Source organism: Vitis riparia, chromosome 8 (genome assembly GCF_004353265.1).
Source record: "Vitis riparia cultivar Riparia Gloire de Montpellier isolate 1030 chromosome 8, EGFV_Vit.rip_1.0, whole genome shotgun sequence".
In the NCBI taxonomy this organism is placed as follows: Eukaryota; Viridiplantae; Streptophyta; class Magnoliopsida; order Vitales; family Vitaceae; genus Vitis; species Vitis riparia.
The window spans coordinates 12,101,001-12,222,896 of NC_048438.1; the positions used below are offsets into that span (position 1 = coordinate 12,101,001).

Sequence of the window (121,896 nt, forward strand, 5' to 3'; positions counted from 1 at the left end):
TTTGACTACATACCCTGCTTGGAATATGGGAATTGGAGAGAACATGAATGCCTTTCACTTCAAGTTTGTCTCTCCTGCCATTATTATATATATATGGATATGTCAAGAATTGGAAATGTATTATTCCTCCACTTTTTTATCTTTCTTTCACAGAATGGACTAGAAATTAAGAGCATATTCAAACCATTCAAACAAATCATTTTCTTTTTCTAATATGGATAAAATAGTAATCAGATTTGAACCTTCCTCATGGGTGCATGCTCCTTTCTAAGTAATAAAATATTCGAAAATAATAAAATAAAAATAAAAAAAGCACACAACTGCCTACCACTAGAAACACAATGATTCCCACATTTGCAAGGGGGTTGCACACCCTTCCCACCATTCCTCATTCCATACTTGTCAGAAACACCTGCCCCACCATCCATTCCTCCATCCCCATGGTTTTAGCTCTTCTCTTCTTCATTCCCAGTAAGCCTCTTGCCAACACACCTAACTTTTGAGTTCTAATGCCATAGGTAACAGGGAGAGAACATAATGGAAGATTTTTTCAATATTTGAGACTAATAATTTTCACCAAGAAAACTTTTTCTTTGTCATGTCATGTAAAGACTCACATAATGAAGTTGTTGCTTCTGACTTTGTATTTTTATTTTTCTAAGTGTTGATCTACATGGGAAGGGCTACCTAACCTTGGTGAAAGTAGTTTGAAGGTGTGCATCATATGTCAGCCAACAAGCCCACAGATTTTACCTTTTGGGATGGGGGTTTTGAGAGGAAGTTTGATAGGCAAAACCCAAATAATTGTTTAGTAGACAAGTGATGGTATGGGCAACTAACATCACGATGATAATAAATATTAAAGAAAGTGGAAAGTCTGACCCATCGAAATTGTTGCCAACAAAACTTTAAATAACCTACCCATGAGCAAATTCTCTTCTTCCCCTTCTTGCCATTTGACAAATTGGCTAAAATTATGTGAAAAAAAAAAAGAGGGTTTCCACCAACAATAAGTGAACTGGCTTGGACCCAAAATGGACAGCTACAAAGTGAGGATTGACCAACAAATATCTGACAAAAGAAAGAGGAAAGAAAGAAAGGTGCAGAGATCCTGATGCTACAATTCTCCTTACAGCGAATCCGACCACCTACCTTTTTTTTCATAGTGCCCAAAAAGTCTGGTGGATTTATTATCGCTAGTGTAATGGTTGATGGAATGTGATGTTGGGTAAATTCTGATTTTTATTTATTTTTTGTTTATATAAAAATGTTGAATAAATAAATGGGTCCTACAGTTGGCCGCAAGAAAGCCTTGGGAATCCAAATTTCAAAAGATATATAAAAAAAGAATATAAAAAAAAAGTGTTATGGTTGAATGTCAAGTTGTGAAGATACAAGAAGAGGGTCGGTCAAGAAACGGAGGCTCAAAACGCGTGGGTCCTACACACGAAACCCGCCATTTGAAACGGGGCCAATTTGGTGATCTTCAACGGCGGCTTTATGCTTGTGGAGGCATCCAGAGGATTCGTAGGGTAGGGGTAGGGGTAGGGGTTCCCACAAAGGGCTCTGCCCTGCCCCATTGGATTTGTTGGGGATCCTCCTTTGTAAACTTGAGATTTTCCGATTTGTTAGATGATTTCATGGCAAATTTTTGACAAACAGATTTTTGTAAGGCAACAGTTTTGAACCACCTCTTAAGGTGCGATTCATACGAAGAAATTATTTTTTATTCTCGGGGAAAAAAAATATATATATATAGGTTGGATTGTATTATATAAAATATAAAAGAAAATTAAATATAATTAAAATAAATTTAAATTTAAATTATTTAAACTTTAGAAATCATTTAAATTTTACATTGATTTAAAATGAGTTTGAAATAATATATAATAATAATTTATTGATTTTAAATTTATTTTTTTATTTTTATATTTTCTCTTTTTTGTTGGAAATAGTAAGTTCGTGTTTAGTTTTTTTAAAATGTAAAGAAAAATAAAAAAATAGATTTAAAATTAATACATTATTTTTATATGCTTAAACTCATTTAACTTATTTTATTTTATTGTATAAAAATTAAAGAATTTAAAAATATATAAATTTTTAATTAGTTTTAGTTTTAGTTATATTTAATTTTTTTTTCATAGTGAAATTGAGAACCATTTTTCTTTATATTTTCTTTCTTTCTTCCTAAGGAAAAAAGAAAGGTAGGATTAAGGATTGCATGGTTGTTGATGGATCTAATTAATATTGTGTCAAAGTGTAGGTATTCTATTAAATCAGTCAACCCAAATAAAATAGGAATAATAACCGGTTTAAAAACAGAACCTAATTATTAATCAAATAATCCATTGTATAAACCATTTAATAATTAAATCCTCATATTTAATAATCAAATTGAATTATATTTTGTACAAATTTATATGATTAATGTCGCAATCAAATATGCTTAATTAACCCATTTATTAAAAAAATTAAATAAATTAAATACTAGTTAAATAATTTAGAGTTATAATCAGATCAATTAGCATAATTATTAAACATTATCTATTTATTAAATAAGTTACATAAATCGACATAAATTTGATCCAAACACATAATATTTAATTTAAATCCATAAAAAAACGTATTGAATTTAATAAATCCTAAACTTTGCCAGGAAGAGCTGAAAAAATAACATAAAAATATATTTTATTTCTCTCACTTTTCCTCTTTTAGTAATTCAAAAGGGATCTAATTAATTAAATTATTAAATTCAAAATAATAATAAAAATACTTCTCTCCCTCCCAAAATTTCATAAGGAATTACAATTATAAAATTCAAAATTAAATATAGTTTTCCAAATGTGCCAATCTATTGTTGAACAGTGTCTTTTTTAAAAAAAAGAAGAGAGTCAACATAGGGTCATCTATAACCACCTCTTACCATGCCTAGTGTAGTGAGTGTTTAAATGTTTTTACCTTTACCCTTTCATTTTTCAAAAACATCATCGAATTACCGTCCAAGTTTGTCTAGGTTAGGATTTCTCTTCGTTTGTCTTAGGTTTGTGTGGATCATGGAAAATAGGAAAACTGAGAAAAAAAAGGGAAAAAAAAGAGAAAGAAAGAGAGATCTACTTGGCCAAGGGCCAAGGGAAGTAAAAAAATAATTTTTTTTATTATTTCATGTAGATTTTTTATTTTTATTTTTATTTTTATTTAACATAAAGTGGGTGAATTTAGCAGTGTTTATATATATATATATATATATATATATATATATATATATATATAAATGTAAATAATTTCTAGTAATATGTTTTGAAATAAGCTACAATGGCATTATCATAATAATTTCTAAATGTAACTTATTATAATAGTATTATTTAAGTTTTTATTTTATTTTATTGTTATCATAGTGTTGAATTATAGACTTTTCATAATGCCTACTTCTAGACATTTGGTTCTTGTCCAAATAAAAAAATGGTTTTATTGTTAAATTGAATTTAAACAAATTGAAACAAAATAAAGTAACATAAATTACTAAACCAAACTAAATTATTGGTATGCAGATCTTTTGGACGGGTTGGTGATTCAATGAGCCTAACAATACCTCACCTAATTAGATGTAGATTGATTGGAGCCAAAGTATGTGCTCCAATCAAACATATATTATATAATTTATGCAATATAAAAAGGTTAAATTATCCAATTTAACTTAAATTCATGCTAAGACTATAGTTATAGATTTAACTTTTATTTTGAACCTAATTCACAATTTAAAGGATGAAAAAAAAAGTACAAAAGTTATTATCAACAAAAGAAGTAGAAGGGGCTAAACATGTTTGACTAAGCGACTTTGGACTTGTGAACCATGAAGAGTCTAAACAAGGGCGTAATGAATAAGCTATAGGCATGAAATATTAGCAATAAATGTTATGGATTAAGATAGCGAGAAAACAACCATAATGAAGAAGGGGTGAAGCAAATGCGATCGAGTTCACTTGGAAATTTGAAACTAAAAATCTAATAGCAGTACGTACTTTGACTTCAAAGTAAAATCTAGAGCACTTCTTGAGGTCAATTTTAGGCTATATCATTTGGAAACTTAGGAAGTTAAGAGTCTAATGCTTCAAACGATGTATAAATCGGAGTTGAAACAAATAAGTTACGGCAATTTGAAAACAATTGACATAATTGAAAGACCATTTTAAAATGATTTCAAAAATTCAATTTATGATTTCAAAATTACCCCAATTTTAAAATCACACACTACCCTTCGGGGTTTCACCTCTTTCACCTTGGAAATTGTGTATTGGGCATCATATCCACTTTAAGTGGGCCCTAACATGAGCAAAAATCAAGATTTATTTATTTTTAGATAATTAATTTGAGAAATAAGTGATCAATTGGACCATGAAACATGTTTTTTTTTTTTTTTTTTTAAACTAAGGTTTGAAATATCATGAAATATCTCCCATATTTTGTTGAAATATCGAATATCAGTGATGCCGAAAGTGAAAATTTCCATTGAAAGCTCGATTGTAGGAAAAAAAAATCGGCAAATATCACTAATATATTGGCAATATATTAGGTTGATCAATAAAATCAAAAGAGTTTCCTCTGGCATGCAAGCTGTTGTGGAAAATTGGCAAAGTTTTGTCGATTTTTTGAAAAAATCATGGAAATTTCCCATTTTTTTGGATGGTCTAATGACCCCTCATTGCTCACTTGTTTAGTCAAACCCTAAAAATCCCTTTTGTTCCCCTTGTCCTGGACAACCCACTCATCTTGAGCAACCATTGGTTTAAATTCACATGTAATAATAAGAATGCACAAATGTATATATTTAATTTCATTATATAAACAAAATATTAAAAGAATATTTTAATAAATAAATAAATTATAATTATTTTATTTAATTGATACAAAAAATATAAAAATATAAATATTAATATATATATATATATATATATATATATATATATATATATATATATATATATATATTAAATATATTTTCAAATTAGACATATTATTATCAAATATCACAATATTCTTGTTGAATAATATTTAATATTAATGTAACTTAATAATAATATACGCTTACAAAATTTATATTTCTTATCAATGCATGTCATATTATTGTTAAATATGACAAAGTATATTATACATATTCAAATTTTTTCAACAAAACAATTTCAAAGTATCTATCATTACTTCTTTTATTATTTCTTAGAATTTTTTTTAAGCATTTCTATGAATTTTGATCAATTTTCATCTTAATGAATTTTTTGTCAAAATGTCCACCAATATTTCTCGACATATTCGTAAAATCTAAATATCGATATATCCATGATTACCAATATTTTCATCATTGGTTGAAACTATAAAGACTCAACATTTAGGTTTTTTGAGGACTTCTTAGATTGGGTAGGAAGAGAAGATGATATTGAAGACTCTTGGTTTGTTTTTTCTATTTTATTAATTTGATCAATTACTTCAATTTATTTTATTCAAAAATGGTTCTTTATTTTTTATTTTATGAATTGTGTAAATGAAATCACCACCATGAGAAGATAAAAAGCCATTTTAGGGTTTGAAACATAAAAACTTAGGATTAGAGTTAAGGAAAAACAATGGGTAAAATCAAATTTAAAATAAAATGAATGAAAGGTTGAAGCGTAATAAATGAAAACAAAGATATCTTCTAATGTTAGTTTGAATTAGGGAATGATACAATAACACATTTCTTGATAATAGGGATTCTTGGTAATTATTGATCCTTAGTTATATCAGATTTTGCTATTGTTATCTACCTTAAGACATACTACATAGAGTAGTAAAAACTTAAATCTTAAACCTTAATTCAGATTTCATATTCATTCATCTATTTGATATTTTATTTATGAAATTAAATATTAAAAGTTAGGACATGGATGTTGATGGGAACCCGGGATCATTTCATTCCCATACTTTGGATTATATATGTATATGCAAATCTACCTTAAGCTTCTTTAGAAACTAATCTAAGCGGTCTAGATGTTCCTAGATTAGTTTCCTATAATGAAGAGGAAGTCTGAAGAGTTTAAAGGTCTCGTAGACCCAAGATTTTCCGCTTGATGACTTGAATCAAGATCTTGACACTTAAAAGTGTGGGTTTTGGAAGGGAAGATTCCTAGGCTTTCTCTCTCACACTTTTTGGAGGTGGAAGACGACTATCAAAAAGTCGTGGAAACCCTAACCCCTAAAGGGATATTTATAAAGTTCCCTTACTAGGTTTACGTGACTTGAGTCTACCAAAACTTGAGTCATTTAATCTAACCCAAAATGGGTCTTAACGACTAGTTAACTACACAAGACCATCTAATTAATCAATTAGCCTAATTTAGATATCTTATTCACTATTCCTTATGCAACCTTACGTAATTACCAAAACATTCTTATACACAAGAGTAAACCTAAAGTCAATCCAACCATCTTAAACTATGCCATTATGGTAAATAAGCTCTGCGCGGGGACAATTGGCACCCATTAAAGTATTAGCTCTCTCAAAGTCTAATTTTGAAGTTAATTCAACATTCTACTAAAGAGAATTAATTGTATTCCAATACTTTGTTAAATAAAAACGACATGAAACTTAAGTCTATAATCTATTATCCATTGGATACAAACTTCCTATAAACCAATGTCTGTAATCTAATCAGGTAGTGCTACTACTTATCAAGATTACCTCTTCAATCCTTAAGTTACAAATTCCATTTATTATGTGATCAATTGACATACTCTAACTCTAAAGAGTATATGTCGAATTTCTACTAAAAGAAATGTTATGATCATAGTTTTCTAGATTATATGTCATTTAAATCACCTAAATGGACATGTTATCTCAATCCTATGAGATATTATGGAGCCTCTAATGAGAATACTTGTTGCCACCAACCTCCACCAATAGCGATCCAATCCATAGAGATATGTAACCATCTTAGAATATCACCAATAGGTCAAAGTTTTATGTTGATTTTGACATAGACTTAATATCATCTTAAAGTTAAGAGTCCATATAGTACAACAACTTAGTGAATCATAACAATCGATAACCTTACATCATGATTCACCGTAAATCTTGTCCAATGTGCATCACATACACTAGTGCACTCAATATAAGAAACTTATCTCAACAGTCAAGACAAGTCATCCCTCCAATTAGGAGGTAGTGCACCACAATTTTTACTAGATTGCCCAAATCCATTAATTAACCGTGGACAACTTATCTACTTATAAGGAACTCATGACATGTATTTTTTGTGCAAATCCTAATGCACCTAAGTCATATACGATGTAAGAGATATGAACGGGTATACTCATATAACCAATTAATGCAAATGAGATAAAGGGAAACCAAGAAACAAGAATAAATAAAATTTACAAATGCATATCAATCTATTACATTATATCATGCTTTTTAGGACTCAATCTCAATAGATGTAACCTTGAGATTTGGAATTCAAGTTACATATCATTTGACCTCACTTTATGAATACACTAAGACTAACCAAAATTGATACCCTTGTTTTGCTTAAGGGCCTTTACTTGAATTTGGATTGTGGAACCCTCAATCTTATATCATTTGAATTAAAAATCAATAATTCTCTTGTAATTTAATTAAGTTTATTTTAATAAATTCAATTTTATTCAAATCAAATTTACACATTCCCAGTTTAAAAAATTATTTAGAACTAATTTAACAATTTCTATAGGCCAATCCTTGATAATGATATCAGAAGTACCACAAAAGCTGTAGTAACTTTGTCTTTGATTTTTCTTAACTAGAATGGCTACAAAATTGAATCATGTATGCTTTTTCCATTATTTTCTGGCTTTACTCATCTTAACACAAAATGCCAAATGAAGAATGCGAAGGTGTAAACTCTTAAATATGAGCCCTCCATCTCGTGTGACCTTTCTAAAACTAATTTATGAAACGGATTTTAACAAACAATTTGCCCACTATAAGCTCACTGCCTGCATCATTGAACACACACTACCCAAGAACCTAGGCCTCACCAAGCATTTAAGAAAAAATAAGGTTCAATCCAAACAAGGATTTGGGAAATATTCTACAATATATTCTAATATCTCATTGATCTTAACAATAAACAATAAATATATAATCAATTTAACTTCAACATCCACAATAAGCTCCATTAAACAAAATGAAAAAACATCAACATTCCAACTAAAATCAATAGATAGTTCCTGCAAACAAGAAAATTTAACTTTGATTTACATCCATATATTAGTGTTACAAGCTTACAACTGAGTGGGGTCTTAGTCAAAATGCACTTCATTGTGCAAATGAATAGGCAGTTCCTACAAAATAAGGAGCATTCATACGGAGAAGTTTTACAAAGATGCTATTACGAAAATGCACATATCATATGTGCAGATTTAGGCATATCAAAGCATGATGTAGAGGTGGGATAGTGAAAAATGAGAAAAGAATGTTGATACTTTCTCATCAAATGGATGAATGCAAATTAGAGTTTTCTATCAATATCATCTCAGTACCAAAAGTTTTCAGACCGCAACGTATATTTTATCTGCCTCCCATTGTTTGATAATTACAGTAACTCAATGTGTGTGAATTAGGACAAGGGTGAAGAGTCTTAAAGCCATGGCCCCCCAATTATGGAACAGCCCACTTCTGCCACATTGGTGTCCAGATTTCTCAAACACGGGCAGGCAGGCCAAGCCATGGCACTCTGAGAGTTATTGGTGTTGTTCCACTGCTTCAAAAATGGAAGCAACTTGAAAAGTCATTGAACCCAGTCTGCATCACTAGAGAACCTAGCGCCGTCCATTTGCCCAATGCCTGTTGTTATTTCCATGCCGTATATGTGGATTTCTATGGCCAAGGCCCTGCTTTGGGAGATCTTGCAACTCCATAACCTGTATTGTCCGCTGCCTCTTGGCTGTTTAACAAGAGAAAAATACATTGCACCATCAGATTAAATTTGAACATTCACAGCACCCCAAATAGATAATTTCAAGGTCATAATTTCAGTAATTCGATTTGGAGCACGGCCAATCTAAGCATTTGCCTCTAGCAAAACTCCAATATTTAAAACTATGGCCAAAAAGGAAGATATCTAAAATTTGAAGGGGAAGAGACAAACCATCCTCAGCTTGTTGGTAACGTTCATGCAGTTTCCTCTTGGCAGCCTCAAGTTTCACTTGGATTGTGTCTTCCTCTGAAGACTTAGACTTCTAGTTTAACAGGAGAATAGAAATCAGAGGCTACAAGTTGGAAAAAGCCAAAAAAGAAAAAAAGAAAAAAAGAAAAAAAAAATGACAAGAAAAAGTGTGCTTTTGATACTTACATCTTGTTGACCAACCACTGGTTTCCTTTGGATGGCAAGCCTATCTGATTTCTGCAAGAACTTGGTTTCATTATTAACCTTCTGTCCTACACCAGGTTTTGGAGGTCTCCCAGGTCCAGAGTCGGTGTTTGAGGGCTTATTTGGCCTCACTAAAATTTCTTGTGGTCTCCCAAACCCAGATGGAGTATTTATGGGCTTATTTGATTTTACAACAGGTTCTTGCTTCTTTATTTGTTGACCCTTGTCCTTGGTAACACCATTTGCTTCATCAGGAAGCTGCTGTTTCCGCTTTGAAATATTTTGGTTCTCCAATGATGGCTTTCTTCCATTTTCACGGTTCCTGTTGAACTCCCCATTGTTTCTTGGATCTGAAACAACATTCCCCATTTGAAAATAATGAATTTCCAAGAAACAGGGAATTCAAATAAAGAAGCGAACTGGGAAAGCTGTATGAGAAGCATATGAAATTGCAAATTCTACTCACTTCCATCATCATCCATGCCATCAAAGAACTTCACGTAGTGCAATTGAAGGACAAACAAAGAAGCAAACCTGTCAGTCTATATCCATAAAATCCAGAAGTGAATTACCAAATAATAAAAATGAAACGTACCTGAGATAGCTCTAGTGAAGTAGGCTGAGTTGTGAGGAAAGATAGTTCATCCATTGGAGGAAAAGGAAGCCCTTCTTCATCATCATCATCATCAACAACAGATGGGTTCACGGAGTCTGGAGTACCTTCTGCACCCACACATTATCAATGACTAAACTATGATTTTCCATCTCAGCAGCACACTCTCATTTGGAGAAACAGAGAGCTTAGAAATACATATCCATTACTAATTCCAAAATATTGACAAACTCTTACCTGCAATAGCAGCTGTTGCATTGACCCACTCATCTACCATATCCTTCCATTCACTGCAATAGACAATAAATCATAGCTAAGAGACACAGTTTGCTAATCTGAAGTAATGCGTTTAGGAAAAAAAATGAAAGTTTCAAGAAACTTGTGAAGGCGAAAATTAATCTTCGGCCATTCTATCAGGAACCTCCAATAATATACAGGAAACTCAAATGAATCTAGTAACCTTGGAAAAACAAGTAATGATAAATGGAGCTATGATATCCTTTATCCATATGCCTTAAATGGAGCTGAAATAAAACTAAGAATCATGAAACATCTACATGTTCAAACGAAGCACTTGTTTATTGATATACAACAATATCAAAGAGAGCAAAATCACACAATTATGGAGATAAAGCAATATGAATTACATGTGTTCCTAAACCTTGAAGAAAGTAAAATGAGGGTGATTCAAGCCTCTGTCAACAGACATGACAAGAATGCATAAACAGAATTTGGAAAGTACCAGACAGATTTGTACTCAATTTGCCTCCATACACACGACAAGAATAAATGCGACAAGAACATGTGCATGCAAACCAGATCCGCAAGGAACTAAAACATGAATCTCATACCAAAAAGATACTATATTTCTTCCTCCCATAAACACGACAAGAAGATACAATTGGTACTTGATAAATGGCACACTTTCATTGTTGATTTTAAGTTACTATATATGCCATATATGACAAACACATTACAGTCAGCTAAAGGTAATAAAATCGTACTCTATGAGTGTACGAGCGAGTTGACGAATCTGCTTTGATCCGTGTTTTCGGAGACCATTAACTGCCTTTCCTATCTCAGTCGCCTGATAAAAAAGCATTATATTAGTCTACAAATTTGCTTAAAGAACTTTGAACAGGATGGATCAAACAGAATTTAGACCTGAAAGAAATGGAAAAAAAAATCAATAACAAACAAAGTATTGGATTCAGACCTTAAGATTATCCACAGACAGCACCATCAACTGAAGTCTCCTCAATGAATCGAACAACACCGAATCAGACTGTAATGAAAGTAAAAGAAGCACCATCAATTAAAAACCAAAAATCCGCAAGGAAAAATAAAAACCAATCAAACCATGCTACTCAACATATAATCAAACAATCTCCTAAGAACAGCATAATTCTTCAAAATATCAAAAAAAAAAAAAAAACCATCCACAAAAATCTTCAGAATTGCAAAATTTATGTATCTGATCAGCACATAAAGGTCAGTAAACTTCCAAATTGTTCTATAAAAACACTAATATTCAAGCACTTAAAAAAGATGCTAACAGGAAACTAGCAACGCAATCCCCTCCCAAGAACAGAAAAAATTCTTCAACATCTTCAAAACCATCTGAAAAGGAACTACAGAACTACAATTGAGTAATCTGATCAACAAATACGGTCCTAAAACTTCCAAATTCTTCATAAAATCCCCTAAATTTGAAGCAGAAAAGGCAAAGGTACTAATTAGAAACTAAGAGAACAAAATAACACAATACAAGTAAAGGAGATAAACCTCATCTTTACTGTTTTCGAGAATCTCCCTGATCCTCAACACTTCCCCGGCAATTTGAGTCTCTTCTTCAATCTCATCAGTCAATGCCTCAGCTTCTCCATAGCTATAATTGCTAACCTGGTTCATGTTCATTTCTCCATGATCCTCTCTAATACTATTTGCCTTGCTTTCTTTGCTACTACTATTAACCTTGCTTTCTTTGCTCCCACTACCCCCAGCCTCAAATTGACATGCATCCATATCAAATTCACTCTTACAACCTCCTCCATCATTTTCAGGTACCGCCAACTCGACTCGATCGCAACCGAAACACCGCGTTAATTTACAGGAAAACAGCTTCTCGGCAATTCGATCTCTCCGGAGCCTGAACTCCTTCGGACAATCGGAAGCCGCCACAAGGATTGCATGCTCAATGATGCCAAAAATATCCGAATTCGCAGTTCGAAAGTAATTTCTCCACTGATCAAGGGTACCAGAATTCGTAGCCATAATCGGAACCCGATCGAGAAAATGAATTCCCGGATTAGATCGAGAAAATGAATTCTAGGAAATTCCCAGAAATCAAATTACCATTTTTAATGTGATCTTGATAGTACCCAGAAATCAAAAATCGATTTTCTTCTGATTCTGATAGCACCCAGGAAAAAAACTCGATTTTTTGTTGTGATTATGATTGAAGAAAGACAAAACCCAGGATCAGAGCTTTTCGGTTCCTTTCAGTTTTGACCTGCAAATGTTGCTTGAGAAATTGGTATTTTCCTGAACGCACCGATTACGTCACCCACACACAAACACCGGCGATTTAGGATTCGATCTGATCAGAAAAATCAATACCAATATCTGACCGATTGAAACAACTCGGATTCACCCTGATTTTAATTACCAAAATCCAAAACTTTCACAGATAAATCCCTGCAATTGCCCCTAGGAAACTAGGCTATTTGGAGGAAAAAAAAAAAAGGTAGAGAATGGAATACAGATTTTAGATTTTCCCTTCCCTCCCACCCTTTCTTTGAATGGAATACCAGATGCTATGAGACGAGAATAGCTCAAACGGTTTCACAAAACCACTCTCCAACAAAGAGAGTCTGGTTCTCTCCCTCTCTTTCCTCCTTGTAACTATTGAAGGACAATTTTAATTTTCTGGGTGTGCTTTGACCTCATGGGTCACAATAGTTGGAGAGAGAGAGAGAGAGAAAACAAGAAAAAAAAAAAAGTGAAAATTCGATATTATTTTAGAGAGAGAAAAAAAAGATGTATTGACTGTTGATAAGTGGTTTATGACTCAAAAGAGTTGTGAAGATAGGTATTCCAGTAAAACCGGCTTTCATTTCTTTTTGGAGAAACGGGTAAAAACTCTCTAAACGATTTTTTTCCGCTGTTCCGAGGTTGTATCACGTGCGACGATCCAATGTGAAGCGTGCCAGGAGCGCGGAAGCTGTTGCTCGGTTCTGGCAGCAGCCGTACTGGCTCCTCCTACTCGCGATTCACGTGTGTGTTGAGTCGCCGCGACTTCCACCGTGTTTCGGATTGCGGTGCTTCGGTTAGGGGTTAGGAACTCAGGGTTGGGAACTTGGGAAGCGCCAAAAACTCGGCGCTTCGTTCTCCTTAAGTGATGCTATAGTTACAGCTCTTGGGTGACGGTGAGATACTGTGTCAAGACACGATAGCCCTGCTGGTGGTACGGAGGAACTCTGTGCCCTCCACATGGTAGGCGCATATATTCATTGGACCCATATTGACACGTGTCCTATTAGATTAAAAAATCTCTCCCATTTCATGTATTTATTCGCTTTGGGTATAACAATTTTCTATTGATAAGATTATGCATATCTTGGCTGATGTCGGAAGCTCCTCATAAGATAAGCTTACTCTCCTTTTTTGGTAAAAAAATTATATTAATTTTTTTTTTCTAAAAATTCGGCCGGACAAATGATGATTTTTTTCCCGACGATTGAGAAGCTGGCAATTTATTTATTTATTTTAATCTAATATTTGAATGTCATTATTTTTCTTCCAAATCAAAATTGATTGTTTATATAATCCAATGCATAAAATGAAAGGATTAGTGTGGTACTTATTTTTTAGTTGAATAGGAAAAATTAAAATATTTAATTTTTTCTAAAATTCATATATTAATATTAATTAAAATAAATTTATTATCAATAACCAAAATTACTTTTAATTAAATAATTTTTTTATTCAGAAAAAAAAACAAACACCAATTAATTGTTCATTTGATTAATTTTTAAAATTTTTGTAGAGGTTTATATTAAAAAAAAAATAATGATTTTCAAATAACAAAATTTTACAATCTCAAAAATTTTAATTTTTAAAAATAATTTTAAAGGTAAAATCATATTTTTATAACAAAATTCCTTTTTTATATAAAATTTATTATTATCTTCTATTGTTTGAAACAAAAATTAAGTAATGCATTCAAATGGGCAATAATTTTTCATTATTTCCAATTGATATTTTGGGTAGCATAAACTTTTTAAAAGTAAAAATTATTATGAAATTGATTTTATTTCTAAGACGCATATATTTCATAACATTTCAAACTGATTATAATTTTTAATACTATCCTACAAGCTAAAAATATCATATTGAAAATGAAAGACACTCTTTCCTCTACTTATTACTTATTAGTATATATATATATATATATATATATATATATATGTATAAAATCATAACAAAAATATGAATGCTGTCCAATCACAAACCAACCATACTTTAAAACAATTATTATTATTATTATTATTTATTTTAAGGTTGTATTTCAAAATTTTCGTTCGGCTCAGTAAAATCATGTATATAAATTTCCCAACTTCATACGTGACACCCATCTGTAGGTTAACGGTTTCAAGATGTTGCATGCATAGCTGCACGAGAATACAAATTCTCCTCTCATCCCTCACAATGGTTTGTCTTGCTTTATTACCAAACAAAATCATTGACGAAAGGTCAACACTGGAGGAGCGATTGAGAGAAGAGGCGTCTATTGTAAACTCTCATTTATGACGGTCCAATTTTGGATTTTTTGAGTTAGGGGGTATTTTGATTCAATATGGGATATGAAGGGTGTGCAGATGTACTACCGTGGAGGTGCATGTTGGGGAAATTTGCCATTGAAGGTTACACAAAAGGGCATCCATGATTTCCTTTTATGGAATGCGGTTGCAGTGGGGCCACTTGATACTCAACTCCAAAACTCTACAAAATTAGTGACGGCATTGTTGTTAGGGATGATCCACTTTGTGCTATTTGTATTTGATCTTGATTAAAAATTTTGCATTGATGTGTATTTTGATATTAATAAATTATGAAACATATAAAATATATGTTTAAACATCTCATTTGAAAATTAGCATCTCATAAGAATAATTCATCCCTTAATATGATATTCTTGTGACATGAAATTTTTAGCTCATTTAGCAAACTTTGATTATATCATCTCGAATCGGAATAATAAATTTATAATATAACTTAAATATAATATTGATTTTTTAATATATGATGTTCTTTGCTAGAAACGGTCCAAACTTTCAGTAGATGTTTAACTGACGGTCCACTAACCCATTGTTCCGATATTCAAAACTTTTATCTAACTTAATTATGAAACACAAATATTCAGAATTTACATCTTGAACAAAAGACAACCAAATGTAACAAATTTCTCAAGCGAAGGTTGAACTTTCGTGTTGGTTTTCATGTTGGAGATTCAAGATTGACAGAACTTTTCACAGTACGGGCCCACGCCGAACGGATAGCGACACGCGCTATAAATAACAAAATGCGTTTCAAATCTGAACAGTTAAAAAGTAATTGGACACGTGTTCAACGTTGTATAAAAATATGTTGCACAATGGGTGAGTGAGTGGGCCGGTTCTATCCACAATCACTGCCACGTCAGAGCGGTATGAGGAGAGAGTGAATTAGTGTGACACGTTAGTACAACAGGCAAGGGAACTCTCGAATCATATCTGCGCCACGTTGGCGTCAACTAATTTCCTGTTCAATGAATCAAATGCCAGCTATCGTTTCTGGCTAGCTTTATGAAACGTGACTTTTGAATTTAGACGCGTATTGTGGAATGAGTGAACATTTTTTTTTGGCACGCAAACTCTAATTCAAATTATCGCTCAATGTCAAAGGGAAGTAATTTCGTGTTATTGTGAGAAACAATATTATGTCTTCTCATCGTGAGGTCAAACTTCCATTTTGATTTGGATCACAATTTGTGTTGGTGGATCGTGATGATGTCATGTGAGGTATTCTATTACATAGACCAATTCAAAAATGACTCAAATAATAATTATATAAAAAATGTAAACCCCGATATTACATAATTATTAAACAGGTTATAGGCCAAATAACTTATGTAATAATTAAATCATCTTATTTAATAATTATTTATATCTTATATAAGTTTATGACTAATGTCTTAATTAACTAAATATATTTATGATTTAATTAATCTATTTATTTAATAAAAAATTTTAAATGAGTTAATATATGATCAAATACTTTAAAATTATAATTAAGTTAATTAATAGAATTATTAAATATGTCTTCGGGTCAAATTCATGTTATACAGGCTAAAAAAAAATCTACCTATTTATCAAACGAGTTACGTAAGATTTTGTTATTTCTCCTTTTAGTGAGTAACAATGTTTCCAAACCAGGATGGATCCCACCTTCGTATTATTGACACTTTGTTATAATTACAAATGCCCCACCTAAAATTTGATAAATAAAATTTTTATTTTCATTAATTAGAAATGAAAAATAAAAGCAAAATAACAAGTTTGACCCTAAAAAAAATAACTTTTTATGAAAAAAAAAGATTATAAATAATTAAAATAAATAAAAAGATAAATATCGATACTATATAAATTTTATAAAATAGTTATTTATTTTTATTTAAAAGGAACAAAATCAATTTTATTAAATATAAATGGTCCTTCAATGGAGGAGACCTCTATGTAAATCAACCAAAATATACATCATAAAATATATTCTAATAAACTATTTTTTATTTTATTTATTTTTATTTTGCATTTGAAATTTTATTAAATATTTTTTTAGCAACGGGTTGTTTTAGATCGATTTTGTAAATTTGTGAATATTTAATTTTTGAAATTTAATTAAGTAATTATTAATTGACAACTAACCACATAATTATTTAAATTATACACTATTTAACTATTGATAAAATTTAAATTTAATTTTAATTAATGATTGAGATGGAGTTATTGTATTATAGTTATATGCTGTGTCTTCACCTAACTATCAAATCACTTATTTTTTAATATTTATATTACAATATTATAAATAACTTTTTAAGTAAAAATTTTATCACTATCAAATAAAGGATTTATATTTATTTATTTAAAATTTTTAAAATTTATTAATGAAATTATTGAATTCTAAAATTTTTGTAGCAAAAATTGATTAAAATTATTAAAAAAATTAATGAGTTTCCCACTATTTAAATTTGAAAAAAACTTCTTTGATCTTTTTAATAAAATCTTAAACTTTTTTTTACAGATATTTTTAATATTTTTGCCATTTAAGTTGTTAAATGGAGTATTTTTCTTTCCTTCTATGACTAATATCAATAATTGCTTACTTAATTGAATGATATTGTGATTATTATTTCTAAATTTAAAAAAATTATTTATATTTATTATAATTTACAATTTTTATTTTTCTCCCTAACCAAATTTTATAGTTTTGACACATTTGAAGTTGCACCTTCAAAATACAAGATGTATTTTATTAGAAATTTGTCTTGAAAACATGATTTCTATTTATCGGACTAAATTCATGTCTTCATTGACTCGTATGCTTGATTACATTGACTCGTATGTTTTCCTAAATGACCAAAGCAACACCCCATATCTTATGATGGTCCTTATCGTTAGATTCCTACATTAATTACCAATGACTTATCCATTTTCTCAATCCTGATTGCATCTAGGTAGACTAAAGATCGGAAAGTATAACCTCTTAATAGAGAAAGAAAATAAGTGTTTTTTTTTTTGTCTTCTTTAAAATTAAAAAAAAAACAAGATGTTGCCTATCCCAATGCCAAGGCGATGCTTGTAGTTGATAACAAGGCAATCATAAAGAAGATACAACATTAGTATATACTTGGCTTGAATGGAGTTGAAAGAAATAGAGGAAATGACCTATGAAAGGTGAAATGATCGGTAAAAGTCAACTTGGAAACAAGAATAATGCAAAGCGATTTTGTTGAGATTGTTAGTTTTCAAGTTGAGTTCCTCATGACAGGGATTAAGCAAACTTGCACTCACCTATTGATTAAGTATAGGAATTTGAACATCTCCATTAGGTTTTCAAGATTTTTGGGTATGACCATCAATATGACACCGAAATCTTTAAGTTAAAAGAAGAAAGAAGAAGACGATTTAGAGAAGTGAGTTACCTTGATGAGATTTAAAATTACATTAATTAACAAATAATTTTAAGATGAACCAAAAACTTTAAGTTGAATGTGTATTGAGAGTTGGTAATAGAGAACAAAGTAAGGGGATTTTTGGTATAGACAGGGGTGGGGAGATGATTGATAAGGTAGGTGACAGTATGAAATGCGTGAGGCTAGTAGGACAAGGACATTCTAGAGTAAGAACGGATAACCCATTTCGACCATATGATGGTTATAGGAAATTGACTTTCTTATCACTTCAAGGCTGTTGTAGATAGATTTGAGCTTTTTATATATTCACCAGCTTAAAGACCATCTTGCTTGGAGTTGTATTGCTTCTTGGCTATACAATTAACCATATACAAAAAGGAAAAGAAAGAATTTCTTACAAACTATACATGTAACTAATTAATATAAACTAATTACATCTCTCACTTAAAACCTTCAAACAATATTTAATTTATTAAAGTTATATTTGATTCCTCAAAAGTTCTAAAAAAAAAATAAATACGAAAGAAAATGATTTTTCTATGTTTCATCGTACTATAAAAGTTATAAAAAAAAGTCAAAAACTTAGTTGATGTTTGTTTTTTTTTTTACTTAATTCTAAATAAAACTTTAATAGTTAATAGTGTTAAGTATTAGAATGTTAGTTTTTATAATATTTTATTTCTATTAAACATTAAAAGGTAAAGAAAAAATCAAATATTTTGTTTTTTTCTATTCAGCAAAAAACTTATAATAAATCATAAAAAAGTAGAAAAACAAACAACGTAAAATTTGAAAGCAAATTACTTTCAACAAAAAATTTTAAAAATAAACACCCTCTTAATACATTTAAAAATTATTTAATATTTATATTGAAAAATCAAAATCAGTGAAATAAATTTGAAGTTTGAAGTAATATAAAAAAAATAATTTATTGGCTTTATATGTATTTTTTTATTTCTTTTTATTTTTAATTTTCCTTTTAGTTTTTTTTCCTTACATTCTCCCTTAAATGTTTCTAAAACACCAAACATGGCGTAAAGCAACTTCAAGGAAACATGGGAAACATCTTTAATAATCCCAAATGAAAAACTAAATCAACTCTCAACAAATTGGATAGTCAATTGGGCAAAAAGTCAAACCCAGAAAACGGTGGATTACGCGGACGATGTGAGGACTTAGAAGGAACTCGTCAATAGTCTATGGTCAACTTTTTTCCTTTAGTAATTTGGAACCAATTGAGGCTTATCATATGGAACAAAGAAAACATAGACTTTTTAATTAGGGTAACCCCATGTTCCTCTCATTTTTTTAAAGCATTCAATGTTTTTCCTTTTGGTAAATAAAGCATTCAATGTTGATAACCTACACCCTTTGATTTTTGAGGCATTGAATGTGGAGGGCACCCCCCACTTTCTATCTTTTAATTATCATCATTACTATTATATTCTTTAAATATGTTCATAAATAATACAAGAAATAAATGTAATAAAAATTATTATTATTAGTTTTTGAAAAAATGGAAGTTAGAATGTCAACTCCATGTTTTTGTCTCCAATTTAATTAATACTAGTTGTTAGGGTTAAATAATTTGATACTATTAAGTATTGACCCATTACAACTTAATGATTTAAGTTTTTTAGGTTAGCCATGCTTAATTCAACTAATTAAAAGTTTATACATCTCGAATCTTAAATTGGTAAAAGAGAACCCATGTAATTTTAAGGAATTAAGAGAAAATTCATTCTATTTTGTGGCATGTTAAAAATAATAACATATTTTGAAAATTTTAAAATAATGACATAATTTAAAATAATGAATTATTTTAATTATTATTAGTTGATATAATGACATATTTGATTATCAAAATTTTAAATAAAGAGATTTTATATATTATAGTAATTTAATTTATTTGGTTCAATATTAAAAATTTTATATAAATTTACATTGAATAGTTGCTTGAGCTATATTTGATTCTTGTGAAATACTATATTTGACTAAAAAATTTATAAAAATATAATGTGGACCAATTGTTATCTATAATTTTTTTTATATTAATTCAATCACTATTTGAGTTTTAACTTATTTTAAAAAATTATTAGATTCATTAATAAATTCAACACATTAGCTCTTGTTTAATTTAAATTTTATTTATTTGGTAAAAAATATCCGAAAAACATGTTTTTATGTATAAGAAAAACAATAGAGTTATTCTAAACCAATTTTTATTCATAAATTTCTAATCTTTAATTGGATCACTATTTCAGTTTTAAAAATTGTTAAAACCATTAATGAATTTAATATATTAAGTTTTACTTGATTTGAAGTTTATTTACTTAGTGAAATTTTTTTTCAAGAACATGATCATATATGTAAAGGAGAAATTAGACATGACATTCAAATTGAATTTTGGTCCATGACTTTATAATATTATTGAATCTCATGATTTTATAGTACTAATTAAATCGGTCTTCGAGTTTTAAATTATTTTTAAAAATTAATACATCTTATGTATAAAGTATAGATTGGTTTAGAATTGACTTGATTAATGAATTTTTTTAATTAAGTTAAAAGGATATTTATAAAAACATGTCTCATATTTAAAGATTTTTTATATTGATATTGGATCATGGAGAAAGAAAAAAAATGATATCATATTTAATTTAATTTTTTATTTTTCTATATTTTTCTTTGGTTTTTAAAAACTTATGAAAACAACTCCTTATTCTTTAAAAACTGTTGTCTGTTTCAGTTTGTTTTTAAAAACCGAAAGAGAACACCGACGAATCAGTCTTAAGAATTTTTTAAAGCATTTTTCTATTTAATTTTTTTTAATACTAGGACCAAATATGTTCTAAATTATTGTTATGACCTTTCATGCATGATGCACCCATTTGTTGGTCACTCCTCAAAGCTGGTTAAACATCAGCTGTCAACCCTCAACCTATAAACTCCTCTTTTAACCAACCGACTCTCTTAATTCCTAGGCAAAAGGTTGCCCCCTAAGCGTCTCCATCAACTCTAACCATCACTCTATCTCTACCCAAAATATTTGATGCCTTGAAATAACTACCCATCAATTTCAACATTCATTTTCCCACCCGGTTTTTCTCAACTTGCGTTGCTTTTTCTAGACTGATTACAATGACCACTATAACGACATCTGCAACATGGTGAGAACAAGTTTATGTAAATCCTGAAACATTCATTCTATCAGATAAAACATTGAACATAGAGGTATTTTTTTCAATAGATATCAAAAAGACATTATCGATCAAATAAATATCACATGTTTTATATTTTAATCTCATTTATTTGTAATATTATATCTTGATCCCGTTTATTTGTACTATGATTCAACAACATAAATTTCACCATGCATATTCAACAGTTCATATTCAAACTTCGGTAGATACCGTTATTACGATATCTTAATATTTTCCTAATACATTGTATGAACAGAAAATATAAATGAGTGCTTTATTTTATTTTATTTTTCATTACAGAAGATTGTTTAGAGGCCCACAGGTTGTTCAACAACTTATACTACATGATACTAGGATTGATCTACATATTATGCCTGATGACTTGCAATTTGGAGACCCTGTCCACACCACCATAAGCATAATTTGGACAGAGCTCTATGGTTTTTTTCTTATCTGATCAAGCAACTTATTAGTCCTGGCTTGCAGGCACACCAGTTGGCAGAGTTGGGGATGAACTTTAATGGGACTGTTGATTCCTGCGTCTTGGACGTGGGCTTTTCCTGCGGAGCCCCTGTTTAGGGACATCGCGGAAATCCATGAAGCGCATTGTCCTCGGCTTTTTAGCTGTTTGGAAGGAAGATGTTAGAGTTATTTGTGAGATCAAAATGGCAATTTGAGGTTGGGGAAAATCGAGGACAAAAAGGGTAAAAGGTTTAGAAGTTCAAGGTGGAAATATACGCACCATTTTCAGCTTGTTGATGGTCTTCCTCCAGCTCTGGCTCCATGGCTTCGGGTTTCCCAAGGACCGCGGCTTCATTTGAACTATTCAGTATCTGGTAGAACAAGTAACACGAGTTAGATGGCTAAGGACTTTTTGAGTTGAAACGTCAAGGCGTTCATACTAGTGATACATACCTCATATTGACTTGTTCCCTGTCGCTTTGTTATTGCAAACTTGTCAGACTTCTGCTGAGACTCGGTTTCATTATTGAGCTTTGTCTCTAAACTTGGTTTTAGACGTCTGCCTGGCCCCAGGTTGGTAGTTGAGAGATTAATATTGGGGACCTCCACTGGCTTCACAGCAGGCTCTTGCTCCATCCTTTCTCCTTCGTCATCCTCAGTGCTTATGGGATCTACAATGCACCTCAAGCAAAATCATTATGTGAAATTGGATAAAATCCAGGGAAAAACACACACAAGTGGAAAAGATCTCGTATTTGACTCACTTCCATCCTCATCAAGGCCATCAAAGAACTTTGCATAGGGCCATTTATAGATAGAAAAAAGACAAATTCCAATTAGTAAAACCAATGTTCAATATAAAATTGAAATAAATACCCACCTCATAAAATAAGGAAAAACTATAAATGTATACACGCACACACACCATTTTTTAGTGAATGGAAAGTTTTATTAAGGAGGAAGAAACTACATACTGTTTCTAGACAGTCTTCTGAAGCAGTTTGAGTAGGGAAGATATCTTCTTCACGCATGGGGACAAAAAGGAGCTCATTTTCATTCCATGGGAGCGAAGGGAACTCTTGATCATTCAATGGGAGTGAAGGGAGCTCTTTTTCATCTACTGCACAAGGGTTGGAGTCGGCAGCTGAACCTACATCAATCACAACTTCATTAATAAAAATGATTGAATCCAATTCAGGTCCAAAATAAAAGGGAGGTAAAATGTATGGAAAAAACACACTGCAACCTACCCCCCCCCATGTACTTGCATTACCTGAAACATCTTCTACAGCAGAGACAGCCTCCATAGCAGAGACCCATTGGTCTACCACAAGTTGCCATCCTCTGCAACAAATGAGAACATTTTATTGTAAGAAATTTGTACCATTACCTAAACAACGCTCAGTAGCAGTAATCTTGAGACAAGGCATTCCATTTAGGCTTAATATAAGCAATGAACATCTCTCAAAGTGGAGATATTAAGTCCTAAAGAATCATTGAGATGATCATTTCTTGGTACAGATTCTGTAGATTTGATGTGAGCCTTCAAGCTAAACCTTTTAATTTCTCATGCTAGAACTTTATTACATTTTCTTTTATAGTGAAGCTTTGGATACCACTATGGATTTCTTGTAGATTACAAATATAATAGTTTACTTACATGGAAATCATATTCTTGCACTGTGTTGGCATACTTTCTAGTCAGTTCTTAAATCTCAAAGTATGGCTATTAGATTTATGTAACCTGATCTTAGGAACAAGGGCACAGTTGAGGTGCTGCAGTTATTGGTTTCTTCAAGGGGAAAAATGTGCATCTATGTCGCATAGCATGTATGCGATGGAAAGTTCACTATCCATGTGCGATAAAAATACCTACAAAGATTAACTTTTAAAATCTAGCGAACTAAGAATGTGTTCTTCTTTCGTCAGATACGAAAACTAATTCAGTACATGATTAACAACTGGCTTTGACACATCTCAAACACGCCATTTCATGTGCGACAAAAGTACTTCATACATTTCAAGTAACGCAATATTTTTGCGTAATGATTGCGTTAGACTACAGTGAAAGAAAAGTTAAAGAGTGGATTATTGAAAAAAATGTCGCGTTGTGTGCCTATTAACTCGAACAAATGCATTAACGACAGAAGTACGACAAAAAAGGGAAGATCTTGTTTCTTATTAGAATGATGAACTTGGCTTCTTTGTCGGTTAGTCGATTTTAGACCAAAAGCTGGAGTCTTGTTCAGTGATTGCTCCTTTGTTTTCCTATCCTTCACTCATTTAACTAAAGATCATGATTAAGTAAAACTAGAAGCAGTGTTATAACTTTGAAAAAGAAAAAGAAAAAAAAAACTTGAATCAATTTTCATTGTAGCCAGAGCCTTGGTATGCTTCTAAAAATGTAGCACAATTCAAGTATTAGGACTATAGATTTCCAGGAAGGCAACTAACAGGCTGTGCCAATCTCAATCAAAGATCAAAATGGTGATGCATCACTCAGAATGAAAAAGCACACCAAGGAAGTCAGCCTCCATTATTGATGGAATGGAAATTACCGAAGAGAAGAAAGTGCAGATATTCACAGCTGAAAGTAATTTATGGGGATGGAAATGCATGAGGAAAACTGAACTGGCTTACAGAGTCTTAATTGATCAACCAAAAGAAATTAATAAATAAAAAAATTAAGCCATGAACCGCCCAAAAAAAAAGAAGGAAAAATGCAGTAAGACACAAACTGAGAAATTTCAATAGAAGCATAGCAGAGGCCATAACAGCATACCATCATGGATTCCAACAATGTCATCAAAGATAATGAAATAATGTAGACAGTAGAGAATGGATGGAAACACAAATTTCTTACTCAATGAGTGTTTTAGCCAGCTGACTTGTTTGTTTGGAACTGCGCTTCCTCAGATCATTGACTGCCTTACCTACCATTGTTACCTGAGGAAAAAAACAACTGGGTGAGAATCTACATCTAACATATTTATAATTAATTAAGGCACTGGTATTGAAATCAAACCATTTCCACATGAGACAGGAACCATCACTGATGGATCATTTCGTCAATTTTTTAAAACAGGCATGTATGTTGACAAATTTATTCAATTTGGCCTAACAATCATATACAGTATCGATTAACTTGGTCCCACAAATACAGACAATTTTTGGGATGAACAGATGCATCATTAGACATGCAAGTGGTTTCTACAACAAATTCAAACAAAATTAGTGACAACAGGTCTGGTCAAGATTGAGGCTCCTCTATACACAGACGGAAATCAACATAAAAAACCTGACAGTAGATTCATTTCCAACCTGCAGGATCTTGACAGAAATAGGCATCAATTGAAGTCTCTTTAAAGCATCGAATAACACTCTTTCAGACTGTACCAAAATTAAACAATCAAAAACCAAGAAACCCACAAACAAAGCATCTCAGATGTGGTAATTTAGCTACATGGTCTCATAGATGGAAGAAAAACCCTATAATGGAATTAGAAAGCATGACTTAAGAGCAAAAATTGAGCTGTGCAAACCTCATTTGGACTGCTGGTAATAAGCTCTTTGATTCTCAGAACCTCCCCAAGTATTTCATTCTCTTCATCAACCTCATGATCCTCATCCTCCATTGCCTTCCCTTTGGGGTCATTTCGATTTCTCATTTGGATCACTGCATGCTCAGGTACATTGCCGTCATCCTTAGTCTTCTGTCCACAATCAGCCTTGGGAACATCACCATTGCCACCCACCTCTCTCTCGTCGCCTCCACCTTCCCTTTTCTCAACATTGACGTCCTCATTCTTCATTGAAACCTCCACACAATCGCACCCAGAATTGCCTGCAAATTGGCAAGAGTAAAGCTTCTCCGCAATCTTACCTCGCTTGAGCCTGAACTCCTCTGGACAATCCTTAGCCGCCACCATGATTCCATGCTCGATCACCTCAAAAATGCTCGAGCTCGCACTCTTAAAGTAGCTTCTCCAGTGATCCAGACCCTCGCTCTCCATACTCATTATCATGAAAACGGGGTTGGGTAGCAGGTTCTGAAGGAAAAAACTCAAGTGATTCTCACCAAAAAGGTGAGAACTTGGATCAAGAAACGTTAATGGGTGTTTGAGATTTTTCGAAGTAGCTCATCTAGATGACCTGATACTAGTTTCCAAGTCTCTATGCTTTTACGTTCGTCTAGTTGGAAGCTTTGAGACGTGGCTTAACCCTCTCACTCGAAGACACCAACCGTCATGCCCACACCTTCCAAGAGACTGAGGCGGCGTGCCACCAAAAATATTTCAAAATTTTCTTTTCCTATTGTTAAATTATATGTATTTATTGTTCATTGAGTTCTTAATATTATGGAGATGAACTAGGAAAATCTCTCAAAAAGTATCATATTATCACCGGTAATTGAGTATTCACCTTCGATTACTCTTTAATTGTTGTCTGGCATGCATTTAGCATTCTTATTTGGAGTCTGAATGTCTAAAGTCTTAATATGAATGAATACAAAAATGCAATGCGAAGTTGAAAACTTCATTCAGATGGAAAATTTAATTGAAAAGACGAAAGGTGCACAAACAGCTACAATCTATTAATAAAGGAGGCCTTACTTTTGTTTCTTATTTTAAAAGCAAAAAATGAAACATGTTTAACAATAACAAATCTTTTTGGGTGATTTCGAAATTGTCACACATAGTGGGCTAAAATGCTTGTCAAACGGCACAAACCAAATGCATCTCTACAAAGATGAGAGGCTGTGACATTCAATGGTGAGTCTAAACCTATAAAGGTGACATGCTTGAGGTGTAGGCTATTGAGCAAGGAAGAGGCGGCCCTAGCGAAAGCAAGTAATGCCACTACCATGGCTAGTGGTATGAGTAGAAGTAAATAACGTGCTTGTAGGACAGGTGGCAATGGTTGAATCGCTACTTAGATGTGAGTAGGATTAATAGATTGGCTCTTAAGACATGGGTAGCATTTGGTATTTATACACAATGTGTCTTGTCAAGCCTTCTTTGTAAAAACTCACCAAGACAAGTTGTTATCACTTAGAAGTTAATATAGTGAGTATTTTTCTTCCGGTTTTTCTGAAAAATGATTGACAAGCCAGCCATAAACTTCATAGGTTGCAAGTGATATTAGTCTTGCCCACACGTTCGACATGATTACTTTAAGAGGCCGAGGCCGAGGCCGAGGCCCCCACTATAGATATAAATCCTCAAGATTCAAATCTTTGTCACTTGGCGCTCTCATAGGATATCGTGTCTATCTTCCTGATGAGATCTCCCCTTTCATCTTCAATCTAGGGCTAGGGTTTTTCGTTCTTCTTTATTCATATTGGTTTTCATTTCTATTCTTGAGGCGCTTCCGGATCCGCAAAATATTCTCTCTCCTGGGCAATGGTGGAACAATTGCTTTATTGGACTATCGATTGTGTCTTTTCTCATATATGTCTTTTTTTCTTTCTAGAATGATGAGTCCTGTTTGGGTGCCGAGAAAATTCTGGTGATCATTTTCGTCTTTTCAAAACCTCAAATTTTTTGATATCGATTGAATTTTTGGGAGGAGAAATGCTGTTCGGTCTTCTCTTGAAACCGCATGCAGCGGCTGTGAAATGCAGACACATGGCTCGTCATTTTCATGTGATAAAACCATGGTCACGAACCATGGAAAATGCTATACCTGTGACTTCACCGTCTTCGGATGATTAGGGTTCCCTTCTCCCTCTCCAATGCAGGCAGTACGCATAAATTTAGTTTTTGAAACGTTTTCATTTCCAGCAAGATAATAATTGTTTAGTTGGTAGGTTTGTGAGAACGTTTTCTGAAATTCCAAGAATATGGAGTACAATAAGTGGTCTATTTTGATCTGTTAGGTTGCCGAGAAGGTGTTTGAACTGTAAAAAAATCTTGATTTTTTAAAACAGAAGTTGTCGCACAAACTTTCAGTTTCTTTCTTTTTTCTCTGTTCTTCCAGGAATCTAAGATGGAAAATGATATATATATATATATATTGCTCGGTCTCTAATTTGTTTGTTTGTTTCTTTTTTTTATTTTTCTTTTGTGTGTGTGAGTTTAAATTGGTTGATAGTGGGAATTCTTTGAAGCCTAAAAGAACAGTGGAGCAAGCAGTGACTCTGATTTTCATCATGACAGGATCAATAGCACTGGTTATTATAGCATGATGATTTTCAATTCTGAAAATTGGAAATTTCCTTGTTTTTATATCTCTGAAATTGTTTGTGCTTCAATTTTATAAATTCATATGCTTTTACCCTATTTGATAGGCCGTGCTATGATCATTTTGATCTTGTTGAATTGTTCTTATGCATATGACTTTGAATTTGAAATCATTCTTTGTTACTCTTGTAGATAGTGAATTAATTAGTGTTTTTAATACTTATATGTGAGATTTTATTTATTTGAGTGCCACTCTTTTAGAATTGTGTGTATTTGTTGAGGAGGTGTAGAAATGTAATAAAAGCAAAGAAAATGAAAACAGAATGTTATTTTTGAAGTAATTTTCATTTTCATATCATACTAGAGGGCTATTGGCCTATTGAGTGCTTTGTGGGCATCTTAGTGGTTTGAGGGGCTATAAGACTAGTCAGGTGCTTCATGGGCATCATCTTATAGGCTTGAAGGGTTATCAACTTGGCCAGGTACTTTATGGGCACCCTATCGACATGGTCAGTGCTTCAGGGCATCTTATCAAGCTAAATGACTATTTGCTTGGTCGGTTGCTTTGTGGTCATGCCTTGGGCTGATTGGATTATTGGCTTGGTCAAGTGCTTTAGGGGCATCTTATTGGCCTGAAGAGTTATCAACCTAGTTAGGTGCTTTGCAGACATCCTAGTGGCCTTAAGGGCTATTAGCTTGGCCGAGTGATTTGGATACATCCTATCAGCCCCAAAGGCTGGGTGCTCATAAGAATCCTAGTGGTTGGCTATTAGCTTGGTTGGGTACTTTGTGAACACGCTTTAGGCCAATTGGGCTATGGGCCTGACTGAGTGCTTTGAGGGCATCTTAGTGACTTGGAAGATTATTAACCTGGTTGGATGCTTAGAGGGCATCCTATTGGCCTGAAAGGCTATCAGCTTGGTTGGGTGCTTCATGGGCACGCCTTAGGCTAATTGGGCTATGGGCTTGGCTAGTGCTTTGAGAGCATCCTATTGACTTGAAAGGTTATTGGCTTGGCTGGATGCTTTTAGGCATGCCTTAGGCTGATTGGGCTATGGGCCGAGCTAGGTGCTTTGAGAGCATCCTATTGACTTGAAAGGTTATGGTTTGGCTAGATGCTTCTGGGCATGCCTTAAGTTGATGGTCTGTTAGCTTGGTCAGGTGCTTTAGAGGCATCCTCTAGGTTGGGAGGGCTATTAGTTTGGCTAGGTGCTTTGTGGGCACGCCTTAGGTCGATTGGGCTATGAGCTTGGTTAGGTGCTTCAGAGGCATTGACCAAGTTGTTTGTGAAATTATTAATGCAACTCTATGCAACAACACTAAGTTACCTTTGTGAAAATGCGTCCTTCTCCTATTGCTCTAGTCGTTCCATGAAGTTCAACATCTCCTTGATGATTCTTGTTGCTTGGCTCAACTTGTATGCCTCCTATAATGGTTTAGCAAAAATTTTAACTTCTTGTGGCCAAGCGAGGTTGTTGTTGGTTTAGTCATGTTGTGTGCTTGCTAGCTTCCAAGCATGGTGTGATAAGTTCCATTCTGCGCCTTATTGCGCCTAGTCCACCCAGTTTGGTTGGGGGTCCAACTATAGCTAGTGTGTCTACATGACTTTGCTAAATGTGCCCAATGCTCGTTCTCTAGGGCCTCCATTGTTTCTTGCATTGCAACAACCTATCTTTGAATGTTAGGATTGGGATTTGTGTTTCATTTATGTTGTTGGCTGCATGACTGGTTGCCATGGGGCTTTTGGCTTTTTGTCCATTCCCATAGATGTCACCTATTGTTGGTGCTCAAACTCCAAAGTTAGGTCCTTGGATGATCTCATACAACAATACTTTTCCTTGAAACGGTGATTGATCCATTTGTTTGCTTCAACTACCTAGCACCTATACCAATTTTTAGTTGGGGTGAACCCGTCTATGCCTCTCTGACGGTTAAGTTAGAACTTGATTGAATGGAGGTTGGTAAGAATGGGATTGGCCTAGGTTTAACATGAGGGATGAAGGAGAGCTGACAACTAATATTAGTTAGCGCATGTGGGATCAAACTTCTTGTTCTTAGAGTCATAGGTTTGCTTAAATAGTCTTCGTTTATTATGCTATGATTGGTTATTGAAATGGTAAACTCTCTCCTTGTGAAGGAGCAAATAAGTAGTCATGCTTGGGTTGTTGTGTAGAGTTCGTTATTGGCTCTCTGCATATGTTAAGAGTCCCCTAATAAGTTGTTAGGGATGACTCTTATTGATGGGACTTTTCATTGACTGAGCTTTGACATCGCTGTACCAAGTCATAGGTGACTTTTATGGTTCTAGAGTCCTTAGCTTTGTTGGCAAGAGAGAGAGAGAGAGAGACATTGACACCATGTTCTCGGAAGTGGAACATGTAATAGGTTTTCAATGGTTTTTGTAGCTGAGGAGACTTGGTGGTCAATTATGTTAGGTGGTCAATTGTGTTGAACTGTTGTGACCGAACTCAAATACTTTGGTTGCTAGGCTTGGCCATTAGTTAGATTGGTGTGCCTTGATGCTTTAGCCGTCAATTGGGAAACTTTATTCTTGGACAGTGGTTGGGTGCTTGTGATTAGAAAGGAATGTTATTGATTTGGGCCATAGGTCATTTGGTGCTTCTCAGTATCTCTAGTGTTCTTGCTTCGGTTTTCATTTGGAAGCCTCGAGATGGTAAGTGTACCTTGTTGGACGATCTACTGTTTTGGGGTGATTAAACCTTGGGCACATGGTTCAAGCACTTTTACCTAGGGTTGTGTTCAACATATGACTTGTTGGATCAATTCGACCTCCCGGTGTCCATTGGCTCTCAAGACCTAAACCTCTGGTACCTCTAATAAGTATGTTGCTTCTCAAGTTTAAAGTCTTAGTTGTATTTTTGGTTTGACTTAAATGGTGGTTTGGAAGCTCTTAGCTATGAAAAATTACAGGGGTATTGTGATGTAGGAGGATTTAAAAATATGGTAAGGTAGGCCACTTTAGTGCATTAAATATATGATTGTTCTAGTGTTAAGAATTCACTTGCATTAGGTTTTCATGTGTCTAGGTTATTAATTCTAATTGGGTTTTGATTATATTCATTTTCTACTTTATCTAGACTTCTATTTAATATTTTCTTTTAGGAATAATTCAATTATGATTAGGGTTGTTTTTCCATTATATTTAGGATTAGGATTAAGGTGACGTTTTTTTTTTTTATTATTTGAAGCCTTAGCATGCCTTAATTTGTTTGAAATTTAATTAGAAATCGACATAAGAATGTCATTCATACTTCAAATTTGATATAAAATTTATAGTTTTGAACTTTTTGTATCAAACAAAATGTCTACAAATAAGATTTAACTTAAAAATCACATGGTACTAAAAATATGCACTATTAAGGCTTCAAATGAAAAAACAAACGGTGCTAACTTAACACATGGGAACACATGAAAGCAAAGATCCAGAAGTCATTCTTATTATTAGATTATGCTATGGAGTTGTATAAGAAGTTCCACCATTAAAACCAAGAGGTATGCCAGTTGTAGAATACACCTCTGAGTTTGATAATCTCTTTATTTGAGTAGATTTTAATAAGAGTAATGAACAAATGATGTCCAGTTACCTTGTGAACTTGAATTCATCAATTAGAATGAGATGAAGTGGTTTTTTTAAAGGTATTAGCTACTTCTTCCTCAAGAGGATTCAATACTACCTTCTTTCCATCTATTTGGAATGCATGTGTTCAATTAGCATAGTGGTCAGTGTTTTTGTCATACAACCATGGTCTTTCCAATAGAATAAAAAATTTGTAGACACAACATTACATCAAACCTCATCATTAATAGTGTCCCCTATAGTGAACCTTGAACAGTAAGAAATAACTTGCACCTTGTTCCCTTTTCAAAACCGTGCAATATTGTAAGGAAGTGGATGCCTTTCAATAGTCAATGTCAACGTTACATCAGCCTTTTGTGAAACAATATCATTTTTACTATCACCATCAAGAATAACATTGCATACCTTACCGCCGCCAAAGGTGCACTTGTTAGAAAAATATCATATCATTCTTCTTCTTCTTCTTCAAATTTTGGTGTTGTCATACTTGGTGCACCACCAAGGATCCTCCTTGCATTGAGAAAATATGATTGTGGTCTAAGTGTGTCATTTTTCTACACAAGTGAAACAACGAATTTGTGATGTATTGTGTTATCTTGAATAGTTTGTAGTAGGGTTGTTTTGCATTTTGAACTTATGTATTTTTTCCCTTTTCCACCCTTATCAATAAGGATAACCGGTCTAATTAGTGATGGTACTCCCCTGCTGATTCATTTTAACTTTCTGATCACTTTGACCGCCGTGCATAGCAACTATATTTCTCTATGATTAACCATTAAGGTGCTTGGATAAAGTTTTTCTTGCACCATAACCCCATGCCTTATTTTTGACTGTAAGGCTTATAGTTGAGCTTCTTCCAGGTTGAACAAAAGAACCATTCCCATCTTATCTCAAATTGATGAATTCAATATGTAATGAGACATCATTTGTTCATCACCCTCAAATTAAGAAATTATCAACCTCGAAGGTGTATTCTGCAATTGAGATGCCCTTTTGCTTAATGAGTACAACTTATACAATTGCATAGCATAATCCAATGGTAAGAATTGCTTCTACATCTTTGCTCTCATGTGTTCCCATGTGTTAATTCCATTTTACCTTGTCGACCATGTTACTCTTCAACTCTCTTCTACCAAGGAAATAGTGAAACACTAATATGATGTTATTCAAAATTTTCTTAAGAAAAGTAGAACTGTTTTCTAAAAAGTTCGAAACAAATAAGGGTATAAAATCATACAAAAGACCTTGTGAGATCCACAATTTAACTGAACAAGAGGAATTTGAGATTCCCTCCAAAGTTCCTATTTAACTTCCTACTTCTAAGAACCAAATGAAGTGTAAATGTGGGTGGCTTCAATTTCTGGATTCTTAAAGAACCTGAATTATCTATCTTCATTTTATGATGTGCCTTCTATTTTCAAAGTCATGAACCATGGAAATACAATTGAATTCAAGTAAGAATTCAACTCAAAATTAGTAGTTTGGCCAGTGTCTGGATTGTGTTAGGAACACATAGGGTGATAAAGGACAGAAATTGCAATGGTTTATGATGAACTTAAAACAAGTTCAACTGGCAGGGGACATGAAATCCAAACTGAGACTGAAATGTGTATTTTTATCAGTCTTCGACATGGAAAAAAAAAGGAATATGAGTTAGATGTTCTCTTGTTACATATCATGCCAGGTCCTCTTGAAAAATTTGTTTGCAACTATTTGTATTGGACATCCTGCTTTTTTTTTTTTCCTTGTTGGGAATAGAACCTAGAACCTTCTGCATCGCAACCCCATTCCTGCCACTTGCCAGTTGAGTCAGGCAGGGGCACTCATATCCCCTCATTTTGTGAAGGACAACTCTTCTTTTTAAAACTAAGACCAGATATATAGTGAACATTAGAAGTACCATATGATCATGGTCATACCACCTTGAAATACAGAACTCCCTATTGGATCTCACACCGCATTTTCAAAAGTTTTAGAAGTGTGCCTATGACATGTGGATATGGACAGAAATATTTTCATGGTGTATCAGACTTGATAATCCAGAGAGCTTAGATGCAGAAAGAGTTAAGTTCTTTATTTAAGCTGGAGTTATTTTAAAGAACCTTGTTTATTCTTCACTATCTTTTCTTAGTCGATTATTATGTCCATGGAGTCGATGCACAGTGAACTTGATTTTAGAGAATCTTAATTTTATTAACGCATTTATGACAAATTAAAAATTTCTTGTTGCACAATAATGGGAAATAGTTGGTCTTCTTTTCTCGATTAAATATTGATTGACATGGCTGGTTTGATATGGCATGTTACAGAATTGGTTCATTCTTGTGGGCTGTTAAAGGCAGGATCAGGTTTGTCACAACAGGTGCACATTATACTGTTTATCTTGGAACAGGATATACTCATTCTTTCTAATTATCTGTCAATGTGATACAGATTTCTTGTTTGAATTTTTTGCCCTTTGATTTGGATATTGTTTTTCTCCTTTTGAGCAAGGGATTTTGGATTTATTGAAAATGTTCTGGTCATTGAAGTCAGGTTGAAGCAATGAATGAGGCTTGATGATTCTAAAACATCCCTTTTGACAAAATTCTGAAGGTTGGATTTGTTGGAGGAACCAGTCTGCTTTGAACAAGGAGGCTGAAATTCACTGTTTCATGCAAATAAACATGCCATAAGGTAACATAGCTTTTAATAATTGCTCATTGCTAATTGCTATTGACGTGAAGCTTTTGGACTTTGAGCTTGTTGGTATAGCTTCTTATTTTGGCTTCGCTGGAAGCTGGAAGTTGGAAGTTAAGCCCTTTTACACGAAGTAACATTTTCCTGATTTAGCTCTTTTCAAGGTTATAAGTTCTCTAAACAAGGATAAAAGCTTTTATTGAGGTTAAAATAGTGCTTTTGGATTCTTGAAAATCAATTCAAATGGGGTGTTTGTATCCTTGATCTAGGAAAAACGACAACAGATCTAGGCTATATTTACTAAGGGGAAAAATATTAAAAAAAATGATTCTTATTTTACATTTACTTTATGGTAGAAAATTGAAATAAAAATAAAATATAATTAAAATTAATTAAAAATATATGTAATTTAAATTATTTAATCTTTATAATAAAAAAAAGTGAAATAACTTTGTTGAAATATATAAAACTAATTTATTAATTTTAATTTTATATTTTATTTTTCTTTCTAATTTTTTTTCAATATTTTTCTGATATCGTCCTTAAAATTTTTCAACCAGACATATGGACGGTAGAGAAGGGTCGACTCCTATTGGAGACATCTTAGTTTTTTTTTTAATACAGATTTGTTTTAGGGGTAAGTGATTTCAATGAAAACATCAAATTTGTTTTTCGTTTGGTATCGTATGAATTTTGTCACTCACATTCAGTTTCCACGTATGACTTTGGACTTCTAAGTTGAAGAGGTTTGTGGCGTTTAGGTCTTTGTAGCATTTCCCAGTTGCTGGAAAGGCTTAGAGAAGCACATTTTTTTTTTTTTTTGGTTTGGAGAATCTTGTAATCATGTATCACCTCAAAAAATTTATAACCCTCTCTCTTGTGTTTTCATAATTTTTTTCTTTTTACTTTGGCATGACCGGTCAAAGAACTCATCACCATGGTGGTGGTGGTTGTTGTTCTTTGTTTTTTGTTTTTTTTTTAACACCTCCCCTTATCCATCAAAAGGGTTTTTGAAAACCCAAATTTAAAAATTTCACCGCTCATCCTTTTTTTTGGTCACATTTGGACAATAATATCTTTATTATTTTCTTATCAAAATAATCATTTCTTTTAAAATCTTGATATAAATATTTGAAATGATTAAGAGTATTTATATAAAAAATGAGTTATTTTCAAGAAAAAAATATGAGAATGGTTAGATTCATAATTTGGGGATTATTTCATCTTTTTTACCAAATATATATATATATATATATTTAATGTGTTGAGTTCATCAAATCTTTTTAATTATTTATAGATATTTTAAACACAAAATAATAATATGTAATAAATGATTAATGAGAAAAAAAAAACATAATGAATAAATTTAAATGTTTAAGATATAAGATTTTTTATATTTATATTAAATAAAATATTTATTTATTTTATGAATTTTATTATATTTCCAATTATTTTATTATTTATATTTTTTAAAATTTAAAAATTTTAATGTGGAAAAATAGAGTCATGATTATGGTTTTAGTTTTTTTGGTTTATGGATCTAATTTCATCATGGTTTTAAACTTGGGAGAGTCATGTAACAATGCACTGTTTAAAAAATATTTCATTTTTTTGAAACTTTTACTTTTCACTTTTAAATTTCATGGGTTTTAAAAAAAGTAATCCTTCAAACATGCCACCAAATAGTGAAAGGTTTTAAAGCTCCAAAACTACCCTTTCTATCGTTTTCCCCTCTGGCAGCCAACCATCGCCCTTTTTAATTTGACATCACAAGTTAAAAGACCGTAGTGTTGTCTTTAAAGTTGGACATGTGGCAACTAACGTGATTTTTCTTTTTTCCTTTTTTTTTTTATCTCCTCTTTCATATATGTTAATAGTAACAAATTCAATATTTTAATATAATACATGTGTTATAATGTTTTAATAAATAGATAATATGTAAATATTATTATAAATATGTATTGTTATTATATAATTAGAATATTAATATAATATGTATATAATAAATAAACAAATATTATTTTTATTAATATTTTATATTTTAATTTAATTTAATATCTATTATTTTTTTAATAATTTTTAAATTTTTAGTCTGTTTTAGTCCTATTAAATTAATTAATATTATAATTTTTATTATGTATAATTATAAATTTCGTTTTTTTTAATGTGTTAGCTTTACGAATTTTTTATTTTTTGACCATTTCATTTATTTTTTCTTTTTTTTTCCCTTCCTCCATGATACTTACGCCTTTTTACCTTTTTTTTTTTTTTTCTCATCTTTTTAATTTAAAGTTTTTTCACTATTTCATTTTTTCATATTTATTGGTTTTAACCTTTTTCTTCATTAAAATGTTTAATATTTTTAATTATATAGGATAAAAACTTAGTTGTGGTTTTAATATTTTGCTTTCTTAAAATTTTTAATATTTTATTTATATAAAATAAAAAATAAAAATATTTTTCATAAAAAAATGTATTTAATCAATTATATTAATTTTCTGTTAATTTTATTAAAAATGAGGAAAGTTAAAACCAATAAATATGAAAAGATGAAATAGTGAAAAAACTTAAAATTAAAAAGATGTAAAAAAAAAAAAAAAAAAAAAAAGTAAAAAGGTGGAGGTATCATGGAGGAGGGGAAAAAAAATGAAATAGTCTAATATTTTTTAAAAATTCATAAAGTTACACATTAAATAAAAGAAATTTATAATTTAATACAATAAAAAATTATAATATTCATTAATTTAATAGCATTAAAAAGGACTAAAAATTATTAAATATTAAATTAAAATAAAATATTAAAAATATAAAATATTAATAAAATAATAATATTTATTATACGCATATTGTATAAATATTTTATTATAATATTTATATATTATAATATTGTAATATATATATTATATTGAAATATTAAACTTGTTAATATCAACATGTAGGAAAGAGGGAAAAGAAAAAAAAAATGGTTGCTACATGTCAAGTTTAAAGATAACAAAATGTTTTTTTGACTTGTCATGTTAAATTAATTAAAAAAAAAAAAAAAGAAGGGAAATGGTTGACGGTAAGGGGAGAAAATAGAAAGGGTAGTTTGGAAACTTTGATGCTTTTTACTATTTGAGTGTATGTAAGTATTACTTTTTCTAAAACACATGAGCCTAGAAAGTGAAAAGTAAAAGTTTTAAAAAATGAAATAATTTTTAAATAGTGCATAAAAGTTTTAAAAAATGAAACACATGTGGTTCTAATTTTTTTTTTTATTAAAATTTTTAATTTTCAATTTATATATATATATATATATATATATATAAATTATATAATCATTTATATTAATTTTCTCTCTTAATTTTATTAAATATTTAAATTTTTGTATATTGAAGTTGTGCATGATATGAAATTAATATGAATATAATTTTTTTACGGTGATGCATGATTCCATGGTCTTTTTTTGGTTATTTTTATTTTTTGTCAGAGGCTTTTTGCTTGGCTTAAGTGGGGAAAACTCAATAAGTTTAAAGAAATTAATCCATCATTCAATCGGTGTGAAGCTGATGTTTGCTTTATGGAAAGTATTAGAAAAGAAAAAAAGATTCAATTTTTTTTTAATGTTTGGTTATCATAATAATATATAAGAATTAAATCTAATTATTATTAGTTATAAACAAGGTTTGAAATTTTGGGATTTATCAACGTCAATATTTACCACATCTCCTCTGCTGTTCCTATGACCATCAAAGGTTCTAGTAGACAATGTCTTGGTGAAATGATAAGTTAGATTGTTTCATAGAAGTTATCTTCTCCATTGTCATATCTCATTTTTTTTTACTATCTCACATATCAAGTGATACTTCTATTCTAAATGTTTATCATTCCAATGGTTTCTTGGTTTTTTAAATCGTGTCAATACCTCATTGTTATCACAAAATAGTATCAAGGGTGGTACTATCAAGGGTAATACAACTAAGGATATTACCCTAAGTCCCATTAGGAACTTCCTAAGCCAAACTTCCTTTGCTTTTTCAAAAGCAATAATATACTCAATTTCATAGTCGATTCAACAATATAAAATTGTTTCACATTTATCCAATTAACAACCCCACCACTTAGAGTGAACCCAAACCTAGAGGTAGATTTGCAAGAGTTTACATATCAAGAGTGGTAACCAGATATCTACAATCAAAATCTCGAATGATATATATATTTGAAAATATCAAGGCTCAAAGTGCACTTGGCCAATCTGCTTTTGCTTACATATGTGCACATTAATATATTAAAGTTCATCATAAAACCAAAATGCAAAAAAAAAAAAAATTAATAAATAAATTAATTTTAATTATTTTATTTTTAATTTAATTTAATTTAATTGATTACCATCATTATAATGTTCTTATCAAGTCTTTTTTTTATATCATTTATACGATAAGTAAATATAAAAAAATATAAATATTAAAAAAAATCATACATGTATGATCGATCATTCATTTTACATTTTGAATACATTTGAATTAAATAAATTATAGTTTTAATATTAAATATATTTTCAAGTTTGACATATTATTATCAATGTCATCATATTGTTGTTGAATAATATTTAATGTAATTTAATAATGAATGAACACGAAATTCATATATTTTTTTTGGTTGATGCATGTGATATTATTGCTTAATATAACAAATTATATCATATATTAATCAAAATTTTCAATAAAATAATTTCAAAATGTCAATTATTACTTTTTATCATTTTTGATATTTTTTTTCAATATTTTCATGAGTTTTAATCAATTTTCATATATTTTGTGTTAAAATATCCACTGATATTTCTCGATATATTTATAAAATTGAGTTATTGATATATTCTTCAAAACAAGATGTTTTCATGATTGGTTATAAATGTATATATTTTTAAATTATTTAACTTTTGTATGTAAAAACAAAGTAAAATAAATTTAAAAAATATATATAAAAATAATTTATTATTTTTTATTTTATTTTTTTTCCTTTCTACTTATATATTTTAAATTTTCCCTATCATTCTAGAGCTGTTAAGGTTATGTTTGCTTTATGAAAAGTATTGGAAAAGGAAAAAAAATATTTTTTAAGGTTTGGTTTATAATAATAATTTTAAAAAAATTAAATATAATTATTATTAGTTATAAATTTATTCATGTTTAAATTATTTAACTTTTAGAAGTAAAAAAAAAAATTAGTAAAATAAATTTAAAGAAATGTATACAAATAGTTGGAATTTTTTTTTTTTGCCTTTTCCTTTTTTAATTTTCCACTAACCATAATAAGAAATTATTTTTATTACTGTTCTATATTTAGTATTAAGTGCTAGGGATTTAAAAATATGGCTTGGATATATACACCCCTTTTCATTATATTTGTAAATTAAATTTTTGACGTATATGCACGGATTCTCATGTATTAAATTTACTTTACCTAATTAATTTTGTATTATATGCTTTGCTCTTGAAAAATCTTCTCTGTAGAATCATCATATTTCAAATTTTACTATTATCAACCCTAACCAATAAATTCATAATTAACTTGTAATTCTTGGATTTTTTTATATTTTATTATTATTTTTATATTTGCACCACTTTTTTAAAAGATGTATTAATGGCTAGTTATAGAAATAATTAAGGATTTATATCAACTGAAAATATATTTTCAAATCAATAATAATTTGAAAAATTGGTTGTAATATGCATTTTAAATTTAAAGCTATTTTTCTTAAAATTCGCTACTTTAATTATTTGACTTCTCATAAAAAATATTTTTTCAAAAATAATATGATTCTTTCAAAATCCCCAAAGCTTCACAGGTCAAAATCAATAAGGTTTAAGTTGCTAAGCAATAATTCAAGAGTTTTAAATCAATGGATGATTTGATCCTAGATTTTTTATAAGGGTATGGTACTTTTAAAAATAAAATTTTAAAATACAGTTTACGTCGATTTGTGTCATGTTAGATTCTTGTGTGGGGAAATCTCAAAATTGTAGAAAATTTCTACTCAAGAGAAACTTTTAACATAAATTCATTTGTTTAATGTGTATGACCAATAAAAAATTATCGAAAGTTGTTTATTAGAGAGAGACGTTTCGTATAAATTTAATTTTATGGAATTGTGGAAGATGTTTCTTAAAGAAACACTATTATTATAAATTTAAATTTTTTTAGTATGTGGTTGATATAAAAATTATGAAAAGTGTCTTGATATAAATTCAATTTTATGAAATTATTTATTTAGATTTTCCCCATTTGTATTTTCTCTTTAAATATGGCTTGACGTGAATATTCTTATCTACATGAGGATGTGACCAAACCGTCCTTGGCTGCCATCAAAATTTTACCTATATCCTTATTATCTTGTAGTGTTCAACTCTTCATGACCAAACTGTCCTTTAAGTGTAACATCTGGTACTTCTAGTACATTCCCAATTTAATTATACTTATATTAGTGGTCTAGTCAAATGTAATTATTTTTTGTAACTTATTTGTGTAGTCTTGAGGTTCTTTAACTTTTTTTTTAATTATTTTTAATTTAATATAATTTTTAATTATTTTATTTATATTACTATTTTTTTTAGAAAAATAAAAATTTTCTTATCTAAAAATTTGGGATATTGCAAATTCTTATTTTTTGAATGGTAAATGATTTCTTTTATTTATTATCATTTATATTATGATTTTATTTTTATTAAGATCTATTGGATAAGATTTTATGATTTTATTTTTATTAAAAAATCTAAAACATTATCTAAGGGGTTTCTTAATTTTGGATAAAATTTTCCTTTTCAATTTAATAAATATGAAACTAATTTTCATAATAATTTATTCCATTAAAAAAACAAACATTTAGCGATATAAAATATTCTTTATGAAAAAATTTCAAAAATATTTATTTCTAAAAAGCAATTAGACATTACTAAAAATTCCAAAATGCTTTGGTAACCTTTTTTTTCAAATAAACTCTTTATCATGACAATTGTCAAACCTTTTATTTATTTCCTAAATTAGAATGCTTGTGTTAAAATAGAGTTGCTTTATTTTTTTTTTTTATCCTTGAACTTTGCTTAGACATGGTCTTTTTTTCTCTCGAGGATGGAGGCTTGAAGGAATTGGTGTTATCCTCCTCTCAAGATGGAGCCTAAAGGATCACCATACTCTTTGGGTCCAAGAGCTTGGAGAACCACCTATCACTTAATATAAGAAAAATTTTAAAATAAAAAATAATTTATAATTAGAAACTTCCAATTTAAATAAATAAACTTGGCAAAATATCTTCTTATGAAAATTTATTTTCTATAAGAGTCCAAAATATTTTATTTCATGTCATACATGCAACAAATAATAATACCATAAAATAATAAATAAGGAAATAATTAAAACAAATATATTTTTGTATGGTCTTTAGGATCCTATTGCATAAAACAACCAATATCACTAAAAATACTTGCAACCAAAAATTGGGTTACAAAATAGGGAAACCTTATAATAAAAACCTCAAAAGCATTAAACAACCATCATCCCAAAATTTTTAAAGGGGCATTGAATGCCCACTTAGTCCATTGAAAGGAGTGCTTGAGCACTGATATAGACGCTTGAAAGCTCGATGCCACTGCTTGAGTGCTAATCTGAGTGCTTGAGTGCTACAACCCCATAGGTTTGCATCCGAGATTGCTTCTACATCTTTTTTTGGTCATTGTTCCACTGAAAAACTTGTGGTGTTTGTTTTGTTAGCTTTTTGCTAAAAGTAATTTAGTTTTAGAATTTAGGTTGTTTGTTTTTCTACTTTTTCATGACTTATTATAAAATTTTTAGTAAATAGAAAAATCCAAAATATGTAACTTTTTCTAAATAGAAAAAATAACATATTGGTTTTTTTTTTTTTTTTTTTTACTTTTTAATACTTAATAGAAATAAAATACTACAAAAACAAACAACCTAATATTTAACACTATTAAGCATTAAGGTTCTATTTAAAATTAAGTAAAAAAACAAACACCACTTAACTTTTTTTCGAATGACTTTTTGTATCATGGATGTCGTTGAATGCATAGAAACTTCAATCTCCACTTTGGGTCAACATAGACAGATAAAAATCCAAAGAGAAAATCATATGCTCCTCCAAAAATGGAGTTTACAATCTGTTTATGAACAAGAAACAAATTTTAGATTGAAATATAAAAAACTTATGCTCTTAAATGTACCACCCAATCTAGAGATAGAAGAAACTTAATCATTCAATCACAATTATAAACATCATATTGACATTCATTCATCTCTTTGAGCCATGAGATGAATAAACATATCTTGCAAAACCAAGTGAACACACTTTAGAATGGATTTAACACGTAATAACCAAATTTAGGGCTTTGATACCATAGAGAATAGTACCATATTTGGGATCCGGATGTTCTGAAATTGATTCTTGTTGGTGTAGAATGCTCCAAAATCACATATGATTTTGTAAATGTAATAGCCTTCCACTGATGACTACTCATTGAGTCTAGGCACAAAGATGATGAAATTTGCCAGATATGATACTTGTTGAAAATTAGAATGAAATTTGAATTCTTTTATTTCATCTTTTGAAAATAGGAAAAACATCTGCTAGCTTTGAGAATTTAAATATTATAATATATATATATATATATATGTTGGTAAAATATAATTTTATAACTACTTAAGCATGACAAATTATTCAAATTTTTAATAAAAATAATAATTGAATATTTGTACATTAGGGTTATATGATTTTTTATGGTTAATTTTTTATTTATTGAGTATATATATTTTTTTAGTCTTATTATTTAATAACAAAAAAACTCTCAAAATTTATTTATTTTAAATAAAAATATAAAAAAATTATTTTAAATTATATGGAAGGATATTATTGTAAATTTATTTCTTTTTTATTTTCATTCTTATTATTATCAAACATTAGAATGGAAACAAATAATTATTCTAATCTTGCGTTCCTAAGTTCATCCAAATGCTAGAAATGAAATCATCAAATTTATCTTTATCCACTAAGAAATAGGAATGGAAACAAAATATTCATTTCCATTCCCTATTACGACGTACCAAACACCCCCTAAAGGAATTACTATATACCCATAGATTTCATGATCACAAGTCTTTAGGATCACTTAAGGGGATACACTGTGTCAAAGTCCATGAGATATCATGGTGCCTCCATGAGAATACCTATTGTTACCGATTTCTATTAATAATGAGATCAAATGAAAATTAAAAGTAGAAAAATCAAAACTACAATAATAATAATAAATGAGATCAATGTTTATATCACTAAAGAGTTTTAAAGCTAAATTCTACATGAGCATATCCTTTGGGAGTTTTAAGAAGATTTTGAATAGTATTTTGAATGTTTATGGTGTATGTGACTTCACACTTCAACTTTGATATGAAAGACCTTTCTTTGCACTTTGATAAGAGATTGACTTTATATTCATCATTCCCATATATAATAATAAATTATAAATTGGAGCTAAAAAATCACCTCACAATGATAGTGGTAGAAAGGGTATAGGAGACAAATATTTTTACTGTATAAAGCTATCTAATCTTTTTTTTTTTTTTGGTTTTTTTTTGTTTTACATCGGTGATAAATTAATAAAATGTCGATAAATTTAAAAAAATAGGTGAAATTTACAATAAATTGACGAAATATTGAGGTACCGATATTTCTCTTCTATATATTATGGCGAGATGCACCAATACTTAATATTTTAATTAGTGGTTCCTAAACAGTCCTTAAATATCATTCATCTTTATCATAAAGCATTACACCTAACTTTCCTATATATATTTCCATAATGTAGGATCCTATTTGCATGCTAGTCAAGTTAGTACTTGTTGCTTTCCATTAAGTTGGGGTATTTATTCCAAGTTCGATTCGTCTAGTATGTAATTAATCTACCAAGGTGGTCATAGCAAGAAGTGGTGGTCACCACGATTATATCATTTTTTGAAATAATACTCGAAGAAGATTACATAACAACTAAGAAATTGATAGATTCAGTTATAACACTTTGATGTGCTTATGTAAGTTGAATCTTTTATCATTATTAGTTTGAATACAAATTTGAAATTATACACCTCACACTGGTGTCTATATATATATATATATATATAAATTAGGAAACTTGTTGTTACCATAGGAAAGATGGTGAATCCACTTGGCTCTTCAAAAAGAGAAAATTGTGTAAGAAGTTCATAATTCCAATTATACTACTTTAATATGCTCATATAAACTGAAGCTTTCACCCTTAATAATTTGAATGCGAATTGAAAAATATCAACCTTAGACATAGATATACATGTATGTTAGGAAACTTGTATTTACCATGGAAAAGATGGTGAATCCAATTAGCTCTATGAGAACCATAGCATGTTTATCGTCTTACTAAATAATTAGTTAAATTTGGTGTTAATAGATGAATTCATGAAGTAGTTAATTCTAAATTTTAAAAAATAGATCAAGCAATAAAATATTCTATTAGTGTTTTCTGAAATAATATTCAAAGAAAATTGTGTAACAACAAAAAAGTTGATAAACCCAATTATAATATTGTAATATACTTATATAAGTAGAAGCTTTCGCCATCAATAATTCGAAGCATTGACATTTCAAATAGATATGCATATGTGTATATATATATATATATATATATATATATATATATATATATAAAGGTATATTGAATTAAGAACATAGACAAATTTCACAATGAACATAGACAAATTTCATGAATAATTACTTCTAAAATAGGAAAAATAAATAAACAATTAAATGTCCTATCATTTTTCTTTTTTGGAATATTACTCAAAGAAAATTGCTTATATATAGACATTGACATCCATATCTATTTGAAAGGTAAAGTATTCAAAGAAAATTGTGTAACAACAAAAAAGTTTATAAATCCAATTATAATACTTTAATATGCTCATATAAGTAGAAGATTTTACCATTAATAATTTGAAAGCATTGCCTTTTCACATAGATATGCATGTCTATGTGTATATGCATAATATCCGATTTGCTTTCTAAGAACTATATTGTTATTATGGATCCTCATTTATCGTAGTAAAAAATTAGTTATTGAAATATTTCTTATTATAATGATGCACAAATTTCAAGTAATTAGTCCTACTTGGAGAAGAAAAAGGATCTTGTTCGTCATAGGTCAACTCAAAGAGATTTGAAACTGGTGAAGCACCATGAGATGAAGTTTGTTGACCCATCTTAGACTTTGATTAGTACTCATAAAGCAAATCATAACATAGTTGACGAATTTTTCCAATCTCACTTAAAGCTTTAAACTGATACATTATCGGAAAATAAAATTCTGAAATCTTCATCTTGTATCTTGGGTCCAATACAACTGCTACAATATTATAGAGAATAAGTACTGCAGAGGTTTCAATGAATATATTCCCCCACTCTCATTGATAGAAATCTATATTGTTATATACAAGAATGAAGAGAAGCTAATTTAGGAAATACATATACGGTAATGCTAGAATTATGCTAAAGTTTACAGCAGACAGCTATATAATACAAAAATAGAATCAGCTACAAGTATGGAATTGATGATCGAATATTTGTCATGATTTTTAGGCTAAACATGCTCTGTTTTGATTTGAGTAGAATCCACGCATGTTTCCCTTATACGCCCCCGCAAGATTGGGCTTTCATCGGCAAGACCAATCTTGGAACGCGGCAATTCTGTACGCTGTTTGGACAGTGGCTTGGTGAGGAGATCAGCTAACTGGTCTTGAATGTGTACATGTCTGACTTGAAGGCTTCCTTTTTGGACTAAGTCACGCACAAAGTGAAGATCGATTTGAATGTGTTTCATGCGCGAATGATTGACTGGGTTGAAACTTAAGTGTGTGGCTCCAATATTGTCACATAACAGATGAGGAGAGTCTTTGAATGGAAGTTCAAGTTCTTGGAAAAGTGTAGACAACCACATTGTCTCGGAAGCCGCATTAGCTAGTGCCCGGTATTCAGCCTCGGTTGAGGATCTTGCAACTGCACGTTGTTTCTTGGAGCTCCAAGAAATTGGATTAGGACCCAAGAAACTGATATAAGCAGAAGTTGACGTGCGGTCATCCATATTGCCAGCCCAATCGGCATCAGTGTATGTTCTTAGGACAGAAGGTCCAACTTTTTGGATCTGAATACCATAAAAAATGGTTTGTTTTAAGTAGCGGAGGAGCCGTTTGGTTGCTGTCCAGTGATTTGCAGTTGGCTTATGCATAAATTGAGATAGTTTGTTGACTGCAAAGGAGATATCTGGACGTGTCAAGGACAGATATTGAAGACTGCCAATGATTCGACGAAAAACAGAGTTGTCCACAGCAGCCGTGCCATCAATCAGTTGAAGAGGTTTAGTAGTGGAGAGAGGGGTTGAGACATCTTTCGCACCACTCATACTTGTAGTGTCTAACAGCTCACGGATGTATTTATGTTGTGAGAGAAATAACCCTGCTCTAGTAGGAATAACTTCAATCCCCAAGAAAAAATGAAGGGAACCCATATCCTTGAGAGAAAACTTATCACCCAACTGTTTAATGATGGAAGTCACAAGAGATGGATTATTTCCTATGATGATGAGATCATCAACATACACCAAGAGATAGCAAAGAGTGGAGCCGTGGCTGTAGATGAAGAGAGAAGAGTCTGCCTTGGAGTTTCGAAAACCCAGTTGAAGAATGGCCGTTTTGAGGGCAGTGTACCAAGCCCGTGGGGCTTGTTTAAGCCCATAGATAGCCTTTTTGAGTCTGCACACATGGTGGGGTTTGGACAGATCTTTGAATCCTGGAGGTTGTGCCATAAAAACAGTTTCAGTTAAGTCACCATTTAGGAAAGCATTATTAACGTCCATCTGCCTCAAATTCCATCCATTCATCACTGCAATAGACAGTACAGCTCTAATAGTAGCTGGTTTAACTACAGGGCTAAAGGTCTCGGTGTAATCAACACCAGGACGTTGATTGTAGCCCTTAGCCACGAGTCTGGCTTTGAATTTATCAACAGAACCATCAGCTTTCCGTTTTACCCGAAATATCCACTTACACCCTACGGGTTTACAATCAGCAGTGGGTAAAACGAGATCCCAAGTCCCATGTTTCATCAAAGCAGTAAGCTCTGTGGACATGGCCTCACGCCAGTGAGGTTGAGAGATGGCTTGACTCACACTTGTTGGTTCAATGGTAGGAGGGAGAGGATGTTTGGACACGGTGTGGATTTGTTTAGGTTTAAAGATTTGGTTCATTGATCTTGTGGTCATGGTGTGAGTGCGTTGAGGTTGAGGATTTGTTGGGTTAGGGTTTGTGAGATTCGGATTGGCGGGGTAGGGATCTATAGCTTGCAATGAATCCGAAAATAAAGGAACAGAGGGTGCGAAATTACCTGGGGAGGACGCAGCAATGGCAGGTGAACCTTCTAGAGGCAGCGAGGGTGCCGATGCATCGGAAACCGTTGAGGATGGCACTGCAGTCGGCTGGGCACCGAAGTGAAGAGGAAGCAGTTGATGAAGGTCTCGAAGGGGCAGAGTGAGCTCGGAAGGCACTGGTGAGGATGGGCTGATGTGATTTTGGGTTTCATCAAACAACACGTGGCGCGATATGAAGAATTTTTTTGTTTGGGGCTCAAAACACTTGTAGCCATTTTGAGTTGGTGAATAGCCGAGAAAAATACAGGCTTTGGATTTGGGTTGCATTTTGTTTGAGTTATAGGCCCTTGTGAGAGGATAACAAATACACCCAAATTTTTTAAATTTTAAATAATTTGGTGAGTGACCAAAAAGGGCTTCAAAAGGTGATTTGTTTTTTAGGAGAGGCGTGGGTTGACGGTTTATGAGATAAAAGGCTGTTTGAAAAGTGTGGGGCCAATATGAAAAATCAAGATTTGCATCAGACAGGAGTGTGAGACCCGTTTCAACGAGATGACGGTGACGACGTTCAGAAACACCATTTTGTTGTGGAGTGTGAGGGGCAGTGGTGAGGTGAGTTATGCCATGAAGTAAGAGATAAGATTTTAAAGCAATAAACTCACCTCCATTATCGGAGTATAATGTTTTGATGGATTTTTGAAAGCGGGTTTCAACAAATTTTTTGAAGTGCGGAAAAATTGTAGAAACACCAGATTTAGTGGTCATGGGATAAAACCATATATATTTTGTATAATGATCAACAAAAATAAGGTAATATCGTGATCTATCAATCCCAGTATAACTAGCGGGTCCTCACACATCCGTGTAAATAAGTTCAAGGGCCTCATGACTTTGGAGACTGGTGATACGAAAAGGTTGTTGATGTGCTTTATTAATAGAGTATGAATGACATAATGAAGACAAACTTTTATGCGAGGAAATAGGAAGAGAAAAATTCTTAACAAGATGATGGACAATTTTAAGAGAAGGATGCCCAAGACGCTTGTGCCATCCATCAATGGAGGTCCTTTCATGCACATTAGCAACCTTTTTGGATACCGCCAATGATTCCGGGAAGGTGTAGATGCCATTGTTACATGCTCCTTTTAGTAGGATCGCCCCCGTGACTTGTCCTTCACAAAAAAATGAAAGGGATGAAATTCAATAAAGACATCATTTTGTTTGGTGAGATGATGCACATAAATTAAATTTTTGCAAAGATTGGGAACATAAAGAGTATCACGTAAGGTAAATGTGCGGTGCGGAGAGTGTAAAGCCAAAGAACCAATGTGTGAGACGGCCAAACCTGAACCATCACCGAGAATTACTTCGTCAGTTCCATCATATTCAGAATGAATAGATAAATTTGAAAGATCACCCGTAATATTATGAGAAGCGGCTGAATCAAGCAGCCAATTTTTATCTTTGCCCGTAGAAGTGGTGGCACAATTTATAGAGACATTCTGTGAATGAAACTAAGGACAGGCCTTGGCAATGTGGCCCAACTGGTCACACAGTTGGCACTTGGGTTGATAGCGCCGAGTAGAGTGGTTGGGCTTACCAGTACTTGAATTGGGGCGTCGTCCATCACGTTGGGCTCCATTTGAGTACCGTCCTGGACTGGAGGCTTGAGGCCCACGGGAATGATCATGTTGTTTAAAGAAACGCTGATGACTTCCCCCATTTGCAGACGGCTTCGTCTTCGTAAAATTGGCAGACGCAACTAAGTTTTGCGTTGCAGTTTCCAGGCGCCTCAGATAGGCCTCGTGGCCAACCAGCAGGTCGTGCAACTCCTCAAAGGTGAGAGATGACTCTCGGGCACGAATCGGCGCTGCAATCTCCCGAAAATCTGGACCTAAACCATTCAACACATAAAGGGTTAGATCATCATCCGAAATTGGATGATCGATGATGGCTAGTTCATCGGCTAAAGCCTTCACAGCATGGAGATATTCGGTGATGGTCCTGTTTCCACGCTGGATTAAGGTAAGTTCTTCCTTTAACTGCATTGCACGAGTTCGAGATCGGCTAGCATAAAGGTGAGTAAGCTTTTTCCAAGCTTCATGAGAGGATTTAGCTATAGCAATGAGGGGTGTGATGGAAGGAGAGGTAGAGGCTAAAATCGCACTCAGGATAAGCTTGTCCTGTCGGACCCAGTGGGTCTTGCGTAGTTCTTTAGCCGGGGTGCCATCTGAAGAGGGACACCGAAAGGTGCCTTCAACATAGTCGAGGAGGTCATAACCAATAAGAAGTGCTTCAAATTGAGCACGCCATTGAGGAAAGGTGGAGGGAGTTAATTTTTCATTGATTTGGGCAGTGATGTTGAGAGCGACGAGAGATTTTTCGGATGCGGAAGGGGGTTGGGTGTGGAGGGTAAAATTGGGAGTTTGATCGGAGGAGGAAGACATTATAGGTACTTGGATCGGTGGCTCGGTGGAGATCGGCTGCTCTGATACCATATAGAGAATAAGTACTGCAGAGGTTTCAATGAATATATTCCCACACTCTCATTGATAGAAATCTGTATTGTTATATACAAGAATGAAGAGAAGCTAATTTAGGAAATACATATACGGTAATGCTAGAATTATGCTAAAGTTTACAGCAGACAGCTATATAATACAAAAATAGAATCAGCTACAAGTATGGAATTGATGACCGAATATTTGTCATGATTTTTAGGCTAAACATGCTCTGTTTTGATTTGAGTAGAATCCACGCATGTTTCCCTTATAAATATGACATCCACTCCAATACTTGTCAAAATTTTCTAACATACTTGATGTCATTGTGCTTACAACTTCATTTGAGCAAATCAACCAATCATACAATGTTTATTTAATCTCACACACTTTGATGAAAAAGTATTCGTAGTGGGATAATTTCACCTTGAGAACAACTTTGTTATATTATAAAACAATTTTAGCCTTTCATATATTTCTCTTACTAAATTCCATTCTTCCTATGATGGCACTGTGGTGTAGAGCTTTTCACATTGCTTCAAACGCGGGAACACATCTTTATAAGTTATAGCTATTGATAGCATCAAATATGTACAATTCCATCGTGTTTTACAATCAAGGCATAGCTTCTTATTACATGGAAGACGCAATTGGCGAGCTGCATCTTCAAACTTTTCCACTCTTGATGGTGTTGTTGACCAATATGCAACACTCTCACAGTTTCTAGCGCGTGCTACCTCTAGGACGATGCTCCAATGGCCGGCGAAAATGGGAATAGGCCGCGTGGATGTTGGGAGGAAAGAAGAAAAAAAATTGAACCGACGGTTTGTCCAATTCATTGGTCGGACCATCGAGTCGCTGGTCTGACCGCCGACTCGATCACTTCTAGGTCCAATTTGTCATACCAGACTGGAATGGTGACCGGTCGCTGGTCGGACCAACCAGTCTAGTCCAGTTTTTAAAACCATGATAATATGTTTTCAGAAGCTGTTTAGAAAAAAAAAAAATTAGATCGTTCTCTTATAACAACTTGTTTATGCAAAAATGTGAATACGAAAATTGAACCCTAAAATAATGAAAATCCCATAAATCATTATTCTTATTCTTATAAACCCCAAAAATCAGTTTATATGTGGATGAAATTGATTTGGACAGGGTGAAAATTAATGTTAGAAACATGAATAATAAGAGCTAAAAACGAAAATTGATTCAACTGATATTTATGATAAAATGCATATAAGACGAAGACCAAGAATGCATATAAATTACAAATCTACTGATAAACAATTGAAAAAATCTCAAACCCATAAACTAAAACCAAAAAAATTTGAAAAACAAGCCAAATTTTTAACAAAGCTTTAAAAGTTAGGGTTTTCTTACCTAAAAGGAATGGATCCACAAGAACTCCAATAATTTGTTGTCTACAAAACTGCAAATTTGGTTTTTAGAGCAAAAGATTTTGCTTTTAGGGTAGTTCAAATTGAGAAAACGAAGCTTTTCTTTCGAGAGAAAAAAAACCCTAAAAATCTAAAAAGAATAAATTATATATAGGGAATAGATTTTGGGTATTTTGTAATATTTAAGGGTAAATTGGTAATTATATATTCGGGGCAGGGTGGGACAGGTAACTACAAACCCATACCCGCCCCGAACCCGATTCGGGTTTCACAAAACTTTCCCATACCTGTCCCTATAGGGGCGGGTGACCCGATTGACCCGCGAAATTGTCATTCCTAGTCATGATCTATGTCATTCAAAAATTAGTTATATAGTAAAAACATTTCATAAAATAACCATTACACAAATCTTATACAGTATTTTGTTCTAGATTTGGAGAAAATAGATCAAGCAATAAAATATATTGTCATTTTTCTTTTGAAATAATATTTAAAGAAAATTACATAACAACGAAGAAGTTGGCAAATCCAATTATTATACTTTGGCTCTCACCATTACCATTATTAATTTGAATACAAATTTGAAAATTGATTCTGATTGGTACATTTTTACATTTATATATAAAATAAGATTTTAACACTAATATTTTAAATAAAAATTTGAAAATATCATCCTACTAGCTACATTTTTTGTATTAAGATAAGAAGAAGAAAAATGAAATGACAAATAAACTCATGTAAATAATAGTGTCTAGGGACTTAATGAATATTTATAAATAGGACGTTAATCAATAGTAGTGATAAGAATTTTATTGATCAATTGCAAATAGACTAAAATTGATATTAAGCAATAGTATCCACCATTGTCTCTTGGTAAATGAATCAAATGGTTACAAAATATACACAAAAAAAAAAAGTAATTCATTAAGCGATTCTCATACATTAATGTGAGATCTCTAAAATGGATATCCATTTTTTTTAAATATTATGAAATATAGAAAAATGTGAATATCAAAATGTTTTTTTCTTAATTTTCCCAATGATAAGTCAAAATCAACCTAACAGGATCATTAATGACACAATTATCTTCCCTATATAACTCAAAAAGAAAAAGAATTTTTTTTTTTTTTTTTTTGTGACTATCTTTTAACTACTAAATGGTAATATATTAGTACAAATTTTCCTTTAAATATAGATTTTAAAATTTGTTAATATTAGATAGAAAAAAAATATATATGAATATCAATACTTTCAAATTTTGACGTCTTATTAATTGAATTCTTAAATAGGAAAATTTAATATTTTCTCAAATGGATATATTTCTTTATATGTAGTGTGGAAGGATTTGGAGTAATTATTGTGGTAGCTAATCAAGGTTAACGATGGATTTGGAGTAATTATTGTGATATCTGATTGAAGGTGAGCAGGAGAGCTATATATTAACGGGTCTGGGTCTCAGTTTACATACTCCTCTTTGCCTCATTTCTTCCTTTTAGTCCTGTAAAAAAATATCATGGCAATGTCCTCCATGGTGGTGAACACTATTCAAAAGAATTTGGGGGTGATGCTAACGCGCCATGATGAAAATTATAATGGATCAAGGAAACTTCAAAACCCATTTTTGGGTTTGTCTTCCTTTAGACAGTCATCTTTTTCCATTATCCATACCATTCGGGGGCCAACTTTTGCTAGAGAACGGTGACACTCTTATAACTCCTTACTCCTCCGCATGTTCTTCTTCCTATTATTATTATTATTATTTTATGATTTATAATAATTAAGGTTATTTGATTAAAAGGGCATTTGAAAACTCAATTTTTGAAATTTAATTTCTCATCTTTTTTTGGTCTTATTTGAACAAAAATGCTTTTATTATTATTTTTATAAAAATAACATTTTTTTAAAAAATTTACATATAAATACTTGAAATAATAAAGAATATTTATAGTAAAAATAAGTTACTTTAAAAAAAAAAACATATAGATAATATTATATTCATAATTTAGAAATTATTTCTTTCTTTTTAATTAAATATTTCTAATAATTATGGGTGGGTATTGTATTCATGATATTCAATTTTGTATTTAAAGTTCTTATAGAGAATAGAAACCGTATATACTTATAATCTATGTGTGATTATAATTAAATATAATGATTTTGGCTAAATTCTTGTAAATCCTAAGTAAATACTTTTCAATGATGAATGACGTAATTGGTATTTAATGCTTACATATTTGTGTGACTTTTGGTAAAAGAAAAGGAAATATTTCAATAATAATAAGAATAAAATGTATGCTTTATCATTTAAAATAATGAAAAATTCGATTCCGAAAATGATTGTATTTTTTAAGTTGAATGTGTTTGTGATTTTTTTTTTTATTAGATTTAATTTATTTTATTCTTTTAATTAAATATAGTAAATTACTATGGCTTTTGTTCATGGTCTAAAAACTAAATCGTAAAGAGTTGGATTCCATTTGCAGTACAACAGTGGCCGCGGCCCCCACCATTACTCCTCCGTGTCAGAAGAAAAAGTTAGTGTTCGTAATGGGCTCGACTGGCTCCGGAAAATCTCGCTTATCCATCGACATTGCCTCCCATTACTTGGGCGAGGTCATCAACTCTGACAAAATGCAAGTCTACAAAGGACTGGATATCATCACCAACAAAATGGCCGAGTCCGACCGTCGAGGTGTGCCTCACCACCTGATCGGGGAGGTGGAGCCCGACGTGGACTTCACCGCCGAAGACTTCTGCATGGCGGCCACCTCCGCCATCGAGCGCATCGTGGAGCAGGGACGTGTGCCCATCATCGTGGGTGGGTCCAACTCCTTCGTGGAGGCTCTGGTCCAAAACCCATCGGTGGAGTTCAAGTCCAGATACGAACCATGCTTCATCTGGCTGAACGTGGCCCCACCAATTCTGGACACATACCTTTCGAAAAGGGTGGATGACATGGTGAGGGGTGGGCTAGTGGAAGAAGTGAAGGCGGTTTTCTCTCCAAATCTGGACTACAAGCGGGGGATTTATAGGTCGATTGGAGTGCCGGAGATGGACGCCTACTTGAGGGCTGACAGGATGGTAGGTTACATAGAAAGGGAGACGCTGCTGAAGGAGGCTATCGATGATATCAAGGCCAACACCTGCAAACTGGCTAGTAAGCAAGTGGGGAAAATTGAGACGTTGAGGAACAAGCTTGGGTGGAATATGCACCAGATTGATACCACCCCTGTGTTTGAGAAATGTGGAGAAGAGGCGGACGCTGCCTGGGAAATGCTGGTGAAGAAACCAACCTTCGGGATCATAGATTCTTTCCTTACTTGAAACCCTACAGTAACATGTTGTCCACTCGACGCATTTTTGGCATTTTTGACAGAGAAGAGAGTTTTCTTTGTTAAGCGTGGGTGGGTTCGCCTTATTTGTCCAGTTCCTTAGTCAGAGGGATGACTTCCTAACATTGTAATAATTAATAAATAAAAGGAAGAAGTACGTAAATACTAAATATGTTCCATTATGAAAATAAAACAAGAAAACGGAACCCACAAATAGCCAGGAAAGTACGGTTTTTATTTAAAAAATAACATTACTTTTACCTAAATATAATAGTATTTTTACTTAAAAATAACAATATCTAAAAATATCATTATAGATCGTAGGGTATACTAACTTTTTAAATTTTTTATTGTCATTGTCATGACTTTGATAAAGATTATTAAATAATATATAAAATAATAATAATAATAATATACTTTTTAAAGATATTATTTATTAAAATAAAAACAATTTTAATGGTTTAAATTTTTAATTAAACAAAAATATATATATTTTTACATATTTAATAAAAAACATTAGTTTTTTTTTAAATGTAATATGATGATAATTGTGAATTTATATTAAAAATATTTAATACAAACTCTTTTAAAATTTTAATTTTATTTACCTTAAAATATTGTTTTTAAAATTAAATGTTCTTAAAAATGATCAATTACTAATTTTTTGTTGAATGAAATTAAAGATAAATTAATATTTTTTTTTATTATAATTTTGTTATTATTTTGAAGAAAACAAAAAATTTAGTTTTAACACATGTGGATGGTGTTTTTTTATTTTTAGTTTAAAAAATTTAGGTTTAATATTTTATAAAAATTTTAAAAATATAAAAAATGAAATCCATAATATAACAATTATAAATAAAAAATATTATGAAATGAAAATTGTTTAAAAGTATTAAAAAATAGCAAATTTTAATTTATTTAATTATAATATAAAACTTAATTTAATTTGGTGAGAAGGTGAGAATGGGGCGATTGGGAGTGGGGAAGGGAAAAAGAAAATGAAAAAAAAAAAAAAAAGTGGCGGAAGCCCAAAAGTTTGGCCGGTCAAGTAAGGAAAAGAAAGTCAAAATGAAAAAAAAAAAAAAAAAAAAAAACCTTAAACTGGCTTAAGGCATTTTTGGGCATAGTGGGGGGGACGCTGTTAAAGTGCATGAAAGGGGACGTTATTTGGGTGAAACTGTACTTTCCCTGAAAGGCCTAATTTTGGGTTTTGTTTTCTTCTTTTATTTCATGATGCTGCAACAGATGTACATAATTCTCGTCAAATAAAAGGCCCTAGCATAAATGAACCTTTGCCTTTTTACTTTAAAATTTGAACACAATGAAGCTTACCCAATGATGAGAATATTGGACAATTTTACAAATATATTAGAAAATATCATCATAAAATATCAATGAAAAATCAAAATTCATAAAAGAATTGAGTAAAGTTCTAAGAAATGATTTAAAAAGTAATAATAGATATTTTTAAGGTTAATTTGTTAAAGAAATTAATAAATATACAATATATTTTTGATATTCAACAATAATATTCAAAATTTAAAAGTAAATTTTATATCTATATAATTGGGATATATTTAATAAAAAAAAAAGAAATGATAATAGAAGCACATATGTTTTTTATTTTAAAATGTTAATAATTTTATTTATAAATTTATATTTATTTTGCATTCAATTATTACACAAAATACATGATAATTAAAATTAACTTATTTACAATAACTTATTTACATTTTTTCATTCAACCTTTATTTGGAAGCATATTTTAAATCATTTTTTTATTAACTTATAACTTATTTTTTAGAAAATATATATTGAGTTAAAAAAACGAAAATATTTACTTTCTCTGAATTGTAAACGTAACTTATTAGATTTTCTTTACTTCTTAACACTTAATAAAAAAATATTTAAAAGACAAATAATTTAATACTTAAACTTATTAAGCACTATTTAATTTTAAATTCTATTTAAAATTAAGTAAAAAGTAGATCGTTAATTACCATATCAACTTAAATTTCTGCCTATTCCTTTTTTTTTTTTAATTATTCTCTTATTTCTAATTTTCCTTTTATTTTGAATGTTTTCTAAGCAAATTTTGAAGGAAATACAATACAAGCCTTGTTACTTAATAGTTCATATTCTTGCGTAACCTTAAATATTTAATTTAATAAAAAATGATTTTAATAGCTTTGAAATTGTTATGTGCTAATTTTGGTAATGTTGATGGGATTAAATAGCGATTAAACAAACTTTCTAGAAGTAATGACTGTATAGCATTATCCACATAGTTCGAAAGAATATCACATTAAATATCCTATGTATTGATTTGATGATGTCAATGTGATTAGCCAAAAGTTAGGTTAGGAAAAAGAAACGAATGTGCCCAAGTAAAGCTGGCATATACAACAACACCTAATTAGTAACTTACTATGGTTATATTTGCTTATGGGATAAGATTTTTTGTCTTAGGCATATATGTATTATCATAATAGGATACTATTTCCATATATGATATTTTTTAATATTATATTAAGTGGATATGATATTATAAGATATTGTATCTAATGAGATATTTTATACCATGCTTATATTTTTTACCTTTTTGTTTTTTAAAAAGTAAAAATACTAAAATTAGAATTTCAAACATCTTAAATTAGAATTTTAATAAGTAATGTTGGTGAAAATCTCTAGAAGATAGTGTAGAACAATTTAGATTGATCTTTATAAGATATTGTATCCATTGAGATATTTTATATTATGTTGTAGATATCATATTTTTCATGATGTGTTCTCACTTAATAGTCTGAGACTTTTTTTTATTTGTGAAAAATTTTATTTTTAGAAAAGACTTGGAATGTCCATGTTTTTTTTAAAGGAAAAATAAAATAAAAATGAAAACTCATGTAACTCCTAAAGAAAAAGACAGTATGTGAAAATTGAATTTGAGTTTGAGGGTTAGATTTCTTATTATAAAGGTATGGTGATAAGCGTAACACTCCTCTAAACCCTTAAAAATGAGTTTCTACTAATCAATTAGGGCAATAATAATACCAAACAAATTATCAAAGATGTATTATTGTCAAAGTAGCAATGGAAAGTGACCAAACTAATACCCAATATCCGATCAAATATAGCAATCAAAATCAACAATCAAATGACAAATGTCTCATACGTTGGGCCCCATTAATACCTAATTTATTTTAGTATGAATTAATTTTATAAATTTCATTATTTGAAATTATAGTATTATATTCACGCTTATTAAAAACATGAAAATCAGAAAATTATTAAAATTCAAAGGAATTTTACAAAAGATGCTTGCAGAAAAGAAAATGATAACAAATTTATTAAAATCTAGAAATTATTTAAAATTAAAGAAAATAAGAAAGATGCATGTCGAGAGGAAAATGACAGCAAAAGCCTTCTTAAGATTAGCTTTTAAAGACTCAAAGATGGCTAAGGAAGAATAAAAAATGCTGAAGAGTTAAAATTATTTAAAAACCGGACTTTTGAAATCAATGTTTGAAAGCAAGGATGAAATTAAGAAGATGAGGCACGTGTGCTTTACGGTGGTGCACTGGAAGGTGGTCATGCATTCTTATGCAGAAGTGGGGTCCTGGGTGCAGGGAGTGCTGGAACAGGAACTCAGGCGTCTTTGCTCTACAAACCCTAAGCCTGCCAGTGTGGACATGTTTTGGACTGCTTGATTGTCCTGAAGGCTATTTCTAGTAACTGGCTGCAAGTGATCAACTTGAGACAATCGCATTTTCTTATGATATGCTGAAAAATCCTTTGGTCCAATTTTTCGAGCAAGACTTTTAAGAAAAGTGGGGTTCTGAACTGCCTTTTCAGCCTTTCTCTGGATCTTCCTGAACTTGCCTTATTCCATGAATCATACTGTTCTATGCAGCACTAGCAGTTGGTATTATTTCCAGTCATGCATTGTGTCATCATCAGAACATTACTCATCAGAAATGGTACCAGCAAGGTCATCGAGGTCTTTAAGAAACATATCTTCATTCGAGGTTTGTCACGATGCTGAAGTCTTTGTAGGTTGGGTCCAGTAGCAGCTTCATTATGGTCATCAAATCCAGAGAGAACATCAAAAGCATGCAGCTTCCAGTCCAGATTTCGAGTGACAACAGCGAGCTTTAGCTATCTGATCAGGCCTATCGAGATCACAGTCAACATCCATTATAAGGTCTGAGTTAGCATCATGTTTCTTGAAGCCTTGTGATTTTGCCTTATTCATTGGAGGTACAATGCTCTTTGAAATCAAATCTGATAATCTGGAATGCTCTTTGGAGGTACAATGCTTTTTGCCTTATTCTCGAGGGAATGAGCTTAGCCTCATTTATAACAAATGCAATCGGAACCAAAGATGAAAGCTCCCCATCTTCTCTTCGGCTCACTGCTGATGACAGCATCTTCAGTGATTTGGATGGATTCTGAGCAGTCAAACAAGTGAATAATTTCCATAGCATGTTTAATAACCCCAATAGCCAACAGCTTCTCAATCTCTAATCATATGCTTTATTTTCAGTTTTGTGAGAAGCCACAGTTTGCATCATCATTAGAATTCTTGACTTCCTGAGCCATGGACTCCCTTGCTTCCATTCAGATTTCGACAAAGTGCACACTGCCTGCACTAACCTGATGCCGTGAAGACTTAATTAGTAGCAAGCTGGAAGACTGGAAAGGAATTGGCCACGTACACTAAGGTGGCCGTGCATGTCAAATTTTCATGAACGTGGGGATGAGTGGTGGAGCAACTGGGAAGTGGGCCTATTAGCAAAGTCTTGCAATTGAGTTCCCCTACACTAGCAAAGCATTCGGATTTTCCATTGACGAACCCAATTCAAACCTAAGACGCCAAACCCATTCGCACATCAATGGGTATCTTCCTTGATATCAAGCGTGGCATTCTGGCCATGCTCGAAAGGAGAACCATTTGCCTCACTATTTCTCCTTGGTTCAGATTCAGATTGTCTCACATGGGTTTGGGGTTGCATGAATCATATCACCACTGGAAGGATTTCCACATCCCTGGAAATTTGGATCATCACAAACAAATGCTTCAAGTCCCTCCACTAAGCTCAATCGGGTGCCCAATTGAACCCATTCTGAGGATGCGCCCGTTCTCAACTCTCTCTGTTATTCTCGGACCGAATGAACAGTCGAAATTAGGCATTAGACTCATTTCGTCAGGAACATCTGCATGATACAGCTCAGTGAATAGCACTCGCTCTTCTCAAATTCACATTCCAAAAGCTTGCTAACTTTGGCAGGCCCATACCCAGTCTTGCCCGCTTCCATATGCAAATGATTCAAACTGTGCAAGTCATGATCCTCCACACGCCGAGCAAACCCGCTTGTCAGTAAGCCAATTCACCCTGCGCCTGGTGTTCACGGGAATGACATTCTGAGTGAGGGGTTGTAAGCAAGCCATACGTTACGGGATGGTTGATGGCTGTGAGAAAAGTGTGTTGGACGCTGAGCTTGACTGTGCATTACCTCCAAACTGATAGCTTCCCCACACGGGGATGAACCTATGCTTCTGTGTTTTCATGCCCAGGGGTTGGTGCCAGTGGCAGTAGAGAAGTAGTGTAGATTGGTCGGAGCTAGGGACCAAATGGGTGGTGCTCGAGGAGTGATTGGTAAGCATGATGATGTGGGTTAAGTTGATAGTGGTGAGTATGGTAATGAGCTTAGTGGGTATGAAGGTTGGGGAAATGGTGGGTTTGTATTGAGGCTTATGCATGGAGTTGTTTGGCTTGAGATTGGATTTGATAGAGGAGGGATTTGATGGAGGGTTTTGCAAAGGCTTTGTGTGGCCATGCACGCATGGGTCACATGCACGTGGGAAGAAGGGTGGCAAGGCACTGATAGGAGGGTTAGGTGGTGGAGTGATCGGGGAAGTGGTGGGGAAAATTGGTAGTGTTAGGGTCCCACCTTGACTCTCACAGCAAGCTGCATTTTCCTGTGGCTGTACGTGTAACACAGCTTTCCATAGCGGAACATTCACCATTTCCACTAATGCATGAACTCTTCTTCCAACCTCCAACTCCTTGGAATAACTGTAAACTGGTAACATTGAAGCCACAGTTGCGCAATCTGGTTCAATTCCATTTACCCATCATCTAATCAAAACTGTTAATGTCTCCTTGATGCACCCATTTATCATAATGGTCCATCCTTTTCTTTCTCAACTTCACGCTTCTTTTTCTCCAACTGCTTGATTAAAAATTTCTGAACTGCTATCCAACCCATCAAATGATTTAATGCGATAATTGCTCACAATACCATCTGGAACTCCCGGTGCACATGCGGTTCTTAATGGAATGCAGGATCTACTTCCCTCAAAGCACAACCTGAGCCTTCACTGATCATCCAACCAACTTCTCCATCAAAAATTAATAACTTCAATGCATCTTTATTGCCACTATATAGCTTATTGAACTCAGATGACAAATGATCCCAAATACCGAAACTCCAATGCAGTCCCGTGGCCAACATTTTGAAACAATTTGATTGGAGCACAGATACAATCGCAAAAACCCTCCATTAAGTTTATTTCCCCCCATAACCTCACTCCTCCAGTTCCAGCAACTTGGCCATTGATTAAGAAACAGAGCAATAAACAGTGAAGAACAAACACATAAAAAATAGAGTATGAACTTAGCTCTATTTTATAGATTGTCAAAGAGCTAAGAGCAGGTGAAATCGGTAGGAAATAAGAGCATGATTTTTATATATAAGTTCAGAAAGGATCAATGCATCGGGTATTTACAAGAGAAAATAAAATATACCAAAATAAAACCAAGACAAAGTAGGCATGTAAAGAGTGTGGCCTTGATATCCACACCAATAAACAAATCAATACTCAGAACAGCAGCTGAAAACGTCGGGTGAACTTAAACAAAAGCTAAAATATGGCTCCTCAAACATCAATCAGCAAAAAATATTCAATAATCAACATAAACAAATTTTAATTAAAATGTGTAAATTTTTAAATAATTTTAATTATATTTGATTTTCTTTTACATTTTTCATGAAAAAATTAAAGAAAATTATTATGTTTAATATTTTTTTTTACTTTCCTTAATACCTTCTAAGAACTAAATATTATCTAAAGAAAATGATTTTTTTTATTTGGTTTTATAATGAAAATAAGAAGAAAAAAAATAAAATATAATTAAAATTAATTAAAAATGTTAAAATTATTTAATCTTTGTTTCGAAAAGAAAAAATAAATTGAATGAATTTAAAGAAGCATGTACAAATAATTTACTTTTTTATATTCATTCTTTTTTTTTTTCTTCCTCAGCTTTTCCTCTTTATTTTCTTTCCCTCACATCTTACCTCAAATGCTCTCATAACCAAACATGACCAAGGTCTCTAATATAAAACTCAATCAAACGGGTGATAAAGAGGGTGGATGTATATTTAACAATGCAATGATAAAAGCGATGACATAGACAATATTACAAACAACACCGACCAAACAAAACAATCCTGGTAGTAAACCAATATTTTAAACAGACAAATTCCTTATTAAAAAAAAATTAGAAAAAACGAGCTTAATATTTTTATTGAATTAGTATTTTGAAAGTACCAACTTAGTACTTTGATATTGGACTTCTTTTTTGAAAATACGAATTCCAAATGAGAAAATTAATTATTTTATATAAAGTTTTATCTTTTAAAAAGAATATTTCAATTTTGATTTTTTTTTTTTTTTTTTACATTGAATGTGTAATAATATTTTTGACAAATTATCATATTTTAATCATTTTTCTTTTACATCCCAACAACCGTGAGAACAATAACTTTTATCCGGTCCAAGTACATGAATCATGATACTTCGTATACATTTGGACTTAATCCAACTAAATTTGGGGAAATCATGGAAAGTTTCGCTAACAAAAAATATTAATTTTCTTTTAATTTTATTAAAAATTAAAATTTTTGCATATCTTACCATAAACCAAATAACAATGATATATCATTCCACTACCGTAGTACTTTTAATATACTTCAATATTACTTTTTTCATAAAAGAGTGATACATTTTAAAAAAAAAAAAAATCAAATAAAAGTGGTACATTATTCTCATGGTATTATTAATATATTTTAGTGTTACTTTTTTCATAAAAGAGTGGTACATTTTTTTTTTTCCATAAAAAAGTCTAGTATTATCTTTTTCAAGGGTTATGTCTATAGACGAGCAACTTCAATATGCAAAAGTTTTAATTTTAAACAAAATTAAGATAAAATAATAAAAATGATTAAATACATTTTTTAAATGAAAAATATATATTTTATTTTTATTTTAGATAAATAAACAATTTAAAATTTTAACAAAGCAAAATGTTAAAAATTAAAACCACAACCAAGTTTTTATCTTTCTTAATTAAAACTATTAAACATTTTAATAAAAAAAAGTTTAAACCACGGTCAAGTTAGATCTACAAACAAAAAATTAAAACTATAATAATCAATTTTGATTTTCACATGAAAATTTAAAAAATACAAACAATAAAATAATATGACAATGTAATAAAATTTATGAAATAAAAAATCTTATATCCTAAATCTCTAAATGTGTTTTTATATATTTATTTTTATATTAAATTTGTTCTCGTTAATGATTTATTATATATATATATATATACATATTATTTTATGTTTAAAATGTTCATAAATAATTAAAATAAATAAGTATGAAAATATAAAAGTGTGAAAAATTTTGAAATTTAAATTTTTTTATGAAGCCAACATGTTGAAAAGACAATAATATGGAAGTATTATGGAGGGAAAAAAAATTATATAACATGGATTGCCACATGTCAATTTTTTTCTTTTTTTTTTGAAAAAATATTAATCATAATGGGTGATAAGCTTTTTGACTAGTGATATAAAACTATAAAAAAGAAAAAAAGAAAAATTGGTGAGAATTGGCCGCTGAATGATGAGGGTTAGAGGGTAGTTTATGAATATTAAGGAATTTTTACTACTTGAGGGTTATTTTCCCAAAAATGAATTAATTTTAAATGTAAAAAATCAAAGTTTCAAAAAATTTACTACTACATGATTCTCCCTAAATTTTATGCAATGTGTAACATCATCAACTTCATTCCCTTTATCACTTATTAACTAGGAAAGTGAAATCTCAAGCATTTTTATCCACATTCTCCATTCAAATGACTTTTTCTTGGGACTTTTATATTAAAAAAGTGTTTGGCACATGGAAATAAAGAATTGAAATGAATATAATATTTTATTTTTATTTCTATTTTTTGGTGAACGAAAATGAATTTGGTGATTCCATTTTTAATATTTGAATAAATTTAGAAATTCAAGATTGGAATGATTACTTGTTTCCATTATAATGTTTAATAATAATAGGAATAAGAATAAAAAATAATAAATTGACAATAATAGTTTTACACATAGTTTAAAATAAATTTTTTATTTTCATTTAAAAATAAATAAATTTTGAGAGGATTTTTTGTTTCCAAATAATAAGACTAAAAAATTTTAAGGATGAAGAGGTATTGAGATTTGATGAGTGAAATCTAAAGATAAAATAATAATTTTATATTATTTTATATTTTCTTATGGGATGAATGGATCGAAATATCACTTACTTGCAATGAAGTGAAATCCTATTTATAAGTAGAATTTGATTTTTATTGGAATCATTTTTTATTATATTCCTATATTTATAAAACTTATTCAAATATGGGAGTGAAAGAGGGAAGGAAATGTCGATTCCTACTTCTCATTCTTCCGTACCAAACACCCTACAGTATAGATGAGAAGAACTTGACCTTCCCAGTGTAATCCAATTATTTACAACTCGAGGAGTTCTCCAGAAAACCCATTCGATTCCCTGATCTCAAATTCAATTCTTCAATAAGCACTAACTAGAAGTCTGAGAACAACAAGAAGACAATATAAATGAACTTTAATTTTCTTGACAAACTTTTTCCTTTGCCACCAAAGTTGGAAGAAATTGTTCCAAAATTCAAGGAAACCTATGTTATGCATATACCATGTTCGGTGTTGCATCTGATCCTAAAATAACAGAAGCTCCATACATGGGAGTTGTGTACAAATATGCACATACATGAACAAAAAAAAACAACTTACAAGGACATGAGCATGCGGAGATCTTCTACACCAACCTCCCTCCTATCCTTCAGGCCCCTCCTCCCAAAGGCTTCCTTAGCCAACTTCTTCTTCCTCTCCTGCAACTCCAATATTCGCTCCTCAATGCTGTTTCGAGCAATCAACCTCACGATTTTTACATCCTCCTTTTGCCCTATGCGGTGGACACGGTCCATGGCCTGTTCCTCAACTGCTGGGTTCCACCATGGCTCCAACAAATAGACCCTGGAAGCAGCTGTAAGATTTATACCGGCACCTGAAGCCTTCAGACTTGCAAGCAACACTGTGGGGCCATTTGGGCCGGGGGCTCCAAATTCCTCAATCACTTGAGCTCGTCTTTTTGCATTCATTGACCCATCCAAGCGCAAGATCTTGAAACCTGCTGCTTTAAGTGGTTGCTCGAGTAACAATAACATTTTCCGGAATTGTGAAAATACCACTGATTTTGTAGAAGGATTTTGATCCCTTGATGCAGAAAGAAATTTTAGGAGTGTAAGCACCTTGGAAGATGTACATTCAGAAGAGGGTATTTCACTGTTGTCTGTTTCAGTAGATTCCGGAGGGGCTGAGAAAAGGTCAGATTGTGACAAAGGATGGCGGCAAAGGGGACAACAGGGTTTGGTGCGCTTCAGAGTTTTCAGGATGCAGACACGGCAAAAGATGTGGCACAACATGTAATGACAATATTAGTCGGTGGAGAAATGCAAATTGGACAGTCGAAATCTTCACCATCTTGTAGCACTAAGACCATCTTTTTAAGCAATTCCGGGTTATTAGATACATCTGCTTGGTTTCAATTTACAGGTTATCAGCACACATACAAACATATGAAACAATGACCAAAGAAACTTCTGTAATTTGTGAAATTTACATTAATATCTAAAAGCAGTATCATTTCTGATATAAACGCAGATGTCCCAGATTAAAGAAAACAAAAACCATCCTAAGTATGAAACATTGTTCACATTTACCCTCTTAAGTTGCATATATGGTTTAGCATCATTTTTTACGAACAAGCCAATCTTTCATAAAAGGATAAATATGAAGTTTGTTAACGTACTGTTGTTTCTAGTAAGAAAACAACATAATTGCATGCACACACCTCCATGTAAGCTCACAGACAAAGACAACCATCAATCTGATACCAATTTGTTGAATGCTGTTATATTACATTGGTTACCAAGTGCCGTTCCCTGCTGATAATTGATTAATTTATGATGTTATGTAAGTGCCCAAACTAGGTGTGAACCAAACTAAGGACCTATTCCAAGGAACACAAAAGTAAGGTCACATGCATATCCAAAGCTAGGTCTTTAGTGGATACTTCTCCTAGGCGACAATCCTAAAGTACTACACCATAAATCTTGAACAGTAGACTAGTATTCTTTTTTTTTATAACCGTGGATGTCTGGGCCAAACGGTAGACTAGTATTCTTATTCTCTTAACTTGACAAACAAAACATCTGAAGCAGCAGCCTCAATTTGAGACTTAATTTGAGATGGGATAAGCGCCCGGAATTGATCAATGCTATGTAAATCGAATGGTTCTCCATTCATAAGACACATCTCATGCACAAACTCATAAACACATTGCATAAATATCTTTAATTTACTTCATGTGTTCAATTCTTTTTCCCTGTTTTGTGCAGAAAAATTTATATTTAAATTTTTACTGAAATATTTTTATTTTAATATTTCCAACTGCCTAGCGCACCCTAGAAACGACAACAAACACACAAATTCCACCCTGTTTTCTGTAGTTTCAGGTTCTGGCACTCCTACTGGACCTTGGTGTGTCTGCCACCTAGCACAAATGCCTATCCCTTGGGTGAATGCACAAAAATCTTAGATGCCCAAGCAACATGGATCCAATATGAATGCCCACCTGTCAAAGATTTTGAATAAGTCTCTTACCAAAAATGCCAGGAGGAATGTGTTTCCTGTCAAAGGTTCCACTCTTTATGTGAAGCAGAGGGCCTTCCTCGTATTTGATGGAGGTTGAGCCATTTATTGTTAACGGGTAGATCACTCCTTCATAGTGCAGGTGGCCTCTACTCTCACCATGTCTGAATAATAACTCTCAAAATCTTTTCACTATCTCAAAACTGCCAATTGTCTTCAAGGACTGACATGAAGACACAGGGAGGCCTCTTGCCCTCTGACAACGCTCTGTTGGAGGCTGCAAGGTTTCCAGGTGTTTCTCCTCTGTCAGTTATTCCTTTTGGATGCTTCTTCTTCTTCTTTCGGTGCTTTGGAGGCTTCGGCAGGCGGTAGGAGGGCAAAACCTAGGTTTTTGGAAGATGGCTGTGGAGTGGAGGATTATACTCCCCTTTCTTCTTCTGCAGGGTTGCCCGCCCTCAACAATGATTCAAAGTTTCAGTCAAAGGTGGGGCAATCTTTGGGGCCTGTGGATTCTAGATGTCAGCCGCTAAGGATGATGCTTCAATATAGCAATTTGTTGGATTGTTCGAGAAGTGATGCGAATGATCCTTTGGGTAAGGAGATGGTGATTAGGGCTGAGAAGTTGGAGTCCTCTAAGGCCTTGGGGTTTGGATGCGGTTCGATGGGGGAGGAGCATAACCTTGATAACCTTCCCAGTATGTTTGTTAATTTCAATAACTTTGTGGAAATGCCTGTTGTGGGTTTTGAAAAGGAAATCAACTCCCTATTGAGAAAAATGGAGGCAAGAAAAGGGAGTAAAGTTAAGATCTCAAGAGGAAAGAGGAAAACTCTCTTAGCATCCCATTTGGAGAAGGAGATCTGAAAACTAGAATGCTCGGTCAATTACAATAGTTTTCCGCCCACTGTCAGGGGAAGGGAGAGGAGCATTGGGAATTCAACGTTGGTTTTGTGAGATTGCTTTTTCGTTTCTTGTTTGTTGGAGAGAGTTGGTTAAGTTAGGATTCTGGGGGAATTTGTGATCTTTCCAAATATGTATCAGTGTGTGTAGGTTGGGGGCATGCCCTAGTTTTGGGAGCTCCTGCTAGGGGCATCATTCCAACTTGCATGGGAGTTGGTCGTTGTTAGGGAGGTGGGTGTTTTTTTTTTTTCCCTTCTCATGCTTGCCATTTGGCCCTAATTGTATACTTCGTGTGTACTTTGATGAGCCTTTTTGCAGGTGTCTTTGATATATTATCCTTTTTACCTAAAAAAAAAAAAATTCTTCAAGGACAAAGCACTTCAACAACAATGTCATGGCTAGCTTAGCCCTCTTACAACCAAAAACTTAGGATTGATTGGAGGATCTTATTTGGTAGATAAAATTAGAGATTTGTTGATGCAAGATTAACAAAGCATGCATTAGAAATTGTATCAATTGGACTATGGGGGCCCAATGGGACCATTTTGCAAGAAGAAAACCTCTTTTTTGGATGATTCTTAAGCCCATCTTCAAATTCCTTGAGCATTCTTGAGATCTACTTTAAGAAAATCAATCCCTTTAAGGACGACTTCCAAATCTCTCCACCCATGCTTCCTTTCTTCCCATTCTACTGTCCTCTAGAACCCCAACCTCACTATTCATATGGCTGACTACCTCTCAAATTCACTCGCAGAAAAAGAAGTGTAAAGAGCATCCTCAAAGTTTGGTGGGATATTTTATACCAACTTGGGATTCCAGCCTTCTCCCTAGCTTGAATGCCTTTTTCCCTTGTCAAGGATTCTAGGAGACACTTTTGAAGCTCATTAATTGAGTCTCCAACAATCAATGACAAGTAGTTTCACCTAGACATTGTTAAAGCAGTCTTGTAAGAGTGTGACATAAATACCATCTAGTGATTCTAGCCAAAGTCAGAAAATTCAGTACAGTAAACTATAAACTACTTCCAAATCACAGCCTTGACTGAAGCCACAAAACCACAAGCTTGAAATTTTGAACCCATACTTTTAGCCTTGTTTGATGCTGATATGCTATTCACACTTACTAAACCATAATTTGAAAGAAAAGTTGCTGTCACAATAATGATACGTAGAATTAGAAGAATATTAATTATCTGAAATCCAGCTTCAAGGAATTCTAGGAATTTAAGGATGGAAAACTAATAAAACAGAAACTCGATATTATAATATTGTAGCCAAAGAATGAATAAAATGAAATCTTCTTTGTTTTTACCCAAATTTTAAGTTCTATGATAAGTCATGACAAATCAGAAAACTGTAGAAAAAGGAAAAAGAGAAGAGCTATCTACTGATTACGAGATAATACTAGAAATGCTTTATGGGACACTGGGCAATTAACAAAGCAACAATGAGATGTGAGAAAGCACTCAAGGGAAGGAAAGGAAAGGTGAAATCAAATGTAATACCTTCAATGTTGTTAGATAGAAGCAGTGATCTCAGATCTGAGGGACACAAAGCTACATCTGTACAAATCTGACGAAGTCGTAAAATTATGCCAAGTACAGTTGAATAGTTGCGCATCACACTACCAGCATCAATATAATCACGGATGACACACTTTCCTTCTGCTTCCATCTGATCATACAGTTCACGTTCTTCTGCAGAGAGTTCCACAAAACAAGTTTCTACACTTTTAGGTGGCAATCCAATCAAACCCTTGTCTTTTGTTCTTCGCAATGAGATGGTTGCCATTAAAACCTGAAAAGATTGATAAGGTTCCTTAAAAGAAAAAACCAGTGTGAATAAGGAGCAAGGAACACCTATTATAGAGATCAACTTCATCTGGATAGTGCATCCTTGAAAAAAACATGAATTAAAAAAATTGTAGTGATCAAATCTTTTTAAAGATGCAAATACAGGATATCATTGAAAAAGTAAAAACACATGAAACATCATAGACGTTGATCATCAAGATCTTAACCTTTTTCTTCCACATTTCAAGAAACAATCAGGATAATAATCTTGAGGATTTTTTCTTTTTCCTTTGTTTTTTTTTTTTTTTTTGGTTGTTTAGTAAACATAGGAAAGGTCCTCAAATATCAAGGAGTTGCCTAACCACAACCTTATCAACTTGAGAACCTCCAAACTCTGCCTCTTCCTTTATAGTGCCCACCACTCCAAACAACCAGAATCCTCCGGAAAAATCACAAAAAGACCTCATAGTTTCCTTCAAGATTACAAGATAAAGAAGGGGTATCTACCTCACTCATGCTTTGTCAGTTCCAACCTTAGCAACCTCCCTTCTTCCTCCAAAAAGGACCACTTCTTCCTCTCTGAATGGCAGTTTCCCAAAAAGCCCGTAAGCCAACTGAGGCCTACATTGAGCATCTTGGCATCGTCTACCACCAAACCTCTCCCCATATTTCCACTCCTTATGACAAAGCAGAAAAATCTTTCTTCTCCTGTCATGTTATAATTGTTCATACTTAAGGTCTAGCAAGGTTGAGGTGGGGACACCGGAGGTTCCAGGTTCAATTCCATGCAACAAGAATAATATAAACTAAAAATAAAAATAAAAAATAAAAAATGTTACCACTGTTCCAATTCAAAATTTTTATCCTTGACAAAGATTTAGCTCTGGAGTTCACCTTCAGGAAGAGAGTTCCAAAAATAAATTTCACTCACAATATATGATTATTTCATTGAAATCCTATCATTTGTCATCTTCTAATAAGTTGTTCGGAAGTTTGCAAGCAACCTAAAATGAAATGACAAGTAATGAACACTTGAACAAATTTTGGTTGGATAGTTCTGCTAATGGATTTACTGTCTCCTACACAGAAGCTTTTTATTGGATCATACTGCATTGACATTAGAACTCTCATCAAGGGTCAAATAATAAAACGTTTTTAACCTTCTTCTTAGGTAAGCTGGCTTAACAAACCCTGCGGGCTATGAACAACAGTTTATGCAAACAAGGACTGGACTCTAATTCCCATATGGTGAAAAGAAAATTTCTCACCAAAGAAAGAGAATGTTGCACATCGGCCTTATGTTCCTCATATAGTTGCTCTGACTGCAACACCATTTCCCTTGATGGATCATGAGATTTATTAGCATCTCATGAATAGCAGAGAGAGAAGCATTTACTTGGATAAGGCAGGCATTTGACCAACAGTTAAACTTTATGAAGGGACAATGTATAAGGACATAGAATTGCTATTGAAAACATACAAGTATTTAGTTGAATACAAAGAAATGTCAGTAATGGCAGGAAACATGGAAATTATACAATGAATATGTGAATACTGTAACCAGAAAATCATTTCCAAGTAGAAGTAGAAGAAATTATGTTACCTGCAGCCGTGAGAGCCCCTTCTCTTTTCCCTGACCAAGTGGGCGTTGCACCAAGCTCTGCCAGTAGCTCTTAATTGAAAATGGCTCAAACCTCAAAAATGCCATGAGAGAAAACAAGTCAAATGTGCCATTCTGGATGGGTGTTCCTGTAACAACCCACCTCCGCTTGGCCCTCAGATTGGTGACAGCTTGACTCTGTTGAGCATTCACATTCTTGATCATATGTGCTTCATCCAAAATAACTCGCCACCATTCTATCTTCTTCACAGGAGACCCTGACCAAGCTTCTTCAGTAGCCAAGGTACTATACGTGGTCAACACTATATCATACTTCTGAAGCTCTTCCGCCTCTTGAGTCCTATTTCCATAATACATATACACCTTCAACCTTTTGGGTGTAGTATGTTCCAATAACTGTGTTACCCAGGTTGAAAATACAGAAGGAGGACAGACTATTAATGTGGTCTTTGAAACTAAAACAGTTGAAAACTTATGAGAAGCACCCACAGAGTTTCCTTTTAGCATGTCATCAGAAGGGGTATCATCAGTTTTGCGTTTTTTGCGCAAGCCACTGGCCTTTCTACTCACTCTCCCCTTCCTAGACTTCTTACCACTTGAAACAATGAGTTCCTCATCCTCTTCACCAAGTTTTTCGATATTGTCCCTATTTACACTATAAGAAAGATCACTACTGCATTTATCGAAAGCAATTAAACATAACAATGTTAGAGTTTTACCCAATCCCATATCGTCAGCAAAAATTCCACCTCTCAATGGCTCTGGCCGCTTGTTTGTTTGGTAATTGGTCAACACATTGACATAAGACCCATTTTGCTTTTCCCAGAAAGGGGGCAATTCACAGGAATTCTCCCTGTGAACCAGCCATCCCAAAGCTTCCTTTTGGTGCAAGAAAAGCTCCGATTTGATCACATCCTTCGGGGGCTCCATGGCTTCCAAGGCCCCCTGTTTGTTCACATTCTCAATAGCCAACTTGAATATCTCATCCAAACTCTTGAACTCCTTATCACACTTCTTCTCCTTCACAATAACAGCTTCTGACAAGGTAAACGATGGATCCGAATCCGAAATTAGCTGCAACCCACCTCTGGAAATTGCTGACCGCACCCGTGGAAACCACTCAATCTGTGCAAATATATGAACTTGGCATGGAATTCGATACCTGTTTCCACTTCCGGGAGTGTTGGGAACAATGCCTTCCACAGTCACCAAATTAGCGTCCATCAACGGCGCCAGAACCGCCGCCGCCGACCGGTCAATGTGACCCACCTGGATCGTCGTCGTGTTGAGCACCTTGATGGCGTTCCTGTCGTACGGATTCAACGGTTCCCGCACCAGCCCAACCCTTTCGCGGCCGCTGATGGTCCCCGAATAGTACTGAATACCCACGATGTTGACTATGACGAAACCCACCAGGTAAGTCTCGGACGGCGACGAGAGAGGACACTGCGACGAATCCTCGTCATCATCAGCGTCGATCGGAAACTCACGCCAATGATCAAGGCTCATGAAGAGACTCACAGGGTCTTCCTCGTCCATGGCGGTGCCCAGAGAATCGAGAGTCGGTGCGCAGAAGACAATAGAATGGGTTCGCTGCTGAGGGTGAGTGCCGTTTTATAAGAGGTTTTTGAAAAAGGTAAAGGCGGGTTTAGAGAGAGAAAGTAAAGGGGAGGGTGATTGGTTAGAGAGAGAGAAAGAGAGGGGTTTTGAACTCTAATAGCGAAACGGCGGATTGGAATTTGGAGAAGAGAAGGCTGAAGACTCAAGCCAGAAAGAGGGGCACCGCACCCTCACACCGTCCCCTCTCTCCCCCTCTTCCCATCGCTCTCCACACGCTTGTCCACATGGTCACTTCACTTGTGGGTTTAGTGGTTGTTGGAAAATTTTAATTTTTTTCAAGTGGATCCCACCCTCCGTCCGTTTTTGTAACTGAAATTGCCCTCTTTCCCAATTCGACACGTGTGTTGTTTTTGGTTCAGACCGGACCGGTTCCAACACTTGGACAACTTTAAGGGCTTCCAGGCCTCCATAATCATACTGATTTTTAAATTCAATTCTACGAAGCTTTCTTGAAAATTATATTAATTTCATGTGATGCCCCATTAGATTAGCACGAAATGAATCTGTTCTTCCATTCACGTTTGCAGACCCTTTCAAAACTCTACTCTTTTAATACCTAATTCCCACGCCCAAAGGTTGTGTTAAAATGTTACTATTGTATATTTAAAAAGTAAGGATTTTTAACTTTAGAGGCATATGATTCAGCGTTGAAAATATGTACCAGTAGTCTGGCTAATAAAGAGGGTTGGCCACCCGTGAAGAGTGGTGACTGGTGAGCATCTCAGTCGTATCAGATCTCTTTCATCGCACACAAAAATTCTAAAAGCTTCAGGTCCATATCAAAGTTGGAGTTTGATTTGGTGAGTGCTTTAGACAGCCATAAATCTCAAGATATGGTTTGATTTTAATAATTGTCTTACCATTTAAAAGTAACAACTCCCCCCTTTCCCTCACCTTTATACACTCCATCCTCCAAATAAAACACATACCCACCGAATCGTTAATAATATGGTTGCTCCGCAGACCCAACGAGGTGGGTTGTTGTCTTTGAGGAATACCCATCTTGAATGGTTCCTTTTTTTTCTTTTTCTTTTTGGGGTTATCAAGCATTTTTAATTATGAGGGCAAATTTCCAATTTCATACTTCGATTTTTCTCGGTATAGGCTGGGCTGGGTAGCATCTTGAAAGAGACATGCCGCAACGTGTACTGCACTACATGCTATGATAACTTGGTCTTACATGACCAAAAAAACCATGAAAAATAAAAATAAAAATACATTAAAAAAATTGCAAGTGGAAAACAAACAAACCGTCATTGCTCCTAAAGTGCCCTCCTTTCGGCCTCATTTCCTAGTAAGTAAGAACACACCTAACGTAGTGCCGGTCACTTAAAGCTATGTGGAATGTTCTCTTCCTGTTCAACTGACTCAGAAACCTTCATTCCCCAAAGAATTTAACAAATGTGAAAGAGTAAAGACCAAATGGTCATGCATCATATCAGCAGCCTAATATTCCCATATACATATGTAAGGACCTTATCAATGTTTAATATAGGGTAGCAAGAACCTGGCCTAATCCATGAGTCTGTTTCAACACATGGGGACAAACAGATGCCATGGCTAAGGTACATGTCGATATAAAGCTACCTTCAATTAAAATCGTATACTCGAAGCTAGCCTGATTATATGTCATGCTTGCTCATTCAAATTTCACATGTCATGTTGATTCCCCCATATCTTATTTAAGTCTTATCCTTGATGACACATTTGGTGCTCATAATACGCCAAAAAAAGGGTTATTGTGAATATTTTTTATCAAATCAAAGTGACCCAAGACAAGTAAACAAATTTCCACTGATGATACCTTTGCCCCTGGAAAAAGTCATTATTAGTAGTTGGAGCATGTGGAAGTAAATTGTACCTCCAACCATAGAATGTCTGTCTTCCCAACCAGCCTGGAAAACCCAACCAGGGATGTGGACTGCAACTTTTATTAGATATTTATATAGATTTGTTTAAATTTCCATCACCCCCTTGTGGCTCAGTTTGTACTAGTCAATGAGAATTATTAGGACTATAAATCATAATAATTATCTTAATGTTGCTAATGTTATGTACATTAAATTTATTACTGGATGTAATGGTAATGGAACAAATCTGGGCATGCATGTTACCTGTGACAATTGCATCAAGTGATTGCCCATGGCATTAACTAGTATGACCATCTCCTTATCATTTAATTGTTATTGAAAGATACGGATGGCAGCATTATGTTATTTTATTTTTTTCTTTTCAATCTTTGTGTTTTGTCTTTCAAATAGGACGAGACATTTTGTGTTCAAGTTTGGTGTGCTGGAGGACTAGGATGCTCTCAAGGCAACCATCCAGAAGCAATAAACCCCTGATTAAACTCATCGAAGATTAAAACAACTCCTCTGGACCAATCACCAATCTACATTGTCAATTGTCAGCTACCAATGGGATCTTTCCCTTGACTAATTAAAAGCATCTGATTCAACTTTTCTAAAGGATCCTATTCCTAGAAAGCATTAAACTATATATCCCAAAAAATGTCATGATATGCCAAGTTCCAATCCAATTATAAGAGCAAACCGTGATAGAATCATTCTGATATCTTACATTGGTTAAGGGAAGAATGTTAACTGTATAGAAAGGCTTTAAAACTATAAAGACTCGTTGGATTCAAAACGGAGCAGATCATTATAGAATGGTATTAGAGTGAGTGGGTCGTTGCAATCATAGACCATTTAAATGTCTTATCTAACTTGAATTCATCTATCAATTTTTACATGGTATTAGAAATGTTTCTATTATGTTTTCTATAGCATTATGTGAGAACATTTATTTTCAGTAATTCACGTTCAAGACAAGGGCATTTTGAAATTTTCAATGACATACTTCCTACTTTAATTTGGTGATTAAGGTGTTTGTTGCATGTTGCAGTTATAACTTGTGTTTCAAACACTGCATCAAACATGATAAATTGAGGTCATGATTCATTCCCCCGAGCTATCCAAATACCATATTACTAAATGGAAGTTCATATAGATGGGCAAAGAAGAAGTTTTCGCTCACCACCTTCAATGAAAGCCAGCTAGTTATGCTATTTCAGTGGATTGATAATTAGCAATAGATTATTTGTATTTAGTTACAGTTTCTATTAGCTTCTTGCTTTTTACTTTCATTGTCTATAGCTATTTCATGTCCTCCCAAAGCAGCTATAGTTGGATATATATGTGACTTACACATTTCATTTTGTTGCACCTATTATACTGCTAGAAAGTAATAATATGAAAATGGAAGGAACTGAACAAGCCAAGACATAACAGTGGATATGAAGTGAGAGAATAAAAGCTCAGAGAATAATCACTTCCACAAGGAGAAGAAAACCTGTATCTGCAAAGGACCCTGCTTGAAACAAAAGTGAACTACAATTTCTTCTTTCTTTGACCATTATCAGAATACACCACAAACCTGCCTAGGAAACAGATGATGGAGTCTCTGGCATTGGGGACGAGGAACAGGATTCTCTTCGAAGTTCCTTCACCACAGCAGCCAGTGCTTCAGGGTTCAAACCCAGGTCACAAAGAGTAATGAGGACAGAAAGGGTGCGTCGATCAAGTCCTGTGTCAAGAATGTTTGACATGTGAAATGCCAGCTCAAGAGATTCTCGGGCAGTCTGTGCAGCCTCCGGATCCATACAAATAGACTGAAAAGGATTTCTGTTTTTGAAAAATTTGGTCCAATCAACCAACCTTAGAGGAAAGAGCCTGAAAGTTTAAGACAAGAATAGTAGCATACTGTTAACTAATTTCAGGACATGAAAAGCAAACTGACAAAGCAAGCATTGAGATGAACATACCTATAAGAAGACACATTATCCTTAGCTAAGTAGGCAAATCCATTCAATTTAACAAATACTATCAATTGAAGGGCATGCAAGAAGCTATAAGGCTAAACCAAACAGTTATGTCTAAAGAAGGTAATGCCAATGCCATCAAAGTGACTAAAAATGAAAGAAACTAAAAGACCAAGTATCCAAACAACAATAGCATTGCCATCGTCACAAGTCCATTTAATAAAGATATATATATATATATAATAATATAAATATATATATATATATATATATTTGATAGGCAATCCCCAATCAGAACAATTAAAACCATACAGGAAATATCTTTGCTTAAATGTATACTCCATAGCATATGGCTTTTCCATGACAAACTTCCAACTCATCTCATATTTCCAATCATCAAACTTTAGAACAAATATTTTTCTCCACAACCAACATCAGCCCCTCTTCTTCCGACAAATCAACAGTCCCTTCACTGAGCTGCAACCCTTACATTCTATGGTACTGATGCTGTTAGCAATAGAGTCCAGGCAAACTGGGGCAGCATCCTACAACATTCTGTAAGCATATATGCTAGAGGTACTTAATTTTATGTGCTCCTTACTCCAACTACCAGGAAAACAATAATCTAGTTTAGAATGTAAATAAATTTTAAGCTGTTAAACTGAGTATTTGCCTGCAAAACCTGGTCTAACAATGCAAGAATTTCTCAAAAATTGGTGAATAGATGAAAAAACATGAAATAGAAAATATGGGTGGCTTTCATTAATAATAATTCTATTTCGAGGATGTAATCACTCCATGATGTTAAGCTAAAAGGAAAAACGAACAGAGAAAAACACACGCTCCCCCAATGTCCCAACTCTTCCTACCTTCTATACATTTAAATCCAACAGAGATTTCACATTAAAACCAATAAAGAAACAACAAGAATATCTTCTAGACTCTGCAGAGGAAACCGATACAAATAGAAAATGCATAAGCCTGCCTAGAAGGGAATGCAGAAAGAGCAGCTTAATTTCAGAGGTAAGCATACAGCGAAATAGTTACAAAGGCATTAGATCTAGAAATTTAAGAAGCAACAAATAATAAAAGCAATTAATGAGTAAACATTATTGAATCAGGAGCATGTCTAGGCCTTTCATTAGCCATAATCAAGAGCTGCACCCAAATTGCAAGCACAGGATACTAAGTGTCTCAGAATATCTTCTGAAAACACATCCCCATTTCTCATACATGATGAACCCACTAAAACCCTGATACATACCCTAAATCAGAATAGCTAAACAAAATTATAGATCAAAAGAACACATTTCCAAACGGTACTAACACCTAACCATAAAAAAAATAGCCCAGCTCAGACAAACAAAAATCTGCTGAACTCTTTCATGTTTTGATGCAAACTCTGTAAGGTTCACCATCACAACAGCAGCATGATTTTTTGTCAAACAATTTTCTGCATTTTTCATCGAACACCTCGCATGCATTATCAACCACTATAACAAAACTCAACCAAAAAATTCAGAAAAATGAAAGGACTTAATGGAAAACAATTTTCAACAATGCCAACTCAAGGAAACAAACAAATAGATTCGAATTCAACAAACCTTCAGCTTCCCACTAGAAGAAAGCCTGTTGCCAAATTGGGTAGGGCTAGGGTTTGAAATCAAAATTCAAAGGAAGAGTGAAGAGAGATCTTGGAAAAGGAGATCTAAAAGATCAGTTCGCCGAGCCGAAACGGGGTTCGGGAAAAAACTGCTAATTCAAATTCCTTTCCAGGGAAAATTAACGTTTTGACGATTTTTTTTTATTTCTTAATAATTAAGAACGGAGCGGCGGAGCCCCGGAGAAGCGGAGGCCCATTAATTTTATTTTATTTTTAATTATTTGTCTCACCTATTTTTCAAAGATAGCTCTTAAGAAACATACTCAAATTTGTTAATTTTTTTTTTTAATTTCTTGAATTATAATTTTTATTAAATATTAAACTATATTTTTTTATTAAAAATAAATGATAATATTTTAATATTTTCAATAATAAATTATAATATTTAAGAAGTTCACATAAACCTTTTATTCATGGTTATTAAATCAATAAGATATTAAATTATAAAGAACTAATACAAAATAATTATCTAAAAATAATAATATAATGATAAATTTAAAAAATAATAAAATTAATAAGGGAAACATAAATTATTTTTTTTATTAAAAAATAACATTTTACTAAAAAATTATAAAATGTAGATATTAGTATCTTAATAAATCTATAAATTCTGTTTTATTAGTAAAAATAAATTATAATATTTTGGAAAATGATCATTATTAGTAATATTTTATTTAAAATGAATTATAGGAATAAATATAATTTTTTTCAAAAGACAAATAATTTATTTTTGTAATATATTTATATACATTTAAGTGTAATATTATATAAAATAATTAAAAATCATGATATTTAGTCAAAATATTCTATAATTTCAAGAAACCTAAGTGATTTAAAATTGTCTATGTTAAATCACTTTGTTTTTCATTCATCTCTTTGGAATTTTCGTACAAGAGTATCATTGTCCAACAAGGCGAAATTTATAGACTAAATTCTTTAGAATGCCTAATATCATATAAAAATAATTTTGAGTATAATACTCTAGAAAAAGAGTTAGAAGAATTTTGAGAAACACGAATGGTCCAAACTATATCTTTGTGAAACTCTTACTTGTGTTATTGAATCTATTTGAAAATTTTTCATGGGGCATACATAGTCCAAATATAACAAAACTTGGATGGTTAGAGTCATCATCGAGTCTATTATTTGATAAAAATAATTTGAATTTTTAATATTTTATCAAAAAGTCCCAAGAACTTAAAAATCACAAGCTAATCAAAATACCAAAAACCAAAGTATTTCACGTTCATGGGAAACCCATTTTTCCATGAAAATGACCATCATGAACTCAACTCAATCTATTAGAGTTGGTTGAAAGAAATTAGGGTTTATTCGTAGGTTGAAAGGTATTACCAAATTTCCCTCAAGTAGCAATACCATAATTATTTTCATACACTTCCTAACAAGTTATATGAGTCAAACTTAAAACATAATATTTTCTTTCACTCTTTTTTTTGGCAACCAAACAATCGAAAAAGTAGAAAAAATGACTTAAAAATACTAAAAATTTACATACATTCAAAAACCTAATTTCTAACCACATTTTCTCAAAGAAAAGACATTGTTTTAAAAATCGGACCGTCGAACTATTGGGGACCTTTTCGGTTCACTCGTTTGACCCATCCGGTGCAGTTGAGCCGGCGGGTTCTTGTAGAACCAGATGGGTCCTCCTTTTCCCTGTTTCTTTCTTTGGCAAAATGACCCTCCCCCCATCCTCTTCCCCCAAGCCCAATAGTCCAAGCCCACTCCTATTATTGCAAAATGGACCATTAGAGCCTCCATCGGCCCAATAGCCATTTGGTTTAGTGTTGGCTTTTAAAAAAACATCAGCTTTGCTGTTGCAACAAGGACCTTGAACCGTAGATCTTAAGTTTCAAATAGGATAGGATATCTCTCCACTCTGCTAGTTTTTGCTTGTTTAGAAGCCTAACAAGAAACAACTAGATAGGCTATTTCAAAAAATAATATATATATATATAATTACATAATTCGATTTTTTTCATTTAATACAATTTTTTTCCATTTTCAATATATTTTCATATTTAAATATTATATATATATATTTTTTAATAAATTAAAAATATTAATCCATTTATATAAAAATGAATAAATAATATTACAATTATTATTATTTTTAAATTATATATATTTTAAATATTTTAAAATTATTTTTAATTTTAATAAAATATAAATTATATATTTATGACACCACCAATGCAACCACGATTTAACCATGGGTCCGACTAGTGAACTGTAAAACGATAATTTTTTCGGTTCTAAAAACGTTGAAAAAATATGAAGAGACAAGAAAAATAAAAGAAGGTAAAATATAAAATGAGATTATGACCTCTAGTGTCTCTTCTAAGTAGAGATGAAAAATCTCCACTTCTTCATGTTTGTATTCAACTTCTACACCATTTTCTCTTAAGCTATGTTTAGTTCCCAAAAAAATTGAGGGAAATGTGGGGAAAGTAATATATATAAAAAAAAAAAAGTAAAAGAAAATAAAAAGTGAAGGAAAATTAAAAAATAGATTAGAAGTTGATAAATTATTTTTATTTATTATTTTAAACTCATTTTACTTATTTTAATTTATAGATATAAATATTAAATAATTTAAAAATATATAAGTTTTTAACTAGTTTTAATTATATTTAATTTTCCTTAATATTTTTTATAAGACAACCAAACATAAGAAAATCATTTTCCTTTACCATTTTTTTTTCCATAGTATTTTTGGGGAACCAAACACAACCTTAATAAATTTTCAAAGAAGAAGAATAAGAAAAGAAAACCTAAGGAAATGAAGAAATAGGAGTTAATATAAACACCCTTATTATTTACATTAGGATGTAAAACAAAGGGAATAGAAGGTTTCCTTGGTACTTTAGTAGTACAATAGTTGTTGTTCTACTATTAATATGAAGTAGTTGTACAATAGAATGTCATTCGCCTTGTATCATAGGCCTTCTAGTGGGAAGGCCAACCACCAAACCGTAACGCTTTTAATACCTCTATAATTCTATAAATGTGACACGCGACAATACACTTATTAGTTAAAATAATTATTTTATAGCTTATTTCTATAATTTTGAGGTTATTTAAATTTCCTAATTATTTTTAATTTAATTGGATTTTTTTAAAACTAAAAATTTCCTATCTAACAATTCAGGATGTTACTATTAATTAGTAAAATTTTAAAGTTTTAAATTATTTTAAAAACTACTAAAATATTGAAGAATTTAGTTCAAATCTCATTTGCAACTTCAAGTTTTTATATTGTATTAAAAAAAATAACTTTTCATTTTTAAAATTATGATTAGATTGATACTAAAATGATAAAATATTCATAGTAAGATAGATTTTGGGCTGAGCTCGATGGGTGAATCTTCAACTTAAATCTAGGTCGGATTAATATTTCTTAATCCAATTAGCTTGTATAAACAACAAAATAGATGATGTTTAGAAGCAATTTTAAAGACTTTGTCAAGCACTTAGAAAATTCTTAAACACGACGAAAAAAAAAAAAAGTTTTTTTATTTATTTTAATATTAGAAATTAGTGCTAGTGATCAACCATTTTGTTAGAAGTCATTAATTTGAGTCGAACAAAGACGAACGATATGAATGTCAAAGTTGAATGAAAATTATTCCACATGATACAGAGCATAGCATAGACTTGGTCCCCCTGTCATCGTATCTCCATATCCAGGACAATTTGATTACTTATCCCGGAAGTATCATCCAGAAGACTCCAGGGTTTATCACCAGTACATCACATGTACCCATAATTTTCTTCGGCGGACGTAGGCAGAACAGGTTTATCATCTCTGTATGCATGATTTTCTTCGACAACCGCGTAGTTGGAGGTCTTTTTTTAAGTCTTCTTTCACTTCTATATAAGAACAGAGCATCACATGGTTATTAAACACCATTCTCTACCTCTCTCTCAGACCATGAAACTCCACTGCTCATGGATGGTGGTACTGGCCACACTGTGTAGCTCCGCTGTGCTTCGCGATGGAGCCCGTCTCCGAGTCGGATAAACTCGGAAGCTTGCCTGGACAACCACATGTCAGCTTCCAACAGTTTGGTGGATACGTAACCATTGATGAAAAGCAAGGCAGAGCTCTTTTTTACTACTTTGTTGAAGCAGTAACTGATCCTACTGGCTCAAAGCCTCTTGTTCTCTGGTTAACTGGAGGTAATTAGTATCAAATTCTTCTTCTCAGGCATCTTATTAAGGTAAGTAGATAAAGTTAGAATCATTTCATTCTTGGTCTCTGAGTAGTGGAATTTATTTTGTAGGACCTGGTTGTTCGTCCCTAGGAGGGGGGGCTTTCATGGAACATGGCCCTTTTAGGCCCCGCGGGAACACTCTGTTCAGGAATAAGCATAGCTGGAACAGAGGTGTGTTGTAGATTTTGGACAAAGTTGTTTTCAATTTCAATCAAGTGTGATGGAATTTATTAGTATTTAGTGCACTTTGCTCAATTTTTCTCGACTTTGATATTAATTAAATTACTAAAATGATGAAATTTACCTCTGAAATTCTTCTATCACAGAGGCAAATATGTTGTATGTGGAGTCACCAGCTGGAGTTGGGTTTTCTTATTCTCGTAATAAGTCCTTCTATGATGATATAAATGATGAAGTCACAGGTTCATTTTTTATCCCCTTTTGTCAATGATTTCAACTAAAGTTCTTCAGACGTCCTGATATTTGGATGTTTTTCTTAAGCACGAGACAATCTCGCATTCTTGGAGGGCTGGTTCATCAAATTTCCAAAGTACAGGAACAGAGAATTATTCATTACAGGGGAGAGTTATGCAGGTAATTTTAGTGAAGACCTGTTATTCAGGTTAAGACAATCATTTGAATTCATGGTGAATTCATCAATTTTTATTTTCTCTTCCTATTTTAATTGAAGGTCTCCTTTTAATTTTATGTTAGGTCACTACGTTCCGCAACTTGCACAGCTCGTTATTAATTCCGGCAAGAATTTCAATTTGAAAGGAATCCTTGTGAGTAGAGGAAAAAGAAAATTTGCATTAAGTACACATTCTTAAAATAAATGGTTGGGCTAAAACTGATAATTGAGCTCGATTTGATGGCTGCATGCAGATTGGAAATCCTCTTCTAGAATTCGATACTGATATGAATGCCCAAGGAGACTTTTTCTGGTCCCATGGATTGATTTCAGATTCTACACATGCACTTCTCACGTCCACCTGCAACTATTCCCAAATTATGCGATGGGTTTATAATATCAGCGAGTCTCTGTCGCCCGAGTGTTACGAGGTATATAACAATCTGCGGGAGAAATTGGTGGATCAGTTGACCCATTTGATGTTCTTGGGGACAAATGTTTATCATCGGTAAGGTTTCATTTCTTCACTCCAGTTGGTGGGCAGAGGGAAGGAGAAAAAAAAGACTTGTTTGTACTTGACTTTGATGCTAATATTTGGGTTTGACTCATGCAGGAAGAGGTCTGCCTAACAGATGAAGTGGACGTGTATCTAAACAGGAAAGATGTGCAGAAGTCTCTCCATGCCCAGCTTGTTGGCACGCCCAACTGGGCTTTATGCTATCCGTGAGGATTCCACACATTTCCAATTTACTCTATGGACGGGTTTACTTTATTTATGGGGAAAGGAAAGGAAGGGAATCATTCCATTTCCTCTCTCCTCATCCGTGGGAAATCGATTTCGATTCCGGAGGTCTTGGATCTGTTGTTTTAACCTTGTTCTGCGTTGCAGGGACGGTGCCCTAACAAGAATAAAGAGATTGGCTTCAAATTGGATACCTTTCTCATTAACAGAATGTAGTATATATATACACATGTTTGATCTAATCTTCTCCTAAATTAATCTAATCTTCTCCTAAATTATAGCTATAGAATCAGAAATATAAGGTAAATTATGCTCCTATACAATCAGCTAATTATGTCAAGATAATCATACAATAACTAAAATATAATTTCCTTAATACTCCCCCTCAAGTTGGAGAGTGCAAATCAAGAACTCCCAACTTGGTGCACAAAAATTCTGCTCCTTGCCAAGTGCCTTTGTAAAAACGTCCGTCAACTGCATCTTTGTAGAGACATAACACGGACGAATTACCCCAGCTTGAAGTTTTTCTCGAACTATATGACAATCAATCTCAATGTGTTTAGTACGTTCGTGAAAAACTGGATTAGCCGCAATATATAAAGCTGCTTGATTATCACAAAACAATGGTGCTGGTTTGTCCAATTCAACCTTCAAATCTTTAAGTATGTACCTCAACCAAGTCAATTCCAGGCAAGTATTCGCCATTGCTCTGTACTCTGCTTCTGCTGACGAACGTGAAACATTCGTTTGTTTTTTTGATTTCCAAGAGATGAGTGATGATCCGAGGAAAACACAATAACCAGAAACGGAACGTCTTGACATACGACATCCTCCCCAATCTGAATCGCAAAATGCGCTGAGTGTTAAATTATTTTCAGATGGAAGAAAAAGACCTTGACCTGGTGATCCTTTAATATATCGGAGGACCCGTAATGCTGCTTCCCAGTGCGGCTTCCGAGGTGTGTTCATGAATTGACTTAGTGTACGTACTGAATACACTATGTCAGGCCTGGTTACAGTCAAGTATATTAATCTGCCAACCAGTCTCCGATACCTACTTGGATCATGAAGTAACTCGCCATCTTCATCAGTCAATTTCAAGTTTTGCTCCATTGGAAATTTTTTGGGCTTCACTCCTGTCAATCCTGTGTCTTGCAAAATATCTAATGCATATTTTCTTTGAGACATAAAGATTCCCTTTTTAGAGCGAGAGAATTCTATACCCAAAAAATATTTCAATTCACCGAGGTCTTTAATAAAAAAACGCTTGAGCAGATGAGTCTTGAGCATCTTGATTTCATGCAAATCATTACCAGTCAACAGGATATCATCAACATAAATGAGAATAGCAGTGAACTTGTTACCTTGGGATTTAGTAAAAAGTGAATAATCTGCTTTGGATTGTATGTAACCCGCAGACTTAACAGTAGCTGTAAAAGTTGAGAACCAATTGCGTGATGCCTGTTTCAAACCGTAAATAGATTTGTGAAGCCGACATACCAGATTCTCCCCCTGTCGGCGAAGACCAGGAGGTGGAGTCATATAAACCTCTTCTTGTAAATTGCCATGAAGGAATGCGTTGTGCACATCAAGCTGATGGATGTACCAATTTCTGGAAGCTGCGACAGTCAGCAAACAGCGAAGAGTGGTGAGTTTGGCAGTTGGAGAAAAGGTTTCCTGATAGTCGATACCGGCGACTTGTGTGTAGCCCTTGGCAACCAAACGTGCTTTATAGCGTTCAATGGTTCCATCAGAATGGTATTTGATCTTGTACACCCAGCGGCAGCCAATGGGTTTGTGTCCCGGAGGAAGAGGGACCATCTCCCAAGTGTTGTTTCGTTCTAGAGCCTGAAGTTCAGTGGACATGGCTTGGCGCCAACGCGGATCACAGTCAGCTTGTTCAAAGGATGAAGGTTCGGTTTGGGTTGTCAAAAGAGCTAAAAAAGCACGGTGATGGGTGAAAAACGAAAAAAAGAAAGGTGAGAAGAGAGGGGATACCTTGTACCTTGACGAGAACTTGATTGCGTGGAAGAATGATTAAGCTGGGCAGACATGGCATAGTCGTGGTGCCAGGCAGGAGGCTGAATATGGCGAGTGGAACGTCGAAGAGGGGTTCATGGGTGGGGGAAGGGGCTGACGTGTTGGAGGGTACTGAGGGCACGGAAGGTGGGGAAGAAAGCGAATAAGGAGATGGAGAAGAAGGTAAGGGTGACGCAACTGATTCTGGGGATAAAGGTTCGGGAACATCAGTATTAGAGGAAGGTGGAGATAATACAGGATTGTGATGCGACAAGGGAGGAGTGGAACTTGGAGAAAAACGAGGAAGAGATATCGGCTGAGGTGTGGAATCGAAAGAAATGGGAAGCGGTAAAGGAAGAGAAGGTGAATGTTGTTGAGATTGAGAAGAACTAGGATGGAAAGGAAAAATATTTTCCCGAAAGAATACATCTCGGCTGACTGATATTTTTGTGTTCGCAAATCGAGTACTTTATAGCCTTTTTGTCCATGTGGATACCCCAAAAAAACACAAATAGATGCCCGAGGGTCAAATTTCTGTTTGGGGTGAACATTCGTTACATAGCATTCACAACCAAAAACTCGCAAATGTGTGAGTGAAGGAGGCCGATTATATAAGACCTCGAATGGTGATTTGTTTGAGAGCAATGGAGTCGGAATGCGGTTTATCAGATAAACGGCTGTTAAAACACATTCCCCCCAAAACTCAAGTGGGACATTTGATTGAAACATGAGAGAACGGGCAACATTTAAAATGTGTCGATGTTTGCGTTCTACAACTCCGTTTTGTTGTGGAGTGTAAATGCAAGAGGTTTGAAGTTCAATTCCTTTATTTTGAAGAAAGATGCGAAGAGGAATAAATTCTGTGCCATTATCCATTCTTACCGTTTGAACATCTGTGTGGAATTGAGTTTTGACGAATTGCACAAAATTAGTTAACAAAGATTGTGTTTCTGATTTATGATGCATAAGGAAAATCCATGTGCAACGAGAAAAATCGTCAACAATTGTAAGGAAATAACGTGAACCAGTATGTGCAGGAATTTTGTGAGGACCCCAAACATCACAATGTAAAAGAGAAAAAGGAAATTTTGTAGTTATTGAACTTTTGGGAAAGGGCAAGCGTGTCTGCTTGGCCTGTGGGCAAATTGAACAATGATTTCCTAATTCTTTATGAACATTTGGAAGCAAATGTGATAATAATTTAAAACGAGAAAAAGAGGGATGACCCAAGCGTAAATGCCATAAGTCAGACGGTTGAGAAACATGAAAGACAACCGATTTATTTGTTGATGGATGCATGTAGTATAGACCACCACGCTGTTTACCCGAGCCAATCATCTTCCCCGAAACCAAGTCCTGCAAAATACAATAGTCAGGAAAGAATATGATGCAGCAATTCTGATCTTTTGCGAGTTTGTTAGCCGAAATTAAATTCAAGTTAAAGGATGGGACACATAAAACATCTTTAAGGGTCAATTGGGAATCAAAAATAATGGTGCCAGTGTGTGTTATTGGTGATGCTGCACCATTTGGTAAATTAACAGTTGTGACATTAGAAGGTTTGAGATCAGTGAGAAGAGACATGTGGGAAACGATGTGATCCGTGGCACCTGTATCCAAAATCCAAGAACTTGTACTACTAGAATTAACAGACACAAGAGTTGATGGAATCAAACCTGCAGCATTTGCATATGCGTCAATATTACCGGAATTACTGTGATTTAATGCACGAATTGCTTGAGCCAACTGTTGTATTTGTTCTGTAGTGAACCCCTGGACTGTACTAGAAGAAGTCGAATTAGACATTTCCTGGGATTCTATTGCGTTTGCTGAGGGCTGATTCCCAAGACCAAAAGGACGTTGTCCTCGGAATTGTCCCGCTTTGTTATTGCTCCCATTTTTCAGTCGGCATCTATCCTCCGTGTGACCTCTTTTATCACAGAACTTACAATGAAATTTAAGAGTCCGACATTCATCTATGGTATGTCCGGATCTGTTACAATGGTCACACATTTTCTGTCTTGGATTACCTCCTTTTCCCGGGACTGCAGCAGCTATTGAGAAATTCTCGGTTGGCTCAGAAGAAACTTGTCGTTGCATCTCTTCCTGGACAATTAAAGAGTATGCTTGACGGACATTGGGCAATGGCGACATCATCAAAATATTGGATCTCACTGCCTTATATGACTCATTCAAACCCATTAGAAATTGCATAAGACGGTCTTCCTCCCTTTGCTCGAGATGTGTTTGTCGTTGGTTGCAGGTCAGCGGGGAACGGTATGTCTCAAGCTCGTCCCATAAGGCTTTGATCTTTGTAAAATATGCAGCTACTGTCATCGTTCCTTGCGACATGGTGGCGATTGATTTCTGTATTTGAAAAACCGTTGGAGCATTCTTTTGAGAAAACTGGTCGCGTAAATCAACCCACACTTCGCGTGCTGTTTTAGCATGGATAATTCCTTCAGCAATGTCCGATTCAACAGCATGAGTTAGCCAAGAAAGTATCATGCTGTTGCATTGATTCCACTGTTCAAACAGAAAGGGTTCATCTTCCTGCGATGGTTCTTCAACTGTCCCGTTGACGAAGCCGATCTTCTTCTTGGCAGTAAGGGCATGAATAACTGCTTTGCTCCATGATTGATAGTTGACCCCATTTAATTTGATGGGCACCAAAAGATGGCCTGGTTGATCTGAATGATGAATATAGAGGGGATGTGAAGGATCGATGGTCTTGTTTTCTGATCCAGAAGCCTTCTGACTGCCAGCCATGGTGGTTTGTTGTTCTGGCTCTGATACCATAACAAGAATAAAGAGATTGGCTTCAAATTGGATACCTTTCTCATTAACAGAATGTAGTATATATATACACATGTTTGATCTAATCTTCTCCTAAATTATAGCTATAGAATCAGAAATATAAGGTAAATTATGCTCCTATACAATCAGCTAATTATGTCAAGATAATCATACAATAACTAAAATATAATTTCCTTAATATGCCCACTTCTTGAAAGACGCTGTGATTCCATCTATTAATGTTGTGGAATGGCTTGTTAGGTCTGGGATCCGCGCCTTTGTTTACAGGTAGGTTCCATTCGTCTGATGATATGACATCTGGAAATGTTGGGTTTTTATTTACAATTATGAAAATAACAATTAAAATTGCAGCGGAGATCAAGATTCAAGGACCTCCCTAATTGGAACCAGGTCTTTACTGGAGGGATTGGCAAAGAAGCTGAAGCTGAAAACAACCGTGCCTTACAGAAATTGGTTCGAGAAGAAACAGGTTCACATATGATCATTCCACATACTAATTGAAATTGAGGGTGAGACAAATTAAAAATAAGTGACCGTAATGACCATGTTTTCCACTTTTCCTTTCTTCTTCAGGTGGGTGGGCGCACGCAAGTGTACGGTGATATCCTATCTTTTGCGACCATCAGAGGAGGTTCTCACACAGCACCCATATCACAACCGGCGAGATCACTGGCGCTGTTTACGGCATTTCTAGAAGGAAAGCCCCTCCCAGATGCATGAAACTCGTCAATTTCATGGTTGAATGAATAAGTTGGAGGGGATGGTGTTTTATCTCGCCAGCAAATGTCACATCCTCTGTGTATGGATGTGTTTCATTTATATACATATAGTGGAAAAATAATTGTATCATGTAATTTGAATTTGGGTGTAAAAGTTTTAATAGTCTACACGAAGCCGCAAAAAATTGTGATTTAGTCATTTTTTAATAATAAAAAAATTAATGATTTTTTTTTTTTACTATGAAAAAAATAAATTTAAATCATTGGTGGGATGTAAGTTAATTTAATTTTTCACTTATTTTTTACTTGCATGATTATTTATTGAGGAGAATAAAAGAAAAAATTACTCAATTATGCATGATTTTCGTATTTCATACCTTTGAAATATTGCAATTTTTTTTTCTTTCTGATAACCAAAACCATAGACATAAAAAAAAAAAAAAAAAATTTAATGTGATTTGACAATCAATATAATATCTGTAGAGTGCATCAACACTTCAAAATTCACTAATCAAAAGAAGAGTTACAACTTAAAACAACATTTCAATTGGGGTTGCATTTGCTAAAAAAAATCCTAAAAATATAAATAATTAAATATATATTAAGGACAAATTCATTATTCATCATATAAGGAAAAACTCCACCTCTCACATCTTAAGGAAATGCAACAAAATTAATTTAGGTATCACAATCCAATATTTTCTATGTATTCAAATAACAAATAATTTGGGATTAAATAATTATTTTTTATAAATTTCCAAAATTAATACAATTTAGTCACTATCATTTTTTCAAGTAATAAAAATTATACAATATAATTATTCTTGTTTTGTATGTAGGAAAGAAAATACAATTTAGTTATTATTACTGAAAATTTTGTGGAATTATTATTTTTTGAAAAATAGTAAAAAAAAAAAGGAAATATTTATTTAAATAAAAATTTGATGAAGTCCATTCTTCTTGTATTTTTTATTTTTTAAAATTATTTTATATATTTATTAATTATGAATCTCTTTTTCCCCTTTAAAAACCTTCAAAGAACTTTAAAGATCTTGGAGAAATTTGAAAACCTTCAAACAAAGGATTTGAACCTCCCGTGGTCCTCTTCTCTTAACTAAGAATTTAGGATTTCCCTAGTTTATAAAGATTGAGGGGATTTTCTATTGTCTTAGGCTATGTTTGGTTATTAGAAGGCTTAAAAACAAATACAAGAGAGAGAAAAAAAATGAAAGAAAGAAAAAAAGAAAAGAAAAGAAAAGAAAATAAATAAATTTAAAATAAATAAATTATTTTTATATATTACTTCAAACTTTTTTTACAAATTTAACTCTTCTATTTTTAATAATTTTAATGATTTTTAACCTTCTTTTGCATTTTATAGTAAAATCAAATATGAGAAAATAATTTTCTTTAACATTTTTTTTTTCTTTTTCCTGCTTTGAAAAACCAAACATAACCTTAAAATTTAAATTTATTTCTCAAAATTGATAATTATTATTTTAGCTATTAATTCAATATTTTTATCTATTCTAATCCTCTAATTTTAATTGTTCAAAATCTATTTCTAAATTTATGGACCTATATAATATTATTTTATTTATCAAAAACTTGTCTTGTCAACATAAGTTTAAATAACTTTTTTTTTCTATAATAAAAACATATTATTATAGAACGATGTTTTATGTGTTATTACTTTAAATATAATTTCTACTACTACTAACTACGTAATAAGCAAATAATTAGGGTTAATAAAAAATAATTTTATTTATTAAATATATAAAAATTTATATTTAATAAGACCATAAAAATGAAATAATTAACATTTTTAACATGTCAAACACCTTCTAGTATTAAAAAATTTCAAATATTATAAATGTTAAAAACACTTTCTAAAATGACCATAAAATAGAATCTAAATCTATTTTATGAAAGTCTTATGATATAAGCAAAATATATAAAAGAAAAATAATATAAAACAAAATTTTTATTAAAATTAATAAATTATGTGATACAACCTTTGTGATAATATTTTTTTTTTGTAAAATAATATATTCCTCTAATTCTTTTAATTTGATCATAATTTGAAAGATATGAAAATGTTTCCTTGATTTGAGAGAACAACGAAGACAATTAATGACTTGATTTGGAATGAACTCGTTCAAAGGCAAGGATCATGTATGAAATACTTATATCGTTTCTTGAATTTATAAGGAGATTTCATTAAGGAAATTTGTTAATAAAAAAATATTTATTTATTTTATTTTCATTTATTTCAATTAAAATACTTGTTCCCTTTTAATATAGTATTTTCCCATATATCACCTTTTTAATACATGTGACGTTTCAAAATAGTACTTATTATTAATCCCAAATTTTATCCAAAGCCACGTTTTTTTTTAACATCTTTTTAATAATAATTTATTTCACCGAAAATTTGGATCTATGACAACTTTCTTCCTTCAAATTAGATGGGAGAATTGGGCTTTAGACCCATTTGGCTTTGATAATTAATAAAGAGTCCTTCAAATACCTATAATTGATTTCAAGGATATGAGATGGGAATAGACAAAAATACTCACTTGACTTATTTTTGTCTTTATTCTACCACCCTTCACATGCCACTATTCTTTCTTATTTAACCATTTTTGGATTTTTCATTATTTTTTTAAACTCTTTTATAAATAATTGAAAATTCAAAATTATTTTTTTTATTTTTAAATTATAAATAAACAAAAATTATATTAATGATTCAAAGAATATTTTGGAAAATACTTTCTAAAAAAATATTAATTTAAATAAATAAAAATTACATTTTACATTTATTTTTATCTTTTATATTTTAGAAGTAAATAATTTAATGATTAAAATACTATTTAAAATAAATATATTCACTATTTTAATTTTTTTATATTAAAAGTATCTATTTTTTTTTTACTATTATAAAATAAAATGTTTATTTTTTTTAATCTTCTTTCTTCCTTATTTTAATAACTTTTTGAACATGACTTTTAGTAATAAGTTATATGAAATGTTACAAATTTGTTTATTAAGGATTTATTTTAATGATTTGAATTAATTGAAAATTTATTAAAATAAGATAAAGAAAAAAAAAGAAAGAGGATGGATGGAAAATTTTTATTTTAAGTATTCAATTAAAATGTTTTCATATGACCGAACTTTAGAAGTGGATTATATCAATACATAGTAGATATTGAATTTTTATTATATAAAAGGGTTGAAAGGTATATTTACTTATTTTAGATGAAAACAAGTAGTTAAAAATTATATAAATTATATTTGAGTTTGGATTTCAAATATTTTTCTAGTTTTTATTTTTTATTTTTAAAAATAATTTTTATTTTCTATATTGTCTCTTTTTAAAAATATTTTTAATTAAAAAATAAAAACTATTTTCTAAAATGAAATTGAAAACCTTGTTTAGTACTATTTTTTTTATATGTATAATTGTATTACACTAATTGTATAAGGGAAATGTATTAAGTGTACAAAGGTGTACTAGACTACCCTTTGTAAAATATTATAATCGATTATGAGTCATTCCTTTATTTTTTTTATCACTCATGAATTGTACATATATGTCATGCACTTTATTTAATTCCCACAAGAAAATTCCAATATTTTTTCCTAATAATAATATTTGGAGGAAAAAATTTTTGACTTTAAATCATCTACCATCTTCTCAACTAAATCATTGAAAATATGGTTAAACACTCCTACGTGGACACATAACCTAGGAGGGATATAAAATTTGTGTCATTGTACAAGGGTATTACACTAACTGTACAAGGGAAATGTACTAATTGTACAAAGGTGTACAAGATTACCCTTTGTGAATGATTCTAAACTACTTTTTTATTTTCCTTGTCACCCAGTGATTGTACACCTATGTCATGCACTTTATTTAACTTTTACATGAAAATTCTAATATTTTTCCCAATAATGATATTTGGGGAAAAAAATTGACGCTAAGTCTGGATATATAAAGTAGGAGATATATGAAATTTGTGTCAACAAGGGTATTACACTAACTGTACAATGATATTACACTAACTGTACAAGGAAAATGTGCTAAGTGTATAAGGGTGTACAAGACTTCTAATAGGTTTTATACGATTTTTAAATAACTTGAATTTGACATTAAGATGATTATTGATAGTTTTGTTTTTCTTTTTTTACCAAACTATGTCATTAAGACATTCTCTACAAAAATTAACACATAGGAAATAAAATTAAAATCAATTATGTTTGAATTGTTCATTATAAGTAACTAAATGAAATATATATTTTTACTATTTTGCCTTTGTAAATATAATTTCATTGTTATCAATAGAGATTAAAAAAATCATATTTAAATGGAATTAAAAATAAACAAAAATTATTTTTATAACATTTTTATTTTTTAAAATCATTAATTTAAATTATGAAATTAGTTTTAAAGTTAAAAATATTTGTTGTAATTATAGTTTTGAAGATTTCATGATTTTTATCTTATTACTTTGAAAAAATTGCTTTAATAAGAAAGTATTTATTTTAATGGTTTTAAATATTTAAATCTTTATTCAAAAATATTTAGGATTAGTGTGGAGAACAATTAGGTAATATTAGAATGGAGAAATTTTGAATATTTTTGAAGACTTTAATTCGGCCAATTACCCTATTTACATTTTCAAAATTATTGGAAGGTTGGTAAATTAGTCTTATAAATATTGTCTTCTTGATTAATATTATATATATATATATATATATATATATATATATATATATATATATATATATATATATATGCATGTGAGTATTTACATTATATTAAAAAAATAATAATAAACACCATGTGCCTAATTTGCAAGTTAGAAAAAAAAATTAATAATATTTTATGAGGTATTTAAAAAGTATTTATTATATGTTCTATAAATTTGAAAAAAATATAATATTTGATGATATCTAATTTACAAGTTAGAGTAAGCAAATAATGCTAATATTTTAGGAGGTGTTTAAAAATTATTTAATATATATGAGAAATAATATATGTTTGAAATAAAGAATGATATTTATTATATATTATGTAAGTTTTAAAGAAAGAATAATATTTGATGAAGAAAAATTATTCAAGTTGGTTCTACTATTAAATAGGTGAGAGAAGGGCAAAAGAGTCAAAGAGAGAATGAGAAAGGTGAGGTGATTGGTTAGTTTTTTCATTTAATAGTCAAGGGTATTTTAGGGATTTTTTAAAGACAAAATCTTACTCTCAATTTTCACTTTTTCATTGGGTGTTGGGTTTAAATATGAAACTTTTATGATGGTCAAAACATAATTTTCCCAAATTAGATTCCTTTCTCCTCGGGATCTGAATACACGATGGGACGTGTCTTTTAAATAGTACAACCAGGAACGTGTCGACTGAAATTGTATGCTTGGATCAGTGAGTTTCTTTTCTCACTGGAAAGTAGAAGGAAGGTGGACAACCTTGGCGTCACTCATGACGTCCAAAGAAACACCACTCCAAATGTATCTGCGTTCATACTAGGTACTTTTTTCAACGCATGGAAATTGTGCCCTTCCTATAATAAATTGGAGAATCAAGCTGTCTCCATAGCTTCTCTTTCTCTCTCGGTAACCATGCAAACCCAGTCTTGGATGATGATCCTGGCTGCAGTATGTGCAGCTCTGGTTCACTTCTGTTCATCAGCAGTGGAGTCCCACTCTGCCCAGGCTGATCAAATCAGTAGTTTGCCGGGACAACCCCGAGTCAGCTTTCAACAATTTTCGGGATACATAACCATAGATGAAAAGCAGGACAGATCTTTCTTTTACTACTTTGTTGAAGCGGAAAATGACACAACTGCTTTGAAGCCTCTGGTTGTCTGGTTCAGTGGAGGTAAAATTTATGCTTTAAATTAACTGTAGCTGCTAAAGTTAGAATCATTTCTGAGTTTTTAACAGATCTAGCATTAATTTTATATTTTTCCTTGTATAGGACCTGGTTGCTCCTCCGTGGGAGGTGGAGCTTTCGCCCAACATGGCCCTTTTAGACCCAGTGGAGATATCCTACTCACCAATAAATACAGTTGGAACAGAGGCACGCCACAAAATACTTTTCTCTCCTTTTTTATTTTGTAGGAGGGTGCTACTTGGCTGTAGTCATGGAAAGGAAAATGACCCCAAAAGGGGCCGTAGTCAAGTAATGAACTCCATATTTTTTTATTTCTTTATGTTACAGAAGCAAACATGTTATATCCGGAGTCACCTGCTGGAACTGGATTCTCTTATTCTGCTAATACGTCCTTCTACACCAACCTAAATGATGAGATTACAGGTTTTTTTTTTTCCTTTTAAAATTTCATCAAGAATTTAACTAGCGGTTACTGAGAATTGGTTTCAATCTGACACATTTTTCTAACTGATTATGGGTCTGCTTTTCTTTATAAGCACGAGACAATCTCGTCTTCTTGAAGAATTGGTTCATCAAATTCCCACAATACAAGAACAGCGAATTGTTCATAGCTGGAGAGAGTTATGCTGGTATGCTGTAACATAATAAAGAATATTCACAAGTCTCTTCCCCACGTTAACCAAAATTTTGTCCTTTGATTTCAAGCGCTCTGATCAAACATGATTTTTTTTTGCTTCAATCCTCTGCTTGATTTATTCTTTTTTCAGGTCACTTTGTTCCACAACTTGCCCAACTCATTCTTGAGTCCCGCGTGAAGTTCAATTTGAAAGGAATCCTTGTGAGTTGAGGCAGAGAAAAATCCGGATTAGTTTTTCTTCAAGGATTGGGCTGAAATTAATGTTAGGACTTAACTTTAATATTGCAGATGGGAGATCCTCTTATGGATTTCGATACTAATTACAACTCAGTCCCACATTTCTACTGGTCCCATGGCTTGATATCAGATTCTACTTACAATCTTTTCTCTTCCAAGTGCAATTATTCTCGAATGAACAGAGAGCAGACATCTGGTTCTTTATCACCTGCTTGTTTAGCTGTACGAAGCCAATATTCACAAGAAGTTGGTGACTCTGTTGACCGGTTTGATGTCACTCTTAACTCCTGCTTACCATCTGTCGATCCACAACCGGTGAGGTTAACATTATCTCAACAGTGCTCCACCATTAAAATACACTGCAATTAATTTCATCACCATGATAATTTACTTTTTTAAATCAGGAAGAACCATGTATTAGGAATTTGCACAATTTTGCTCTAGTTTGTACATGACTTTGCTTTTGGCCTATGCAGCAAGTCACAGAGAATGTGGATGTTTGTATAGGAGACGAAGTAAACAAGTATTTGAATAGGGAAGATGTGCAGAAATCTCTCCATGCTAGATTAGTTGGAGTCGCCAACTGGAGTATGTGCAGCGGGTAAAATTCAATCTACAATGGACCTCTACTACATAACCAACTTTTTTTCTAGCATCCATATTTGCTTTTTCTTTTGCTCTTACCTTTTGCTTTTTAAAATTGCGATTTCATGGATATTATTATTTTTTTTTTTAATCTCCATGTTACAGTGCTCTTAGATACAATATAAAAGACAAGGAGATAACCATGATTCCTGTCATGGGCTCCCTTGTCAAGTCCGGTATCCGGACCTTTGTTTACAGGTAATGTTACATGATACATATGGGCGCTATTTTTTTTCATTATGATTCAAAATAGTGATAGTAATACTTAAAAACCTCTACAGTGGAGATCAAGATTCAGTAATCCCACTATTTGGAACTCGGACTCTGGTGGATGGATTGGCGAAGGAGTTGAGACTGAATACAACTGTACCTTACAGAAATTGGTTTGAGGGAGAACAGGTTGGCTTCTATACATGAATATGAGATTAACTTCATAACTCACTTCAAGTTTCAACTGCTTAATTAAAGATCGGATGATTCAAATCTCATTCATGATGGTTTTTCTTCTGTTTTTCTAGGTTGGTGGATGGACGCAAGTTTATGGTGACATCCTATCCTTTGCCACCGTGAGAGGAGGGTCACATACAGTGCCGGGTACACAACCAGCCAGAGCACTAGTTCTGTTCACTGCATTTCTAAAAGGACAACCCCCACCAGCTGAATGAATGGATCAAATTCATGGATAAGAACTATAGGTCATTATGTATTACTAGATAACAGAGGATGTCTCTTCATATTGAGTTCAGATATTAATGCATTTCCTTTGAGATTAGATCAATGCTCTTCACATCCTCATTTTCCATGCATTTAGCAGCATCTCAGGTATCAGAATGGCAAATTTGCATTTAAAATCCTGTGATTATTGTAGAGGACTTCAGTTGGAACACTCAGATTAGAATTAGAAGCAGATTTTTTTCGTAAAGAGAAGGATAAACTGCTAACTATAAGCCTAAACCAAACCAAAAAGCTTATCAGCCCATAACTAGCACTATATGGGGGATCAATATTCCAAGCCTAAAATTAATGGCCCATGCACAACACCTAATATCCTAACCAAACAACAGCCTTTTCTTTCCTAGCCCTAAAACCCTTGTTCTTCAATCTCACGACCACTCTCTTGTTTTCACACCCTTGGATCTCAACTTCGGGAGGAGACGATGCAACATGAAGCAAACCACGATTTTATGGCTTTAAGAATATGGTGGAAGAAAGCTCTGATTGGCAGAGAGTAGCAGTACCACCGACTTGCACTCTTCTAGAGATTTAGAAATAGGTTGAAATTTGATACACTTCTTAAGATGTATTATGTAATTTTTTGAGAAAAAAAAAAAAAAAATCTTTTGTTGACTTTTTCGAATAAAAATTCAAAGCATATTATATAATAAACTGAATATTATACTAAAGAACGATAGATTAATTTGATTGTTTAAGTTTGTCGAATTAATCAACATTGGTGGTATCTATAAGAGAAGACACCATCATCCTAGCTACGTCACACACCAAAGGTCTCCATTCATCTGTCTCTCTCTCCAGAGTCCAGAGACGTCTGTCTCATCAAAGCCCTGAAATCCCAGTCATGGATGGTATGTTATACTTATAATAATAGCCACAACATGTACAACTCCGTTATGCTCAACAATGGAGACACTCTGCAAGCCCACGTCAGTTTTCAACAATTTTCTGGATATGTAACCATAGATGGAAAGCAACACAGTGCTCTTTTCTAGTAATTTGTTGAAGCAGAAAATGACGTGGAGGCGGTTTCACTTTTTCTTCTTGTTAGTTGTTACGGGGAGGAATATTTTTTCTATATGAATCTCTATCAGTTTGTATTAAAAAATAGTGTGTTAAAAAGTTGTGTGTGACTTTGTTTTACAGCCAGCTTATGATTCAAATATGCAGAAAGCCACAGAGGATGTAGATGATTGCTGCTTGCATATACAACAAAACAACGAAGTGGCCAAGTGTTTTTAAGCAGGAAAGACATGCTTAAAGCTTTCTGCATTAACTAAAAATATAATTTACTTTGAATCTGTGACTAAAAATGTTGTTTCATAGTGATTTTACAAAATAATTTTAACATCTGTAATACTTGAAATTTTTTATTATTTAAATATTAAAAATGCTAAAAATATTTTTTAAAATCAGTATCCAAGTGTAACTCTAATAATTATCACAATTCATGGGGAGAATGGAGATCAAGATTCAATTTTGTCCCACTATTTGGGAGTCGGACTCAGGTGAGCGAATTGGCCAAGGAAGCTTCAGGTGCGCGTCGGGGCGCGCTTCAGGTCGCTTCGGGGTAAGCTTCAGGATCGTGTCGAGGCGCGCTCAGGTGAGCGAATTGGCCAAGGAACGCTTCAGGTGCGCGTCGAGCCTCGCTCCAGTGCGCGTCGCGGCGCGCTTCAGGTCGCTTCGGGGTAAGCTTCAGGGTCGTGTTGAGGCGCGCTCAGGTGAGCGAATTGGCCAAGGAAGCTTCAGGTGCGCGTCGAGCCTCGCTCTAGTGCGCGTCGCGACGCGCTTCAGGTGCGCGTCGGGGCGCGCTTCAGGTCGCTTCGGGGTCGTGTCGAGGCGCGCTCAGGTGAGCGAATTGGCCAAGGAACGCTTCAGGTGCGCGTCGAGCCTCGCTCCAGTGCGCGTCGCGGCGCGCTTCAGGTGAGCGTCGGGCGCGCTTCAGGTCGCTTCGGGGTAAGCTTCAGGGTCGTGTTGAGGCGCGCTCAGGTGAGCGAATTGGCCAAGGAAGCTTCAGGTGCGCGTCGAGCCTCGCTCTAATGCGCGTTGCGACGCGCTTCAGGTGCGCGTCGGGGCGCGCTTCAGGTCGCTTCGGGGTCGTGTCGAGGCGCGCTCAGGTGAGCGAATTGGCCAAGGAACGCTTCAGGTGCGTCGAGCCTCGCTCCAGTGCGCGTCGCGGCGAGCTTCAGGTCGCTTCGGGGTAAGCTTCAGGGTCGTGTTGAGGCGCGCTCAGGTGAGCGAATTGGCCAAGGAACGCTTCAGGTGCGCGTTGGGGCGCGCTTCGGGGCGCGCTTCAGGGTCGTGTCGAGGGGCGCTCAGGTGAGCGAATTGGCCAAGGAACTCTTCAGTTGCGCGTCGAGCCTCGCTCCAGTGCGCGTCGGGGTCTTGTCGAGGCGCGCTTCAGAGCAAGGCGGCTACCCCGAAAGGAATACGCGTCAGGGTTTGAGAATGGATGAGGCACGCTTCCGGTGCCCGCTTTTCAGACCTGGAGGGTGGACGCGTCAGTCTGAATGTGGTTGAACAAAAAATGAAATGGATGCAAAGCAAATTTTACATTTGTTTTTTTATAAGAACTATATATTTTATGTAAAGGTTTTATATTTTATGTAAAATATAGAAAGTATATCCACTTGTCACCTTAGTTATTCTTGACTATATTAGGTAATAAAAAATTTATGCAATTAAATTATTGATTTTTTTAACTAGCAAAAATGTTATATGATTGAATTATTATTAATCTTTTTAAAATAGTAAAAAATGAAAGTGCGAAACCATTACTCTTTTTTTTTTTTAATTAACTTATTATGAAGTTTATTATTATTATTATTTATTTATTATATGTTTTAATATTTACTAATTATGAAAATTAAAATTTTAAAAGCTTAGGCCCAATGTCAATTTGGGAAGCTAAAATATTTACTCGGGACTTCTAACTTCAAAAATTCTGTAAGGGAGAAAAGGTCATCATCCCTATCTAAATATTCTAATTAAAATGTTTTTATTATGTAATACTTTTGTATTTCTAATAAAAATGCATTTGAGAAAAATTAACTAAATTATGTTTAGTTTCCAAAATATTGGAAGAGAAATGTGAAGGAAATTAAAAAATATATTTAAAGTTAATAAATAGTTTTAAGACATTACTTGAAAGTCATTTCATACATTTTAATTTTATTGTATAAAGATTGAATAATTTGAAAATGCATAAATTATATTATGTTTGGTTCTTTAAAAATTTAAGAAAAAAATGAAAAAATATTTATATATTTATAATTAATAAATTATTTTTATATGTTATTTTAAATTTATTTCCCTTTTTTTTTCTTGATTAAATATATAAAAATTTATAATTTGTTTTAATTATATTTGATTCTCCTTTAAATATATCCGTTTTTTCTGTTGTTGAGCACCTGCGCGTATATTCAGAGCAAACCCCAACTATGCACTTGAACAAACAAGTGGACTAAGCTTGGGGATGAAGAAAATGGAGATGTGGATAGGAGCATAGTGTGGCCCCGTTGGTTAATAAGTGATTGGGGGCAAGGGAACAAACACTTTGATGGCACATGGAGGAGCACTTAAAGTGCATGCGCAAGGAAGAATGAAAATATCGGTAAATACGACTGTACTTGAATTTTATGGATATATCGATAAAATATAAGTGAATATTTTAATAGTGGAGCAAAAATTATTCAAAATTCATAAAAATACTTAGAAAAAACTTTAAATAATAATAAAATAAATGAAAATATACATGTTAAAATTATTTTGTAAGTGCAAATAACGTAATTATGATGAAGGATAATATTTATAAAAAAATTTAGAAAAATTTATCTTAAATTCCTTTCATATATTTATATTCATCTATTTTAAAATTTTAAAACTATTTTTATTAAAAACATGTTTTATTACATTTTAAATAAAAAAATAAAATCCTTTTTAAGATTTATATAAAATGTTTTATTTGAGATTTATTTTCTAAAATTTTATTATATGTGGTAACAACTTTTTATTATAGATATTAATTTATTTAAAGAATTAAAATTATTAAACATTATATTAATAGTTTATCCTATCAAATTAATTTAAATTTATAAAATATTAGACCTTTATTATTATTATTATTATTATTTACATTTTAGCAATTTGTGAATACATTTATGTTTTCAATATTTTAAAATGAAAATATTTAAATTAAATAAAATTAAAAGGATAAACATAAAAAAATTTAAAGTGAAATGATAGTAAAATTTTAAAATATGATTAATGAGATAAATGATGATAGATTTAATATTAAAACTACAATTTATTTAATTCAAATAAATGATCATGTATGATTTTTTTTAATATTTATATTTTTTATATTTAATTATCATACTTGTTAAGAAAATTATAATGATGGTTTTTCTACTTTTAGTAATCAATTAAATAAAATTTAAAATAAAATAATTAGAATTAATATATTTATTAAAATATTCTTATAACGATGAAGTTTAATATATTCATATGTATATATATTAAGGCAAACTTGCCCCAACGATGGTTAGGCATGAGTTCAAGCCTTTTTGACCCAACAATAGTTAATTGATTGAAATATCATGAAAATTTATGAAAAATTGATAAAAAAAAAAAAAAGTAGATATTTCGGTGATAATTCCAAAATATAAGCTAAATTTCTCCTAATTTTCGGTCCCTATTGAATCACTCTAACAAGTGAAGTGAAATATCGATAAAATTTCACTAAAAATTTGCGATATTTTAAACATTGGTTTCAAGCACACATCAAGACATGCTTCAAGAGACAAACCCGTCAAGGGAGGAAACATGGATGGGGCATGCTTTAAGTGCACTTTTTACATTTTGAGACGCGTGAGGAGTAAACTTTAGTGTACTTGAACAAAAAATTGAAATGGAAAACCAACCTATATGTGAGTGTTTAGTTAGGTTGGCAATTTCTGACAAAATTCCTAAGTGTCCCCTAACTCGGTTTATATTTTGTTCCCCTATTTCTGGATCGATCCAGGTGCAAGGGTAGATCGATCCAACTAACCTATTTTTAAGATCAATTTTTAGCCATTGGATTAAGGGTTTCATTCTCATTTAAAATAAAAAATTTCCCATTTTTTGGAAGTAATGATTGCAACAGCCGTGAGAGGATTATTTATTTCCTCATCATTTTAAGGGTGTTTGCCTCCTAAGAAAATCCCATCCAAATTTTCCAAGAAATTTTTTTTTAATGGATTTTTTGAAAATGAACATGAGTTGATTTCTAAAAATTTATCTCTCATTCTCTTAGTTTTGTGCAAAAACTCATTTTCTTCTTGTGTGAATTCAAGAAGAGACTGAGATCGAGCTTGGTGCGGACTCCAAGTGTGTTCCGAAAGAAGAAAGTGAGAAGCTGAAAGTGAAGGTACTAGTCAAGTAGTCTTGAAAGGATTGATTGGCTTGAGGTAGGTAAAACCTTGTATTCAGTTTTGATTCTTCATAGTGAATGTTTTCGATTTTATAGTAGGCCCATGGTTTTTTATCTTTTTGGAAGTTTTCCACGTTAAAACTACCAAAGCATTAATCTCCAACAGCTCCTCGAAACTATTCCCAAACAGCGGGGTCTTAATCACTTAGTGTCAATTATCTCTTTCTCTCACTCTACTATTTGATTTATTTTCAGTTTTTGATATCATTGGATACTTAAGCATATATGTTGAATGGTAGATATATGAGCTGAAATAAGTATGATTATCCATGGAATATCTTCAATTATTTTTTTGTTTATTTTGGTTAATGGTATCTTGTAGTAAATTAAAATGAGTTAAGGAGATAATTGTTCTTTTGAATAAATTTTAAGGAGTATTGAAGCACTTGCATGTGAATTGCATTTTATAAATTGTTGAAAGAGTGTTGGTGTATACATACTTGCTCGTGGTTTTTATGCTTTGTTGAAAAGTTGTTGGAAGAGAAGTTTATGGACATTGAAAATTTTTAAGGTTAGGTAATCCTTGTTGGGTAAATTTTTTTAGTTCAACAACACTTATTCTCTCTCTCTCTCTCTCTCTCTCTCTCTCTCTTTCTCTTTCTCTTCCACCCCCCCCCCCCCCCCCCCCCCCCCCCCTCCTTTCTAGGTGTAGTCCATTATTGAGATTCACCTTTTCAATTGGCATATGAGTAGGTTTTTAAAGCAAAAATCATTTTCTTGAATCTCAATTATAGAACCTCATTAAGAGGGAGCTTCCATTGGGAGACCACCATTCTTAACCGATGAAAATTATTCTCATTGGAAAGTGAGAATGCAATATTTTCTCAAAATGCAAAGTGAAAAAAGTTTGGAATGTTGTTGAATTTGGTTAGTCTCCACCTAAGGTATTTAATAGAGAAGATAGACCAACAAATGTTATCAAGCCTAAGTCAGAATGAGATAGAGGTGATAATGAAGCTAGTGAGAACAATGCTAGACTCATCTATTCCATCTTTAATGCCATTAACACATATGAATTCCATAGGATAGCTACATGTACTTTGGCTAAGGAGGCTTGGGACATCCTCTAAGTGACTCATGAAGGAACTATTGTTGCGAAAGTGTTCAAACTTCAGATGTTGACCTCTAGGTTTAAGACAATTAAGATGGAAGATCATGAAAACTTTGGAGAGTTTTATGCAAAATAGATGGACATTGTGAATTCTAGCTTTAATCTAAGTGAGCCCATTCTTAACTCCAAAGTGGTTTCAAAAATTCTAAGATCTCTTTCGAAGAGATTTAGAGCAAAAGTCACCATCATTGAAAAGTCCAAGGATGTGGATTCCTTGAAAGTAAATAAACTTGTAGGTTCACTCCAAGCCTCTAAAATGACTCTTGGATCACCTAAGAAATCAAAGAGTATTGCCTTAAATACCATTAAAGATGAGTCCTTAGGTTCCAAAGGTGAGTGTGATGAGAAAATGTCGGATAGAGAAGTTGCTAGATTTGCTAGAAAATTAAAAAAAACACATGAAGTTCAAGAAATATAAGAAGTCCAAGGAAAATGCTAAAAAAATGGAACAATTCAATGGAAAAATCAAATGTAAAAGACAAAAAGAAAGACAAGAATGTCAAAAAGGACCTTGAGGTTGAGTGCTTCAAGTGTGGGGAAAAGAGGCACTATGTCATCGAATGTCCCTAAAAAAAAAAAAAAAGAAAGCCATGTAAGTCATTTGGAGTCACACAAAATCATGTTAATCAAGTGAAAAAGAATCAAATGCAAGTGAGGAATGCACTAATTTCACAACCTTTATGGTAAGTATCATTGAGGAAACACTCAAGAAAGAAGTTTTTGGTGAGTCTTGTGAGTCAAGTGACTTTGATGGTAATGAGGTGAGTTTTGACTCTGCATATGAGACTTTGTACAAGGAGTAATTAAGTCTAAAACAGGAACAAATTGAGTGGACGACTTCTAGTGAGTCTTGTGAGTCAAGTTAAGTCTCAACTTGAGACGTGTGAGGCTTAAGCTTCAGTGTACTTGGAACAAAAAATCAAAATGGAAAACCAACCTATCCCTTCTCAACTTGTTTGCGTTCCATTATTCTTTGCTTCAAAGTGATCACAGGTATTGCTCTCTTTCCTCAGTTCCCATATCATTATCATTTTATTTGCTTATCTTCATATTCTCATTTCTTGCTCTTTCTATTCAATGACAAACATTATTTTCATTTTATTCTCTTCTTGTATCTTTACTTGTTGTACCTTTTTTTTTCCATTTAAAAGTTTGTTTGAAGAAGGAAGACTGGTTTGGGGTTTTTAAATTGAAATGATGATTTTGTCATCACTTAAACCATGTCAATGTTCAACATTATGCATATTTTGTTCATTATAACTAACAACATCACACAATACAATAAATGTATATGGCATGTATTTATGAAGTATGATGGGTACATTATTGAATTTTAAATGTAAAGGGGTAATATGGAAAACACACTATTGGTTGAAGATAAAGTGTAATACACTCTTTTATTTTATATGTTTTAAATTATTTTATATATTTATTAATTATTAATTATGAAGATTAAATTCAAGTCCAGGCCTTGTTTTACAATGTTTTCTTAAATTAGTTTTGAAATTAAAGGAAAAAGAAACAATGTTTTTTGGTACTTTTAAAAATGTGTTTAATAAGCGTTTTAAAAAAATAATTTGTAAGAGCAAAAAAACACATTCGGATAAACAAATTTTAGTTGTTTTTAAAATATATTTTTATATTTTGATTTTATAAAAAATTTAGAAATTCAATTTTTCATAATATTAATAAATTAAATTAAATTCAAGCCTTATTAAAAATAAAAAATGGTGTTGTAATTAAAAATAATTGATTTTAGTAATATGATAATAAAAACATAAATTATATATATTTTTATTAAAGATGATACTATTTTAGTATATAAATATTAATATTTTATTATAGTCAAAGTTTATTTTCTTTTCCAGAACTGATACTTCCATTCATCCTTGATGATGCCGCAGGTGAAGTTTGGATTCTCTCTTTATTGTTTACAGTTTGAGGGGTGTGACTTTGCTTTACAGCTGTCCATCTTTTGATTCACATATGCAGAAAGCCACAGAGGATGCAGATGCAACAAAACAACGAAGTGGTCAAGTGTGTAAACCGGAAAGACGTGCTTAAAGCTTTCTGCATCAAGCGGAAAAACCTAAAAAAGTAATCTTATTTTAATCTGTTGGTGACTCATTCTAATACATTATTACCACTCATAGTGGAGAATGGAGATCAAATTTCGATTTTGTCCCACTATTTGGGCGTCGGTGAAGGAATTGGCAGGCGCGCTTCAGTGTGCATCGGGGCGCGCTTCGGTACGCGTCGAGGCGCGCTTCAGGTACGCGTCGAGGAGCGCTTCAGGTACGTGTCGAGCCCAAAAGGCATACGAGCCAGAGTTCAAGACATGGAAGAGGCGCGCCTCCGGTGCGCTTTTCAGACCTGGAGGATGGAGGGTGGACGCGTAAGTTTTAATGTTGTTGAACAAAAGATGAAATGGATGCAAGTTTCAGAAGAATCCAAACCCTTTCCAAGTCCCAACTCTTTTTCTCTCGTGGACGCCCCTCGCTCTTCTCTGCTTTCCCGTGGTTGCAGTGCAGGTTCTGCTCTCTCCTTTGTCTCCTCATTTCGTTTTCATTCTCTCTCTCTCTCTCTCTCTCTCTTCCTCTATTTATTTTTTTCCCTTTTATGAATTACAAAATAAATGTCACTTATTTTTAATCCCGCATTATTGTGATTTATTGGCAAAATAAAAGGAAAAATTACTTACTTATGTATGATTTCCATATTTCACACCTTTCACAATTTCTTTTTTTTTGTTTGCAATTCATGTGTTCAAATTACAAAAAAAAAAATTATGTAATTAAATTATTGTTCTTTTTATATATAACTAAAAATAATGCAATTCCATTATTATCCTTTTTCTCAAGTAATAAAAAGTATACAATTTAAATATTAATTTAAGTGAAAAAATGCGTTATTTAGGTGAATTTTTTTTTATAAATTTCTTTTTAAAAATATATATATATAAAATGTAAGAGCACATACCTTGTTTATTTGAAAATTTTAAAGTTCAATTTTTAAAAATTTTAAGATTTTAAAAAGAGTTTTTAAGATACAAAGTGAATTTTGTATTTTTTATAAGAGCTCTTATATTTTGTTAAGAGGTTTTTATTTTTAAAAATAAAATAGAAAGTATATTTAAATGTCACCTTAGTTATTCTTAATTATTTTGATTTATTATGAAGTTTATTATTTTTTATATGTTATAAATTATTTTTTATATTTACTAGTTATGAAAATTAAATTATCAAAACCTTTGGAATGTCACCCTAGGACACTAAAATGCCTATTCTAGGCTTTTAACTTCAAAAAAATGTAAGGTAGAAAGGGTTGACATCCTATCGGAATATGAAACATGTTTAGGAATGATTCTAATTAAAACCTTTTTTAGTCCATCACATTTTTTGTTAGTAGTGCTTTCATTAAAAAGGCATTTAAGGAAAATTACTTAGTGTTTGTGTTAGTGTTCAAACTCTTGAAGTTGGGTTTGCTACTAATCTGACTTAACAATGCAAAGTGGTGATTGATTAACTTATGCATACAATCTCTTTATGAATTAATATTTGTAATCCAACAAGGTGAAAGATATCAACTTCTCAAGATTATCTTTATGGTTCCAAATCCTCCTATAATATAATTAATTAACATATCCCAACTCACAAAGAGCTTATATCAAGTTTCACTAAAAAAACTATTATGATCATAGTTTACTTAAACACATCTCCTTAGGATTACCCAAGGGGACATAATGTCTTAATTTCATGATATATCATGATGCTCATATTGAAAATACATATTGCAATCAAATTCCATCAACAGTGACCCAATTTATAAGGAATATATAATTACTTTAGGATTTCACTCGTACATTAAAGTCATTACTAACTTTGTTACAAATTCAATATTCTCTCAAGGTTCATAGTAGTTTAATAAAGTCATGACTACTCAATAATCTTAGGTCATGATTCAACATAAGTTTAGGTCATGATTCAACATAAGTTTTATCTAATGTGTAACCAAACACACTAGTGTATTTACCATAGAAACCTCATCTTAGTGGGTAAGACCGATTATCTCTTTAATTAAGAGGTAATGCATTACAACCTGTAATGAGTTGTCTAAGTCCATGAATTGACCTCTAAACAAATCATCTATTTGTAAAGAACTTATAACTTGAATCTTCCCGTACAACTTTTAATATATTCAAGTCATGCAAAATACAAGAAATATAAGTCAAAATACTCATAAGATAAAATGTATGAAATAAGAATAGATTAAAATGCAACTGAAACTTTATTAAATAAATTATAAACTTTAAATTTGTTGTATCATATCATACTTTTCAGGACTCTTAATAGATGTGTTATTATTCATATACTCCAAAAACAATATCATAATTTATTTTCTTCTCTATGTTGATGACCTTATCAATACTAGTAACCACTTAAGCTTTACTTCTCATTTCATTGCAAGCCTCTCATTATAGTTCTTCGTGAAGGATCTTAGAGATCTACATGACTTCCTTGATGTTAAGGTTGTCCCTACTACCAAATATGTACCAGTAGTCTGGCTAATAAAGAGGGTTGGCCACCCGTGAAGAGTGGTGACTGGTGAGCATCTCAGTCGTATCAGATCTCTTTCATCGCATACAAAAATTCTAAAAGCTTCAGGTCCATATCAAAGTTGGAGTTTGATTTGGTGAGTGCTTTAGACAGCCATAAATCTCAAGATATGGTTTGATTTTAATAATTGTCTTACCATTTAAAAGTAACAACTCCCCCCTTTCTCTCACCTTTATACACTCCATCCTCCAAATAAAACACATACCCACCTAATGGTTAATAATATGGTTGCTCCGCAGACCCAAGGTGCCAATGAGGTGGGTTGTTGTCTTTGAGGAATACCCATCTTGAATGGTTCCTTTTTTTTCCTTTTTCTTTTTGGGGTTATCAAGCATTTTTAATTATGAGGGCAAATTTCCAATTTCCTACTTCGATTTTTCTCGGTATAGGCTGGGCTGGGTAGCATCTTGAAAGAGACATGCCGCAAGGTGTACTGCACTACATGCTATGATAACTCGGTCTTACATGACCAAAAAAACCATGAAAAATAAAAATAAAAATACATTAAAAAAATTGCAAGTGGAAAACAAACAAACCGTCATTGCTCCTAAAGTGCCCTCCTTTAGGCCTCATTTCCAAGCAAGTAAGAACACACCTAACGTAGTGCCGGTCACTTAAAGCTATGTGGAATGTTCTCTTCCTGTTCAACTGACTCAGAAACCTTCATTCCCCAAAGAATTTAACAAATGTGAAAGAGTAAAGACCAAATGGTCATGCATCATATCAGCAGCCTAATATTCCCATATACATATGTAAGGACCTTATCAATGTTTAATATAGGGTAGCAAGAACCTGGCCTAATCCATAAGTCTGTTTCAACACATGGGGGCAAATAGATGCCATGGCTAAGGTACATGTCGATATAAAGCTACCTTCACTTAAAATCGTGTACTCGAAGCTAGCCTGATTATATGTCATGCTTGCTCATTCAAATTTCACATGTCATGTTGATTCCCCCATATCTTATTTAAGTCTTATCCTTGATGACACATTTGGTGCTCATAAGTCAATGAATAATAATACGCCAAAAAAAGGGTTATTGTGAATATTTTTTATCAAATCAAAGTGTACCCAAGACAAGTAAACAAATTTCCACTGATGATACCTTTGCCTCCTGGAAAGTCATTATTAGTAGTTGGAGCATGTGGAAGTAAAATTGTACCTCCAACCATAGAATGTCTGTCTTCCCAACCAGCCTGGAAAACCCAACCAGGGATGTGAAAAATACCCATGGATGTGGACTGCAACTTTTATTAGATATTTATATAGATTTGTTTAAATTTCCATCACCCCCTTGTGGCTCAGTTTGTACTAGTCAATGAGAATTATTAGGACTATAAATCATAATAATCATCTTAATGTTGCTAATATTATGTACATTAAATTTATTACTGGATGTAATGGTAATGGAACAAATCTGGGCATGCATGTTACCTGTGACAATTGCATCAAGTGATTGCCTGTGGCATTAACTAGAATGACCATCTCCTTATCATTTAATTGTTATCGAAAGATACGGATGGCAGCATTATGTTATTTTATTTTTTTCTTTTCAATCTTTGTGTTTGTCTTTCTAATAGGACCAGACATTTTATGTTCAAGTTTGGTGTGCTGGAGGACTAGGATGCTCTCAAGGCAACCATCCAGAAGCAATAAACCCCTGATTAAACTCATCGAAGATTAAAACAACTCCTCTGGACCAATGACCAATCTACATTGTCAATTGTCAGCTACCAATGGGATCTTTCCCTTGACTAATTAAAAGCATCTGATTCAACTTTTCTAAAGGATCTTATTCCTAGAAAGCATTAAACTATATATCCCAAAAAATGTCATGATATGCCAAGTTCCAATCCAATTATAAGAGCAAACCGTGATAGAATCATTCTGATATCTTACATCGGTTAAGGGAAGAATGTTAACTGTATAGACAGGCTTTAAAACTATAAAGACTCGACTCATTGGATTCAAAACGGAGCAGATCATTATAGAATGGTATTAGAGTGAGTGGGTCGTTACAATCATAGACCATTTAAATGTCTTATCTAACTTGAATTCATCTATCAATTTTTACATGGTATTAGAAATGTTTCTATTATGTTTTCTATAGCATTATGTGAGAACATCTATTTTCAGTAATTCACGTTCAAAACAAGGGCATTTTGAAATTTTCAATGACATACTTCCTACTTTAATTTGGTGATTAAGGTGTTTGTTGCATGTTGCAGTTATAACTTGTGTTTCAAACACTGCATCAAACATGATAAATTGAGGTCATGATTCATTCCCCCAAGCTATCCAAATGCCATATTACTAAATGGAAGTTCATATAGATGGGCAAAGAAGAAGTTTTTGCTCACCACCTTCAATGAAAGCCAGCTAGTTATGCTATTTCAGTAGATTGATAATTAGCAATAGATTATTTGTATTTATTTACAGTTTCTAATAGCTTCTTGCTTTTTACTTTCATTGTCTATAGCTATTTCATGTCCTCCCAAAGCAGCTATAGTTGGATATATATGTGACTTACACATTTCATTTTTGTTGCACCTATTATACTGCTAGAAAGTAATAATACGAAAATGGAAGGAACTGAACAAGCCAAGACATAACAGTGGATATGAAGTGAGAGAATATAAGCTCAGAGAATAATCACTTCCATAAGGAAAAGAAAACCTGTATCTGCAAAGGACCCTGCTTGAAACAAAAGTGAACTACAATTTCTTCTTTCTTTGACCGTTAGCAGAATACACCACAAACCTGCCTAGGAAACAGATGATGGAGTCTCTGGCATTGGGGACGAGGAACAGGATTCTCTTCGAAGTTCCTTCACCACAGCAGCCAGTGCCTCAGGGTTCAAACCCAGGTCACAAAGAGTAATGAGGACAGAAAGGGTGTGTCGATCAAGTCCTGTGTCAAGAATGTTTGACATGTGAAATGCCAGCTCAAGAGATTCTCGGGCAGTCTGTGCAGCCTCCGGATCCATACAAATAGACTGAAAAGGATTTCTGTTTTTGAAAAATTTGGTCCAATCAACCAACCTTAGAAGAAAGAGCCTGAAAGTTTAAGACAAGAATAGTAGCATACTGTTAACTAATTTCAGGACATGAAAAGCAAACTGACAAAGCAAGCATTGAGATGAACATACCTATAAGAAGACACATTATCCTTAGCTAAGTATGCAAATCCATTCAATTTAACAAATACTATCAACTGAAGGGCATGCAAGAAGCTATAAGGCTAAACCAAACAGTTATGTCTAAAGAAGGTAACGCCAATGCCATCAAAGTGACTAAAAATGAAAGAAACTAAAAGACAAAGTATCCAAACAACAATAGCATTGCCATCGTCACAAGTCCATTTAATATAGATATATATATATATATATATTTGATAGGCAATTCCCAATAAGAACAATTAAAACCATACAGGAAATGTCTTTGCTTAAATGTATACTCCATAGCATATGGCTTTTCCATGACAAACTTCCAACTCATCTCATATTTCCAATCATCAAACTTTAGAACAAATATTTTTCTCCACAACCAACATCAGCCCCTCTTCTTCCAACAAATCAACAGTCCCTTCACTGAGCTGCAACCCTTACATTCTATGGTACTGATGCTGTTAACAATAGAGTCCAGGCAAACTGGGGCAGCATCCTACAACATTCTGTAAGCATATGTGCTAGAGGTACTTAATTTTATGTGCTCCTTACTCCAACTACCAGGAAAACAATAATCTAATTTAAAATGTAAATAAATTTTAAGCTGTTAAACTGAGTATTTGCCTGCAAAACCTGGTCTAACAATGCAAGAATTTCTCAAAAATTGGTGAATAGATGAAAAAACATGAAATAGAAAATATAGGTGGCTTTCGTTAATAATAATTCTATTTCAAGGATGTAATCACTCCATGATGTTAAGCTAAAAGGAAAAACGAACAGAGAAAAACACACGCTCCCCAATATCCCAACTCTTCCTACCTTCTATACATTTAAATCCAACAGAGATTTCACATTAAAACCAACAAAGAAACAACAAGAATATCTTCTAGACTCTGCAGAGGAAACCGATACAAACAGAAAATGCATAAGCCTGCCTAGAAGGGAATGCAGAAAGAGCAGCTTAATTTCAGAGGTAAGCATACAGCGAAATAGTTGCAAAGGCATTAGATCTAGAAATTTAAGAAGCAACAAATAATAAAAGCAATTAATGAGTAAACATTATTGAATCAGGAGCATGTCTAGGCCTTTCATTAGCCATAATCACCCAACCAGAGCTGCACCCAATTTGCAAGCACAGGATACTAAGTGTCTCAGAATATCCTCTGAAAACACATCCCCATTTCTCATACATGATGAACCCACTAAAACCCTGATACATACCCTAAATCAGAATAGCTAAACAAAATTATAGATCAAAAGAACACATTTCCAAACGGTACTAACACCCAACCATTAAAAAATAGCCCAGCTCAGACAAACAAAAATCTGCTGAACTCTTTCATATTTTGATGCAAACTCTGTAAGGTTCACCATCACAACAGCAGCATGATTTTTTGTCAAACAATTTTCTGCATTTTTCATCGAACACCTCGCATGCATCATCCACCACTACAACAAAACTCAACTAAAAAATATTCAGAAAAATGAAAGGACTTAATGGAAAACAATTTTCAACAATGCCAACTCAAGGAAACAAACAAATAGATTCGAATTCAACAAACCTTCAGCTTCCCACTAGAAGAAAGCCTGTTGCCAAATTGGGTAGGGCTAGGGTTTGAAATCAAAATTCAAAGGAAGAGTGAAGAGAGATCTTGGAAAAGGAGATCTAAAAGATCAGTTCGCCGAGCCGAAACGGGGTTCGGGAAAAAATTGCTAATTCAAATTCCCTTCCAGGGAAAATTAACGTTTCGATTTTTTTTTATTTCTTAATAATTAAGAAAAATTAATTTTATTTTTATTTTTAATTATTTGTCTCACCTATTTTTCAAAGATAGCTCTTACGAAACATACTCAAATTTGTTTTTTTTTTGTTTTTTTTTTAATTTCTCGAATTATAATTTTTCTTAAATATTAAACTATATTTTTTTATTAAAAATAAATGATAATATTTTAATTTTTTCAATAATAAATTGTAATATTTAAGAAGTTCACATAAACCTTTTATCCATCTTAAAGGGGTTATTAAATCAATAAGATATTAAATTATAAAGAACTAATACAAAATAATTATCTAAAAATAATAATATAATGACAAATTTTAAAAATAATAAAATTAATAAGGGAAACATAAATTATATATTTTTTTTATTAAAAATATAACATTTTACTAAAAAATTATAAAATGTAGATATTAGTATCTTAATAAATCTATAAATTCTGTTTTATTAGTAAAAATAAATTATAATATTTTGGAAAATGATAATTATTAGTGATATTTTATTTAAAATGAATTATATGAATAAATTTAATTTATTTCAAAAGACAAATAATTTATTTTTGTAATACATTTATATACATTTAAGTGTAATAATATATAAAAATAATTAAAAATCATGAAAATTAGGTCAAAATATTCTATAATTTCAAGAAACCTAAGTGATTTAAAATTGTCCATGTTAAATCACTTTGTTTTTCATTCATCTCTTTGGAATTTTTCGTACAAGGGTATCATTGTCAAACTAGACGAAATTTATAGATTAGATTCTTTAGAATGTCTAATATCACATAAAAATAATTTTAAGTATAATACTCTAGAAAAAGAGTTAGGAGAATTTTGAGAAACACAAATGATCCAAACTATATCTTTGTGAATCTCTTACTTGTGTTACCATGTTTGAAAATTTTTCATGGGGCACACATAGTCCAAATATAACAAAACTTGGATGGTTAGAGTCATTATCCGGTTTATTATTTGATAAAAATAATTTGAATTTTTAATATTTTATCAAAAAGTCTCAATAACTTAAAAATCATAAGCTAATCAAACTACCAAAAACCAAGGTATTTCACGTTCATGGGAAACCCATTTTTTCCATGAAAACGACCTTCATGAACTCAATCTATTAGAGTTGGTTGAAAGAAATTAGGGTTTACTCCTTGTAGGTTGAAAGGTATTACCAAATTCCCCTCAAGTAGCAATATCATAATTATTTTCATACACTTCCTAATAATTTATATGAGTCAAACTTAAAATATAATATTTTCTTTCACTTTTTTTTTGGGCAACCAAACAATCGAAAAAGTAGAAAAATGGACTTAAAAATACTAAAAATTTACACACATTCAAAAACCTAATTTCTAACCACATTTTCTCAAAGAAAAGACACTGTTTTAAAAATAGCCGATCGAACTATTGGTGACCTTTTCGGTTCACTCATTTGACCCATCCGGTTCGGTTGAGCCGGCCGGTTCTTGTAGAACCAGATGGGTCCTCCTTTTACCTGTTTCATTTTTTTTAGCAAAATGGGCCAAAATTCCCCAGCCCAATAGTCCAAGCCCACTTCTATTATTGCAAAATGGACCATTAGAGCCTCCATCGGCCCAATAGCCATTTGGTTTAGTGTTGGCCTTAAAAAAACATCAGCTTTGCTGTTGCAACAAGGACCTTGAACCGTAGATCTTAAGTTTCAAATAGGATAGGATATAAGCCTAACAAGAAACAACTAGATAGGCTATTTCAAAAAATAATATATATATATAATTACATAATTCGATTTTTTCATTTAATACAATTTTTTTCCATTTTCAATATATTTTCATATTTAAATATTATATATACATATTTTTAATAAATTTAAAATATTAATCCATTTATATAAAAATGAATAAATAATATTACAATTATTATTATTTTTAAATTATATATATTTTAAATATTTTAAAATTATTTTTAATTTTAATAAAATATAAATGATATATTTATGACATCATCGATGCAACTGTCATTTGACCATGGGTCCGACTAGTAAACTGTAAAGTGGTAATTTTTTTGATTCTATGACTTCTAGTGTCTCTTCTAAGCAGAGATGAAAAATCTCAACTTCTTCATGTTTGTATTCAACTTCTATACCATTTTCTCTTAGGCTATGTTTAGTTCCCAAAAAATTTGAGGGAAAATAAAATATAAAAGAAAAGTAAAAGGAAATAAAAAGTGAAGGAAAATAAAAAAAATATATTAGAAGTCGATAAATTATTTTTATTTATTATTTCAAACTCATTTTACTTATTTTAATTTATCGGTATAAATATTAAATAATTTAAATATATATAAGTTTTTAATTAGTTTTAATTATATTTGATTTTCTTTAATATTTTTTATAAGACAATCAAACATGAGAAAATAATTTTTTTTTATGTCCATAATATTTTTCGGGAACAAATACAATCTTAATAAATTTTCAAAGAAGAAAAATAAGAAAAGAAAACCTAAATGAAGAAATATGAGTTAATATAAAATACCCTTATTATTTACATTAGGATGTAAAACAAAGGAAATAGAAGGTTTCCTTGGTACTTTAGTAGTACAGTAGGTGTTGTTGTTGTACTATTAATATGAAGTGGTTGTACACATGGAAGAAAATATCGAAGGACGATATTTCGGAATAAATCGTGAAAAATCGCCGATTTCTCGCGATATATCGCCTGGTCAACGCGGGTCAAACAAAGTCAAACCCGCTACAATACGCTTCCCATTTGCTGTCGAGGGGACCACTTACCATTTGGGCTAACTAGCCCCTTGATATATAATGTGCAAAACATATATATATACTTAAACTCAGTATGAAAATATTAAAAGAATATTTTAAAAAGCAAATTAATTATAATTAAATACAAGATCTTTTAATTAATTACCAAAAATATAAAAATTATATAATTTTCTTCATAATATTTTTAATATCATTAATAATTAATTAAATATTAAAAAAATTATATATATATCATAATTTATTTTATATTGTTTAATACAATTGAATTAAATGGATCATATTTTAATATTAATATATATTTTAAAATTAGACATATTATAATCAAATATCATAATATTAGATGTAATTTAATAATAAATATACACTTATAAAATTCATATTTTTATCGATACATACGATATTATTATCAAATATAATAAATCATGATATACATATATCAAAATTTTCAATAAAATAACTTTAGAATGTCTATTATACTTCTAATTATATTATTATGAGGTTTTCCTTACATTTTTATGAGTTTTTAACAATTTTAAGCTTATCAATATTTTTTTCCAAAATATCCGCCGATATATCTCCGATATATCCGATATATCCGTAAAATCGAAGTACCGATATATCCGTGATTACGGATATTTTCATCCTTGGTTGTACAATAGAATATCATAGGCCTTCTAGTGGGAAGGCCAACCACAAACTGTAACGCTTTTAATACATCCCCAAATTTCAAGTATATCCCCTTTTCTTGCAATGCCCAATTCTTCGTATATATGTAACATTTGGTAACCTCTATAAATGTGACACGTGACACTTCTAATATATCCTCTAATTAAATACACTTATTAGTTGAAATAATTATTTTGTAGCTTATTTCTATAATTTTGAGGTTATTTAAATTTCCTAATTATTTTTAATTTAATTGGATTTTTAATTATTATATAATTTTTTTAAAACTAAAAATTTCCTATCTAACAATTCAGAGGATGTTACAATTAATTAGTAAAAATTTTAAAGTTTTAAATTATTTTAAAAACTACTAAAATTTTGAAAAATTTAGTTCATTAAATCTCATTTGCAACTTCGAGTTTTTATATTGTATTAAAAAAAAATAACTTTTTATTTTTAAAATTATGATTATATTGATACTAAAATGATAAAATATTCATAGTAAGATAAATTTTGGGTCGAGGTCGATGGGTGAATCTTCAACTCAAATCTAGGTCGGATTAATATTTCTTAATCCAATTAGCTTGTATAAACAACAAAATAGATGATGTTTAGAAGCAATTTTAAAGACTTTGTCAAACACCTAGAAAATTCTTAAACACGAAGAAAAAAAAAAGTTTATTTATTTATTTTAATATTAGAAATTAGTGCTAGTCATCAACCATTTTGTTAGAAGTCATTAATTTGAGTCGAACAAAGACGAACGATATGAATGTCAAAGTTGAATGAAAATTATTCCACATGATACAGAGCATAGCATAGACTTGGTCCCCCTGTCATCGTATCTCCATATCCAGGACAATTTGATTACTTATCCCGGAAGTATCGTCCAGAAGACTCCAGGGTTTATCACCAGTACATCACCTGTACCCATAATTTTCTTCGGCGGACGTAGGCAGAACAGGTTTATCATCTCTGTATGCATGAATTTCTTCGACAACCGCGTAGTTGGAGGTCTTTTTTTAAGTCTTCCTTCACTTCTATATAAGAACAGAGCATCACATGGTTTTTAAACACCATTCTCTACCTCTCTCTCAGACCATGAAACTCCACTGCTCATGGATGGTGGTACTGGCCACACTATGTGTAGCTCCGCTGTGCTTCGCGATGGAGCCCGTCTCCGAGTCGGATAAACTCGGAAGCTTGCCTGGACAACCACATGTCAGCTTCCAACAGTTTGGTGGATACGTAACCATTGATGAAAAGCAAGGCAGAGCTCTTTTTTACTACTTTGTTGAAGCAGTAACTGATCCTACTGGCTCAAAGCCTCTTGTTCTCTGGTAGCTGGAGGTAATTAGTATCAAATTCTTCTTCTCTGGCATCTTGTTAAGGTAAGTAGATAAAGTTAGAATCATTTCATTCTTGGTCTCTGAGTAGTGGAATTTATTTTGTAGGACCTGCTTGTTCGTCCCTAGGAGAGGGGGCTTTCATGGAACATGGCCCTTTTAGGCCCCGCGGGAACACTCTGTTCAGGAATAAGCATAGCTGGAACAGAGGTGTGTTGTAGATTTTGGACAAAGTTGTTTTCAATTTCAATCAAGTGTGATAGAATTTATTAGTATTTAGTGCACTTTGCTCAATTTTTCTCGACTTTGATATTAATGAAATTACTAAAATGATGAAATTTACCTCTGAAATTCTTCTATCACAGAGGCAAATATGTTGTATGTGGAGTCACCAGCTGGAGTTGGGTTTTCTTATTCTCGTAATAAGTCCTTCTATGACGATATAAATGATGAAGTCACAGGTTCATTTTTTATCCCCTTTTGTCAATGATTTCAACTAAAGTTGCTTAACATTTGTCTTCAAACGTACTGATATTTGGATGTTTTTCTTAAGCACGGGACAATCTCGCATTCTTGGAGGGCTGGTTCATGAAATTTCCAAAGTACAGGAACAGAGAATTATTCATTACAGGGGAGAGTTATGCAGGTAATTTTAGTGAAGACCTGTTATTCAGGTTAAGACAATCATTTGAATTCATGGTGAATTCATCAATTTTTATTTTCTCTTCCTATTTTAATTGAAGGTCTCCTTTTAATTTTATGTTAGGTCACTACGTTCCGCAACTTGCACAGCTCGTTATTAATTCCGGCAAGAATTTCAATTTGAAAGGAATCCTTGTGAGTAGAGGAAAAAGAAAATTTGCATTAAGTATACATTCTTAAAATAAATGGTTGGGCTAAAACTGATAATTGAGCTCGATTTGATGGCTGCATGCAGATTGGAAATCCTCTTCTAGAATTCGATACTGATATGAATGCCCAAGGAGACTTTTTCTGGTCCCATGGATTGATTTCAGATTCTACACACGCACTTCTCACGTCCACCTGCAACTATTCCCAAATTATGCGATGGGTTTATAATATCAGCGAGTCTCTGTCGCCCGAGTGTTACGAGGTATATAACAAATCTGCGGGAGAAATTGGTGGATCAGTTGACCCATTTGATGTTCTTGGGTCAAATGTTTATCATCGGTAAGGTTTCATTTCTTCAATCCAGTTGGTGGGCAGAGGGAAGGAGAAAAAAAAAGACTTGTTTGTACTTGACTTTGATGGTAATATTTGGGTTTGACTCATGCAGGAAGAGGTCTGCCTAACAGATGAAGTGGACGTGTATCTAAACAGGAAAGATGTGCAGAAGTCTCTCCATGCCCAGCTTGTGGGCACGCCCAACTGGACTTTATGCTATCCGTAAGGATTCCACACATTTCCAATTTACTCTATGGACGGGTTTACTTTATTTAAGGGGAAAGGAAAGGAAGGGAATCATTCCATTTCCTCTCTCCTCATCCGTGGGAAATCGATTTCGATTCCGGATTTCTTGGATCTGTTGTTTTAACATTGTTCTGTATTGCAGGGATAGTGCCCACTTCTTGAAAGACGCTGTGATTCCATCTATTAAAGTTGTGGAATGGCTTGTTAGGTCTGGGATCCGCGCCTCTGTTTACAGGTAGGTTCCATTCGTCTGATGATATGACATCTGGAAATGTTGGGTTTTTATTTACAATTATGAAAATAACAATTAAAAAATAAAATAAAATTGCAGCGGAGATCAAGATTCAAGGATCTCCCTAATTGGAACCAGGTCTTTACTGGAGGGATTGGCAAAGAAGCTGAAGCTGAAAACAACCGTGCCTTACAGAAATTGGTTCGAGAAGAAACAGGTTCACATATGATCATTCCACATACTAATTGAAATTGAAGGTGAGACAAATTAAAAATAAGTGACCGTAATGACCATGTTTTCCACTTTTCCTTTCTTCTTCAGGTGGGTGGGTGGACGCAAGTGTACGGTGATATCCTATCTTTTGCGACCATCAGAGGAGGTTCTCACACAGCACCCATATCACAACCGGCGAGATCACTGGCGCTGTTTACGGCATTTCTAGAAGGAAAGCCCCTCCCAGATGCCTGAAACTCATCAATTTCATGGTTGAATGAATAAATTGGAGGGGATGGTGTTTTATCTCGCCAGCAAATGTCACATCCTCTGTGTATGGATGTGTTTCATTTATATACATATAGTGGAAAAATAATTGTATCATGTAATTTGAATTTGGGTGTAAAAGTTTTAATAGTCTACACGAAGCCGCAAAAAACTTGTGATTTAGTCATTTTTTAATAATAAAAAAATTAATGAATTTTTTTTTTTACTATGAAAAAAATAAATTTAAATCATTGGTGGGATGTAAGTTAATTTAATTTTTACTTATTTTTTACTTGCATGATTCACTTATTGAGGATAATAAAAGGAAAAATTACTCGTATTTCATACCTTTGAAATATTGCAATTTTTTTTTTCTGATAACCAAAACCATAAACATAAAAAAAAAAAAAAAAAAAAAAAAAAACAAAATTTTAATATGATTTGACAATCAATCTAATATTACATCTGTAGAGTACATCAACACTTCAAAATTTACTGATCAAAAGAAAAGTTACAACTTAAAACAACATTTTAATTACGGTTGCATTTGCTAAAAAAACCTTTAAAATATAAATAATTAAATATATATTAGAGACAAATTAGTTATTCATCACATAAGAAAAACTTCACCTCTCACATCTTAAGGAAATATAACAAAACTAATTTAGGTATCATAATCCAACATTTTCTATGCATTCAAATAACAAATAATTTTAGGATTAAATAATTATTTTTTATACATTTCCAAAATTAATACAATTTAGTCACTATCATTTTTTCAAGTAATAAAAATTATACGATATGATTATTCTTGTTTTGTATGTAGGAAAGAAAATACAATTTAGTTATTATTACTGAGAATTTTGTGGAAATATTATGTAGTTTAGTTATTATGTTTTGAAAAATAGTAAAAAAAAAAAAAAAGGAAATATTTATTTAAATAAAAATTTGATGAATCTATTCTTCTTGTATTTTTTATTTTTTAAAATTCTTTTATA

The 121,896-nt window shown here is 32.5% G+C and overlaps 9 protein-coding genes, 1 long non-coding RNA gene and 1 pseudogene across 12 annotated transcripts; 5 read left to right on the plus strand and 6 right to left on the minus strand.

Annotated features, from left to right (window-relative positions):
* Window positions 1-8,183: 8,183 nt before the first annotated feature.
* Window positions 8,184-13,036, minus strand: LOC117920884 (probable mediator of RNA polymerase II transcription subunit 26b). 2 transcript variants are annotated; one of them, XM_034838558.1, is made up of 9 exons: window positions 11,776-13,036; window positions 11,207-11,275; window positions 10,995-11,077; window positions 10,228-10,280; window positions 9,973-10,100; window positions 9,844-9,871; window positions 9,360-9,727; window positions 9,156-9,243; window positions 8,184-8,951 (listed from the first exon to the last, which is right to left on the minus strand). In XM_034838558.1, the coding sequence occupies exons 1-9, from the start codon at window positions 12,262-12,264 to the stop codon at window positions 8,827-8,829; spliced, it is 1,431 nt and encodes a 476-aa protein (XP_034694449.1). In that variant the 5' UTR covers window positions 12,265-13,036; the 3' UTR covers window positions 8,184-8,826. The 2 variants fall into 2 exon arrangements, with proteins under 2 accessions (XP_034694449.1, XP_034694448.1); XM_034838557.1 differs by having other exon boundaries at window positions 9,156-9,246; window positions 11,776-13,031.
* Window positions 13,037-21,677: 8,641 nt separating this feature from the next.
* Window positions 21,678-22,249, minus strand: LOC117921315. Its single transcript, XR_004652316.1, has 2 exons — window positions 22,169-22,249; window positions 21,678-22,050 (listed from the first exon to the last, which is right to left on the minus strand). It is a non-coding gene; the product is annotated as an uncharacterized LOC117921315 (long non-coding RNA).
* Window positions 22,250-22,281: 32 nt separating this feature from the next.
* LOC117920625 (probable mediator of RNA polymerase II transcription subunit 26b) lies at window positions 22,282-25,901 on the minus strand. Its single transcript, XM_034838228.1, has 6 exons — window positions 25,431-25,901; window positions 25,187-25,278; window positions 23,162-23,232; window positions 22,863-23,038; window positions 22,653-22,680; window positions 22,282-22,559 (listed from the first exon to the last, which is right to left on the minus strand). Exons 1-6 carry the CDS (start codon window positions 25,899-25,901, stop codon window positions 22,282-22,284), a joined length of 1,116 nt encoding a protein of 371 aa, XP_034694119.1.
* A 28,324-nt stretch (window positions 25,902-54,225) lies between these two features.
* On the plus strand, window positions 54,226-55,002 carry LOC117920626 (adenylate isopentenyltransferase 5, chloroplastic-like). The gene has a single exon (XM_034838230.1). The coding sequence runs from the start codon at window positions 54,226-54,228 to the stop codon at window positions 55,000-55,002; it is 777 nt and encodes a 258-aa protein (XP_034694121.1).
* A 9,949-nt stretch (window positions 55,003-64,951) lies between these two features.
* On the minus strand, window positions 64,952-73,229 carry LOC117920728 (putative SWI/SNF-related matrix-associated actin-dependent regulator of chromatin subfamily A member 3-like 1). The gene is given in 4 exon segments (XM_034838325.1): window positions 64,952-65,853; window positions 65,856-65,969; window positions 69,491-69,782; window positions 71,382-73,229. Coding segments are annotated over 4 exon segments (2,652 nt in total). The 5' UTR covers window positions 72,939-73,229; the 3' UTR covers window positions 64,952-65,164.
* A 3,058-nt stretch (window positions 73,230-76,287) lies between these two features.
* Window positions 76,288-78,616, minus strand: LOC117920048 (mitotic-spindle organizing protein 1A-like). The gene is made up of 2 exons (XM_034837399.1): window positions 78,444-78,616; window positions 76,288-76,750 (listed from the first exon to the last, which is right to left on the minus strand). The coding sequence occupies exon 2, from the start codon at window positions 76,678-76,680 to the stop codon at window positions 76,459-76,461; it is 222 nt and encodes a 73-aa protein (XP_034693290.1). The 5' UTR covers window positions 76,681-76,750; window positions 78,444-78,616; the 3' UTR covers window positions 76,288-76,458.
* Window positions 78,617-82,503: 3,887 nt separating this feature from the next.
* On the plus strand, window positions 82,504-89,679 carry LOC117920627 (annotated as a pseudogene).
* A 5,546-nt stretch (window positions 89,680-95,225) lies between these two features.
* Window positions 95,226-97,876, plus strand: LOC117919758 (serine carboxypeptidase-like 45). Of its 2 annotated transcripts, XM_034837005.1 has the most exons (10): window positions 95,226-95,564; window positions 95,664-95,765; window positions 95,907-96,002; window positions 96,116-96,208; window positions 96,347-96,417; window positions 96,505-96,768; window positions 96,930-97,054; window positions 97,204-97,296; window positions 97,380-97,497; window positions 97,617-97,876. In XM_034837005.1, exons 1-10 carry the CDS (start codon window positions 95,306-95,308, stop codon window positions 97,761-97,763), a joined length of 1,368 nt encoding a protein of 455 aa, XP_034692896.1. In that variant the 5' UTR covers window positions 95,226-95,305; the 3' UTR covers window positions 97,764-97,876. The 2 variants fall into 2 exon arrangements, with proteins under 2 accessions (XP_034692896.1, XP_034692897.1); XM_034837006.1 differs by lacking the exon at window positions 97,204-97,296 and having other exon boundaries at window positions 95,227-95,564.
* Window positions 97,877-99,289: 1,413 nt separating this feature from the next.
* LOC117920628 lies at window positions 99,290-100,398 on the plus strand. The gene is made up of 3 exons (XM_034838231.1): window positions 99,290-99,433; window positions 99,580-99,753; window positions 99,798-100,398. Exons 1-3 carry the CDS (start codon window positions 99,290-99,292, stop codon window positions 100,032-100,034), a joined length of 555 nt encoding a protein of 184 aa, XP_034694122.1. The 3' UTR covers window positions 100,035-100,398.
* An 11,247-nt stretch (window positions 100,399-111,645) lies between these two features.
* LOC117919961 (mitotic-spindle organizing protein 1A-like) lies at window positions 111,646-113,930 on the minus strand. Its single transcript, XM_034837282.1, has 2 exons — window positions 113,759-113,930; window positions 111,646-112,086 (listed from the first exon to the last, which is right to left on the minus strand). Exon 2 carries the CDS (start codon window positions 112,014-112,016, stop codon window positions 111,795-111,797), a length of 222 nt encoding a protein of 73 aa, XP_034693173.1. The 5' UTR covers window positions 112,017-112,086; window positions 113,759-113,930; the 3' UTR covers window positions 111,646-111,794.
* A 4,534-nt stretch (window positions 113,931-118,464) lies between these two features.
* On the plus strand, window positions 118,465-121,059 carry LOC117920629 (serine carboxypeptidase-like 45). Its single transcript, XM_034838232.1, has 11 exons — window positions 118,465-118,759; window positions 118,864-118,965; window positions 119,121-119,216; window positions 119,309-119,401; window positions 119,522-119,592; window positions 119,693-119,946; window positions 119,983-120,010; window positions 120,053-120,162; window positions 120,329-120,421; window positions 120,518-120,635; window positions 120,740-121,059. The coding sequence occupies exons 2-11, from the start codon at window positions 118,899-118,901 to the stop codon at window positions 120,884-120,886; spliced, it is 1,077 nt and encodes a 358-aa protein (XP_034694123.1). The 5' UTR covers window positions 118,465-118,759; window positions 118,864-118,898; the 3' UTR covers window positions 120,887-121,059.
* Window positions 121,060-121,896: the final 837 nt, after the last annotated feature.

Coding starts and splice junctions, on each gene's coding strand:
- LOC117920628 (XM_034838231.1), top strand. CDS start 99,290: ATGGAGATCAAGATTCAATTTTGTCCCACTATTTGGGAGTCGGACTCA. Junction 99,434..99,579: donor TCGTGTCGAGGCGCGCTCAG/GTGAGCGAATTG, acceptor AGGAAGCTTCAG/GTGCGCGTCGAGCCTCGCTC. Junction 99,754..99,797: donor CGCGTCGCGGCGCGCTTCAG/GTGAGCGTCGGG, acceptor GGTAAGCTTCAG/GGTCGTGTTGAGGCGCGCTC.
- LOC117920629 (XM_034838232.1), top strand. CDS start 118,899: ATGGAACATGGCCCTTTTAGGCCCCGCGGGAACACTCTGTTCAGGAAT. Junction 119,217..119,308: donor TATAAATGATGAAGTCACAG/GTTCATTTTTTA, acceptor GTTTTTCTTAAG/CACGGGACAATCTCGCATTC. Junction 120,636..120,739: donor ATTGGTTCGAGAAGAAACAG/GTTCACATATGA, acceptor TTTCTTCTTCAG/GTGGGTGGGTGGACGCAAGT.
- LOC117919961 (XM_034837282.1), bottom strand. CDS start 112,016: ATGGATCCGGAGGCTGCACAGACTGCCCGAGAATCTCTTGAGCTGGCA.
- LOC117920884 (XM_034838557.1), bottom strand. CDS start 12,264: ATGGCTACGAATTCTGGTACCCTTGATCAGTGGAGAAATTACTTTCGA. Junction 9,728..9,843: donor TGGCATGGATGATGATGGAA/GTGAGTAGAATT, acceptor ATGTTGTTTCAG/ATCCAAGAAACAATGGGGAG. Junction 8,952..9,155: donor TTACCAACAAGCTGAGGATG/GTTTGTCTCTTC, acceptor CTTGTTAAACAG/CCAAGAGGCAGCGGACAATA.
- LOC117920625 (XM_034838228.1), bottom strand. CDS start 25,901: ATGGAGAGCGAGGGTCTGGATCACTGGAGAAGCTACTTTAAGAGTGCG. Junction 23,039..23,161: donor TGCTGTAGAAGATGTTTCAG/GTAATGCAAGTA, acceptor TGATTGATGTAG/GTTCAGCTGCCGACTCCAAC. Junction 22,560..22,652: donor TGGCCTTGATGAGGATGGAA/GTGAGTCAAATA, acceptor GGTGCATTGTAG/ATCCCATAAGCACTGAGGAT.
- LOC117919758 (XM_034837005.1), top strand. CDS start 95,306: ATGCAAACCCAGTCTTGGATGATGATCCTGGCTGCAGTATGTGCAGCT. Junction 95,565..95,663: donor GGTTGTCTGGTTCAGTGGAG/GTAAAATTTATG, acceptor TTCCTTGTATAG/GACCTGGTTGCTCCTCCGTG. Junction 96,769..96,929: donor CATCTGTCGATCCACAACCG/GTGAGGTTAACA, acceptor TGGCCTATGCAG/CAAGTCACAGAGAATGTGGA.
- LOC117920048 (XM_034837399.1), bottom strand. CDS start 76,680: ATGGATCCGGAGGCTGCACAGACTGCCCGAGAATCTCTTGAGCTGGCA.
- LOC117920626 (XM_034838230.1), top strand. CDS start 54,226: ATGGGCTCGACTGGCTCCGGAAAATCTCGCTTATCCATCGACATTGCC.